Below are 136,643 nucleotides of genomic sequence, written 5' to 3'. Positions count from 1 at the left end.
CCCCCTACAAAGTTGTCCATGCCCCCAGCGTAAGTGCTTATTGCTTACCATATATTACTCACATGCCTATTCTAACATTTGATTGGCTAGCTTAACTACAGGTCTTTTTTCCCTTGCCACTATAATGAATCAGCTCCATCTGAAATTCCTGGATGGGAAGACCTTCCCTATAGTTCACTGGCTCTTGAGTGGGCTAAGGTCAGAGGACCATGTGAACAGTGGGAAAGTCGGCTAAAAGAAGCTGAACCACTGGATGTGTTAAAATGTATCCAAAAATTGTCTATCGAAAAAGGAAAAGAAATTGTGTGTTTGGGAAGACAGGGATGGGTTTTGTTAACAGCATATCGGAAACAGCACTGACAGAAAGAAAAACTGTTGTTAGAGCACTCCCACATGGAGCGACAGATGTGTGATTGGCAGAATCAAATTGTAATGTTACCGTGTCAAAACAAGTTGCTTGTCGAGAAGTTGGATCCTTATCAGACTGTAGCTGAAAGAGCTGCAGTAAGGGTTGCACAGTATAAGAAAAGAAGGGGACGAGTAAATCATAGGAACGTGCATGCTGTGATTGCAGAAGCAGGGGTACAGTGGGATCCTGACAGATGGGGTGGAGATATTTGGGATTCTACGGGTTCTGATGAGGCTGGTTCCTCAGATGAACCTGTGGATGTAAAACCAGTGTGGAGACGGAAAATAGAATTGGATACTAATGGGCAACAAGTAAGGAAGGATGTGATTGAGGATTATACTCAGCATGAAATAAATGATATAATTGAAAGATTTAAGCAGAGACTGGGGGAACCCCTGCTCTCTTGGATGGTGCATTTGCACAGCAGGGGTAACCCCAGATCCAGAGGACTCTAGGAAGGTTTTAGTTTTGAGTTCTGACTCCTTTGTGCAAGATGCATTCCGAAATAACACTCAGGATACAAATTTGTTAACCTTGGCCACCCGGGGATGTACTAATAAATACCCCACGGAGAATGACTGGCCAGGTGGGGAACGTCCCTGGTATACTTTGCGAGATTGTATACAGTGCATGAAGGAGGAAGGGATGAAATTGGCAATCTTTATAGGAGACCCTGACAGAATGATGCAAGCTGCCTTGTCTGTCACTCATAGAAACTGATTGATTAAGACTGCCCCACCAGCATATAAAAATGTAACAATGACTCTCTTAATTAATGAGACAGGAAATCCCATTGATGAGATAATTGAAAAAATACAGCAGCTAGGTGATCTTGGAGAATGGGGCCCCCGAGGAAGTGCAAGAAACCGAGATACTCAGGACAGCCCTAAAGGAAGTGAGAACAGAGTTTCTTGCAAGGAAATGTTTACAGCTTTATTGAAGGATGGCCTATCTCATGAAAAGATCGATGGTGTTCCAACTAACGAGCTGTGGCGAATATACAGACAAAGACTGCTGAATAAGCCTAGCAGGAGAGTGCAGAGTTCTGAAACTAAGAATCCAGGGGTAACTCAGCCTACAGCACCTCCTCCTGAGCCTCAACGGGACTTCCCATCTGCACACGGTGGGCCCTCCGCGGGCAGATCAGTTGTTCCAGGGGAAAGGGAGGACTGGGAGCTGTATTCTGATTTATACCCATGGAAGGAGACTAGGGAAATTGTCCAGCGTAGTAAACAGGAATGAAATTATGGCCAAGCTCCAGTGCGATGGGCACGGAAGGACCGACGGCCCCATGCGGAGCTCCAAATATTTTGGAAAAAACAGTCCTCACAAACAGTGAAAGCCTTAGTTGACACAGGAGCGGAGGCCTCCTTGATAGATGGGAATCCAAATAAATTTAAAGGACAACCTGTAATTATTACAGGTCTGAGAGGGAAACAAATTGAAGCTGTACAAACTCAAATTGAAATGAAAATAGGAAACCTCCCAAAACAACTGTATTCAGTCATGATTGTCCCCATTCCTGAATACATAACAGGAATAGACATTTTGAAGTGACTAACTTTGAATCTTTCAGACGGTCAGTAACAGTTTGGGATGAAAAATCATATCAGTATTAGAACAATTTTAGTAGGAAAAGTGAAAATGCCTCCTGTACAGATTCCTGCTGCTACTAAATTAGTGACTATGAAACAATATAGAATTCCAGGAGGGCATGAGGAGATATCACAGACAATTAAAGATTTATTAGATGCAGGAGTACTGAAACAAGTTACCACAGCTTGGAACAATCTGGTATGGCCTGTCAAGAAAAGTGATGGGTCATGGAGAATGACAGTAGATTTTAGGGAATTAAATAAACACACCCCACTGCTTACAGCAGCTGTACCAGATACTGTTACTTTAATAGAAAAGGTTCAAAAGCATTCAGGGACTTGGTCTGCTGTAATAGATTTAGCTAATGCCTTTTTCACCATCCCAATTGCAGTGGAGCATTGGGACCAATTTGCCTTCTCCTGGCAGGGACGACAGTGTACCTTTACCAGATTGCCTCAGGGATGGAATTTGCCATCGGACAGTGGCTGAGCATCTGGATAAGATAAAATTGCCTCCTCATATGCAAATAGTGCATTATATTGATGATATCCTAATTCAGGGAAACAATGAGAAGGAAGTGCAACAAATACTTGAACAGGTGGTAGATCAAATGAGACAGAAAGGTTGGGAAATTAATCCTAACAAGATTCAAGAACCATCCCAAACGGTAAAATTTTTAGGAATTCAATGGCATTGTGGGCATCGGGAAATATTACCCAAAACTCGCACAGTTACTGATATTGCCAGTTTTGAAAGCAATTGTGAAAAAGGAGATCCACCTCAAGTCACCACTGTTCGTGGAGATAAAGGGTTTGGATCAACTAATTTCAATAACGGAGCTAAAGTCTGGGTCCAGAGTTCAAGCGGACCTCCTGAACCAGCTGAAGGAATAGCCACAGGAAAAGACAATACTGTTTTAATCATGAAACCTGGACAGGAAAAATGGGAATATGTTCCTGCGACTAAATGTTATCTGCCAGAGTAACTAGATGTCTTAAGATTCTATCTTTTAGATCCTGCTAAGATGGATTTGCCTGTGTATTGTCATGGTCCATTTGGGAAAGGCTTTCACACCAGGATGGCCACTGGAAGGTCCACGAGAGACACCGCTTATGTGGTAATGGAAAAATGCAACCAAGACGAGACAACAGGATGATTTCCCATGCAAAGCCAATTCTGCCTGTATCATAGCCAATCTTACTTTCAGTACTCAGTTTATTGGAACATTCAGTGAATCTGTGTAAATGGACAATCTTGCCCAAAAGCTTTGATATGTTTGTAGAAATTAGTGCTAAGCATGTTTATATAGTAACAAATGACAAAAATATTATAGAAATGTATAATCTAACTACTCCATTTTCGGGATGCCTCAGAAATGTATTCTATCTCATCTGGCACGGACAGATGTATACTTTTTATTCAACGCATGAAAAACAACTAACCATGTACTGGCATCCCCAAAGCTTAGGGCTTAATGGAATCAGCTTATCCCTGACTCCACTGAAAACCATCATGGAACAATCAGAACATTTGCGAAGACACCTGGAACAATGACATAAAACTCTGTCAGACTCTGTGATACAGACTGTAATCACAAAGAATCAACTAGTGTCGCTAGCTAGCCAGATGGAGAAGGAGACTGCACACCACTGGTGGGACATCTTTACTGGGTATTCATCCTCTGCAACCCAAGTGTTGAACTTCTTAATACATCCTCTTGTAATCTTGTTAGTGATCATTATTATTATTACTTTTTATAATTGTTATGTATGGTATCGTATCAAACGGATAGAGCGAACATATTGGGCTCTTCCAAAAGGGTCGTGATCTTCACTCATAAGTCAAAGGACCGATTGAAACAAAAAAGGCCCAAACAATAGGCCTCAAAACAAGGTTGAATTCTGAGTGAATTCCCCAACCAGCAACCAGCATCTTATCAGCAGAATGAAGCAACCAACATTTTATCAGTGTGAAAATGCACCCCTGGGAACAATCCCTGGGAACTATAAGTAAACAACAGGAAGGAACTCTAAATCCCAAATGTAAAGAAAAACAGAGACTCCTCAGAGGTGCCCGGATCCTGGCCAGATCCGGACACGCCTGAGTGAGGCATGTCAATCTACCAGCTATCTCCCCTGCATTTTGTTTAGACTTGTTTGTTAAACTGTACAAAAGCCGGGCCCTCTCCCAGCACAGACGCAGACCTCCCCTACGAGCGGGCGCCCTGCGTGGGACTTCCCAGCTGCCGGGAAAGGCTCTGCGACCCTTCGCTGGGACGGGGCTCCCCAGCTGGTGCACGGGTCGGGGGGATGGTAAAGTAGGAGGGCAACTGGTGATGGATCTTTCTTAATCACTATAGCCAGCTTTATGTAGTAATAACTAGGTGCATTACCTTGCTTATTCTTTCTGCTGCTTTAAACTAAAGTAAAATAAGCCTATTTCTTTAGCTTGGTGTCTGTGTCCTTTGTGTTAACCCCATCAATTGGAAAAACACAATGTCATTACAAGACCAAAACACACCTCCATCCCAAAGGCTACCCGCCTCCAAGGTGCAACCTCTCCTCTTTGAGTCTGCGCTGTGAGTTTTTGTCATCTGTACCCTTAAATGTGAGGCGAGAGACTTTTACTCCATTCATAATAAAGTTATTTATGACTAGAGTCACTCAAACTCCACCTCAAAGGTAAAAAATAGTATAAAAATAGCCCAGGAAAGAGGGGAAGGTGGGGGAAGACACCATCGTATGAACTTCTGGGACCAGTCGATCGGTTGAGCCTCTCTTTCCCTCCCCATAGGGTTGCCTTTGGGTAAGACTTAAGAACTTAGAAGAAAGTCTCTTTTCTATTTTTATAGCCTGGATGTATTGTTATAACTTTGTTGCACGCTTTATCTATACTCTTATTTGCACGTGCTTTGCAGACAGTGTATTTATCACCGGCAATCATAAGAGCCTCTACACCTGTCACTTAAATAAACTGCACCTTTTAAGTAGCTAGTCGTTTTGGTTTCTCATGAATGCAAAACCAAAGAGTGGACGTGCTAGTTTGTGAGCACGACTAGACTGAAGGTGCAGTCCACTATTAGTGTATCTGAATCGTAACAGTTTAATATATTGAACCCGATCAGACTGATAGTGGTGAATTGGTTCTCACTCAGATTTTCTGCCTTAACCGTTTCACGGGAAAGGGGGACGTGTCTCTGCATTTACAGGGCAGACTGGCACTTTGTGAACTTTCCGACTTGAACATAGCCACTTCACATGATTATTGTTTTAAAATGTACTGCAGCCAGCCTCCCATAATAGGAATCAAACTGAGTTCTGTTTTGGCCTCTTAATCTGCCTGAGCATGGTCAAATAAAACTGTCTTGACCCTAGGAAATGATGTGGTCCATTTGCCTTCCAGCAAAACCAGCCTGGATGAATTCACACCATTCTATCCTGAGGCAGGTGCACCCGCCCAATGAAATTGTGACTCCCTGGCTGTTGAACCTTTCCTGTGCCCTTGTTCTCAGGGCTTTACGGGAGTTGAGGTCTTTGGCCAATCGTGGCTGATATTGCCCACAGGTCACATTCAGCCCGAGTATAAATGGAGTGCCCTGGGGGAGCCATTTGGGGCTTGGCCCTCCTGGAGCAGCGTGCTGCAGGTAAGGACTCTCCGCTTGACTTGGGACGCCACACAAGGAAATTCCTCAGGGTTCTATGGGTTGGGACACTGCCCTGAGATGTCCCTCGGGGTTGAGAGTCCTCACCTTTTATTAGGTGAGTGGTTGAGCGTTTTGGTTTGTCATTAAAACCCTGGTTGGTGTTTTGGATTGTTGTTAAACCCCAGAAGTTTGTGTGGTGATAGTTTGTTCTCCTCTCACGGACATTTGGACCTGTTGTTTGTATGTTTGCAGAATATTGATTAATTTGTGTATAAAAATAGATTTTGTGGGTTCTTATTGTTAATTGGTTTGGGAGTTTCCGCAACTCATGCAAACAAAATAATTTTTAGTCAAACTTGGATAAGAAAAGCGCTGTGGAATCCATAACTGCACAGAGTGTTTGTCCTGTCATGCCAAGGAGAGATGACCTGTGCTGTGTGACTAGACTTCAAAGCCTGTGGCAATTAGCCACAATGGTGTTAGTTAGCATCACATTAACAAATAATTTTAAGCATCTAGTGCCAAGCCAAATACGCTGCTTTCAATCCTGAAGAGTCTTGTACAGGTTTGCCAAATATCTCAAATATCCCGCAACTGGGGCTTCATCTTATGGTTCCTTGTCTTTTTAACTGAATGAATGTTCAGTGAAGGCAATGTGATGGTGGTTTGGTTTTTTTTTTTTTTCTTTAAGCTTATATTTGCACTATTTCTGATTCAGGCTCCAAAGTAACAGCCAGCAAGCATCTGAACCAAACCAAGTAGGCCAAAGAGGTCCCGAACAGGCAAGCTGTGGGAGTCTCTGCTAGCACCTGGTAGGAAGGAGAGCAGCAGGAGCACGCTAGGGCATCTCCCCAGGACTCACAGAGAGTCACTGCTGAACCAAACTATGCAAAATGATAGGGGGATCTGCTCATCCTCCGCTGCAGGGTTTGAGCCCGACTCCTGCCGAGGTCTTTGCAGGGGACAGGCTGAGTACCTGCCGTGCTGAGGTGGGTCCTGAGCGGCTGGCTGCCTGCATGTGCAGACCCAGCCGCCACCCCGCAGGGTGGGGAGGGGTCCGTGATGGGGGCCATCTGTCTAACAGCACGGAGAGCTTGCCCCTGCACGGCCCATTCAGAAGTGCTGTGGGTGCTCCCGATAAGTGAGGGCTGCCCAGGAGTGAGCGCAGAGCTGGCTGATTAAGCTGCCACTGCTGGAGTCCTGAGCGCAGTCCTGCTGGAGCGGAGGTTTGCAATATGAAACGTGAACAGCAGGGAGCATGGCTTCAAACAGCGAACACGGTGCCATTTGCTAGCGCTTTGATACAGAGACTGTGCTTAGGATAAGATAGATTTTTATGCCAACTTATTTTAAAACTACACAAGCAGCTCCTTATTTTTATGTTAAGAGATTGTTAACAGGGTACAGGAGAGTTTATTTTGTCAACATTTGTTTGCAGATAAAGGGAAGTGTGCCTTAAACTGAGAATCCTGAGCAGTATCAGTGTTTCCCACTGGGAATCTAGCTTCAGTCGAAGTTTGAGCTTTCAAGGAGATCCCACCATTTAAATAATGCTCTGCCAATTCCACCTGTTGCATACCTGGCCTGGTGTCTCAGAAGTAATGCTGAGATCTCCAATAAACTAGTTTTATATCACTTGCTCCGGATTTGACCTGGTGGTGTTAAATACCTATTCTAGCCCCAAACTCTAAAATTGTCTTAGTGGACATAAATTTATGAAGAGGCAGTATTGCCCTGAAGGAAGATGAATCTCTTGCCACAAAGAAATACTTTTGGCTGTTGCTAATGAATGTTTTTTATTTAAGAAGAATGTAACCAATATATTTCTATATAAATACACATTGCTTATGCTGTGTCCATTTTGTCATTTGATTAAAAATCCTTCAGTATGCTTTCCTGTTGCTATTTTGGTTCACAAAGTGGATTCATTCCCTTTACCTGTTAAAACTGTAATAAATCTGCCACTGGACCACTTGATTTTTTTTTCCACTTGCAGTTAATTTTTAACAAATACTTGGAACAAAAGCTTGTGGTTTTTGGTCTCACAGAAAGCAGATTGAATCGATGAATAGTCTTGAGTTCAGGCATACCGCATCTGCCCAGCTGTGACCTGGAAGAGAATGACCCAGTGCATCTGGAACATTGACTTGAATTCATGTTTTTCTTCCACACGTCTGTGAGCCAGATGCCTGGTTGCACTATGGCATTCCTCATCAGGGAAGAAACTTTCTCCACACTGCTGATGGTCTCAATGTCTCCATCCTTTGCCTTTCTCATGTCTATGTCTACCAGTTGGATGCAACGGAAGCAAGGACTGTGCCACATACATTTCCTTGTACTACAAACTGCGTTGTAGCTGGGAAGGAAGGCACAGCTTTCACCGTGGACCTCCATGGGCTGCAGGGGGCCAGCCCGCCCTCTCGCCGCAGGCTGCAGGGGAGTCTCTGCTCCGGCAGCCCCCTCCCCTGCTCCCAAAATCCCTGCCACACACACAAGCCCAACAGACCAACCAATGCCAGGACAGCCCGAGGACAGAGATGGGCTGAAAACACAGGCACCGCGGAGCGAGGCCAGCGGAGGCCTCAGCGGGGCGGCAGCAGGAGCGCCGGAGGCCCGGGCAGAGGCCGAGGGCGCAGGCCCTGCCCGGCCTGGGGGGAGCACTGGGGCTCTCCAGCTCTGCCTGCCGGCATGGGCCTTGCCTGCACCCACCCTTCTCCCGAGAGGGACCAGGCGCAGACGAGTACTGGGGGAAAATGATCATCTTTTATTGGCCTCAGAAAGCACCCACGGCCGAGCGGTGGCCGGCAGCACGATGTTCTCGGGGCAGCTGAATGCCTGGGGCGCCGTCCATGCACCCATCCCTCGCGTGCTGCTCCCTCTGGGGCCTGCGCAGGCTCAGGGCCCGCGGCCATCTCCGGGGACCCGCCGGGCGCTGGCAGCGGGGCGCTACTGCTCCTGCTGTCCCGCGATGCAGGAGCAGCAGAACGCCCCGCGCAGAGCCCTGAGCGCCCTCCTGAGGAGGGAGGGCCGTCGGCGCTGAGCCGGGGCGTGCGAGAGAGCAGCGATGCCTGCGGGGGAAGGAGAGTTGTAGGTGAGGGGCTGGGCGGGTGACGGGCAAGCTCCTGCCTGCCCCCCGCCACCAAGGGCTGTCCCCAGGGAGTGGGGGCCGCGGCACGGCCAGCCCCCGTGCGCGCAGTGCTGCCCACCTGGCTCCAGAGGCAGGGGAGATGCTGCTGCGTCTCCTCTGTCATCTGCCGGGTGGGATGTGGCAGTGTCTGTCGGAGGGTTCTGAGGTAATGAAGAAGCCACTTCATCCCCGTGCACCGTCAGGGAGTCAAGGGCTGCGCTGGCCTCTCCTTGCTGGGCTCCAGACATGGGAGACAGGTTTGGATTGTCCTCTTCCTCGGGCACTCCAGCCAGGGCAGAAGCTGCCGGCTGAGGGTCCATGGGACCCACTGGGGCAGGAGATGCGTCCTGCAGGTTGCCAGCTGCCTCTCCTGCTGCCTCTGGGCCCATGATGCTGGTCCTGCCAGGCCCCTCCTGGGGACAAGTTGGGGGGGGACCTGGAAGAGCTCCAGGATAAATGGGTTGATACAGATGCTGTGGATGGTAATGTAGGACTCTTGGTACATCTCTTTGTTGCTGAGACCTTCCTTCTTAGCCAAGGCCCCTCGCTTGTCCTCTGGCACTTGCAGGGTGAGTTTCCTGAGCTGAGCTAGGCTGTTCTCATTGCAGCCTGGGCCACTCCTCTCCAGCTCCTCCAGAGGGTCTGTCTTGATGGAAGGGATGGCCAGATAGACCGCAACAGCCCTGTCCTGCATGGGCAGCAACCTACTACTGATGTAGCACTTGATACGCATCACCGGCATTGCCAGATCATGCTCTGATGCTTGACCCAGGCACCTTGGCACGACGTCCCTGCATGGAGAAGCTGGCACAGGGGATCTGTCAGATGCACCGGTGCCCCCACCTCCATGGGGATCAGGTGTGGGCTGAGCTGCGGGGTTCTTGACGCCATTGGCTCCCTTGTCCTCAGCTGTTCTTGCTGCTGCTGCCTCCCCCATGACTTGTGCATGGTCCCGCTGTGCCACCGGCTGCTGGCTGTGTCCCTCGATCGCATAGAGAACCTTGTCCAGGACCTCAGTTACAACACACCGTGCTGTTTCCATCAGATCTGCGACACGGGCAGCAGGGCTGCGTGGGGCAAGCCCCCAGCTCTCCACGCTCCAGGCTGTTCCTGGGTCATGACAGATGCCTGAAGAAGATGGGAACAGCTGTTGGTGGCCACTGGCTGTGGTGCCGCTGGTGGTTTCCCTGATGCTGGCAGAAGATGCAGAGGGTGCTGCTGGCAAAGGAGGCAGCCTGGGGCAGGTGCTGGCAGCTCCATCTGGATGAGCTGCAGTGGGCGCATGCCCAGGTGCTGCTGCCTTCCTGGAAACAGGCAGCAAGATTTCCAGATGGGCTGTCTCCTTCCTTGTTACCCTTCTGTGAGGCAGGGTCCCCCTGCATGCCAGGCTGTCCACCTGCAAAAGAAGCCAAGGAGAGAGGCTGCATGAGTGCGGTCCTTGCCCCTGTGCCCCCCATGTCCCCACTGGAAGAGCTCCTGCAGCTGGGCTCCCCTGCCAGCCCCCGGGCAGTGCTCAGAGAGTTCTTTCTGCTGGGAGACCCTGGAAGAAGGGCTGGCTCCCTGCTTTGCTGACACAAGTTTGTTAGCTTGGCAGCAGAGGGATGGAAGGAGAGGGAAAGACTGGGGCCAGCCCCATAAAGCAACACACTGGCAATCTTCCGCGGGAGCTCTGGCCAGGGCAGAAAAGCTTTGTGCAGAGCCTCAGTCACTCTCCTGAGGAGGGATGGTCGTTGCTGGCCAGCTGGGGCATGTGAGAAGGCAGCGGATGCCTATGGGACAAGTAGAGCTGGAGCCAAGGGACTGGGTGGGTGAAGCTGCCCAGCTCAGTGTCCATGGGACCCTCTGGGGCAGGGGACGTGCTCTGCAGGTCACCAGCTGCCTCTGTGCCTATGCTGCTGCTGGGCCAGCATGGGGGTCCTGGAAGAGCTCTCTGGGACCAAGGGGTTGATGCAGGTTACCATGTCTTCCCCTTGGGACAAGCTCTTTGTTGCTGACATCTATTTCCCAGCTTGTCCTCCTCAGTGGCCCCTCAACCTTGAGCCTTGCTGCCCTTGGCTGCCCAGATTTCCATTGTTCTTGCTGCCCAGTTTGCCTCAACCATGCAAAATGGCCATGCCCTGCTGTTCAGCCGGCTGCTTGCTGGGTCCCTGCTTGGCAGTTGCAACCTTGCCCACAACCTCCCTCACGAGGTGCTGGACTGTGTCCTGCAGAACCATGGCACAGACCTTGGCACTCACCTGCCTGGATCTGATACTGAGGAGCCATTCTGGTGCCAACTGGGGGAAACACTGCTCCTCACCTTCCTGCTGCTGCTGGAGCTGCTCTGGCCTTGCGTTCCTGGCCAGGGAAGCTGGCACAGGGGCCCTGCCTGCAGCACCAGTGTCCCCATGTGCAAGGGGACCAGGCACGGGCAGAGCTGAGGGGGCCTTGCCACCGTTGGCCACCCAGACCTCGGCTGCTCTTGGTGGTGCCACCTCAGTCGCGCTGTGTGCCCAGTTCCACTGGGCTGCTGGCTGCTGGCTGGCTCCCCAGCTCACCAGGAAGACCTTGTCCAGGACCTCAGTCACAAGGCCCTGGGCTGTCCCCTTCACAGCTGCAGCATGGCCAGCATGACCCTTGCAGCAGTGTCCCGGTCATGGCAGATGCCCCAAGAAGATGGGATGAGCTGTCGCCGGCCACTGGCTGTGGTGCCGCTGGTGGTTTCCCTGCCGCTGGCAGAAGATGCGGAGGGTGCTGCTGGCAGAGGAGGCAGCCTGGGGCAGGTGCTGGCAGCTCCTGCTGGCCGAGCTGTGGTGGGTGCGTGCCCAGGTGCTGCTGCCTTCCTGGGGACAGGTGGCAAGCTTGGCCAACGAGCTGTCTCCTCCTGCACCACCTTGTTGCGGGGCAGAGTCACCCTGTGTGCCAGAACGTCCATCTGCAAGAGAAGGCGAGGAGAGAGGCTGTGTGAGCGCAGCCCTTGCCCCTGCGCCCCCACATACTCCCACCACTGAAAAGCTCCTGCGGCTCTGCTCCCCTCGCAGCGTAGGTTCTCTGTGATTGTACCTTTCTGTTGGAGCCCTTGTGGTGCAGCGAGCCCCAGTGCTGCCCAGCGCTGCTACTAAGAATACCTGCTTAACAGTTTTATTGGATTCCAACTGTTGAGTGAATTTCTGTGTTTCAGTCTGGCGACCCAGGTGGGACCCTCTCTACCTGGCTGCAGGACCCGTTGAGATTGGGACTCTCTTGGGTAACCCCAGGGATTTTTTTCCCAAGAGACTCCTGTCCTTGATCGGATTGCTGCGGGGATGGACAAGGACCATCTAAAATAAAGGTATTCTTTTTGGAACTGTGTTTGGGGACCTGTCCATTTGGGAGCTACCCGTAAGTCGTTTTGTGTAGTGCAGGGTGAGCATATACTGGGTTGCTAGCACCTCCAAGTTATATCTGGAATTTTGTGTGCCTGCAATTGCCTGCAATGATCTGGTTGTTTAGGAGTTTTGGGGACAGGTTTTTGCAAGAAACCCATGAAGAATTTGCAAGTAAAAACCCCCTGAATTTATGTGGCTCTGCCTGTAACTTTGGGCATATTACTGCAGTAGTTGTTGCAGTTCTTTCAGGCACTGCCTAGTAATTCTGGATGCCACAATGTTGTGCTTATAAACACAGCCTTGTTTGGGGGGTTAATTTAAATATGCATGCTTAGTGCTATCCTGTCAATGCATCCTCCTCCATTTCTGGTTGGATGGCAGCCTCTTCTGGTGGTGTAATGCTGCCCTAAAATGAGAGGATAGATGCTGCTAGCATCAAAGATCAAATCAATACCAGTATGTGGGTATAAAAAAAGAATGGCCCTGCTGTTCTACCACTGAAAATTAACCAGGCCAATTAGCATTCTGTTCCTTCAGGCTGGAAACATCGCAGAAACAACTGGTAGAGTGGTGAATGTTTGGGAATGATGAATGTGTGCTGGGATGGTGGAGAGTCCTTCAAAAATGTGTTACTTGCCTTGTAGTATGTTCTTCAAGGTAAATGGATGAAGAAACCATTGTGTGGTAATCTGGAGTATCTCCCTGTACTTCCTCATCTTCAGGAAGGTACGTGACTGTGCTTGCAAGGCTGGTGGTGCTCTAGTGTCGGGGGAGACAAAATGGAAATGCAGGCTAGGCCTTGGAGCAGGCACCTCAGCCTGAACACAAGTACTGAGAAGCTCCTGCTGAGATGACCCTGGGAAAAGTAGAGTTAATATTTCTCTTTGGTAATTAGAAGAATGCTGTGTTATGAGAAAAATGCTGATAAGCACACTGATGTTTTTGGCTGCTGCTGGGAAAGAAGAAAGCAGGAATACTGCCAGGACTGCGTAATTAGCACCTAACCACCTGGCGTTGTTAAGCTGGTAGGAAAACACTGTAACTTGATGGAAAATCGCTGTAACTTACGAAAGGTACATAAGCAGCCTGTGTACTGAAATAAAGCATCTCAGCATCACCCATGATCTGAGTCTGTGCCTCAATACGCCACAAATGGTGTCCGAACAGGGACCGACCAGCTCCTGGGCTTGAACTTGACTCCAGTGGCGTAGCCTGACTGAACGCAAGGATCCGGTGGGGAGCACCGCAGAAGTCCATACGGCATAATCGCCTGAACTGACAGGTGAGCAGTCAGGAACTATGGGGAACCAACCGTCTCAGGCTGAAGAGGCGGTGTTAGAGACTTTTAACCAGCTTTTGAAAAAGCATGACTGTAAATACAAAGAATTTGATTTAAAGCTAATGCTTAAATGGATGAAAACCACTAACCCCGATATAACTAGCACATAGGTTTTTGACTGTGATATCTGGGATCAAGCTGGGGTTAAACTGTGGGACTCAGCCACTCAGAATAATGCTCTTGCTAAAGATCTGTTATCCATCTGGTGAACAAACTTTGAAATGCTTAAAAAGCACATAGGTTCTAAAGCTGTATCAGCGCCCACAGCACCTGCGCTATCAACTGAGAAGAACACTAATGATGATGATCCTTCAGATCCTGGTCCAGTAGACCCTGAGCAGGAGCCTGATCTTTATCCTCCAGACCAGGCTCTGGCTGCAGCAGCCACTGGCGGTTTTGATCTTAGACGTCATTGGGAAAAAATCCATAGGGAGGCTGCAGAGGCTGGAGACTGATATTGCAGAAGCACTCCAAACATATCCTGTAATACATTGTCCAGGTGCCCCACCTCAGTGGGAAGGGTTGCCTTTCTCACTAATTAAGGAACTTCAACATACGGTCATGGACTATGGAATAGGGTTACCTTATGCCCAAAGCCTTTTAAAGAATGTGTTTGATGGATATATTCTTACTCCACATGATTCTAGGACCATTGCACAATTAGTCCTCACTCCCGCTCAGTTTGTTCTGTGGGAAGCTCACTGGCATGGAGGGGTCCAAGCAGACACTGTGGCAAATTTGGACAGGGGGGAGGATGATCCTTTACAGGCAGGAGGGGTGGATCAGCTGACGGGTATGGGTGTTGTCACTACCCCTGCTTTGCAAGCGCGATTAAATGTCGCTATTCTAAATCAATCAAAAGAATTGGCTTACCAAGTGCTTCTTAAAGTCACCGATACTGGCAAACCGCAGCAATCTTTCGCTATCTTATGACAAGATGAATCTTACAGCTATCATACGCTGATGAATCATTCATGCAGTTTATCGACCATTTGAAGGAAGCCTTAAATAAACAAGTGGACAATCCAGAAGCAAAGGAAATTCTGCTAAAGCAAATTGCTACAGAAAATGCTAATGAGGATTGTAAAAGGGTGTTGTGTCCTCTACGAAACCCCGTCTGTAATTGAAATGTTAGAGGCTTGCCAGAATATTGAGTCCTTTTCTAATCAGGCTCGTGTTATGGCTACAGCTTTTGCCTCAATGTGGCTGTCATCTCAAACGTGATTCCATTGTGGGAAGCAGGGGCATTTCAAACGAGAGTGCCCATAACTTAAAACAAGAGCTGTAAGCCCAGCTAATAATAAACCTGGAATATTTTCCCAGCGTAAGAAGGGACCGCATTATGCCAATAGGTGCAGATCTAAATGGGACATTCAGGGTAATCCACTTTCAGGAAACTGGACACAGAGCACAAATTGGAGGCGTGCGCCGACACAAATACCTCCACAGACTGTCCTGAAAAGCACTTATCGGGTGGATCAACAGAGCTCTTCACTTGCACCACAGGAAGTGCCGGGATGGAGCTGGCCACCTCCTCAGCAGTGGCACTTTTAGATAGTGCTGTTGCCCTTGCCTCTACAGGAGTGTTTGGACTGCTGGGCAACAAATTAAGTGCCTTGCTGTAAGGAAGATCCTCCACCACTCAGCAAGGAATATTTGTATTACCAGGGGTTATTGACGCTGACTGTCAGGGAGAAATAAAGATAATGCTCTGGACTGCCTTCACTGCCGCTCACTATTCCTGCAGGCTGGTCCCTTTTAAAGCGTCAGTCACAGCTCGAACATAACTTTCTCAAGGAAGCCGCGGATTTGGCTCCACCAGAGCTCCCCTTGTAATGTTGTCACAATCAGTCACAGAAAAATGACCCCTGTTTAGATGCAGCTTACGCTTAGGCAAAGGATCACCAGAGAAGGTTATGTTATCAGGTCTAATTGACTCTGGGGCCAAGGTGACCGTAATAGCTCTATCATATTGGCCCCCACAGTGGCCACCAGGTGCCGTTGTGACCCCATTAACTGGGATTGGTGGGTCATCCTTGCCCCGAGAAAGCCAATACCTAATACAGATAACTGGACCTGAGGATCGTGTTGTGGCTTCTACCAAACCTTTTGTGCTAGATACTCCCATTACCTTGTGGGGCTGAGATGCTTTGAGTCAAGTGCAGATTGAGCTTACAGACACGGGGCCAGGCAAATTTATTTTAAGGGCCACTGAGGTGCAGAGAACTTTACCACTAACTTGGCATACAGATAAGCCAGTTTGGGTAGACCAGTGGCCCCTGCCTAAGGAAAAGCTGTACCACCTATGACTGTTAGTCGAGATTTTGGGACTTGGACTGTGTAAAAAATGGTATCATGAGAAGCGAGGGTGGGGAATGCCCACCACCAAGACACCGAGAATCAAGAGGACCCACGGGACGCTGCTGCATCCACGGGTGGTGATACCTTTCAGGAGGTTTACGTTCTGGGATTTTGAAAGCCCCGCGCTTGCATGTGCCCCTCCTGCTTGCCAAGCCGCGGCACGGGCTGCCCAGGGAGCCTGTGGGGTCTCCCCCCTTGGAGATGCTCCCCAGCCCTCTCTGCGCATGGTCACGCACAGCCGGCTGCAGGTGGCCCTGCCTGCGCAGGGGGCTTGGAGCAGGCGACTGCACCCCCAGGAGACCTCCCAGCCAGCCAGCCTCGAGTAGCCTGGGATTCTGTGAAATGGCTGCCTAGAAGAGGCGCCAGCCCCCAAGGCTGTCCCGCTCAGGCGGCCACGGCCAGCGCCGGCAGGAAGCTGCAGCCCGCGGAGAGCCCAGGCCCGAGCGGGACCCTGGCAGGAGCTGCGGCCCCTGGCGAGGAGCCCAGGCAGCAGCAGGTTCTCCGGCCGGAGCCGGGGCCTGCGGGGCCCAGCCGGGAGCAGGACAACAGGCTGCGGAGGAGCGGGTGGCAGAGGCGAGGCGCTGCGGGCCGCCCACAGCCCCATCCCCGTCCCCCTGCGCCGCTCGGGGGGGCACAGCGGGGCTGGGGGAAGCGGTTGCCGCTTGGTTTTGCTGCTGCTCCCCCGCCCCCTTTTTCCTCGGCAGCAAATGACACTGACACCCCCCCCCGCCCCCGCTCAGGCCCCGCTCGCCGGGGCGGGGGCGCAGGGCGGCTCTGGGAGGAGGGGCCCGCCGGGCTCTGCCCGCCCACCATTGGCCACGGCTGAGCCAATCAGCGGAGCTGGAGGCGGCCTGACAGGCCCAGCCGGCCGGGGGCGGGGCCGGAGGGGGCGGAGCCCGAGGAGAAGCGGCGGGAGAGCCGGGGCGGGGAGGGGGGGCAGCCGGGGCGGGGGGTGGCTGTGATCGAAAATGGATTTCCAAAGAGAAACTTGTTTCTAAGCCTCACTCCTGCCTGCAAGTTTTACAGTAAATCCCTCCACAATGAATTAATTGGACTGTCTTGTGTGATCACAAACTGATGGTATAATAAATGTGGACCTACTTCTGCTAATAAAGGGATTTTTACCCCCAATGGATTTTTATCCAATGGAGCGATCCCCCTCACACCCAGCGCTGCAATAAACATTCCTGCTTTAGAACTCTTTGTGAGTTGTAGAGTTTGTTTCCGTGCTTCAATTTGGCGACCCCAGTGGGACCCTCTCTGCCCGGCTGCAGGACCGGCTGAGAGGGGGACATCCTAGGTTGGGGTTTGAGTCCCCGAAAAGTGGTGGCAGGGTAAGTAGGACACCCTGACCAATGGTAACTTGGGTTCTCCTGGCCACGGTGGCAGGAGCAGGGGGTTGCAACCATTGTTATTGTCATCTGTTGTAAAAATCTGGTACCGTACATCATGTGTTGAGGTTTATGTTGTGATCACTGGGGCCTCTTTGTGTGAGTGTGTGACAGTTGCATGAATGAGACGCAGTCTGACTGCGAAGCAAGTGTGGAGTTCCAATCTGCAATTCCATGTTCTCTGCGAGGAGAGCGGCCGGAGATGAACGAAGCGCATGTTTTGAATGTTTTTGGTGGGGAAGAGAAGTCTGGGTAAAGTTTGGAAATGATTTTTGGTGTAATAAATGTCAAGGGAATTGGTCTGACTGGGACAGAATCGAGTGCTCAGGTCAGCTTAAAAGAGCATATTGTGGGAATTGGGAAAATACAGAGAATCAGTAAAATTTGGGTAGGTCCTCAAAGCCAGTAGTATGGGGGGAAGACAGAGTGGGGGAATTTTGAGAAAGAGCCCTTTGGGCTGCATCTTGGCTCACTGGAAAAATATAGGAGGATCACCAAGCAGGAGTGTGAACAAGAGGACTTTAATAAAATACTGTAACCAGTGGTGGCCCTTATACAAATTAGAAAACGGAGAAAAGCAGCCCTTTAATGGAACAGTAAATTATAACACCTTGTTACAGCTAATGTTGTTTTTAAGATGGGAAAGGAAGTGGGATGAGATGTATGAGACAAACCTACAGAAAGCTGAAATCTGGAAGTACTGTTGGATGAAGCAGGGAAAGTATTTAGTAATGGCAGGAGGAGGATCAGAGTGGAGATAAGTGAGCACTGGTAGCGACGTTGAAAGAAAGTAAAAAGATTTGAAGGTGCTTGGCCTAGGAAACCCCTGGGAAAAGACCAACGTGCATGGTATAGACACCTGTGGCACCTGTGGATGAGGATTTTGTAACAGTGAGGGGAGCTACTGGCCAAAGTGAAAAGGCATACTTTTTAAAACCTCTATTAGGACGAGATCTCCTAGAACATTTGGAGGCGGAAATAAAATTCGAAAGAGGGTAAGTGGAACTTTGAGTAGGAAACGACCAGCTAATTGAAATTTTGAGCCTCATAAATACTCCTGTCTGCTCGGAAATACCTGAGGAGTTATCGAATAGTACAGGATTTCAGAACTATTAATAAGATTGTTGAGGATCTGCACCCTGTTGTGGCAAACCTATAGACATTATTGACCAAATTAGTAGCTGAATTGGCTACCCCCCGTGGGGCACAGAGCCCACGACTCCCCCCTCCTCAGGCTTGGGGCTCTTCATCGGTGCCGGTAAAAGGACAGACACTGATTGTTATTAAAGCTTTTTCACAGACTTTCTCCTTATCTCCCATCCGCCGTCAGCGGTGTGTACTAGGGGGAGATTTACTTGCCATACCGCTGTTTAGTCTGAACAGACTGTGACCACCCACTCTTCTCTGACCAGAAATTTTGTCCAGAAAATATGCACAAAATGCATGTTGTTGCCTTCCAGAGTGTATTCTAAAATTTGACATTACTCAATAACTTCTTTCATATCTGAAAATTGCTGTTGAATCAGTTCACTTGCACAAGTCTCCTTCCCTTTATCCTTCTCTTCCTCTTACTGTTCTTCCTCCTCTTGCTCCTTGTCCTCCACCTCTTCCTCCCCTGTTCTTACATTTCCTCCTGCTGTTATTCTTTTTCCTGTTCCTGTTCCTACTCCTCAACTTGCTGTTGTCTCCTTCCTCATCCTCCTCCTTTTTCCTCTTCCTCCTCCACTTCATACTTTTGTCTCCTACTGATTCCTCCTTCTCCACCTCCTCCTCATCATGCTGTTCTTTCCTAAATCTTATTCCTCCTCCTTGTCCATATCCTTGTGTTTGTCAGCATTGTCCTCCTCCCCATTCTCCTCCTCTGCCTCCTCCTCTGCCTTCTCTTTTTCCTCCCCCTCATGTTGGTGCCTCCTGCTGGTGCCTCCTGCCCCTCCTCCTCTTCCTGGTCTGATGTCTCTTGCTCCTCCTCCTTCTCATGCTGTTGTCTCCTGCTCTCTCCTCTTCCTCATCCTCCTCATTCTTTTTCTTCTTCTCCTCCTCCTCTAGCTCGTCATGCTGCTACTTCCTTCTGAATCCTCCTCCTTGTCTTTCTCATCCATCTCTTCCACCTCCTCCTTTTCCTACTCCTGCTGCTCCTTTTCTTGGTCAGGCTGTTGTCTCCAGTTGCCTTCTCCTCCTCTTCCTCCACCTCCTGCTCATCTTCCTCTTCCTTCTCCTCCTCATCCTCCTTCTTCTCATGGTCCTCCTCCTCATAATGCTTTTCTTTCTTGCTACCTCCTCCTCTGCCTTATAATGCTGATGTTTCATACGGCCTCCATCTCCTACTCTTCTGCCGCATGCTGTTCTCTAGTGCTAACTTCTACTCATCATCCTCCACCTCCTCGTTCTCCTACTCATCCACCTCATCGTCCTTCTTGTCCTCCTCATCCTCCTCCTTGTCCTCCTTGTCCTCGTCCTCCTCCTAGTCATCCTCCTTGTCCTTGTCATCCTCCTCGTCCTTGTCATCCTCCTCGTCCTTGTTGTCCTCCTCGTCCTTGTCTTCCTCCTCATCCTTGTTTTCCTCCTCATCTTCATCTTCCTCCTTGTCCTCCTCCTAGATGTCCTCCTCCTCATCCTCATCTTCCTCCTCGTCCTCCTCATCCTCTTCCTCGTCCTCTTCCTCATCCTCCTCCTCGTCCTCCTCCTCGTCCTCGTCCTCTTCCTCGTCCTCTTCCTCCTCCACATCCTCTTCCTCCTCCTCGTCCTCCTCATCCTCATCATTTTCCATGTCCTCCTTGTCCTCATCCTCCTTGTCATCATCATCGTCCTCCTCATCCTCGTTGTTCTCCTCCTGGTCCTCCTCCTCATCATCCTCCTCAACTTTGTCCATGTCCTCCTTGTCCTCGTCCTCCTCCTCATCCACATCCTCCTCCTTGTCCTCCTCATCATTTTCCATGTCCTCCTTGTCCTCGTCCTCCTCGTCATCATCATCGTCCTCCTCATCCTCGTCGTTCTCCTCCTGGTCCTCCTCCTCATCCTCCTCCTCCTCCTCGTCCTCGTCGTCCTTCTCATCGTCATCATCCTCCTCATCGTTCTCCTCCTGGTCCTCCTCCTCGTCATCCTTCTCATCATACTCCTCATCATCTTTGTCGTCTTCCTTGTTCTCGTCATCCTCCTCCTCATCTTCCTCTTTGTCCTCGTCCTCATCCTCTTCCTTGTCCTCCTCCTCATCTGCCTCATCGTCCTCATCCTCCTCCTCATCTTCCTTTGTCCTCGTCCTCATCCTCTTCCTTGTCCTCCTCCTCATCTGCCTCATCGTCCTCATCCTCCTCCTCATCTTCCTTTGTCCTCGTCCTCATCCTCTTCCTTGTCCTCCTCCTCATCTGCCTCATCGTCCTCATCCTCGTTCTCCTCATCTTCCTTTGTCCTCATCCTCATCCTCTTCCTTGTCCTCCTCCTCATCTGCCTCATCGTCCTCATCCTCGTTCTCCTCGTCTTCCTTTGTCCTCGTCCTCATCCTCTTCCTTGTCCTCCTCCTCATCTGCCTCATCGTCCTCATCCTCGTTCTCCTCGTCTTCCTCATCCTCTTTCTCCTCTTCCTCATCCTCTTTGTCCTCCTCATCATCTCCTCCTCATCCTTCTCATCTTCATCCTCCTCCTCGTCCTCCTCCTGTTACTCCTCCTGCTCCTCATCCTGTATTTCCTACTCCTCTTCCTCCTCTTCGTCCTCCTCATCCTCGTCCACCTAGTCATCATTGTCCTTGTCCTCCTCATCCACCTCCTCTTCCTCCTCCTCATCTTCCTCATTCTCCTTGTCCACCTCCTCCTCGTCGTCCTCCTCCTCCTCGTCCTCCAGCTACTCCTTGACCTCCTTGTCCTCATCCTCTTCCTCCTTGTCCTCATCCTCTTCCTCCTTGTCCTCGTCCTCCTCCCCCTGCGCGTCCTCCCCCTGCTCGTCCTCCTTCTCCTTGTCCTCATCCTCCTCGTCCTCCAGCTCCTCCTTGACCTCCTTGTCCTCATCCTCTTCCTCTTTGTCCTCATCCTCCTCCCCCTGCTCATCCTCGTCCTCCTGGTCCTCGTCCTCCTCCTCGTCCTCATATTCATCCTCCTCGTCCTCTTCCTTCTCGTCCTTGTCTTCCTCGTCCTTGTCCTTGTCCTCCTCTTCCTCATCCTTGTCCTTGTTGTCCACTTTGTAGTCATCCTCCTCCTCTTCGTCCTCCTTGTCCTTGTCCTTGTCCTCCTCTTCCTCATCCTTGTCCTTGTTGTCCACTTCGTAGTCATCCTCCTCGTCCTCCTCGTCCTTGTCGTTTTCCTTGTCCTCCTCGTCCTCATCATTTTCCTCATTCTCCTCATCCTCATTGTTCTCCTCCTGGTGCTCCTCCTTGTCCTCCCCCCTCATCCTTGTCATCCTCCTCATCATCCTCCTCATTGTCTTCCTTGTCTTCCTTGTTCTCGTCATCCTCCTCCTCGTCCTCCTCTTTGTCCTCATCCTCCTCCTCCTCGTCCTCCTCCTTGTCTTCATCGTGCTTCTCGTCCTCCTCCTCCTCCTTGTCCTGTTCCTTCTCGGACACAGCTCTCCAGATAGCCATGACCTCTGGAAAGCAAGGGAAGGAGGTGGCAGGCTCTGGGCTGGCCAGCTCACACACTCGGCAAGCTCCTTGCCTGGGGCTTTACAGATGCTGGGGTACACAAACAGCCCAGAAAAACACTGCCATGGCTGTGGAGCTGGGCTGTGCCCCCAGTGCAGACTGCCAGCTCCTAGAGGAAGCTGACCCTGAATCATTCCCCCTTTTGGGGGGACCACCCTATGCCCACGGGAGACTCGGTCTTCAGGGCAGTGCAGGCACCGTGACCTGGCAGTGCTGGCAGCCACGTTGTCCCCCTGCTTTTGGCAGCTGACAGCCCACGTGTGACTCCTCAGCTCGGAGCTCCCGAAACCCTCCCCCTTGGTGGGGAGCTGCAGGAGTGTGGGGAACAAGCAGCTGAGCTCTGAGCTGACGGCCATGGCGCAGCAGTCCTCCATCGCACTTGCTGCTTACACTCGGCTCAGGAAATGGGACGCCCTTCCCAGCTCCTTGCCCCAAACTCCTCTCTGACGTGCTCCCCTTCTCCCGCCTGTCAGCGAGGGTCCCCCAGCACCTCCCTGCTGCCTCCCGATCCTGCTCCTGGCTGTGGAGCAGCAAAAAAGGGCAGCGGTGGGGAGCCCCTGCGCAGTGCCCAGCAGCGCCCAGGCCTCCCCGGGAAGTGCCTGCCCCTGCCGTGGTACCGGGGAGCCCTCCCTGTGACGCAGTGCCTCCCCCTGTGACATCAGCCCAGGTCATCTGGAGGTCCATTAGGACACCTGCCTGCTCCTACCCTATCAGCACCTCTGGCAGAAGTGACCTCACCAGCCCCCGCCCCAGCCATCACCTCGCTGCCGGCCCCTCGCTGGCCCCCCAACCCGCCTCTCCTCTGCCCCCCCCCCCCCTCGTTTCTCTGTACCGGCGGGCACCCAGCACCTCAGTGCCACCTGCTGCTCCTGACCAATCAGCTTCCTCCCCCACAAGTGACGTCACCACCCCCCGGCACACGCAGCACTGCAGGTGCAGAGAGCTTTGCAGATGCCACGGCAGGTTCAAAGGATGTTGCAGATGCAGAGGCCGTGGCAGACACTGATCCCACCGCAGCTCTGGACAGCATTGCACACACCGACGGAGGTACCGACACCGGTACAGCCGCACACACAGCACGGCGGGGCATCATCCCCCAGCTAATGCCGTGAGCCAGGCAATATCTAAACCAGTAAAGTCAGCACGCCCCCGCTGTCCCTGGCTCTGGGAAATGGAGCGGCCAGAGCATAGGAGTGTAGCTGATGGGAAAAAGAAAAAGTCAAAAGAAAAAAGTCTTGGGGAATCTTAAGTTCTAGTTAGAGTGACACCTCCTCTCCCAATGCACTGAGACCCTGACAATGATTTCTTCTGATGGAGCAGAATAAAAAGGAAAAACAAAAAGAAGCCAAGAATTGTATGCAGAACAGCTTATGTTCCAAGATTTGGAACTTGTAGACAGATGCAGATGCCACTGCATATGCTGATACCAGTGTAACTACCATTACAGATGTAGATACCATTTCAGATGCAGACAGCATTACAGATTAAGATGACATGGCAGTGGGCAATGCCACTGCAGATGCAGATACCATTGCAGTTATGGTTGCACATACCATTATGCCAAACATTTTATATTCCAAGATTTTGTAACTTGCATCCAAGCTCTGTCCTCCCCAGAATATTTTTCTGCGTTTTTTCCACCATCTCTTTCTGAGATCAAGACTCATACAAATGCCTGCCACTGCAGAACGCCCAGCTCCGTCGCCTGCCCTGCGCCAGGCACACTCAGCTCCCAGGGCTGCCGCATCCCTCGGCGCTGCAGGGGCCCGGGACCCTTCATCTTCCCCTTTGGCTCCTTACCTGCACGGCTTCTGCTCAGGCACCTGGCCCTTGAGGCACAGTTGTCTCCAGCTGCCCATGGGGGAAAGCAGCCTCTCCTCGCCCAGCGTTTCACTGGCCCACCTCAGGAGGCTGGGAAGGAGGTGGGGAAGCACTTGCCGGAGCTCCTCTGTGCTGCACATTGGAGATAGCACGGCTGATCTGCAGAGAACCATGACCAAGAACCACCTGCTCAGGCAAGGCCTTTTCCCACCAGCCCGGTTCCCCCACCTGCCTGGGGTGGGGAGGGGGGGTTACTGTCTGCAGTTGTCACTTCTGCGACAGACTGTGGCTCAGGAGCACAAAACTGTCCTGGCTCCCCACATTCCTCGAGGCCGGCCCAGCACCGTGCCCTGGGAGTCTCCTTGGGCACAGGGCACCCGACTCCCCTGCGCTGAGGTACGAGTTAGAAAGCAGATGCAAAGCTGCAGAAATGTGTCTGCCATTGAACTCTCTGTCAGTCTCCAGAGCAGTCCGATGGTTGTGCCACTCACAGGCGGAGGAGTCAGTCCCCAGGTGGTCCTCTCCTGCTCTGTTCAGTTTCTCCACTAAGCACCTCAGGATCTGAATCCCAAAGATGCTTCTCCCCAGGCTCCTCCACACCTCCGCCGTGTCACTGGAAGGGAAGAGACCTTCACCCCCTAAGCCCACCTCCTCGCAGACCTGCAGTGCCCTCAAACCTCTTCCGCTGCAATGGGGTTTACAAAGCTCCACTCACGGCAGAGACACAGGCACACAGTCTTGCAACACTCCAGACTGTTCAGGCAGAAAAAAAAAAGACCTATTTCTCAACCAGACCCCCCCAGAGCAAGCAAGCCGCAGGGTCCCTACTGGACTGCAGCGGGGAAGTGGGTAGTGCACGTACCTGCCCATGGGCAGACCTGTCTGGAGGAGACACCTGATCACGGGCACCCGGTGAAAGCGGGTGAGGAGAAACACTGCACGGAGCAGGAAGGGCCTGAGGGTGCTCTGCTGCATGGAGCTGTAAAGGGTGTTGAGGATTTGGGGCACCTGAATGGAAGAAGAGGAGAAAGAGGCTCAGTGCGTCCTTTACCCTGCCCTGCGGGGCCCAGACACAGTCACTTGGCACATGAGCAATGCCCAAGCCCTTGACACAGCGTCCAGATCCCGCCCAAAACCTCACCCCTTCCACCTTGCCTGACCCTGACGCACGTCTGGAGCCCAGTGTGCTCTTGGCAATCGTGCACACGCACACACGCACACACACACGGGCACTCACACAGCAGCCTCAGTCGCTGGGTGTGCCTGGGCCCGACCGTATGCGCAGCTGCGTGCCCTGTGTGCACACAGAGGACACTGAGACAGTTCACACCCGGCGCTTGAGGAGCTCTCCCCATGTCTGGAGCGATGCAAGACCAAAACCAGACATGCTCTTCGAGAGCCTGAAGATGCTGTGCAGGACCTTTGCAAGGGCATGTGACTCCTTCCAGCGGAACCCCGCTCTCCAGGAACACTTTCCCTTGCCTCTGCCCTCCTCATTTCCCAAAGCACAGATCCCTTCCCCACACAGAGGTTTTTCCCCCAAAGGAAGGGATATTTGTCTGAGCCTTTCACAGCTAGAAGCAGTGGCTGTGAGAAGGACAAAGAGCCAGCCAGGTCCCTCCTCCCGGGGAAGATCCCAGCTCCTCCCACGGCTGCCTACCTCTGGCCCGTGGTGCAGACACAACCTGCTCTGTGCCTGGGGAAGCAGCAAGGGGTGACCCCGCAGCCCACGGATGCGGCGCTTCCGCTGCCCAGAGCGGCCGTGGGCCCTGCAGGGACAGCGCAGAGACACCCTGCCCTGGCTCCAACAGCAGCAGCCTTACAGCTGGGTGAGCTTTAGCTCAGCTGGGCGTGACCCTGGGGCTGCCACCCATGGCTGTCCTCACGGGGACCCACCTCTGTCAGCGGCGGACGGCCACGGAGGCAGCCTGGGCTGCGCGAGCCACTGGTGCCCCTCGAGCCCGAGGGGAGCGCAGCCCAGCGCCAGCGGAGGAGGAGAACAGGAGCCTCGACAGGGCAGGCACAGCACGAGGCCAGAGGCTCCCAGGCTACAAACGGGCAGCAACTGGGGGCGAAAGGAAGGGCAGCTCGCAGGCTGGGTAACACCACAGCCGGGGAAAACATTGAGAACAACGAACAAGTGTCCCACCTGAGGAAAACCTAGCGTGCCCAGCAAAGCTCAGAGTAGAGGCAACTGGGCACCAGGGAAGAGCGAGCAGGGTGAAGTGGGTCCCAGGGCAGGGAGGACTGTGAGTGACCTTGGAGGAAGAGGAGGAACGGCAAGGTTGGTACCTCCTAGTGCCTCACTCATGGGAAGGACGTGGACCAGTGGGAGACTTTGGACAAGAAGTGCCCATATCCTGGTCACCAGCTGGAGCAGGTGCCAGCAGCAGGTGCTGATGCACGGCCCAAACCATCAGTAGCCTCTTGGCTCAGAACACAGGCAGCATTTCTTGAGCCCATGCCAACTGAGCGGGGTGTACTGCAACTGCCAACAGGAGAAAAGACCAAGTCAAATGGAGAAAAAGGTCTCATTTACCTCCTGGAGTATTTCCTTTCTGCATTCCACCTGGAAGACAAACACCCACTTCCAGGCTGCTCTTGCACTTGTGGGTAGGCCACGCAGCAAGCTGTCCAGGACGGCAGTCAGAGAGTCTGTAGCCCATGCTGGAGGGATGCGTTTGCAAACAGCCTGGAGAGAAGCCAGGAAGAGGACAGACCGCGTCCCAGCTCTGCTCCAGCAATTCAGGAAGGAAAGGAAGCTTGACAGGACTCTTAGCTCAGCAGTCCTGGAGGGGGCAATCACTTGACCCTCCTGCTGTGCGTATAGTGCTGTTTACATCTGATGCAGCTAACCCATGTGGAAGTGTCTCCCCCATGCTGTTTGCTGAGATACCAAATCTGTATTCTGACAAGAGCACTCACACACAGACGTGCACACACACACACACACACATCATGGTACCTGCTCCATCATGCCTAAAGGGTAACTCTTGCCTCAAAGGCTCCTGCTACTTGCTAACACCAGCTGTCCCGGCAGCTTGCTCTGGTGACAGAGAGACAGTCTGGAGGGGAGCAGGGAGACGTGCAGGACCCCAGGAGCTGGGCCCCCACCCTGCTCGTTTGGGGCCAGTTACCTTTCCCGTTTTGGTACAGGTCTCCACCACAGTCTCAGTGTCCGGGACGTTCAGCTCCTCACAAAGGCACCTGATCTCATCTGCCTGAGGCACCACCTTCATGGTCTGGGCCGGAACAAACACCAGGAGAAAAGAGAAGTCACATCTACGGAAACTCAATCTCTGGCCCCAGATACCGATGAAGGAAAACCCAAGCGGTGGCAGTGAAGGCCACAGGGAAACCCAGGGCCCTCCTGAACTCGGGGCAGCAGGATTTCCCCAGCCTGATAAATGGCTGACAAATCCTGGGCTGGAGAGAGGCCTCTTCCTCCTTGAACCCTTTGCTGGGGCTTCAGGCTTCCAGCAGCCTCTTCTCCCAGCAGCTGCGTCCCCTATTCCCGCACAGACCACCAGCATCTCTGGGAGGCAGGAAACCTCCCAGTGACTTCCTCAGCACAGGCAGACCCTGCTGCCCGAAGAGGAGAGGGTTCAAACACAACCCTTTGCAGCAGGCTCGGGGCCTGCAGCTCAGAGCCCTCCTCCCTGCCCACTTTGCTCTGCGCAGCAAATTGGTTTCCTCTCTTGTGCTCAGCAGGAGGTTTCTCCCCTGGCAGGGATGAGTTTGGAGACTGCCTGGGTAGCTGCCTGTCTCTCCAGGCTGAAGGCAGGCAGCGAGAGGGAAGACGCGCTCTGTAACGCTGGGGACCTCATCACAGCGCGTTGTCTGGCCACCTTCTGTCTCTCCTGGAACGCGGAGGGGGACAGATGTGGAGGGGAACAGTCGCCAGCATTGGTGACAATGTCCTGCTCTCAGGCAGCAGTGAGGGATGGCCCTGACCACCCAGCCTCACACATGCCCCAGGGAGGTGGGACTCAGTGACCCTCTCCCAGGGATTCTTCCTGAGATGGCCGGGGAGGCAGAAGGATAATGGGGTGGGGACACAAAACCAGCTGAGCACCTTGCCTCCCCCTGCCCTGCTGGGGATGGGGCCCTGCCCCGTGGGACCCCCGTGGTGCCAGGCCAGGAACAGAGAGAGGATCAGGCTGAGCGAAGCTGGGAAGCACCTGCTCTCCTCACCCTGCATTTGCAGAAGGTAGCCAAGGCAGACCAATGCCTTCTGGCGGGATGTGGCCAGACAGTCAGTGATCAGAAACCCCAGCAGCCTCACCACGGAGATGAACTGCTTGCAAGGACATCCTCTCTGCAGGGGAGAGCAGCAGGAAAAGGGTCGCAGGCAGCCCCAGCACCCGCTCGCCTCTGCTGCCCACCCTGCTCCCTGAGCAGCGACCGGGCAGAGGGGCAGACAGAAGGGCTGCCCCGTAATCCCAGGAGCCCTGAAACCCAGCACTCAGCCAGGCAGGGCTCCCTTCTGGGGCCAGGAATGGTGGGAATGGGGCACCAGGGCACACAAGGGTCTCTACTCACCATGAGCTCAAATTGCTCCTTGCAAGCACCCAGCACATGGGCACAGACCTGCAGGGCTCTCTCCTGTTCCCATTCCTTGGCTGAGGTGAGCCAGCCCTTCAGGACCTGGGGCAAGCTGCACCTCTCTCACAACAGGAATCTTTCTCTCCCCGAGATCCCTCCCCCTTCTTCTCTGGCCCCTTCCCAGCACAGCCCCCAGCCCCACCAAGCCTGGCACTGCAGCCTTCACTGCCCCACTCTCTCCTGCTGACTCTGCCTGGAGCCAGGTGCTGCTTCCCTGCCAGCATCTCCCCGCTCCAGCCTTCCCCCAGGCTGCTCTCGCCCAGCTCAGGGCTGGCTCTTGGCTTTCCCTCCATCAGGACCCACTTCTCTGCCTGTCCTGAGGCTGCAGTGGCTGGGGGCTCTTGTGCCACAGCTCAGCCCCTGGCCCCGGCCAGATGCACAGCCCTGGAGCAAGGAGCCAAAGCCCCACCTTCCTCTAGGAAAGGTGTCCACCTCCTATCACCTCCTAAGGCCTTGATTCTCTGCCCCCGCAACACTTTTCCTGTTGCCTCATGGCTACTCACAGGGACCACGTAGTCAAAGCCAGTGGAGGTTACCTCTGCCTCCAGAGGGTTTCTCTGAGCAGGCCCAGATCTTCCAGGTTTCTCCCACGCAGAAGCTAAAATCAGGAAAGGAGAGCTGAGGTTCTGCACCCCGGGTGCTGCCAGGGTGCGCTGAGGTGGGATCCTGACCCAGAGGTGGGCAGGCACCGGCCGGGGGGTACCCGCATGCTCACAGCTGCCCCCACTGTCTTCCTGTCCTCCTTCACCTGCTCCTCGGAAGCACAGACCAGGACACGCTGGCAGCACACTGACAGCAGGTTGTGATTTTCCTCCCTGCTCAGAGGTGGCCTCAGCTTGCTGGCCAGAGGAGAAAGGAAGAGAAAAGAGAAAGGGGATTTACTAGCCCTCTCCAGCGTGGCTTAAACCACAGCTGGGTTCACCCTAATCAAGGAACCCAAACCCAACACCTCCAGCCCTTCCTCAGCCACAGCCACCCAGCAGCAGCACCCAAGGGCCCCACCAGCTCAGCACACAGCTCCAGGAGCTCACATGAAGCCAAGAGACCATCATACCTCTGGGGAAACCAGTCCGATGGTGCAGCCCAGAACCCCCCATGCGACTGCCCCGGCTACAGGCACTTACCAGCAGCCACCAAGGAGAGGGAAGAGAGCTGCCACAGCACAGCGGGGCATCGCCCAGCCTCCTCTCCTCACCCTGCGGCACAATGCAGCGGGACAGCACTGCCTGACGGGCCGGGCCAGGCTCCCGGCTCACATCAGAGAGCTGTGGGAACAAGGTCCGTGTTAGAGAAAGTCACGTCTGTGCTGAGAGGGACTGAAACCAAACGGTGCTCTCCACTCTCCTCTCCCTGGGGGGTCTGGGCACGGGACCCACAGCCAAAACCCAGCCGACACCACGGTGGCCCTGGGTGCACACAGAGGCTTGCAGGACCCCGGGAGCTGAGGCTGAGCAGTGTTGAAAGGCAGTCCTTAGGGTGCTGACGCTCCGGAGTCCTCCTGTGGCTTGGCCAAGAGGGAAGTTGCTGTGGGAATGGGGCTGCCCCTCGGGCCCATTCCAAACAGCCAGGGTCAGGCCTCCTGCAGCCCTAAGGATCACAAATCCTGGCATGCTCCTGGACTGCAGGAAGGTCCCGGCGGTGGGACACCCTGCCCTGCCCTGCCCTGCCCCGCCCTGCCCTGCCCTGCCCTGCCCTGCCAGCTGGCAGCTCTTTCCCCTCCACGGCAATGACACGTGTGGGCCCTAGGCAGGCGGCAGGACGCAGGCTCCCCTTACCTGGCGGTGCACAGCAGTGCTGAAGGCAAGAGCCGTGCCCCGTGGGACTGGGGTCTGAACTCCCTCCAGCACCTCCAGGACAGAGCTGGGGATTCTACAACAGAATGGGGGAGGAAGAGGAGGCTAAAGCCACCTAAAGGCACTTGGCAAAGGAGAAACCCAGCACCACTGGGATAAGGGGAGTCCCTAACACCAGCTCCCAGGGAAAACCCCACACCCCCCAGCACGGGGCTTCTTGTTTGCCCTCCCCTCAGAGCAGCACCAGGAGGGGCTCTTGCCTCTGAACAGAGCCCGGTGTTGACAACTCTGTTTCCTGGCACTTCCCACTCAGCAGACCTTGACCATCACTGGACAGCACTGGACATGGCCCTGGGCATGAGGGCAAAGCTCTTCCTGCACAGAGCCCCAGGGAGGTGGCAGTGCCTCCCTTCCTGAGAAGATGAGCCCTAGGGGCTCTTGCCTCCCTCCTGCCCCGAACCCCGGGTTTTTCTTTTTGTGCCCAAAGAGCCTCAGGGCTCCTCTGCTCTCCCCGATCCTTCCCTAAGGTCTTCTCATCTCCTCCTGGCACCCCACAGCTCCCCAGCGCCTCGTGGCACTGGCACAGACCGGCTCCAGCAGCCACGCCGGGCCCTGCGCAACACCTCACCTTGCTGACCCGGGGAGTGTCTCGCACCTCCTGATCTTGGTGCAAGAGCCAGAGGAGCTGCTCCCAGGCACGCTCGCGGTGCTGCTCCTCACGCAGAAGGACCCCCTTCATGGCAGCCACCGCCCCAAGGACAGCCTGCTTGTCCTGAAGAGGGAAGGAGAGGCTCTGCTTGGAGGGCTGAAGGTCTGCCTGGTGCTCAGCATCCCCTGCACACTGCCCTGCCCTTCCCGCTGGCAGAGGTTTCCCTTTCCCTTCTGCCCCACAGGAGAAGGGCTCACTTCGGAGGAGAGAGAGCATCTCCCCATGCTGGTGGCCCAGCCCTCCCTGCAGAAAGGCCCCAGGACTCGGCTACTTCCCGTCAGGGAGCCCCCCTCCCCTCACCCCTCTGCTCACACCCCACTGAGCAGAGACAGACCCCCCCACTGCGGCCCCAGGCGTGGAAAGCAGCACTTCCCACCTCTTCCTCCTTGCAGTCCAGCCAATTTACCACCACGCAGCAGGAGATCAGGCAAATGATTTCGCAGAACTGTGCCACCCTTTGGCGAGTGAAGGGGCATTGCTCCCAGCTGCAGAAGTATATAGTGACCCCTGATCCAGAACTCTACCAGGAGAAAGGAAAAGGGAGCACGTGAAAGTCTGCAGCACTGATCCAGAACTGTACCAGGAGAAAGGAAAAGGGAGCACGTGAAAGTCTGCAGCAGGGACCATACCTTGCACCCTTGCCCAAGCCTGTTTTAAGGACAGACCCAGGTACGGCAGGGCTCTTGCCAGGACCAGATCTGGATCCGAGGGCAATCTCTGCTCTGGAGGTGTCTGGATTCAAACACCCCACCGTTTCTCTCCTCCTCCCCATCACACCTTCTCCTCCTCAATGGTAGCTCCTCCCCTCCCTTGCCCTTCCATTGCTCTTCCCTTCCTGAGCAGGGATTTTAATCCCAGAGGAAAGCAGGGAAACTGGAGCCATGGGAAGGGACCCAGGAGTTTCTCCATGCAACACCACCATTTCCTGCCCCCAGAAACCCCCCGATACACACTTGCAGCAGGTTGGGATCACCAAGGCCTGACCATGCTGAGGGCTGACGCCCACCATGTTCCCTCTGAGATCACATGGAGGCATCCAAGGCCACCCCAGCCCCTCTTCTGAATAACCGAGGAACATCTCTGCGCCACTCTCTATTTCCCCCAAAACTGGGGGCAGAGGCAGGCTGCTTTGGTGGCCTCGGAAGAGAACCAGCTCCCCTGGGCTGCTCCCTGGGACGCTGCTGCTCCCTTTTTACTTGGCAGCAAATGACAGCACCCCCGCCCCGCTCAGACCCCGCTCCCCGAGAGAAGAGTCTGAGGCTGCTACCTGGGAGCTCAGGTTGCTCCAAAGGCAGCAAACAGACTGCGGTAGCTGCCTGCCAGGACTCCTAAGCAGCTCTCGGGCATGGACACGCCTCTGCCATCAGCAGAACATTTTGGGTAGGTGCCTTCGAGGACGCTGGGCCTGTGGCGTGATGCTCGTGCCCTGGGACAGGAGGTCTGTGAGCCAGCCCAAGCAGAGAAATGCACTGTGGCACCGAAGGGGCTGGGCTCTGGGGCAGTCTGACAGCTTTGGTGGGACTGCTGGGCTGACACTGGCGTGCTCACCGGGACCTCAGCTCACCGCTCTTGTGTCTTCCCTAAGCACAGCTGTCAGCGCTTTGCTGCCGAGGATTGCCTGTGCGCAGCCTGGTGGGAGCAGGAAATCCAGGCTGTTACCCATTTTTCTGCAGCGCAGAGTCTCTCCAAGGCTGGCCTGAGCCCTGGGCCCAGTCTGGAGGACCAGGTGGAAGGACTGAACATCACCATGCGCGGAGAGGTGGCGGCAGCAGGAGCCGAGGTGCTGAAGGGCCTTTTGGAAGGCCTTGGCTCAGCTGGCAGGGGCCGGGCACAGAGCGTCTCTCCTGGCTCCGAGGGGACTCCTGCCCGCAGCTTTCTGCCTTGTTCAGGACCCTCAGCTTGGAGGGAGCTCCTGTTGTTTGCTGGGAGTGTGGGAAGAGCCATTCGAGTAGGAGCGGCTCCTGGTAGCCCCGGAGCCCCCCCGCCCGCTGTGTGCCCCCGCCCTGGGCGTGGCCCCCCCGCGCATCACAAGGGGCACCAGTGGTGTCACGGACACCAGTGTCTCCCGGTGCGGCACTGTGCTGGCGCGGGCAGTGCTGGGGAGAGACGGGCTCTGGCAGGAGCACCCTGGCACGGGGACATCGCTGCCCAGCCTCGGAAGGCCTTGCGGGGCCTGGCTCTTCCCCGTGCTGAGCGCTTCCACAGCACAAGTGTCTGCCTGGCCGCAGCACGATGGGCCAGCTGCCCTCCTGCTTCTCCCGGTGCGTGCCTGCTCTGTCCCTCTGGCACCGGGCACGGCCTGTTCCCGGCAGAGCCGCGTGCCTCACGCCCGCAACCGTGTCCTTTGCAGGGGCGGCTCTGGTGGCAGCCAGCTGGGTGCCCTCGTGTCCCGACGGCATCCCGAGCTCCTCCGCTGCGACTGTGTGGAGGTGACCTGGCATGGGAGGACGAGGAGGAGAGACCTCCTGCTTTTCCAAGGCGCCCTTGCTTTTGCCAAGCGCAGGTAAGAAGAGAGGATGGCAGTACTCTCTCTTCCCACCTCCTGCCTCCAATACCAGCCCTCAGGAGGCATCTCGCAAAGCCCTCTCGGGCTGGCCGTTGCTCCAATGGCCCAGAAAGTCCCAGGGAGGCTTTCTGGGGAGGGTCGGCCGCTCAGAAACCAGGGCTACAAGAGCCAGGGGGTGTCCCCGGCAAGGATGTTGCCGATTTGGGTGAGCTGTGAAGCTAGGCAGCCCTTCCCAGGGCTCTGTCAGCTGTCAGTGGCTCTCCCAAGGAGGATTGCCATGGGTGCCCCCCCAGAAGGCAAGCTCACCATCAGCCCCTGCTCTTCCTGGCTGCAGATGTGGCAGCAGGTTCTGGCTGCAGCACAGTGTGCGTCTCAGCGAGCTGTGGGTGCTGTGCCAGGAGGAGGAGGCGTGCGGGTGTGCACAAGAAGACGCAGCGTTGGGCCTGGACTGCAGCTGTACCCTCATCCTCGTCTGGCCCACCAGCCTCTGCGGGGTCACTTTCGGGTGAGTCGCGGTGACGTGTCACCCAGGTGTTGGGCTGTCTGGCCCAGTGCTCGCCTTCAGAGCCCAGCTGGCTCCTCAGGTTCACGGCACGGGGCGGGGAGGGAAAGCAGAGGCACCGCTTTGCTTGGGCAGCGTTTTGCAGCTCGGCTTCTCTTCTGAGCTGAGCCTCTCCCCTCTGGAAACAGCCCGTGCACAAGGTGTGCGCTGTCAAAGGGGTGAGGCAAGGCGTGGGCTGAGGCGGGGGCTGTGTGCAGACAGGCGGTCCCTGTTTGCTCCCAGGAAAACCCAGGTGCAGTTCTGGCAGAGCTGGGCTGTCGCTCCCCGCTCTGGAGAAGCCCCGTGTCTGCGACAGCGCTCCTCAGCCCAGGGGCATCCCAAAGGCTGCAGAGTTGCAGCATCAAAAGGGACTCCTGGAGAGACGAGGCTGTGTCATGAGCAGACCCTCCTTGGCGTTGACTTTGTTCTCCAGAGGGAAAACTGCACAACACCTAGCTGGTGGCAGTGGGGTGTGACACTGGTTCTCCTGTCTCCTGCAGCTCGCAAGAGGTGAAAGAACTCTGGCTGGACGCCATCCTCAGGTAAGCCCTGCTGGAGTAGCAAACCTCTGGTGCCACCGTGGCCGTTGGTGGGATGCTCCAGCTGCAGCTGCAAGGCAGCTCGAGGGTTGGGGCAGAGGTACCGACACTGCTGGGGCAGCTGCGGGGCAGCACTGCCCGAGCTGCTCAGCCTTGCCTTGGGAAAGTAACGGCAAGTCAAGATCCGGCTGTCGCCACTTGCCCCTTTTGTGCCTGGACTTCTTCTTTGGCTGTTTGGATGCAAATGGTGCTGGACAGGCTGGCAGGGGAGAGGGCTAAGCCAGGCTCAGTGACACAGAGCTCTCCCTTTGTCCGTTCCCTGTGCACAGGCAAAGCAGCACAGTCCAGGGAACGAGAGTGACCACACTGCCCTCGCTTAATCTCCTTGTGATCGGTCTTGGGCCTCTGCAGAACTGTAAGTGTCTAAGTTGTTCCAGCTGGCTCACGGGAGTGACGCTGCTTTCTAGCACAGACCATCAGAGGAGCGTCTCCCACTTGGCCTTTGTTCTCTTGTCTAGCCGGTGACGATGACTGCCCAGATCATCGAGACTCTGGTTCAGTGCCAGGCAAAAGTAAGCAGTGGCTACCTTTCTCCACCTTGGCATTGTGTATGGGTGGGAGAGGCCTCAGGAGAGGAAGGGCAGCTTTTCTGGGATGGGAAGCCATCAAGACAGAGGCCTCTTTCTCCCTGGCGGGGTTTGGGCAGAAATCTCCAGTGCCGGGGCGGAGAGCACAGACAGGGCAGCCCGTGTCCCCTGTGCTCCACGCCAGTGACTGGTGCCTGGCTGTGGCTTTTCTGGACCACACAGCAGCCGAGAAGGGTGCTGGGGCAGTGCCCTGTGGGCAGGTCCCGAGGAGCTGGGTGCAGCCCCAGCCTTGGGAGCAAACACCCCTGTGGGGCACAGAGACCATGACTCCCCCCTCCTCAGGCTCGTGGCCCTGAACTGCAAGTCTGTGGGGCCAAAGGCCATCGTCTTCATTTCCCTGTGGGGAGAAGGATTACCACTTCCAGATGGAAAGTAATCTGGGATGAATTCTCTTTCCTGCTGCCTGCCCAGAGTATCCCACATAGCTGTCCTCAGGCTCAAAGGCACCGAGAAGAAGACTGCAGTAGAGCCGTGGCCAAGCAGCAAGAGAGCCCAAACAGCAAGAGAACCCAGAAGCAGCTGGAGCCCAAAGCGCCTGAGCCTGAGGACAGCAGAGAGCACACTGATGTGCAGACAGGTAGAATGCTGTAAAGCTTTGAATTTCAGGTCCAACTCAAAGCACGTGGATCCAGATGAACCTGGAAAAGGCAATTCATGGGGCATTTGGGAGCGTCCCCTTGGGTTGCGGTTCTCTCACCGTTGCCCTGGTAACATCCTGGAATTCACCGCTTTGAACATTAATACACGGGGCGAATTAGGGTGACCTTTCCCAGAGGTTAGATGACCTTTCTTCAGGTTTCAGTGCACCTCCTGGCACACAGGCCAGGGCTTCTTGCTTTGGTCTTTCCAGATGCTCCTCAGACGTGGCCTGAGGTTTGTGAACAGTGCCACTGCCGGCGCCCTGCCAAGCCTGCTGCACTGCTGCCCGGCGGCCCCCAGGCTTTTCTCCCTTGGCATTGGGTTTCTCCCAGAACGAGGTGGTCTGCGCTGAAAGTTTTGGTCTCTTACGGCCTGACTGATGCAGGTTGTCTCGTGGCCTCTGTAGCCCTTCTTTTCTGAGCAAGGTCTCTCAGCTCTCCCGTAGGAGACAGGTCCAGTTCAGACCAAGTGCCCACATTTCAGGTGTGCTCTCACCTCCAGGGCTCTTCTGGCCAAGGTAGGAAGAGAATGTGCATGTTCTTCACGGTGAGAGCCAGCGCTCTGGACTGTGATGACCGACATCTGCTGAGTGACAATGCTGCCGGGACCCTTCCCGAGGGGGGCAGCAGATGGCATCAGAGGGTCGCTCCTCACTTGGGGTGCAGGGTTTTGCCAGTTTCCTTCAGAGGAATCATTTTGCAGCACATCCTTGGCATGTAATTTGGCCTGCGGAATCAACAGGCAGAGTCGTGGCTGTTAAAGCTCATCTGACCCCAACACGTGTCATTCCTTATGCCTTTGCTTTCCAGAGCTGTGTTCAGATGAGCCTGGGGACCACGGAATAGAGGCGGACGTGGTAGGTCAGGCAGAAGTGCCCCTTGAGCGACCACCCTCGTTGCTCTGCAGCCTGGCAGAGGGCGGAGGAGCCATGGCCAGGGCAGCCGACAAAGGAGAGGTATGAGGCAAAGCTGGGCTCACAAACCCTGTAGCAAAACAGCCCCTATCTGCAGTCAGTTTCTGTGGCAGAACCGAGGCAGCAGACTGCTTTCTTGGAAGCAGTCATGCTCTGGTGACTTTGCCTCGTTAGATGGCTCATCAAGAAGGCAAGCCTGAGAGCAATTTTTTTGTGTACCTCGTACAGTTTTAAGTCAAGCACTTAGCTGTGTTCCTGATGATAACGCCCTAAAAGAATACTCGCAAGGCTCTGAAATTCCAAAAAGTATCCTTCTACCTCAAAACCTAAGTAGTAGCGCACCTGCACCCGTGATTTCCAAGCTCTCAATATGAGTAATTCCCAATCAGGAGTAAGCAGAAAAGGAAAGCCTTTATTATTCATTCTTACTCAACCTCACACATTTGTTTTCTCAGTCTTGCCTTCTAAGGATATAGTCAGATTTCCTGTTTGTTATAACAAACAGGGTAGAAAAACACCCATGAATGCTGGAAAGTGCAGAAAATCCTGGACCACCTTCCACTTGCCCCACGGCTAACTGCCATCTCTGTTTGCCACGCCAGTAAAGCCACGTGTCTGGAGATCAGGGCACACTAAAGCAGCAGGAAAGGCTTAGTCTGGCCACTCACCAGACGCTTGCCAGGCTTACCAAAAATAAAACCAGTACATCAAGGAAGAAGTTCCCCTCTAGCCCACAGGGGTTTTCCTACTGCACAGGTGCCATGCGAGCCTGCTTTCCAGCACTTTCTCCTGTGAATGCTTTTTGCAGAAATAGAGGCTGGAGGGACCAGGTGCTGCATATACTGATGTCCTCAGTCATTACTGTTGTTTGCCGAGTCATTCCTCCAGATCAGAGAAGTGACAGCTAAAGCCTGAATGTTTCACAGGCGGCGTTGTCTCGGCAGGAACCTCGCGAACGCCAGCAGACACAACCGCTGCAGGCACGGGAGGAGACCTCTCAGAAGTCGGCAGCCCGGGCATTTGCTCAGCAGGTCTTTGCTGAGCCTGACCTGGTCTTGAACAACCTTTGTGAGAGCAAGCGTTCTAATGACCCCATTGAGAGAGGTTTGTATTATTTTTTTTTTCTCTTTTTCACATGTGAGTGTAGCAATGTAACAGGCAGAATAGCCATAAAACAGACTTGCCAGTCCTGTTCTGTGGTGTTATGTGTGACAAGGAGAAAGTGTTGGTTGCAGGTCTTGGGTAGGGTCTTCTGATGGAAGTGGGAGCTCTGGGGAACTCAGGCCTGTTTGGATTCCAGCACGTAGCAGGAGGTAATGAAGACAGGCAGGCATCCTACCTCCTGCAGAGGGCCATGAGAAGCTGGGAGGATGGGAACCCCGTCTCCTCGTCCGGTCCTTACTGCTGGATGCTGTGCGTGTCCCAGGTGGTGTGATGGGGAGGGGATGTGCAGCCTCCTCCCAGTTCAAAGCTAAATGTGGCCCTGCAAATCCCAGCTGGATCCTTTCCCCAGTAAAGCAGGCAGGCAGAAGGGACCTTTCCTCGGGCTGCTCCTGTGTGGACCCTGATATCTTTGGTGTGGTGTGAAACACCCACCCTGGTCTTAGAGAGGAGCCAGACACCGAGCTGTTGGGTGCTTTTCAAGCCGACCTGCTTCTCGGCATGCCCAGGCACATCCTCAGCTTCTTCCACTGACTTTAGACCTCATGGTCGTGGAGAGAATGAGACAGGGGCAGAGGGAGAATACAAAAACAACCTCGCAGGAGCAACCTCATATTAAATAGAATAGGAGCAGCATTAGTGCTTCCTGGGAACACACTGCTTATGCTGTTAAAGATGGGAAGTAGAGACATAGCTGTGAGTTAAAGATTTCTAGGATAAATTTATCTCAGTCTCTTAAACATGCAGGTCCTTCCAACAGTGAGCATTACAACTGAATTCGCTCCACTTTTCCAGCTGCTTCTAATGGCTTTGCTGGACCTTTTTACACAGTCAGGCCCTCTCTCTCCCTCTGGGCTCTCTAAATAAAGCCATCTACAGAGACAGCGTTCCAGTTATTCCTCTAGTTGCTGCAGCAGAGTGGTGAACATACATATTCATATTTTGGTCTCTTTCCCACGTGACAGGATGTTTTTGAAGACAAGGAAGCTCAGCAAATTTAGGTGCTTTACTTTTTGAGCACAAGCTGTCTCTGTCAGCACTGTTTTACTCACAGCTGTGTTTCACTGTGTGACTATATGCAAAACCCAGCATCAGGACTGATAGATGTATGTATACATATAACAAGGTCATGTTTATGCAGTAAGAAGAGCGGTAAGTTAAGTTCCATGGTATCTAGACTTTGGCAGCTATGAAATAGTGCTGAAGTTGCAAATACAACCAAGTTACACAAAAAGACTAAACTTTCATAAGCTCGTATACATCCTGAGCTGTAGGAATCCTGTTCTTGTGGTCAGCTGGCAGCGTTCCTATCACAGATATTCCTTGACCTTTTTCCTTTTTCCCATACTGTAATCTTACCATTTAGATAGCCAATGGACAATAAAATGCACACGAGCAGGTTTGATCTTTATTCTTATAGCAGGAAAAATCTTCAACAGTCTAGTACAAGCAAAATGTTAATAGCAAGGCCAAGAGACCATCCAAAAAGGTATCCAACCACCTGTAATGGCCAGAAATAGCAGACTGGGATGCCATACACCAGGCGTGCATGTGGGGCTATTGTGTGACCCTGTGTAAGGAATGTATATGCTGTCTCAACACACATGTATACATGCATGACGTGGTGTTTCTGTGCTTGCATCCTGTCCCAGTAGAGCAAATATACCTAATCTGCTCTCCCCGTCAGCCCTCTGAATGCAGTGGGCTCTATGGTCACTGTGCTGTGTCATTATCCTTGCACACAGTGCCAAGAGCAGAGTTAAACGCAGGCCACTTCCACACCCAAACGTGGGTGCGATGGCTGCACCGCACGGGTGGGACAAAAGAATGTGTTTCTTGAGAAATGCTAACCTCTTTCATGGTTAACGCTGCTTCGGTGGGCTCTTCTGGGGCTTAAACGTGTGAGCTTTTGCAATCACATTGTCCCAGTGACAAAAACAGTCAACGGGCGTCCCTAGGGAGCTGTCAGCCGGGAGAGCGGCGTTAGGAGAGGTGAGAGGCCGTGTTCGGCTCCTGCCTGCACTGCTGCTAGGCACGGAGTTTCACCACTTTGGTAGGGTGTTTCTAAGACAGAAGTCCCAATTACCCAGGAGCATATGTTGCAATTAATATTTTATGGATAGATGCCATGATGTTTTTCTTAGGGATGTTTACCAAATGGGAGAAAATATTTTTTAAACTCTCCTAGTACCAGTGCTGTTGAGCTCTGCTCTACACAGAGCTGGCTTGAGCATAAGTAACACACTTGGAACCAATATTAGCAGTGACTCCTTTGATTTTTAAAATGTTCTTGAAGAGCCTGTAAATAGCCACACACCTAATTTTAAGCAGAAGTAGTCTCCTGTGCTCAGTGTTAAGCTGGTGTGTAGCTGTTATCAGAATTGGGGCCAGATGGGTTAATTTATGCTTTGCAGACACATCGCTGGGTCTCAGGTGCAGTTCACGCTCTCAGAAAGCTCAGCCTTTGGGGTGGTTCCGTTTTCAGGCTCTGCTCACCCTTACCAGCCGTGCCTAGCTCGGCAGCCCTTCCCAGCACTACGCTGCAAGCCAGGCGGCTCAGGGAGAGGCTATTATTAAGCCTCGTTTCCTCAAAAAGCTTTTGATAGCGACATCTGGTTATGATGTGTTCTACTTAACCAGAGACGACTCTTGGCTAGGGCTCCTCTTCTCTGTGCCACAGCCAGGACGTGGCTTTGGAAAGCTGCTGGCATCTTTAAAGGGGTGGAATGCTATGGGGGCATGAACACCAGAGGTATGAAATCTGTACGATGTGTTTACCCGTTCAGGTCTTGATTGGAAAATTAGATTTGGGAGGACCGTGATACCAAGAAAGCATTTGGTATCTTAATCTCTTAGATGGGAATGTTTTGTTTATCAGGAAAAGACTGTTGCAGCTTCAGACATTGTGTCCCATGGGCATTTTGGTTCCCCAAGGAGGAGGGTCACTGACATCTGCATCTGTAGGAACGATATAAATACTCTGTGACACAAAGAGGGTTTGCTGCTTTCCCTCCCTTCCCTTGCAGACTTGCAGGTGGCTCTGATTTGGTTCCAGCTGTGGCCACTTGAGTCTGATCATCAGGGGTGTTGTACTGGTATGGAGTGGATTAGCGGTGGTGAAACTGGGCCCCTGGGATTACCCTTTGCACGAGCTGGGCTGTGCATTTCAGCACTCAGCTCGGGCCGAGGAGTATCTGGGCTGGGCTGAACGAAAGGCACAGAGAAACAGGGGCTGATCCCAACACTGGCACATGGGGAGGCTGGGAAAGTGTTGAGTTAAATCCAAACACGGCTGATCCTCAGACCGCTGGCTAAGAGTTGCCAGAAGGTGAGGGTGGTTGGTGGATGTCTAACCCTCTTTAAGGCTGTGAAGACACGGGTCCCGGGTATGGAGGGGTGCAAGACATCCCCGCCGAGTCCTAACATGGCTTCTGTAGCATCAGGGGTTCGTGTCCAGATGTTTCTCCTGCTCCTCTGGAAGTGCCAGTTCTGAAGCCATGTTGAAAATCCAGTGCTTGCCCTTAGGGATGGTTGAAAATTCATGCAACTTCTAAAGTTCACCCAGCACACACAAAAGGATAATGCTTGTGATTCGCTGTTATTTTGAAAACAGTCTTTGCGTTCTACTTTCCATCATGTTTCCAGTCTTCCCTTTTCCCTTCCAGGGAGTGAAGCCAATTTCATCTCTTCAAGCAGCACAGGCACTATTTCAGCGCATCAAGTCCCCATGTCTGCTGCTGAAAGCAAAAGATCTTCTTTTCTCTCGAGTAAGCACAGCATTTTTTTCCGGCATAGTGCAAGTGTTGCTAGTGCAGAGGTAGATGACTAGGTCTGGTCTTGCAGCTAATACATACACTATCAGTATTGTGAGTGTTAAAACAGTTTGGGTAACACTATGCTCTCAGGCAACACTTACACAGATAAGAACTGTGATACGAGAAAGAAACAAAAAAAGAGCTGTATTTGGAGGAAAAAAAAAAAAAAAAAGAAGGTTTTTTAGTTCTAAAAAGTTTTTGTTGTAAAAGTATTTTAAAGTTAAATGTCACATTTGATGGCATGGCACTGAAACCAAGGACAGCAGATAGTAAACTCTGCACGACAGCCACAAACCAGCTGTTTCCTCAAGGATGTTGATTTGCCAGAGGAGCCACTTGTGAGGACACTGGGGAGCCCCAAATGAGTCAAGCTTTGTATCGGTCTATGGGAAGTCTCTTTTTGGCTAGGACTGAAGACCTCTAGGAGTGATGTTCTGTGACGGTTCGGGTTTCTTCCCTTTCCAGGTGATCAGGGAGATACATTTCTTGTGGTGACAACCACGGCATTGAGCCACAAAACCGAGAGCAGTACTTGAGTCATCTGCAGCAGAAAGAAGTTACAGTACAGCATTTGAAAACAAAGCTGAAGGAGTCTGAGAGCAAACTTCAAGAAAGGTATATTTCACTTCGGAAACCAGAGTTAGAACGATTTACTCAGGAGCGTTTTGGGGTGGGAATCCAGGACCTTTTTTCTCATTTTCTGACCATGTAAAGATTTCATGAAGAAATCTGAAATATGATCAGACTGATTAGTTGTTTCAGGTTTCATCGTGATGCTCAGTGCATACGTACCATGCGGCTTAGTTAAGAATACGGCTTGTCTCTTTTCCCTTTTTTTGAACTTGCCCAATCAGAATATTTTTAAAGGGTAGTTTTTTACCAATCTGATTTAGCACTGAGACCTTTTCTACATCAATCGGTTTTTACCTGCAAGCATGTATTTGCTCCATCTCCTGTTCCACCTCGCTCAGAGACAGATGGCTACCAACGTCCCCCTTCTCCCCTAGCGAAAGAAAAGCTCTTACACACACCAGCGTGCCCACTGGTGGTTTTGCCCCTTGGGGACTGAATGGTTCACAACAGCCCTTTGTATGGACGCGAAGCGAAGGCAGTGACACACAACCCAGGCGGGCACAGAGCGGGCTCTGCACGGAGCCCCAGGGCCAGAGGCCCAGGGAGCTCTTGGTCCCGCTCGCATCGCCCGACCTCCGCATCTGCGCGGGCTGGATCTCACGTGGGGGCCCCCTCTCCCCACTCCTCGCAGGCCAAGGCAGCAGCCCCTGGCCCCACGCGGGGCTGGGTGGGTGCAAAGCAAGGCGGGGGGCTGCAGCCCCGAGCCGTCCTGTGCCCGAGGCCCGTGTTGGCTCTGGCTGCAGGTGCCGAGCTGCTGGCAGGCACGGGGGACGCATCCGGGCAGCCGCTTCCCATCGCCTCCAGGGCGAGGCAGGAGGCCAGACGGCAAGCGCTGCACTCTTTCACTGACCGTCCACAGCACTGCCACTGCATTTTGCTTTTGCTGCAGGGAAACAGAAATAGAAGAGCTCAAGGCTCAGCTGGCACGGATGAAGGAAGACTGGGTTGAGGAAGAGTGTAAGCATGTGGAGCTGGAGCTGCACTTCTGGGAAGCGAGAAGGGAAAGTCACGAACTCCAGCAGGCTGTTGAAAGCATGAGAAACAGCTTGGCTGAGAAAGACAAAAAATTCAGAAATACTTCATAGGCATAAGCATTGCAAACAAGAAACTGGAAGCTTTGCTGCAGGGCCTGGGGATGGCTCAGAAGAGCTCTGTGAGAGATGAGCAGTGCCTGGAGTCCACGTGGGACTCAGAGGGGAAGCCATTAGCGTTGTGTGCCACGATGCCAGGCAGCCTCACCACGGAGGACCAAGCTCTGGAGGAGGTGGCAGACAGTGGGCTGCTTCTTAATGAGGACACCGCTAACGGGACTGATTCATTTGAAGAGCATTTGACCGCCACAACTTCTGGGTCGAGTGATCCAGCTCCCTCCAGTTCTGCTGTGTATCAAGAGATGCTTGAAAATGTTCTGGATGAAAAACCAACTTCTTCTCAGGAGGAGGAGAAAATCAGCAAGGTGATGGTGGAACAGGCCATCCCTGACTGACCTGGTGCCATGTAGAGCCTAGATGTGGAGTAGCTCATTCAGAACATCTTCAGAGCTCGAGATGCCTGCCCTCTAATCCCACCTGCTTCACTGAAGGAATTGGGTGAAATTTCTCTTGGAAGCGTCCGTGATTCTGCTACCCTAGTGGACTTAACTCCAAGTGATCCAAACTCTGCCGTCCTCTTGTCTCCTATGGAGTCTCCATGCAGGAAGGTGGAGCACAGAGTTAATAAAAACTGTTTTGTGAAAGAACTTGATTTTGCAGAACCTCATCATGCTGAAGCTTTTGGCTATGTCAATACCCTCTCTCGGACAGCTTGAGTATTTCACTAGTCTTGTGCGTATACAGGGACTGTAACCGAAAATGTACATTGTTGGGAGCCTTGAAACATCTTACAATGATAAGTACAGGCGTGGATACGCTCTGAATATTAAGACCTGCCTCATCCTTGTGACGCCCAGGTTCTTAATTACTTGGGCTGGCCACAAAGATCCAGGACGGTTCCTTAAGCATTGTATTAAGGAAGGGAAGGGAAATCTAACAGACAAGTTGTCTCTGTCTCTCTCTCTTTCTCTCTTCTCCTTTCTTTAACAAATTGTAACTAGCTCCAAGTAAGCATGGGACTTGTTTACCTAGTTAAGAAGTTGCCATTGAGTATTTGTATCTAACCACTTGCCATGTCTTTTGTATTAATAAATTGTTAAATGGGTTGGCTGGTGGTGTTTCACCTCAATTCAGTACGAGGGTATCTCAAACTTGGTCGTAGGTCCCAAGGGGAGGGAGGCTGTTTTGAACAGCTTCTTTTGGGCTGCAGCATTTCTAAATTGTCGTCACAGGACAGGATGCCCTTGTGATACTGAACCAACCAGAAGGGATCAGGGCCCTTAGCATGGCCCCTTCTTTAAGGAAGTACCTGACAGGAGAGAGGACAGTGGATCTTCTTGGAAAGATCCACACTGGGTCCGTAAATGCACACTAGGCCGAATACTTTAGAGTAACCCTTTCGTATTGTGTAACAGTTGTTGTCGGGATCGATTTGGGGATCCAACAATAGCAGAGAAGCCCCTCCTTGAGAAATTGAAGGGCTATAAATCCCTGTCCTCTCCTCTTGGCATGGCTTGGGCCCAAAAGAATTGGCAGGCATTGGTGGATAGGATCACGCTTTTGGCAAAGGAATGAAAACTGGGATTGGGGAAAGGAAAAGCAACCATCTGTGCTGTTCTAGGGGCTGCGTTAATTGCAGCTGGAAAGGAAAAACAAGCAGAGAAAGAGACAATTGAGTGCCTGCAAGAGCAGATAAGAAACTTGCAAAGTCATCTCACTGCTGAACATAACACTCCTCAGAGGCTTCATGCAATTTTTTCCAAATTCACTAGACTGAGAGAAAATCTTACGGTATGAATTGCAAGAAAACAGGCAGGTGTTTGATGAGAGGATAGATCTGGGCTCCGATCAGGATAGCGAACTGGGATTTTTGGGTTTGGCCAAAATACAGGAAAATACTCTCAGGGCCCCTGACAAACTGAAACAGAGTAGGTCTGGAGAGTCTCCCTCACCAGGAGAAATCATATTCTGTCAAGCTAAGATGAAGCTAGAGGATACTGGGGACCTGGAGTTTTATTAACTACCAGTGATAACCATGAACCTTGGTCCTTGACCCAGAGGGTGGTTTATTGGGCAGGAGAATTAGACCCAATGGAAAGAGGGGACCCTTTTTGTATTAAAACACCCACGTCAGGTCACATTTTGGAAAGCGTGCAGAAAACTGCTTGCCTCCAATTAGTGCATGACCACTTGCTGTGCCCATGACAGCCCTCCCCCATGCAGTGTGTGGCAGACCCTAAGAGGTTTCATCCTTTAATCAGCAGAGGACTTCCTAATGTTTTAATAGCAAAAGTAAACTCTGCACTACAGCCACAAACCAGCTGTTTCCTCAAGGACGTTGGTTTGCCAGAGGAGTCACTTGTGAGGACACTGGCAAGCCCCAGATGAGTCAAGCTTTGTATTTGTCTATGGGATTGCTAGCCAGGAACGGGTGGGGTGTCGGTCGACGGGTGGTGAGCAATTGCATTGCACATTACCCATTTATACTGTCACCTGTATTATTTTATTACTCTTATTAAACTGTTTTTATCTCAACCCGTGAGTCTCCCTTTGCCCCTCCGATTCCCTCCCCATTCCCAAGTGGTGGAGGGTGGGCAAGCAGCTGCATTGTGTTTGGCTGCCGACCAGGCTCAAACCATGACACCTACCAAGCCAGATTGTTCAGCCGTACTGGCTATCTCTCAAATGCCTAGATTCAGAGCAGGGAGAGAAGGGGCTGCTCCAGAAAAATCCCAACCCAGGCTGTAACACAGACACTGCCCAGATGCCCTCCAAACAGAGAACATACAGCTCCTGGCTCCCAATGCCCTAAGGCACAGCTTAAGAGCAGTACTTGACCTAAGGTCACAAGTAGTGATACAGGGAAATAACTGCTTTGCAATTTCGTAAAATTTTGTTTGCCTTGAATGTTATTTTGACGCCTTGAGTGTTCTTTTGAAACTTGTTTATTAGAGACTGGTGCCTAAGCTTATCAGGGACTGGTATTCGCTAAGGACTGTGTGTTAGAGGCAGGGGGGGATAACAAGAATAACGGTGTCAGCTTGACCATAAAACTGGTTAAAAGGCTGCTGAGATCACCAAGTACAAATAGAGCATGCGTGAATGGCTAAAGTTCATCTAAAGGACAAAAGAGGAAGAGGAAGATAAGACCCCTGAAGAAGTAAACGACCACCAGAGACAGATCTGAGTCTGTGCAAACTAAGCCCACCTTGCTCATATATACGTATGTTTGTGTTGCATAATCCCATGAATATGTATATCTGCATTGCATAAATTTTTGGCAAAGTGTGCTGTTGGTGTGCAAGCTAGGAGGAGCGATCCCCCTCACACCCAGCACTGCAATAAACATACCTGCTTTATGACTCTTTGTGAGTTGTAGAGTTTGTTTCCGCGCTTCAATTTGGCGACCCCAGTGGGACCCTCTCTGCCCGGCCGCAGGACTGGCTGAGAGGGGGACGTCCTAGGCGCCCCCCGAGGCTTCTCAGAGGACCTCCCTCGCTCATTCGATCACTGCTGGGGGCAGACAGGGACCCTCGGGGGACCAGGTATGTGGATTTAGGAGGGGATATCTGTAAGCCCTGAGGAGACGTCCTACACGAGGTAAAGAGCATTGGTGCTCGCCCCGGGGAGGCTGGGGTTTGAGTCCCCAAAAGGTGGTGGCAGGGTAAGTAGGACACCCTGACCAATGGTAACCTGGGTTCTCCTGGCCACGGTAGGCAGGAGCAGGGGGTTGCAACCATCGTTATTGTCATCTGTTGTAAAAATCTGGTACCGTACATCATGTGTTGAGGTTTATATTGTGATCACTGGGGCCTCTTTGTGTGAGTGTGACTGTTGTATGAACGAGACGCAGTCTGACTGCGAAGCGAGTGTGGAGTTCCGATCTGCAATTCCATGTTCTCTGCGAGGAGAGCGGCAGGAGATGAACGAAGCGCATGTTTTTAATGTTTTTGGTGGGGAAGAGAAGTCTCGGTAAAGTTTGGAAATGATTTTTAGTGTAATAAATGTCAAGGGAATTGGTCTGACTGGGACAGAATTGAGCACTCAGGTCAGCTTAAAAGAGCGTATTGTGGGAACCTGGGAAACATGCTAATGTTGTTTTTGAGGAGAGAGGGAAAGTGGGATGAAGTCTCATACGCGGACATGTTCTTTACCCTCCAAAATCACCCCGAGTACCAAACAGCCTGTGGACTGACGAGCCCACAGGATCCAATGGTTTTGGCTTTAGAGAAAGAAATATGAAGGAAGGAAAAGGAAAGTTCAAGAGATGTTGTTCAGCATGCAGTATAGGTCAGAGATGTACGAGATTGGGGAAAATAAGGGATCCTGAAGCAGGAGACCTGCTGGAACATTACAAACCTCCGGTAAAAATACAACAAGAGAAAAGTGAGGACTCTGATACGGGAACCCTTCGGTAGTCCAGTCTCCTCTCACACTCCGGAGTAAAAAAGAAAAAGTAGTGGTACAAGCACCTCTGAGGGAAGCAGTGGGACAAAGCAGAGAGCCTGTCTTAATAAAGGTTCCCTTCTCCTCATTTGATCTTGAAACATAGAAAAATGGGGCAAAAAACTATCGAAGTGATTCTGTGGGGGTCACTAAACATTTCCAGTTTCTGATAAAACAGCATAATCCTGACTGGGATGATATTCAATTGTTATTAGACCATATGACAGAAATGGAGAAACAGCTGATACTGAAAACAGTCCAAGATCTGGCTAGTGACTTTCTTAAGAATACAGGGGAGGATATAAAAGAATATTTCCCCTTACAAGACCCACAGTTAGGAACCCTAACAGAGGGGCACATGTAAGATTGCTGAATACATACAGAGATTGGGTTGGAAGAGGAATGGAGCGGGCTACCCTGAAAACAATTAATTGGTCAGCTTTATATGCCACTTGGCAAGGTCCAAGGGATACCCCCTCTGAATTTTTAGATAAATTACAGGATACTATGAGGCGGCATACTCCTCTAGACCCAGGGTCAGAAATAGGGATTCAGCAGGTCAGGGTCTCTGTTCATCGGACAATCAGCAAGCGACATCCGGAGGAAGTTGCAGAAATTGAAGCCTGCAGAAAGCAGGAACCTGGAGACTTTACTAGATGAGGCACAGGAGGGTGTTTAGCAACAGGGAAGAGGATAGCCAAAAAAGAGACTGGCGGGTGTTGGTAATGGTGTTACAAGAAAGAAAAGAATTCAAGAGCAGTGGGACCTAAAAGGCCCTTGGGAAGAGACCAGTGTGCATGGTGTAAAGAATGTGGACATTGGAAAAATGAATGACCAGAGACAGAAAGAGAAAGGAAGGATACAGGCCCACATTAAAGAAGATCGACTGGGGACCTGGGGGGGCCTACCCGGATCCACTGTTACATTAAAGCTGGGGACATGACAACAGGAGTAGAGAATTTCTAGTAGATACAGAGGGCAACATTTTCAGTTTTGGAATCAAGCTTAACAACTATGGATGATAATTTTGTAACAGGTAAGGGGAGCTACTGGCTAAAGTGAAAAGGCATACTTTTTAAAATCTCTTAATTTAAATTGGGAAAACAGTTGGGAATACACAAATTCCTTATATATGCCTAATTCGCTGAAACCTTTATTAGGCAGAGACCTATTGCAACAATTAAAAGCAAAAATAACATTTGAGAGAGGAAAAATGGAACTTCGAGTAGGAGATGACCAACTAGATTGAACTTTTGAGTCTGGCCCTTATAGATACTCCTGTTATCTCAGGAATACCCGAGGAAGTTCAGAACCAGGTATATCCAGGGGTATGGGCCTTGGAGATACTCGGGAGAGCGAAAAATGCCTCCCCAATAATAGTTAGGCTTAAACCAGGGGTGCAGCCCATAAGAATTAGGCAATACCTCCATATGCAGAAGACAGGGAAGGAATCTGACCAATCATCGACTGATTCATTAAATTTGGGCTGTTAACAGAGTGTGAATCAGAGTACAACACTCCCATTCTACCAATCAAAAAGTCAGATGGGAGTTATTGAAGAGTACAGGATCTCACAGCTATTAATAAGACTGTTGAAGATCTGTATCCTGTCGTGGCAAACCCATACAGCATTATTAACTAAACTGGCATTTGAATTGATCTGGTTTATCATACTGGACCTGAAAGACACCTTCTTTTGCCTACCCTTGAGCCCAGAAAGTCAGTTGCTATTTGCATTTGAATGGGAAAACCCTGACTCTAGGAGAAAGGCCCAACTAACATGGACTGTGTTGCCACAGGGGTTTAAAAATAGCCCCACTCTTTTCGGAAACCAATTATCCAAAGACTAGGAGCAGGTGGGAGTGACCACATGGAGTTGGAGTAATACTACAATATGTGGATGACTTATTGATAGCCAGATAAATGAGAGAACTATGTATAGTATGGACAGTCAGTGTGCTAAATTTCCTCGGAGTTAATGGCTATCGAGTCTCTCCACAGAAAGCCCAAGTGGCTCAGCAGCAGGTGACTTACCTCGGATACGAGATAACTGCTGGTCAGAGGTCTCTAGGCACAGCAAGAAAGGCGGCTATCTGTCAGACCCCTCGACCACAGAGAGCTAAAGAACTCCCCACGTTCCTAGGAATGACAGGATGGTGTCACCTATACAGCTACGGACTCCTGGTAAGGCCACTCTATGAACTGTTGAAATCTAGTCAGAAAGACCTCACCTGGAACAGGGGAGCAGAAAGAGCATTCCAACAACTGAAAAGGAAGCTCATGGAGGCCCCTGCCTTGGGGCTACCAGATACTACTGAGCTATTCTGGCTGTTCTCCCATGAGAAACAGGGAACAGCCCTGGGAATCCTAGCCCAGAACGTAGGACCATACAGAAGGGCAGTGGTGTACATCTCCAAACAGTAGCCTAACCACTGAAGAAAAAGCACAAACACATTTACTGTTTCCCACAACCGGCTGTATAGTACCACGAGGATTACAACAAGTTACAGTTATTATGACATTGCTTATATTTCTTATGTTTATTACACATTCACACGATCAATATAGGTATTTCACAGGAGGAAGGGCAATTACTTTCCCCATTTTGTTGTTGTGGGTTTTTTTTTTTTGGTTTGTTTGTTTTTGTTGTTGTTGTTGTTGTTTTTTTAATATAGATAGTTCAACAGCCACAACAGAATTTGACAACAGAAAACCATTTCCAGCCTTATTTCGCAAGGAGTTATCAGTCCTCTGTAAACCCAAGGAAATGAAGACCTAAGGAATTCTTGGACATGAGCTGGCCACATACCACAGATCAATCAAGGTATCTCTGGCACTTGCCAAATACACAGATAATCACACATTCAATTCAAAGTAGCTTGATACAGTAATTACAAACAGACCACAAAATGTAATACATGTTGCTGCTCTGCAGGCTTCACAGCAGATGCTAAGCCTCTAACGAAGCAGTTGATCCTTCCCACAGCCTTACCTGGCGCTTTGGAACAGGTCTTCATTTATGTGCCTCACAGATACCCCTTCCTTGTATTACGTAGCAAATACAAAGAGATTTCTCTGATAAAAGGTGGAGCGCTCATTTCCTCAGCATTTATAGTCACTACTGTTACAAGGCAAGAGTTAGGCAGGTAGGGTTTTATGACACAGAATGTATTTTTTTAAGTGAACAGCACAGGAAAAAAAAAAAAAAAAAAAAGACACCACCCTCTCAGGCTTAAGCTATGGTGAAAAGCATGCCTTTTCCCTGCTCTCACACACCAGCATATTGGTAAATGGTATATTGTTTCCAACGACAGCTGATGCATCATCCTGTGTTGCCAGTCGTTTGAAAATCTGGAAAAAAGGAGAAAGACAGAACAGAGAGAGATACAGACAGACAGAGCACAAGATTCTTCTGCTCAGCTGAGAGAAGACACACCAAGCTCTAAAACTAGCTCTCCACTCTGCTTTCAGCTGTGCACTCTTCAGCAATCAGAGCCTGAGGCAAGGAGCTGTGCAGGCAGGAGCTGGTGCTGTGCCCACTGCAGTGCTGGGAAGCAGCACAGCCTTGGCTACGTGCGGCCAGGACAGCGGAGGGGAGGATCAAGAGGATTTCTGGGGGTGCTGTGACAGCCTGATAGGGAAAAGCCGACAAGTGGGGACCGGGGCACAGCAGGAGTGCAAAGGGAACACTACACAAGGCACCTGGCCCCTCCCCAGCGAAAGCAAGCACAGCCCCATGCTTCGTGACACCACACAAACTCCTCCGAGGAAGGAGGGCCACGGCCTCTGGGAGGCCACAAGTCTTTGGCCTCTGCCAGAGCCACTTGGCCGCCCTGTGAGCACAGCCCTGAGGCTCGCCAGGCCCGTCCTGCCCCAGCTGGAGCTGGGTGGCCTCAGGGGATGTTCAGCCCTCCTCTCCCCTCAGCCCTCCTCTCCCCACCAGCCCCAGTTTTTCCCCTGGGCTTTCCCCCCTCTCTTCAGTGAGCACTGAAGCAGTCTAGAGGCCCAGGGCATGCCCTCCTCTTTCTGCCACTTTTAGCAGCTGACACTGCTCTCTGCGCTAGGCAAAAGGCACCAATGACCATTTCCTAACCAAGACAAAAATGCAGACTCTAACAAGCCCCACGAGTCTGCAGAGCCCCTACGAAGAAACACGTGAGGAAGGAGCCACTTCCTATCGGCACCCCGTGGGTGGCTAAAACACTTGTCATGCAGGTGGTGGGCAAATAAGAATATGAATACAGCTAGGGAAAGAAAGAAGAAAATTCATTAAAGAGAAACATGCTGAGCACACTGACAGTGTAAAGGAGAAAACCAAACCGATGCCGTTATTCAGAACTGCACACTACAATACCAGTGTGTATTTAAGATGCTTCTGAAAAGTTAATACTCCTTCTAAAATACTGACTAAATGGTAGATGATTTTTCACAAAGATTGTTTTGCAGCTAAGGGTCACATTCCTCACCTCAAAATCTATACTCAGTTCTGGATGGGACTCAATGAGAATTGATCCGGAATGCTGAAATTGTGAGCCAAGCCAGGGACATCACTTACACAGGAGAGCAAGTCTCCTACGCAGCTAACAGCTCCCACTAAATCCCTTCTGGGCTCTCCAGTTTTAAAGACATACAGGAAACATTATTAAACTATGCTGCAGGGGGGGCTGGCAGCCACTTCTGTAGCAAGGATGCTGAAGACATTTGATTTGCAGGAGGTTCATGTAAACTCAAGGACTTCGAATAGCAGGTAGTATCACGGACACCAAACTGCACCGGGACCCAGCTGGCTGTAGTTAAATACCATTCCTCCCAAGCAGCACCTCCTCGCCACTGACCAGGAGTTGGACTCACACTGGAAACACTGTTGGCCTGTGGGCTGCTGACTTCTGAGCTGAAGTGCACGCCCCCCAGCACCACAGGGAAGAGAAAGGTCCCTCCGTCTTCATCTCCTCGCTATTCCATAAAGCCTATCGGTGGGAAGAGTGGCAACAGCCCAACTGTCCAGGCGTTTAGAAGAGTTTTAAGAAGTTAAAGGTCTCTGCTGTCCCCTGCGATTAAGTTTCCATCTCATATACAGAAGATGAAAAACCCATTATTTGTTTTCTTGCTTGAAACATACCAGTCAACAACTACATCATTCAGAACTGGGGCTTCAAGGGTCAAGCCATAGACAAGAAAACTACATTTCTGGGAAGGGTCAGAAGTTCTAGGATGAACAAGGCTGTAGGAAAGGTAGATGCTCAAGTGAGAAAAGTGAGTAAACTGTGTTGGAATGCAGTTCTAGTTAAACTAATTCAGAATATAATTACAACTTCGATAGCAATCCACTGAAAGGGAAACACACTGTACACGTCTTCCTTTATTAATTCCATCAGGACTTCTTTCACTAAAAGTACTCTTTCAAAATTGAAAGCAGAAACACCTCATATGTTACTTCAAAGCAGTGGAAGAGGCAGCATGGAAGTGCTTGTTCTTCGATGGCAAATTGTCTTGTGAGCAATTCCAGAGTCTTCAAGGTCTCCACTGTGAAGCTGCTAAACAAATGTAAATAGTTGGAATAAGTACAGCTCCACAGAAATAACAGTCCAATTGATGGAAACATAAGACTATCCAAGAAGCAAGGTCAGCTGAAATGCTTCCAAAAGAACAGCTTTGTTCTGAACATTAGCTTAGAAGTTTTTTTCACATGCTACAATAGAGGAGTCCTTTGATCTATTTGACCTTTTGTACAGTCCAGGCCACAGGAGAGTTTAGATGTGATCATGTTCTTTAAACTGAACTATTTTTTAAAGAATCTAAACTACTCAGTGGAGAATTTTATGTAGCTTCAGTGTTGATTATCTTCCCTGTTAAAAACATAAACCCTTTTTAAGGCTCAGGTACATCTGTTTTCCACCACAAGCTGCTGGTTATCACTGTCTGCCAGATTCAAGAACTCCTGTTAGCCCCAATTTTCCAGGTTCTAACTCAATCTCATTCCACCTCACCTCTCTGCAGTCCAAACACCCTGAACTTTAACAGCATCTTTAGACTTCTTAATTCTTGTTGTCCGTCTCAAGTCCCTGTCCAACTTGCCAGTACTTTCCTTAAACTGTTGACAAAGTAACTTATACAACAGTGATGGGACGACAAATATGGAGGTAGCATAGCCATCATACCCTTCAACCACTTCCATTCCATGCATATTTGTGATGCTGTACTGGAGCATTTTACCAGATATTTGTCATTTGAAAAACAAACAAAAATTAGGAAAAAAAAAAAAAGCCACTTGTGAGCACAGATCAGTAGAGAAGTCAGCAAACAAGCATTCATTGTACATTGTCAAAGTCTCATGAATTTCAGTGTAACTACTGCCAATGTGTGACTTTCAAAGAGTTTTCTGTGTGTTGGTCAAACTCAGCTGGCATGGCAGTCAGACAGCAAGACTCATCATCCAACAAGTGTCCTACACAGAAACAACTTTTGCTACATTCTGCTTTGTCAGTTAAAATAATGCCAACACTTAACATGCAAAAAAATTAAAACAAATACTTCAACTAAATGGACTCCAAGCCTTAAGACTAATACTAACAACATCAATAATAACAATATTAATAATGATGATGATAACAATTAGTCCTTTAAAAGCAAATCAGGTATGCCTTCAGGATCAATCAGGCCTTTGTATCATTGAATACTATTTTTTGAACATGTTTAAAAAACAAACAAAACAGAAAAACCCCCACAAAACCCAAAAACTCAACCAATGAGTTTCTCTTCTACCAGTTAAGACACTTGATTAAATGTTGCGGGGAAGGAAAAATAAAGAAAAGACTCATAGAAACTGATTCAGATCTCACAGGACTGCATTCTTGCTGTCTGTAAATCAGGAACTTCTACATATTTTATTTCAAATTTATCTTGTTAAAGCTAAGTCTCCATATCTAGAATATATGTTTCATTCCATGTGGGAGCAACATGCTGAACGCCTTCTAGCAAACAAAACAGTTCAGACTGGGCTCATATACAGCTACTGCTGGCACAATACCCACATTCAGCAATAGTGAAATTCAAAAAATGCCCAATTATGAAAATGTTTTAGCTCCAAGAACTTCTGATACTGCACTGAGGAAGTTATGCATACCTTAAAGGGAAAAAAAAAAAAAAAAACAAACAAAACAAACAACCCAGCTCCAGTAATCAAGTTGTATTTCTGCTTTTATTCAAATAAGTTTTAAAAAATACTTAGAGCAAATATTTACATGTTCAATCCAATTACTCTTCAAATCTTCCTGATTAATAAAGAACAGATTCTTACAGTAATTATCAGAAGTTCTTAGAACAAAGCCTTGTACTTTTGGAGAAGTAATTAAGTGTTTGCTGAACATTTAACCAGTGTTGAAAAATCCACAGGAGAACACTGTTCCTATAATATGGTATTCCTCCATCTCCCCCTGAAGGCAGAGGCATTTTCAGACCATGAGCTGCTTTACAGCTATTGAAACCACCTAGTAATGGATAAAGGACATTTCAGAAATATGGCAAATTGTATCACTGATCTGAAAAAACTGAAGACAGGTTTTTGTAATAAAAGTTTCATTCCAGTCACAACATCATTTTTCAGTTTTCTGAAAACATAATGGCACTGGAAAAATCTGATTTCTATCCAAGATAGTATCCAAACAGATGGCTTTTGCAGGTAAATTCACTTTGTATCTTTAAAGTCACATAACTAAACCATAAATGTTTTAAATTCAAACCTTTTGTCTCTTATTCCAAATACTGCTAGTTCTTCTGTGCTTCATTTCTCAATCAGCCATGTTTTTTGCATTAAGACAGCCTTTTATTCTGTTGCTCAACTGTTAGAGCCAATATGATCTGCATTTTCAGGTAAACGTACTCCCATGCTCTGTAAAATGTTAGAGGTGGGTCCTGCCAGTCCAGATTGAGCACTGTAGGATTCGAGCAGGTTAGCTACCAGGTTCTGATCCACATCAACTGGTGTCAGCTCAGTATCTTCAGCTCCAGAATCAGGGCCAGCACTTTGAGACGTAGTTGCATTAACAGAACTTGCCTATAGTAAGTATAAAGACAAAGTTTTATCAAACTTTATAAAAGAGGTTTAAATAAAAAAGACAAACCACAAGACAGAAGAAAACAAGGAAACAGTTCTGCAGCCAACAAAGTTCAGTATGTTCCACACTGTCTTGACAGACAGGAATTTAGTCACCAAATGTACACACCAGTTAAAAATCATCACTTTCTATTATACAGATAAACTTCCAAGAGAAGGACATAGAGGGTTACTGAGTCCTGGCTCACTTTCCTATGGGAGTGATCTTCTACAGGAACTCAAATAGTCAAGCTGCAGCTGCTTGCCTTACTACTGACACAGGGTAAAACTGGGAAATGAAACTAAGTCTTGGAAACAATGTGCAAGTTAAAGCCTCCCTAAGTTGGTTTTCTTCCCACCCACCCCCCCCCCCGAAAAATACACCATGGTGCAGCTGCAGCACTTTTTGCTTGCGCGTGTGATTTTCATTTTATTTTTTAATAATTAGCTAGCACATGATTAGAAGACAGAAGTTTTTGATTACATTACTCAGAATGATCACTTTTAGCATACTTCCTATTTCCTACTAAAGCTCTCAAAACTTTATGCTACAAACTAGAACTCGAGGCATACTTACCCCTCTCTTTTGGACAGTGAAACTTTTACCAACGTTGGTATGTGCCAGTTCACGGTCCATCTCACTCATGTATGACTTGAGACTGCCTATAAGCTCATTAGGCGGCACCTTCTGGTCTTGCCTTTGATCTTCCACATCTAAGTCTTCATCATCCTCATTCAAGAAATCAAACTCCTCCTCTTCATCCAGATCATCAGAATCCAGTTCTTCTGAGTCTGCCCCTACATACATATTATTTTGTGTCAGTACAGATAGCAAACAAATCAGCACAGTGACCATGGGTGACGGATGGATGACCCAGGAAAGCCAAATAACCATGAGATATTCTGACAGACGAAACAAAGAAGCAATCTCACCTAAAATTCTGTCTAACGCTTTTGTAAAAGAATCTACATCAAAGGTAACATGGGATTCATCAGGTGACCTGAAATACAAAAAAAAATTAAAATAAATAAAGCTTTTAGGCTTGCATAAGCTGACACAGGCATAAGCCATGAGGCATACAGATTTCTCTCGAGCCCAGACTGAAGTTGGAACATTTGAACTGATGGTCTTGGAAGTGCTTAGAAGTCTGAGGACTGTATGAACTCAGAGCGAAACAGCAACTGGAGGAGTTCCTGGCATGAAAGAGAAAATAAACCCAAAAACTTTAACCATTTGTTGTGGTCAAATAAAAATTGCACCGAAGGGAACCAAAATAAGCATGCCTGAATCTTTCTGGAACAAAGTGGTGGTGGTACACCTCAGACAAAGATTTAAAAAGCTGAGAATCTTGGAGGTCTCCTGCCTAGAAAGAACACCGCAGGCTTCATTCTAGTCTCTTTTAAGGCTCAGTGGTTTGCCTTTTTTTATTGGGTTTTTTTGTTAGTTTATTTTTTAAATAACTGAAAAAAGTCCACATTATAACTCAGACATTGACACTAACAGTAATTAAAAAGGATCAAACAATTAAGAGTATAAATTGAGTAGACCCTTATACGCTTGATACAGTCTACACAGCATTATTTTCTCAATATTAAAGCTATTAAAAAGAACTTGGACAATATGCTCCTACCTCACCCTTTGGTTTTTAAAATTAAAGGCCTGTCCACACCACAGTCACACACACTTTCTTAACTCCAGCACTTAATCGAGCGGCATTCTGCTCCTGCCTAACTAGCTAGGTATCTTCAGTTAGCACTCCCACTGTTGGGAACAATGACAGGGATCCACCGTGATTTGATTCTTTGCTCCTGCTTCTAGGTGTACAGTATGTGCTTTAGGTGTGGAAAAGCAGGCCTAGTATATTCAAAATACTAATCTACAGGAAATCTAAATTCAACTGTACCACAAAAATCAATAGTCTTAGTTCACAGGTTCCCCCAACTTAAGTTTCATTTTTATTTCTTCACAGCTTCATCAGTAGAATCTTAGTCTGAACAATCCTTCATGGCAGAAAAATTTCAGCACAAATGAACTTGAGATATGCATTTTAATAACAGTGCTAAGAACTATCGTAATGAACAACACCAAGCCTTCAATTTAAAAGGGTTAAAAAAATTTTAAAAACCACAAAACCAAACTAAGTAAGAGTGCTGGAAAATTACACAGCTTCCAGCATTTTTACCTGCACCACTGTCAGAGTGGTGACCAAACTGGTTTAAAAGCAACTACATATTCACTGGTAACATGGGTTTGTTTCAGGCCCCTGCTACGCAGAACGCTTTCAAACATTGATTCTGCGCATTACAGAATCAACCAAAGGGCTACAGCAGAATGAAAACACATTCTACACCACACACCAAACTTAAAAATACTACTACCATGGCATCTCTGCTCCTTCATGTGTTGAGACTTTGGATACAAAAGCCTTCATACTTTCAGCAACTGCTTCCAAGTTGTATTTCTGCTCTTCCTCATTTGAGGAAGGAAGGGACTCATTTCTTGCCTCCTTCAGTATCTGATCTAGATCATCTGCTGTAATCTCCAGCCAACTGTCATCTGAAAGAATATAGGGCATATTTGTTATTCGGCACAAATCTGTCAGCCCACAATGGCCACAAAACCCAATCCAGATGGCTGAGAGTACTGCTAGCATTTTGTAGCTTATTTTTGCACTGTTAAGTTTTCGTGCTGATACAAAATAACACGGGGTATAAGGCAGAGAGAGGCTGAGAAGAGTGTTCGGATTTCATATGACTACTTTAAAACTCTGCTTTACATGCAGCTTCAAACTAGCAGAAATTGTTGCAGCCACAGGTAATCCTTCTGCCACTAAATGAAAGAAGAAAAGGCTTACACTATAAAGGGAGACCTTCCACTACAATCATTAATGCTGAATGCTGGATTTGCATGCTAAGGCATCATTCAGAAATCCAGATGTGACCTGTGCTGCACGCTGGCAACAACTGCATTCCCGTGACATGAGTGAAAAGAACCTATTATATAAAGTTTATGCTGGTCTTGTATTGGCCATCAGAGTAGACCAGATAGTAATTAACTTTGTATTGTCAGTATTGGAATTCATTTATTATTATTCTTAAATGTTTAAATACCTCCTGTCTGGTATCCAGTTGACACAAAGGACTTGATCTGGTGTAAGTGTGCATGGTGTTATCAATCTAGTGGTATCAAACCACAAACTGGACTGCGTATTTCGCCAATTCACAGCCCCGAGCTTATACAAACGAACTGGTTGCCTTCATCTTAAATGTTGGCCCATGAATAACACCTCCAGCAGTCACATGGTAGGAGACTAAATCGATAAAGAGACCGGTACAGTGCTGTGAACATTCACCCTCTTCCCCAACAAATACTCATTTGTGGTAGGAACAGTCCACCCCCCATCCGGCTCACCATCCTCTGGAGGAAGACAAGCTGCTTCTCTCTCAAATTCCTTCAAATCAACAGTTGTTGTCTGTAGCAGTGTCAAGATTTCATCACCTGGGTTCACTTCAAAAGAGCTGGAAGAAAAAAATTCCATTTACTGAAATGGATTTTTACTAGCATTACAATACCAGTGGCATCACACACACTACACGCAAGTTTTCACTCCAATTCCTCACGATTCCTTCTGTGCAAAGACATCAAAAAGGTAAGTGAATCTGGGGGAAGTACCAGAATACTACACCAATAGTATTAGCCAAAACAGGACACAATCAGTTACTGTTATTCCTTGTTGATGGCTCCAAAGCAAATTTCTCATGCTTCTTTTGTTATTTGTATTGCCTTGGTAAACATTAGGACTGCCAGATCCCAAACAGCACAAGACTGGAAATTCAAGCAACTAACAGTCAAGATATTATGAGTTGGCAAACACTCGGATATTTTTGTAATGATTTATTTTTTGGATTTGATCTTTTGGAGAAATCTACAGCCAGCTGCCTCTCATAAGTAAAGGAGACAGATTACTCCATATTTCTTATTCACTAAGATTGATTTTCAATTAAGCTTCTAAACACTTTCTACAACCAACCAGCCAAATGATGCTTTTCAGTCACCTCTTAACCCACTTGGAATAGCTTAGCATTTTACAAACCCAAGATAAATAGTTACTCAAGCAGTAACTTCTACTAGTAGAGTATTCTAGAGGAATTAATAACCCTATGTCTTAGCCACAGCACCTATGTTAAGTGTACAGTGGAGAAAAGGGTTCAGGTTTTTTGTAACAAGTATTAAAATTTAAGTACTTGTAGGTACTGTGTATGGTTACTCATGAATTTCAATTAGCTCTTACCTTTCTGGCTTGGCAACAGACTGTTGGAAGTAATCTTCTGCCCTGTGCAGCAGTTCCAAGTATTTAGCAGATCCTTCCATTTCTCCCTGTTTAATGCAAGCCAAAAGTATGAATCTAAAGAATTCTCCCTCCCCTTCCTTTCCACAGACATGCTTCGTAACAATGATTATTTGTCAGACAGAAATTTAGTTCTGAGAAAAATCCAAACAAGTAATACTGCTGTGCCACGTATGCTTGGAACAGAATATAGGAAAGGAGCGTAAGGTGTTTTCACTGTCAAACATGAAATGAAGTCTTGTGCTACAATATCATATGGTGTACACTAAAAACAATTGAAGAAAATACTGATTTTTACAACATGGTGTATTTACCATGCCCTAGTTACAGTTGTGCAAGGATTGTGAATGAATCCTTGGTTTTGGGGAACTATCCACAGAAGTGCCATTGCAGTACTGTAAGCATATTCCCCTTCTCTTATATTTACAAGTTATTAACTTAAGCATTCCAATACGAGTTGTCTGATTCTGTAACCTTCAAATAAGTAGTCAATTTATGCCCAATTTGTAAACTTCAAGTAAGCAAAGGCATCTTTAAAAAAAAAAACAAAAAACCCCACACAAACAAAAAATACACTTACATGGCCCCAATGGGTCGATGGGTGTTAAGTATAGATCTTAATGAATATTTAATTCTAAATGCATGCAAATGAAATGTAAAACAGTTAAAACAGTTATACTGACACACAGCCACACTGTGGTTTCCTTTATTCGAGTGTATTTCCACTTTCTTTAGATGAATAAATTCATCCCCAAATCTTGCCTTTTCCTTTTTAATTTCCAAAGGAAATTAATTCATTTAAAAGGGGAACAAACTGCACAGATCTCCTGGAGAGACATCCATTAATTTCCCACAGACAGAAGCACCAGATTTCTTGCCCTCCTGTAACTACTTACACAAGTTCAAGAGCTACAACATGTTTTTCCTGGCATGTTTAAAAGACAAACACACACACACAACTTCACCTTGAAATAATTCTTTTCCTTCAGGCTGCTGAGGAATCTTTCCCACAGGGGACCGCTTACCACATTTCTCTTGGAATCAGGAGATACTGTACTGCACTTGGAGCACAAAATTTCAAAGCCATGGGCCTGTATAAGAGATGCAACAACATGAGACTCTCCAGATGTTCCAAATTTAAGTGCACCTTTAAATGACCACGTAAAGAACTGACTGCCATCGAGCTCCTGATACTGCCACTTGAGAGAAGGAGGTGCCAAACCCAATTATACGTCAGGGAGCAGTATCTTGCTTTGGAAGTTGAAATCTGTCTTTCTGCAGCAATAATGGTTCATTCTGACTTCGCAAAGTTTCTCTACATGGGAAAAGCAACCTAGAAGACAGGTCTGTAGTGCACAAGCTACTCCTCATACAAGCATGAAGGCTTGACCTGTACTTGTAATCTATATAAGTACAAGAGTGCTCTAGCCTGTAAAAGAAAGCTCCCACAATAATGTACTTCCAGAAAAATGGTAACTGAATTTGCTTGCATTATTCTGTACAAGCAGGCAACTTACAGGCAGAGTAATTTCTTGGACATATGTAAACAAGCAAACTAAAGACTAAGTACAAAATGCATAAAAAGTAATTACCAGCTTCATGCCCAGTTCATAGGCTTTGTATTGAGGGTGAGATGGGAGGGGCAGCGTGTATCCACTGCGTCTATCCGGAACAAATTTCTGCTGCACCAGTTGTGCATATAAACACTTTGTGAAAGTAACCTGAAAAAGCCCCAGCAAAAGAAAATAACTTACTGCAGTGTGACTGTGCTGTGTACAGGCATCAACTTTCCACCAGATTTATCTGAATTTTGTTTTAAATCATCCATATACCTGAGATTGTAATCAAAATACATCTTCGATACGTTTGCTTAAGATATGTTGCTTTTCAGATCGAATGAAGTATATTCCAGGTTGACATCTCTAAATAAACATGAACTTCATTCACTTTAAAGACATTTTAAAAGATTCAGGCCAACATGGTGTATTTTGAAAAACGTAAGGGCTCTTTTCAATTAACAAAACCAAAGCTGAGATTTCAAAAACATTCAAGAAATCTGCAATTTGACTCCCAAACTTATTTTCAGGAGCCTAGCAGCATAACTCTGTTATGCAAACATATCCAATACAACACTGCTTGGACAAGGAACATAAACCACTTCCTAAAGTAGCTTTCACAGAGCTGCGTAAGCACGGTTGAGAAGGTGAAAAGCCTTGGAATGAACACCTAGGGGTAGTTAGAAGCAACTCCTGGTGTTGGCTGGCAGTGCTGTCAGACTGCTCTGATCACGGAACTGGATGAATTTCCTTAGCAAGCATTCCAGCAGAGGAGCTACTAACAGTAACCTCCGATTTCAGAAACACTTCTGATTAGCCATTTGAAAGCCTAGCTATGTCAATCTGAAGGCAGAAAAGCTATTTAACATAAAGAACTGGAAATGCATGTCTAGTGTCAAAATTAAAAAAATAAATCAGAAAACATTCTATTTTAACAATTAAATCGACATAGTTGTATCACTTGAGACCACAGAACCTTCGTCACTTACAGAACCTAATTCAGTGACAAGTTTCATCAGAAGGATCACTTACTATGGTCATCACACGCTCGTCTGGAGGGAAAGTCTGAAAAGAGCGACACGCTCGTAAATCCACAGGATCTCGCAGGTAAAAGGCCTGGACTGCTGCAGCCACCAACGAAGGGCGCTGCCTCAGCACTGCCACAATGCCTGCTGGAAGGTAGCAGTGGGCTCGGTGAAATGAGGCCTGAATTTTCTCAGGATACCTGTATTGTACAATAACAACATAGCGTAGTAAGTGCATCGCAAGCTGAAACCACTCTTTAAACTAATATTCCCATTTTCATTTTAATACTAATCTGTATTATGGGCCAAATGCCAGATGATTATTCTAAACTAAAGTTAAAACTCCACTAATCTAACACCTGGAATGTCTGTTTATACAGAACTATACATGGCTAATAAAAATTTAATCCCCACGTTGGTAAAATGAATCACTGTGACCTGGACTAACACGTCCTACTACACAGCATCCTTCGCTGCACCGGGTGTAGAAGTCATCTGGCTTGTGCTGTCAAATCCTTGCAAAAAATAACTTATGGTGCTGAATAGACCTGTGAGAAGCTATCGCTCTGAAAAGCGTGATGGTTCTACACTTCAGTTTGCAATCCTTTTTCTCCCTCCTCAAAGGGCTCCTAAAGGCCCACAGAACTTCCAGATTTTTCCATACAAGAAGGATGTGAAGGCAGAATAACTTGTCCTTGTCAGGTGTGGCATCACAGCAGTGAACCAGTTCCAGAGCCCCCAGATCACAGCACAGCCTACAGGGCACTGGTCCCCCTCTTCAGAAGAAGACCACAGAAAAAACACTAGTTTCTGAAAAGGAAGCCACTTTATCACACCTAACAGGAAAACGACTGAATACAAGAAAGCACCCCAGACAGCCCAGAATCAAAACTCACTGTTGCAGAAGACCAAAGTGAAACACCCACATACCCACTGATGCGTTTATACACTGCTGTTCTGATGGGCTCTGCAGCCAAGAACTCTTCTGAACAGGTGGACAACAGCGTTAGCGCCTGCGAGACTGTCAGAGTGGTGGCAGATAGGTCACATTCCTGCTCCTGGGTCTCTGACAGCGGGATGAGGTGCAGCTCTCCTTTGTAAAAGAACACCTGGCAGGTAGCAACAGTCTCATCAGACAGAATCAGAACAGTCACACACTAGGCAGCCGAAAATTTAATTTAATATACAAATGCACATGTTTAAACATAGAGAATACCAAACTACAAATAGAGAATACAGAAAACAGCACTTTTTTTTTAAATGGGAGATGAGGTAAATACAGACCATGATCCAACCAGTAAATAAAAAAACCCCTATTTTAACTGCAACACGTTTGGTCCAATGTATTTAGTTTCCTTAATAACAGTAATAGCAAACATTTCTCTTCAACTAGAGATTTGCTTCAGGAGAATCAGCATAATTTAACTGCTGAAGAACAGGACAGGAACTGAAAAGCATTGTTCCAGGTGCTACACATGACCTCTGGCAGTTCCCCATCCTAAGAACTGAATGTAACATTATCGACTTCCTCACTCCATCTGTTCCCTCAATTGGAAGGAAATTACAGCCCTGATAGTCAAGATACAGGTTTGCAATTCATTTCTGTGTTCCACACCTTTTCTTTTAAGAGTCCTGTGGCGAAAAAAAATTTAAACAAATCTGTGGTAATGAAAAAGTAAGTTCCTTTCATTTAAATCCATTGCCAAGAAACTGTGACTAGCAATCACCCACAGCAAGCTGATGTGGCTGCAGACTCTGGGTGAAGGAGTCTGCTCATTAATTCACCTATATCAGACCCAGTCTGTCTCCTTGCAGGGTCTGCAACGCTCCTATATTGAGCATTCCCCAGTCTGAGGGCAGTAAACCCTCATGCCTGAGCACTCAAGTATACGGTAGAAAAAAATCCAAGTGGCTACAGCAGTGCTAGAAAGCTCAGGCTGATCCCAAGAGTGCTCCTGAGGAGAGCAATATGGTACATTTGCATTGCACCGCAAATACATTCCACAATTCCCATGTTACCCAAGATTTCCCTGCACTCCAATAACCTAGAAAATGGGAAGCTGGCTGAACTGACTGATTTTACAGATCAATAGCATGACAGCTTCACTGCCTTCACATCTGGCACCGTGAGTAGCAAGTTTTAAAAAGTTTGGTTAGCTCTGCATTGTGGAACAGCTCCTGCAGAATGATTTATATGTGAGAGTCAGATCTGGCTGAACAGCACAGCCTCACACCTTAGCTGGCAGGCCTGTAGTCTCCATATGAATGTTATGCCATTAGCATAAGAACATATTAATATAAGAACTTTCTCTTTCCTCCTTCCACTGACAAACCAATTCTAGAAGAACCACCTGGTATCTGTAGCAATTTCCAGGTATCTCTAGAGCAGTTTCTCAGGGTGCATTCACTCCACATAGCATTCTGCAAGAGCAGGCAGAGCAGAATCGAGTATCAGAGGTTTCCAGTGGTTAAGTCATTCAACGTCCACAGCAAACATAAAGCAGCTCATTGAAACCAGAATGAAAACAGACTGTGCTGAGAAAAAACTACGTTGTTAGTTAAAACAAGCCTTGAGCCCTGACCAAAGGTTTCTTCACTAGTAAGGGAAAGCTGGCACTCTGGATTTCCAGTCAGACCACTTGGCTGGATAGAGGTGTAAGAGGAAGCTCCAACTGGCAAGTAAAAGGCCATTGTGAGCCACTCGCGAACTGGTACAAAAGTTTTACTCACCCTGTTGTCACTATTCTCAGGATTCAGCCACTTTGGGAGAAAATCAGCCGCTTCTATCAAGAGAAATTCCCCATCGTTGTCATCAATCCTGGCCAAGGAGAAACCAGTTTCTTAACAGGGAAGATCTCACACAGCACGACGACGCGTGTCGCTCAACCCGATTACTAAGGGCAGGTTCCAGGCCTGCATATTTTTTTTTTTTCTGGAACACGAAGACAGGACCTGGGGCCGGCCCCACCCGGGAGAGCCGCTGTCCCGCCGCCCCAACCGCCGGGCCCCTCAGCGGGAGGCCCGCGCCGTCGGGCCGTTACCTGGCCGCCAGCCCCGGGAACTCCCTGGTGATCTCCCGCACGAGGTAGACGATGAACCACTCGTCCTCCACGTTATCCCCGAACAGCGTGGTGCCGCCGACGTGCGCCGGTGTCTCGCCTGCCCGGGGGCAGAGACAGGAGAGGCGGCTCAGCGCCCCGCCGGGCTCTGCCTCCCTCCCTCCCTCCCCCTCGCACGCCGCCGCCGCCTCCCGCCCTCCGCGCTGCTTCTCGCAGCCGCGTCCCCCCGGGGCTCACCCCGCGGCGGCACGTAGCGCAGGCGGAAGGGCTGCCGCTGCCAGATGTAGGCGGCCAGGAGCGGCGCGAACCGCACCGCCACCCCCTCGACGCAACGGCGCAGCACCGCCTCGTCCCCCGGCCCCGCCGCCGCGAACAGGCGGTAACGCACGGCGTCCTCCGCCCGCCCCACGCCCTCCATGGCCGCGGCTCCCAGCGGCGCCGGGCGGGGCCGAGGCGGGCGGCGAGGCCACGCCTGCCCGGGGGTGGGGCGGCGCGGCGGCGGCGATGGCGGCGGTGGCGGCGGTGGCGGCGCGGCGGGGCGGAGGAGGATGATCTCGCGATACGCGCGGCGGCCCGTGCCCCCCGGCGCAGCGCGGGAGCGGTGAGTCCTCGCTGCGCGCCAGCCCGGGGCGGTGACGGGGCGGGCGGCGGGGCCGGGGCCGGGGCCGGGGCCGCGACTGGCCGCCTGAAACACGCAGGTCTGAGATCGGCGTTAAACCCCTGCGCTTGTCGTCTCCTCTGGCCCGAGAGCGGGCGGATGTGTGGGCTTTTTTTTTTTTTTTTTTTTTTTTTGGAGGAAGGCCAGAGGTTTAAACAAATTTAAAATAATACAAAATCAGTTTTGGTCGTTAGTTACTTTGAATCGGACTTTACGGTCAATTCTGTCGCCTTTTCTGGCCAGCGGAGAAATGACAGGAGAGCTTCTGTACTGAAGGCTTGCTCAGCTGGTACGTGGAACAGGGCTTTCGCCTCCAAATACTATGACTTTTCACCATCCTCTTTCCTAGACGTCTGAACTGTGACAAAACAAAAAACGAGCAAATGCTATTTCTCCTAACTTGCCTGTGCACAGTTTGGTGGCTACTCTTGTTCTCTTTGATCATGTCTCCTACAGGGATAATGACGTTGTATCTGCTTTTAGAGCGCTGTAGTCCAATTCCCAACAACATTTGAAGTTTAGAGGAAGATACCGATTTCTAAGCGGAGACCTTTAACTCCATGTTTAGCTTGGAGTTAGTTTTGATACCACAATTCTAAAGCTTTTGTGAGAAATTCTCAATGGCCAGTGATCAGCAGCTCAGACAGGATGTATTGTGCAGCACTTTCCATTTTTTTGCCAGACCGGGCGCCGCACCACGTGGACGTGCCCGACGGCCATGGTGCGATGGTTTATTTTCCTTGGAATTGGGAACTTGGGAACTCTGTAGATTTTTATTCTTGTAAGTGATGTCAAGTTCCATGTCTTGTTTAGACAAGGATTTCCAAAACGTGCCTTGCGGCATCACCCACCACCGGAACCAGGGGCTGAGGTGTGCCCAGCCGAACCCACGGCCGAAAAGGAAGGCAAGATCTCAAGGTACTTGTCATAACATAACGTGAGTCTTTGTCTGGAGACAATGGCAAAACCAGGCACCTTTGCCTTGAGTTATCTTTACAGCAGTAATAAAGTTGGTAGGCTTAGGCTTTACCTTAGCTCTCTGTCATTTCAGAACATGTCCTTCCTATTTTGGAAATAATAAAAAGTGTGTAGCTATGTTCTGTTCCCAGCTCACAAATAGCCCAGGTCGTCTAATTTTATGGCAGAAACAAGAGGAGAAAGGACAAAAATAGTTCCTGAGTGGTATAGGCCGGGGACTAGAAATAGACTGCAGCTTAACTGAGATAATTTTTTAAAAAATCTATGTTTTGCTTGACCTCTGGACTTCCTATGTCATTGAGATTGTTATGAGTTACAGTTGTTATAATTGCTTGTGTACTATGGCTTCTGCTTAAATGCCTCGGAAGTAGATATTTGCCCTGTGAAAACCTTTATCATTGCTAAGACCTATTCTGATATATCTGTGATTTTTTTTTTTTTTTTTGTACAGAAAGAAAAGTGTACTTCCCTACTTCATTTGTCATTGTCTGTTACTGGGGGGTTTTTGTCTTCCTTTTTTTCCTCAACACGTGCATTTCAGGGAGTCCAAAATCTGGAAGGGACCAGATTACCTTTCTGTTGTGCCAGCTGATCATGGAAATTCACGGTCTGCTAGTGAGAGTTACGCCGACACCTCCACTGAAGACAGCTCAGTCTTCTCCTGGGGCTATGATGTGAGTAGAACGTAGTCATCCAAGCCAAGTGTAGTAGTGGGTAGAAAGACCTTTGAAATACCATTGCAAATACATTGCAAGATAAAAATGAGGATTGGATCTGTCAGTAAATCATGGTAGTGATTACAGAAAGAACTTACTTTTTCATCTCTTCCCTATCTTTCCTTTCGGATCAAAACATATTAGGCTCATATTATTCAATTAATATTCTGCATCTCCATCTAAAACTCTGGAAATGCAAAACATTTAATGCATAAGTGTATCTATACAACATAAGAAATGCTGTTATTATGGGATCCCAAATGTGAGTGGATGACTTTCAGAAACTTGGTGTGAGTTTATCAAACTTATGCCTACTTGTATGTACTTGTACTTTCTCGAAATACAGTAAGCCCCTAAAATATTATTATAATTTAGAAATGTTTGGTTTATTCCACATCTACCACAAGAAAGTGTGCTATTGCTTTCTGCGAGGTGAGATGGAAACGACCCCATTTTCTAGCTACACGAGAACATGTAACAAAGGTCTTGAACATCCTTCGCTTTCAGTGTTTCACACCGGTCTGCATTGGTTTTTGTTTTGCTGTTGTCTGTGGACACTGCAAGCCACTAATTTTCCATTTCATTAAAATGTCACTGAATTTTATCCTTCCTGTTCTGATTTCTTTTATGTAAATTACTATGTCTTTAACTTAATATAATAATACAGATACTTCAGAAGGTTTTAATAGTTTCCCTATTGTGTCGATGTGAGCTTTTTATGTAGCTACCATCAGTCTTAACAGCAGTCTGCAACATCTCTGGGGGGAAATTATTTAAAGTTAATGTCTTTCTATGCAAAAGAAATAGAACTGTTTAAATCAGTCCTGCTTAAGCTTTAATCAAATAGTTGTCTTTTTCAATTATAAAAAAATACAATCAAAAAACTCCTCCAAATCCTATTCACTAGGTATTTATAGGATAACTTCCCTTTCTAGGAATTTGATAAAGCTGCCACACAACAAGTTCAGCAAATGTTCAGACAAATTGATGAGCTTCTCTATGAGCGGAAAGAGAATGTACACATTGAGGGACTGCGGGAAGAATGTCACCAGTGGACATCCAACTTTCCTCATCTCAGGTATTTTATTTGTAGACTAATGCTAGTACCATCACGGAGTTATAAAATGGTAGGGATGGAAACAGTTGCTTTTAAAACAACATTAATAGCAGGGTGGTTTTATGCAATTATGTAGTAGAGAGAGGTAAAAAGATCACTCTGGTAGTTCGCCTGCCATTGCCATTAATAAACCTGCCGCTGCCTCACATTTGGTTCCCTGCCAGAGGATTACTGCTATTTGCAACTGACTTGGCCTTAACATAGCACAATTCTTAGAAAAGATGTATGGTAGACCTGAAAGCCAGGTGCTTAAAATAATTTAAAAATCCTCCTACCCTAGTTCAGCAGTCCTTACGGCTATCTGGAGACTTAAATCTTCATTATGTGTACTTGAACAGTTTCGTCCATATTTAAAAGTCTTACAATTAGCAGAGTATAAAAAACCAAGCAAAATTTTCTTAATGTATATACCTGACTCAAAGCAATAACCACATTTAACTATCACCAAGAAAACCGCATAGCTTTCCAATAGAAATTTTAGGATTTGCTGCTGTGTGTTCTTACACACTTCAGTAATCTTGCTTTCAGCGTTTCTGATTTATTTATCCTTTGCTTTTGCCATGGCAGGGTTGTGGGGAAGCAGATAGTGATCCCCACAGATGAAGGATACGGATGGTATGCAAGTTCACCTTCTGGCAGTTTAGGTTCCTCAGATGTAAGTTCAACACGAGAAAAAGATTCTGATGAGTAAGTACCAGTGGTTATCCCAGACCGTAACAAGGTGGGAAGGGAATTTTGTCCTCGGTGAAACGCAGTGACAGCCTTCCTAAAATGTGAAGCCTAACTCCTTTCTGTTAGGCTGAGTTTTGAATAGAGCACATTTTTTTTTTTCTTTTTAATTAAAAGTAGTACATTCAGCATAGCAAGACTATGTAATTGAGCTTGTTGCTAACTACAGTAAACTGGTCAGTAAATAGAAACACCTTAAGTCGGCTGCTGCTGACTTCTTAAGAATATGTATGTATTGTAGCTGGTTTTATTGTTAATCATCTATTCAATTTGTATAGAACTTCAAAACTACAAAACACATTAGTACTACTTTTATTAGTTAATGTTTTAGAATGTTTTTTAATTAGCTTTGAATTTTTTTCTGAAGTTTCAAGTTCCTTAGCAAGAATTTAAAATATCCAAACCAAAAGAGTATGTAATGTATAATTTGTTGGCCTCCCTACTGCTTGGCCTTAACTACTGTGTTGTCTGTCAGTTCACCAAATGCTGCTGTTTGAAGTGGAATAACAACTTTCATTTCTGCTTTTTTTTGAAAACTGTTGCCTGTTCAGATTTAGTGTTTTTGGCAAGAAGGTACCTCTTTCTGTTACTCCCATTCACAAAAAGGCTGACCATTCCAAGTCTCCGACTGCATGTTCTCCAGAGAGTGAAGAAGGTGAAGATGGAGTAATTGTCTCTGAAGGCATAATGGAGGAATATTTAGCATTTGACCGCAGAGATGTGTAGGTATTGAATATTAAGATAGCGAGTAGGACCACTGTCCTGGAATTTCTGCTGTGAAGATACATATATTTGGTTTTGATGTTAGTCAATGAAGTATTTTATTTATTTATTTTTAAAATATCTTTCCTCTAGGGAACTTTTAAAAGCCTGAGGTTGCTAGAGCACTGGAAATTCTTCCAGTCCATTTCCTAGAACAATTTTGCTACATTTTTTTCTGTTAATTTTTCACACTAGCCGTTTTTGTGCCTGGCTTAAATAGTTACTTCCATCATAACCAAGAGCCTGCTATGTATTGGCATATTTAAGAAAACTTGTTTAAATGCTGTTTATTTTTTATAGGAAGTCAAATTCAGTGTTGTTTGTTATGCACTAGCAGAGGGCTGCTTTGGTTTTGTTACTGGCATTGTGAGTGGAATTGTACCTTTCCAGATTTTCAGTGGTAATTTAAGAGTTAGATTGGATTTGATTCTTGCCAAGAAATAATTACTGTTGTTTTTATTTTAAGAAGAAAGTATTAAGGGTGGCATAAAGAGGATTCTTTTTGCTTTATTTTATTCAACCCAACTATATGAACATATGGCCTGGATAAGGACTCTGGATGGTACTGTCAGTTGCTAACTACTTAACTGGTTTTAATAAATGTGCATCCACTTAGCTGCATGGACCACGAGATTCAAATTGGTAGGTGGCTTGCTTTGACCAGACCAGAGAGACATTGCTGCAGCAAACAATATTGCTGTCTCTATAAAATGGTAGAAGTATTACAGCTTTTTCCAGTGGTGTCTCCTTTTTTTCTTTTTCAAGGTTTGTAGCTTTTTGACGTTAAGTACTAATTCAGGGAGCAGATACAAACGCCCTACTAAATGTGCTTGCATCAGTATGATTTTCTCTCTTCTATAAAGTTCCTTTTGGTAGATGAATGCAAACTTTTTTGAGCAGTTGTCTTCCAGGTTTCACACTTCAGAATACCTCTTGCTTTGTGGGAGAGTCTGCAGCAAAGGCCACTTGCTGCTGTGAATTATGGTTCTTCGCCCCTCTCATTGGTTATATCTAATTGCCTAAAACTGAATTAAGCCTGTGCGCTGAACACCTCCTGGCTGTTAGAGCAGCAGGCTGAGAGAAGCATTAAACAGGCACGAGTAGTTACATTCCTCTTTCTCATCTTCAGAATTCTGTAGTGACATTAGATACGGAGCCTAACAATGTGATGAACAAATATCACTGTAACTTTTAATATTTATTTTTAAATGGAACTTTGATCTCCTTGGTAAACTATTTGTTATTCATGAAGTGTCATTTATAGTCATTCTGTATGGGGAAACTAAGATATGCAGTAATAAGGTGATTGTTTCGGTCAGTTCTCATTTAGGTCAGTGGTAGATTCTGGAAGAAATACAAGTTCAAGTGCCCAACGTACAGAAGCTTACTTCTTTCAGTATTAGACTGTTATTTGATATTGCTGTTTATTAAACTATCAGCTCTCAGAAAATAATATTGTGTGATAAGTACAAAAACGTCTTCAAGCTATTTGGCCAGCTGCCTTGACCTATTTCAGTTTAAGAGTAAACAGAACAGAAATGCAGCCTTAGCTGATGGTTTAATCCTATTAAATAAGTGCAACAAAATGTAAGAGACAAAGAAATCATCTTTATGGTACAGGTAATGCTTACATTTTTACAGGGAGGAGGAGTTGCATGAAAGAAAAATGGGACTGTCCTGTGGTAGATGGAAATTGGGGTTTCCTCCTATCTCTCCGTATTCCTGCATGAAGGATTCTGTGCTCACATTTGTGTTTGATGATGTGTGGAGTGAAGTCATAGGCTGCATGGAAGAATTAATCTGCAGACAGTGGGAAGGGTCAGCCTCGGGTAAGGATGACACTTAAACTGAAGATTCAAAAGGGGATTTCAGTTACTCAGTTTTGCAAGGATGCAATGAGAGAGAGATGTATTTGGGAATAATCTCTTCAGGGGGAAAAAAAAAAAGTTTCTTTTGCTAACAGCGTGAGACATGCCTTCAAAAGATTTAATAGAGCTTAGCATCTAAGACTGTCTTTAAAAAAATATGGATTCATAGCACTGTCCACAACTAGCAATGCCAGTAGTCTGTATTTACAGGAATTCTCTGTTGCTTTGCATAGATGATGAGAAAAATATCATAACGGTAGAAACAATCAGAGCAGATGCTGGAAGCCCTTTGCAGTTTGATCCTCTGCCAGTGTTGTTACCTCGTGTGCCCCAAACTAAAATGCCCTCAGTGACATCAAATCTGGTAAGTATTTTTAGCCAGCTGGTTTGTGCAGGGACAAATCGATGCAGCGCTACCTAAGCAAACAGATTCAAGTACGTCAGGGGACTGCTTAGATACATAACTAGCTTTGATTTTGTGTGAAAGCTGACTGTCCTTTCTGACACTTAAGTTCTGTTCTTCCCCAGCTGCAAGTTTTAATTCCTACTTCTCTCTTTAAAACTTATTTTATATAAGTATTGGAGAACCATGTGGTGGCTGTTCATTAATGATGTAGTTCTTTCTACATTTCAGTAATGCTTGAACTAAATTGTGAAGTCGAGGATTGCATGTGTGAGATCCTACTCTTACTAGCTTACCTATAGCTAATTCATCAAGCAATAGGGGACAAATCTCAGTGCAGTTGTAAAACAGGGTTTTTTCTCAGACACTGACTTCGACTTTATAATCTGCTTTAGGTGATCTGCTCCTAGAGTGGTGAGCACCAAAGTGTTACTTGTTTATTCCAATTTAATTCAACTCTTTCCTCCTCCTTTTTATTTTTCTCCTTTATTTCTACCCATGCCTCTTCCTCATATTCCCCTTACTGTATGTGTAGTGCCCAAACACCAGATGTGGTCGCAAAAGCAAAAAAAAAAAAGAAAAACACCTCAAGTATGTATGCTGGAGAGATTAAAGCTCTAGTATTTTCTATTTGCTGTCGGTATGGGGGGTGGAATTTACTGTTTTTCCAGATCAGTCTGTGTTCCAGGAAAGGAGTTTGCAGTTCTGTTCTCAACATAAAATATCAACATACACTGAAAATCAGTTTTGTAAAGCTTCTGATTACAGCCATTGTTGGAAGATCCTGTCATGCAAATGGGAAGCTCAGTTGGAAAATATTAAGTATGACACAGCATGGTAGGATACATTTTCTAAGCACTACCATTTCCAATAAAAATGGAATGCTAAGATGCCTGTCTTAGAGGGAGAAATAATATAACTGAGTATATATCTGGATGTCCTGGAAGAAATTAATTTCTTTCCTCCAAAATTGTTTACAAGGAAAAAAATCTGTAAATATGTGTGTGTGTGTCTGCCAAACAGTAATTTACGTAGTTATTTTTTAAAATTTCAGGTAAATCTCTCTCAAGGGTCGAGTGGTAGCTCTCAACGTAATCTAAATGGCTTGATGGTGATACATGGGATCCAGCTACAGCAAAGGAATCTGCCTGTAATGGAGAAAACACTGTAAGGACTATAGATCATCTATTGTAAAGTAGAACACTCGCACACTGAGAGGGATTCAACCCAAAACATTGTGAGATAACTTTCTACACTAGAGAAAAGCAATTCTCAATTATTTTCCTGCCTGATTACTTGTCCTCTATGAAACAGTATACTTCTAGTACAGGTTTTCTGTTTGTTTGCTGCTGGTTTGGTTAGTGTTAGTTAGCGGTTAGTGAGCAGCTGTGGCATTACTGTTGGCACTAACTGACCTCCTGAAAAGAGATGAAGCTCAGAATGGGATGGAGAAACTGATTTGCTCAGTTCCTAGAAGTGGACTTGTGTTAGATCTAGGCTATGGGTGAGAAAACTGGTGGTTACAGTATGGGGTTTTTTTAAACTGTGCCATGATTAACTTTTATACTAGAAAGTTCATAGTTCAGTTAAAAAAATAAAGATAGGCTTCTTGTTTCTTTTCCCTCCCCTATTATTTTCTAAATTGGTTGAAAATTACTTTATATAGTTACATAAAAAAACTGAAAACACAGCATCTCTATCCACACATAATATTATTAAAGTCACATGTAGATGAGTACTTTGGTAGCAGGGTAGTTATCAGTCACGTTGACCATATCTCTTCTGGTTTTGTAATTCTGTTGTTAGGGACCTGGATGACAAACGGCCAGGCTCCAGTTCCATCCTGTCTACAAGAGGGTGGCCAGATCAGCTGCTAGAGCTCAGCACGTCATCCCTGTCATGTTCCACGAGGAGACGAAACCCACCACCACGTACCTGGCATCCCATCAACACAAGCTACTCTTGTACTGCAACCCCAGGGTCTGTGGATGATGTCTTCAGGGGAACTCGACTGTATGTTTCAAAACTAGTTTCTCACTGCAAGTTACCACATTTAGAGAACCCAGTTTATACAAAAAGCATTCGGTTGAACAGAAAAAACATGAATAATTTGATGAAAGAAATTAAGTGCCCATTAAAGCACAATCTCCCCTGAGAAAGCCAACTTGCTAAAGCTGATGTTTACAGTGCTACAAGCTGCAATTCAAGGAATTGCATACATATTGAGGTAGTTTTGCACACAAACTATAGACCTCAGTCTGTCCAGTACAAGCAAAGCAATTACCACTATCTCTTGCTTGACATCAGCTTTCTTTTTCTATAGTCTATTTTCAAGATGAACTTAAAAGTCTACAGTTTTTAGAGTTCCAACTGCCTGTTGCTGTGCTTGCCCAGACTGGGCTGTAAAAAAGGTGCTCATCTTGGGTTCTCTGACTGACCAAAGGACCCTTACTGAACTCGGTGAACTCTCAGTTACATCTAGAGTGTCCTACTTTTGAATAATGATCTGACAATGTAGTCATTTACAGGGACCACAGGGTATTAGGAAACAATGCAGGGTTTAATATACTTCTGTATTCCACAGGTGGTGTAAACTGATACCGTTTCCTTTTAGTTTTACAGTTTACCTATAAACTCAGCCAGCCTCTTACTTTTTTTATCAGGTACTGGTTACAGACTTGTTCCTTGTACCTTCACAACTCATGTATCTACTTCCAGTATTTTATGCTTCTGTTCCCTTTCCTCAGGCTTCAATCAATGTAGCAATTGTTAACATCCCCCCCTTATTACCATATGTTTTAATGTATGTAGAGAGCACTAAGAGTCTTTTTCAAAATGCTGATTACAACTTGAAGCTTTTCTTACGTGTTCTTACAGAACATCCTTCAGTCAACTCCAGAACATGTATAGAGCTAAGGCCTCTTTATCATTGCTAGTACTTCTCAAACGTACAATAATATGCAGACACCTTTCATGTGAGAAGGCTTTCATATGAAAAGGCTATATTTAGAAAATTGGATACTTATCCTGTTACATTCCTCCTGTGATTAATGCTTAATTCATTTTGTACTTTGTGCAGTTTGGTTTAGCTCCCTTTAGAAGACTTCTAAAAGCATCTTGCATCTGTTCCTTCAAATACTCAAACAAAATATGGAGAATGTAGAAGCCTCGTTTTACCCCCAGACATTTTATTTGACACTTGTAATAAGAGCTATACTATGCATTTGTATTACGTAGCTTTTTTTTAATTGCTCTGCTTAAAATATGGCCCACTGCTGTTTTCTAGGCCCACTGCTTATCTTCATTTGCTAGGCTGAAGTTAGCAATAAGCAGTACTTCATCCTAAAGTATATGAACAGAGAATAGAAAATAATGCTGGGTCTTGGAACGGGCAGACAGGATTCTACCGTTGTATGGTAACTGCCCATGAAGACACCTTTATGTACACGCACCTTTGTTCTGCAGTACCAGCTGCACAGCACACTCCTTCAAAATGCACCGGATGAGGTGCATTTTAACCACAGCTAGCTTTTATATACACCTATTACCAGGATTTCTGCTGGGATACTCAAACTCACTTTGCCTATATGCTTAATATTGAACATTATGAAAACTAGATGTTCACATTAATAGATGAAAAAGATTTCTGCCAAGCTTGACCCGCTGCAGAACTACTCTCTTAAATCTGATCTCCGATAGTCAGCCCTAACACTAGCATCTTGTTGCAAAATTCTACAACTGTTGCTCTTAAGTTTTAACAGTTTGTCTACATAATGCTAAACTGACACTATTGTATGCTTACACAACATCAGACATATAAACTGCATGTTTTTTCTGTTCTTATTGATGCATTTCAGTCTGACTGCACATGAGCAGCTGACCTCACCCTCCCCACTGCTGCTCAGCCGGAATAATCTCCTACCACCTATTACTACCACCACCATGGCAGAGCACGCGAGCACTGCGGGATCCCAGAGGCAAATGGTAATGGGCACAACAGTTTTACTATTGGGTAGTCAAAAATCATAATCACTGCTGATCGAATTACCAAACCCAGTCTGTTTGTTGCCTTGCAGGTGACAGCAACTGAAATAGATGCACAAACATCAGTTTGACCATTAGCATCACCCAGAGTCAAGTGCTTTATTTCCAATTAATGCCAGAATTTTTTTCCTCCCCACGAGTAGATGTAGAATGATCAACTTGAAAATTAGCTTTCATCGTAAGCTAATTATTTTAAATGTACTACTGCAATATGAAAAAGTCATAACTTACTCTTCAATGCAGAAATCTCGAGGGAACTCAAGTCGAGCTCACAGCGTAACAACACAAGAAGATACCCACCAGCTACGGGAGCGGCTTCTCTTACCTGATTGTTTCTCCAGGCCTAACACAACGAGCACGTTCTTGGTAAAGCATGGCAAATGAGACCAAACCACCCTTAGTTATTCAATAAGGTGCTATGACAACGTAGGTAAACATTACTTGAGAACCAAATGTCGGAGGTGATCAGTGCCAGGGAGTTAAGTTTGCCACTTGATGGGATACTCACAGGTTAACAGAAACATCATTGTTTGGCACTGCCAAAGCAAACAGGACGAGTCACTTGTTCGCAGGTAATGACCTCACTGTACTCCCCCAGCCAGCTCCTAACCGCCTGTAAGCAGCTGGTGGTACTACACTTGTCTTGAAGAATCCAAGTTTGAGATGATTGTGGAAAAAGCCAAATGTTACTTAAGGCATAGCATTCAGTCTGGCATCTTCTGTAAAGGCTTCAGAACTGTGGGGCAGCAGAGGATGCTTTAAAGTTTTGAATAGACACTGGGAAGTCATTCCTGAAGCAGTATTCAGGAGCGTGAGGGTGGGATAGTCTTCACTGCTTTCTTCCACAAGTTTGCTGTGCTATTAATGCCCAGGCTGCTTCAGTATCAAATGCTCTTGGTTTTATTTACTGAAACATCTACCCTACTGCTATCTTGTCCTATCTACCAAAGTATTTTTATCTAAGCTTTAAAAGCTGTAATTTTATCAATAGTTTTTAAATAGCTGTTGGTTTGGTTTCTCTGTGTAATTTCAACATCCTTGACTGAGCAGTTGAGTATACAAGCTTTTTAAAATCTGAAACAGAACAATTTCCAGAAGCGCTGAGAATGCCTTTAACTGGCTCAGTGATCATTCTGAGTAAAAGTGTTATAGAACTGTATTTTCTGCTCTCTAGGAGTTGAACGTTAGGTTGATTTAACCCTCCTTGAACTTGTAAGAGCTCTACTTCAAGCTTTACAACATCTTACAAATTAGGAAATAAGTATGTTTAAGTAGTTTGTATTATATAAGCTTGATGCTTAGAATTTTTTGTGCAAAGATAACTTGAACTGTCTTTTCAGCCAGATCCACAGCACCGCCGTTCTTGCACTGTTATTGATTATAGTAATCAATCTTGGACAAGCAGAGGATCAACAGGTTCAGGTATGCTCATCAGTCATAGAATGTAGTAAGAGTAAGCAAAAGGTAGGCTTCTGAGCCAAGGATACATTTCCTACATAGGTAATTACACTGAGGTTTCTCAACCTTTTATCTCATATTTTAAATTTTCCATTATACAAGTTTTATACTTGCATATAGAGTATGTTTGGGTAGGGTAGTTGGTTTCTCTTTATTACTACCTAATATTTTAAATTATCCAAGTAAGCTTAATGTAATAGCTTCCCTGCCTCTCATGTCAAAGTTAAGAGCAGAAGTTGCCAATTTAAACAGGGACTAGCGACAACTACTTTTGATCCAAGGATTTTTCTTCTGTGTGGCTATACAACTAAAAGAACTTGCATTATGTCCAAAAGAAATTTACTTGTATTGTATCTGGAAGAGCTTGTACTAAATCTGAGAATTGGACGAAGTCAACTCAAAGTATGTTTTAAAAGCCAGTAACTGTACCGGTACAATTCACATGCACACTCTGAAATCAAAATATGCTTGTAGTGTTTAATTTGTAACAATTGGATAAACTTTATGGAGTTACCTAGCATAACCTAAAATGAATCTCATCTAAAACTTATTTTTAATTGATCAAAGGACCAATGCAGCAGGAAGGCATTTTTTTTCTGAATGTAGTGCATATTGTTCCTTCCAGCTTCCCTTCCTTCACTGCAAAGTCATCTCTTTAAATTGTTTATGGTTAATACACTTTGAAAATACTCATCATATGTGCTTCAGAATAGCTACACTGTCACAACCAGGGTTGAGGTTCTTTTTTAATAGTAGGATGCTACAAGACTAGTTGCATGCATGTACACCAGTGTTACAGTCAACCAATGAACCTTACTTCTTTCAACTTTACCAGCAGAGATTTAGGTTTTTTACCTCATGGCACACACAAGCTCTAGTCTAGTCAGGTGAAAGGGAGTTTGTTCAGAGACTACAGGAGAGAAAAAGTTAACTTTTGTGCCCTGGAACAGCTTTTTTTTAAGCATTCCCTGCTAACTTTGTTTTGATGCCAAGTATCACCTCCACCTGGAAAGGGTGGCACGGAGAGCAGGGGATTAGGTGCACGTTCTGAAAACTAGCTCCGTCAAGACAAATGACGCTGGATTCATTTCATCACAGTGGTTTGGGACTCCTTATGGAGTTGTCAGCATTTCCCACATAAAAATACACTAACAAGATAGGAGTGAAGCTGCAAAAGTTAATGGAAGCTGCAAGGGTTAAGGTAGCAAGTACATGGTTGACTGTCAGAGGACAGGAGGGGTCTTTTAGCTTGTTGAGTAGCTGAGCGGCCTCCTACCACTTACAAGTGGTACAAGAGGCAACTGAAAGGCACTAAACTGAAGTAACTGGTTTTTAAGCAAGACAGGAATGGTTCCTACTGAAATCTGCTCCCTCCCCCGCCCCCAAAAATCCAACCCCAGTATCTTTAAATGCAAGCTGAGTTTTGACGGATGTATTAACAAAAAAAAAATTGAAATCACCAGAAGAACTTTGTAGACTTGAACACTTCATGAAATATCAAGGAATACAGTAGTTGCCTGCAATGCAGCAACTGTGAAAGCATAAAATTTGCCCCTTTTGGATGGCCAGGCACTTGTCTCAAACTTGCATAAGTCATACGTAACACAGTTGTTATTAGAATAAAAAAAAAAAACAAAAAAAAAAAAACACCAGCAAAGAAAAGCAATTTAGTTTTAAGCTAAAGGAGATGTATTTGGTACTTAGTTTTAATACCTTTCAAAAGTCCTGAAGTTGTACATGATCTCTGTTTATTAGGTCTTCAGCTGCATGGTTCTTTGAAAGCCCACAGTCGAGGTGGATCAGTCACAAAAAGCAAACAGGGGTTCTAAACGTGCCATGAAGAAGTGTCCATCCATGGCCAGAGTCATGCACCAGCTCTCATTCTCAGCAACGTCAACATTGTTTACAGCAGAGTCTTCAAACACCCATCCTTATGAATAGTTATTTATCAATCTAAGAAGCAGTTGCCAAAGATTAGAAGGGGTATACTTAAAACATTCCATTTGCTACCAGTAGAAGTAGTTATACTCCAGTGGAAGGGTAAATGCACTCCAGTGGGCAGTAAAGCCTAACTCCTAGAAAATCCAGACAACACACTCAGCCACTGTTGTTTTCCCATTACTGGCTTATGACCTGTTCATCTTGTTACAGGCAAGTACTGCAGGATCTGCCAGTTTTTCTGTTAGCTCTACAGAAGATGAAAGATTTTCCATAACAGCAGTAATTTCAATGTTAAAAGCTGTATTTATATGTCTAAAGCAACATTATACTATCAAAAGCAAGCACTACACGTTGCTGCTTCTACAACTCAGACAAGTTATGAATCCTGTAATAACTGCAGCAGATATCAACGCAGTTGTATAAAAATAAGGTAGCAAGCCAGCTGAGCAGAACTGATGACTTTAAGGGTAGCACACTAGTGACTCTTCCTGTGTTACATACTTGGACCTCTTCCTCACTGACTGAAGGTGGAAGAGGCAGAAGGGACTCTTACTGCAAGTAGTTCCAGACAGTATTCAAAGAAAGTACATTGTCTTCCTGGCGGGATATTTCATGGTAATTTTGCAAAATAGGTCAGTCTCCCTTTCTAAAAATGCCTGCAATTACCAAAGATTTCTGCGCTCTGCCCTGAGGCTCCAAACCCACAGATGCAACGACGTTGTTAGTAGATGGGTTCTGCACTGGGACAGATGTATCAGTGGTATTTGCTGCAGTTGGCCTTGTGGCTCCAAATTAGACAAAAACATGAAATACATGCTTCTAAGTGATTAGCTGAAGGTCTTACTCCCAAACAGTAAACTCCAGATGACAAATAAGCGTACAGACGAGGTGAGGATAACCACTTCATGTGTTTTAACAAAATAAGGACACTGCATGAAAACAGTTTTTCCTTCATAGTCCAATTAAAAAGCACTTTCTTTCTAAATTTCCCTTATTAATGTTTTCTAAATTACAATTCATAATGAAAAAAACTAGTCAGTATTCTTTAGGAAGTAGCTCCTACTATCCCAGTCTGTCATGTAATCTATCGAATGTTAGTGGTACCTGCAGAACAGCTAATAATTTTTAATCAATATTGAAGTTATTGAGTCCAGTTGATCCAAGCATGCTTTACTCAAAAAGAAGGGAAAAGAAAGCAAAGCAGAACTGTGCAAATGTAACTAAATTAGCTTTCCTTTGCATTTCTAGTGGGGTGAAAAAAAAAAAAAGCTCTGGTCTCAGTTGAAATCTCTTGGGTTTGCATAGAGGCAAATTGATGCTAAAGAGAGGCCTCTGTTCACTAAACCCTTTCAAAATACAATTTCTTTTAACAGCTGACACTACTGGAACATTGTACAGTGTGGCATTTAGTTACATCAAGCTCACTGGAGATAAGCATCCCCTCTATACCGGTGCCATTCCTCAGGGAGCAAGTTAGTGTTCTGTAGCCCTAGTGCATAAGAGTTACAAAAATATACAAATAAACTTGAATAGACTTCTAGTAATGTAATGTAATATTTTATAGCTAAGAGGAGTCAGTGTGTTAAAAAAGTGAAAGCAGTCTCATCATAAGGTAATTTTTGGTTTCTGTACAAATGGTTGACACGAGACTTCTGGGCTGGTAGGTATCTCTTTTGTACAGTAAAAGTAACATTCAGGTCCACGTGTTGTGCAACATAGAGATATGCTGTACTCTCAGAATCAGGATAAGTTTTGAAAGAAGCCGCGTAAAGGAATAGTTACCATCTACCTCTAGCTTCCCCCTGGGAAGCTCTATTAAATAGCCAGCTCCTGAATGCTATCACTGAAGCAGTGAGGACTTTCAGCTCAAATGGAAGTGTTCCCCTTGTCGCTCATAAGCCTCTGAAAAATGATCCACAAAATAAAGCCAGCCTCATCCCTTTGAGACAGAGTTGAAAACTAGTTAATTACCCTTCAAATTCATACCCCCACACACTGTCAGGTGGTTTAAAAACAGCTGAAGCAGAAACCCTTGAAGTATTTGCAGATCCTACTTAGGGAATTCACTTCTGAAATAACAGAAGGGTTGACAAATATAGTGAAGTAGCTAATCGCTACCACCCTACAGCAGACTTGACTCTGATGCTGTTGAAATAACAAGCAATGCATTTCTGAGCTTTGGAACTCCTTGTCACGGGACACCACAAACCCTAGAAATGCACAGAACTGACTCTCTCCTGTGGATTTTTCAACTATTGCCTCACCTCAGTGTGTCAGAGGATTCCTACAGTGACATACATGCTGCAGTCTTCTTCCTGAGGCATCTGCCACAGGCAATCCAAGGCCAAACACGAGCTGGCCCTTTCATGGAACATGGCATCACCAGCACTGACATCACAGCTAACAATGTAGCCATAGTTACAGCTGCTATACAAGTGTGTAGTATTTACTTGACTTAAATCAGTCAGAAGAGTCGACACAATCAGTTTGTTTTGAACAGCTACATAGAAAAGGTAGAGAGGGGTGGGGAAGCAACTTAGCACAAAATTCTATGAAAACTTTATTAAATCTGCAATATTCCAAAGTATCTTTATAAAACCACTGAAAATACCTGTTGTGCTGAAGTTCAAAGACCTTTAAAAAACAGCAGAAGGTTTGTTACATAAGAAACGTGAATAGCAAAAAGATAAGGTTTCCAACTCAGAAACTGCAGGAATTGGCACTGAAGACTCTCAAAGGTGAGGGGTTACACCGTTTTGCCATCAACTGTACCAATATCCATTAGGTGTTTGGAAGGAAGCTGCTTCCAAAGAAGTTTAATAAACACACCATGGTCCCAAACCTCACACCGCTTCCTTACTGTAACAACTTTTACTCAGGAATCTGTTTGATCTTAACCAAAGAGCACCCAAAGGATTTTTAAAGAGCAGCACCAGAATGCTTTGTCTTGTTCATGATGCATTCTGTATCATACCTCCCAGTCACAGCAAACTGATGCACACACTCTGAAACAGCAGCCCAGAAAAACTCTGAAATTCTCCCAAATCCATGTGATCCCATACAAAATGATACCTGGTATCTCAGCCTACACAGTTCTTTATTTCTTTCTTTTCTTGGCTGCAGTCTTCTTTCCTCCTTTTTTAGCATTTTTCCCATATTTTGCTTCCAGTTGGGCCAAGAAGTCATTCATTTCCTTTTTTCGATCTTTATTTCTGCTCTGAGGGAGAGGAAATTAAAAAAGAAAACTGACCCAAAACTTTTACTACTTCCTAGTACAGATTATTCTGTTGAAGTTGACAGTATGACAGCTACATAAAATATTGGAATATATTAAACAGGGAATGCAAGCAATATAATAAAATACAAATATAATACAATACAAAGTATAGTACCATCAAGCAAAATTCTACTTGTGTACTCTAGGCTCTATACCTAACTTCTCCTGAAGTATCGAGACAGACATTAAGTGGCTATAAAAATTCCCAACATCATAAGCCTAGGAAAAGCAAATCAATTTCTAAGTTTAGACCCAAAACTCCACTACAGTTTGAGGAATGATTAAGCATGAACATTCTAGGAAGCCCACTGAATGATGAGGAACAGAAAACATTCCAAAAAGCAGAATGTAAACAGTATGTTTCTTTCCTCAGCCCTCAAGATACAAAACAGTAAGACATATCAGCTTCTACATCCTGATGGAATCCCTCAGAGAAAGAATCATTAATACTCCCTGTCTACCTACTTAAAACTAGAAGTTAAATATTTTGATTGTGTATGCCATAAGGATATTTGAATAACTTTGTTAATTTTCAAAAGATGCAGGCAATAAATCCATACCACACTGACTATTAAGTACATAGGTAGCTAACATTAAGGTCAGGTTTTAACCTCAGAACTCTCAAGTTGCAAGGATCCAAACTACAAAGAGGCTCAGGGAGAACAGAATTATAGGCCAGTAACATACTTCTCTTCAGCAGATAGAAAAAGCCTTACTTGAATCAGCGCTTTCAAATCCTCTTCTCCACCAAGTCCCAGTTCAGCTTTAGTCTCTTCTGCCTCTCTAGCTTCTTTTTCTGCCTAAAATAGCAAACTAGTTTTTTAACAAGTATTTTGCAAGTTATTTGACAAAGTCTTATAACAGTTATGAAACTTTTTTTTTTTTAATCTGTATACAACTAGCTGCAAGGAAACACAAATTGTTTCCAAATTTGGCCAGAGATGACAAACTGGTGAAAAAAAGACCACTATGGCTTTAGTAGAGCGGGACAGTTTTTTGTTGTTTCACAATGCTGAATGTGATGTCTATGCCTATCCCTGTTCCCCCCACCCACACTTTTTTTGTCTTGGCAACTATTACATTTTCTTTAACTTAGAGAACGGTTACTGCGATGTGCATGTAACATCTACAAAGTGTTCAAAAAACCCCATGTTGAAGAAGAGGTCCATTTAGTCCAGAATGTTATTTCACACTCGCCAGAAGGCGAGCATAACGTATTTCTACCACATACACTGAACTCCAGCAACTCATAGCTGTGTAGATAAGTGCAGGGACATGCTAAACTGTAATAAGCCATTGTGTATAATAATAAAATAAAGAATTAATAATAAAACAAAAGAATAAAGATTGGCAGCAGCCTATCACAGCTCAAAAGCCTTTCACAACAATTTGGGGGGGCGGGGGAAGGGTGGAGAACACAGGTGTCCAAATGTGAAATTCAAAGACATGGAGCATGATCTGTAACCCAGAAATCCTGTGGCAAACATTTTCCTCAAGAACAGTTCCATTTATTTCTAACAAGATTAAAATCTTATCATAAAAAAAATGCTTCCCTTTGGTCCTGGATTGATATAACCTACCCGCCTTTTTCTCGCAATCCTTTTCTGCTTAGACTCTCTCACAAAACCTTTGTAGACTGGGACTTCTCCAGAGTCAATGGCTTTTTCTATGATTTTCCGTATTCTTGGTTCATCTGTGTAGTCCACGCACAACACAGACTCCATTATTCTATCCATGTCACCCTCAAATTCCACATATGCTGCTTTAATATCAGCTAGCTCTTCATCCGAATCTTTATAGCTCTTTTCAAAGTCTTCAATATCTTTCACTGTGATCTGAAGCAAAGCAGTGACATGGAGTTACATGATTTATTCACCAGATGGATTTCAGAGACAGCGTTAAACAAAACAAACCAAACCAAAACAAAAAGAGAAGCCACATGCTCTACCCGGAGCTCGCCAGGGAGACACGGCCACAGGCCCGAAGCAGGGAGCTCCCCACTTCCCGCAGGGCCTGCCCCCGCCCAGGCGAGCCCTGCGGTGCCCGGCCCAGCTCTTACCTTCTTGAAGAGCAGCCGCCAGTACTCCCGCCAGTCCCGCTCGCCCCTCAGCACCTCGCCCTCCTCGTCCACCGTGCCCTGCTCATCGTACAGGGCGCGCTGCTCCGCGTCGCTGAGGACGGCGTAGGCCTTGCCCAGGATCTGCGGGCACAGAGGGGCCGGCCGGTCAGGCCGGCAGCAGCGGGGCGGCCGGCAGCAGCGGGGCGGCCGGCAGCCTCACTCACCTGGAACCGCCGCGTCGCCTCCTCCTTGGCGTGGGGCTCGGCGCGGTCAGGGTGGACGCGGAGCGAGGCGCGGTGGTAGCCGCGGCGGATCTCCCGCGGCGAGGCCCCCCGGCGGACTCCCAGGACGCAGTAAAGGTCGGCAGAGCCGAAGGCTTCCTCGCACTCCTCCAGCAGCCCCATCCCGCCCGGCCGCCTCTCGCGAGACTGGGCCGAGCCCGCGCATGCGCGGCGCGGCGGCAGCGCCCTCAGGGAGGCGGGCGGGATTCCCCGCCCTCAGCCGCGCAGCTCCGCTCCCCTCCGCGGCTGCAGCCGCTCCGCGGGCGGGCGCGGGGGGCGGCGGGGGAGGGGGAAGGCTTCCCGCACAATTAATTGGAGCGGGCAGGAGCTGCGCAGGCGCCGGCGGCCAGGCTGCAGCCGGCCCGGCTTCCCCCGCCGCCCCGAGGACGGTTTGGGTGCGGGCGGCTGCCCCTCAGGGACGGGCCGGGAACCTGCTGAGGAGCGAGAGCCTCCGCCCTCGGGACGCGCTCTGTGTTCTCCTGCGAAGGAGGAAAGCCAGGTGCGCTCAGACACAGTTAGCAGCAGTACGTTTTAAAACCAGCGGGAAACAAACAGATAAAACAAACGGGCGAGCAACTCCTCTTCGGCTTTCCACTTCCCACTGGTAAAAACGAAGCTTTGCTGGCTTTTCTGAGTCATTCGGGATGGATGAAATCCACTGCCTACTGAAAAAGCTTGCCCTCCTTCTAAAAACAGACTCTCCAAAATACCTATGAGGCTTTCACTAAGACAGACAGACCCCGGTAGAAAAAAACAAGCACCTCGTCAAAATACCTACATTTATGACATCAAAACTCAAAGTTCTAACAGTTCACACATAGTCTCTTCCTTCCAGGCTGTCCCAAATGTGACAACAGGAAGGCAAAAGTGCTTGCATGTATCCAAACAAAGCCATGAAATAAAAGTCCAGTAAAGATATGTTTATACAAAACTCATATGGTCTTTAATTAAATGCAACATAAGTGGTATATACTGATTGATTTGTACAAAAAGACAGATGCATGAAATAACAGTAAGTATTTTACATTTCCTGTGCCTTTTGTTGAAATGTAGAACATTTCGCTACCAATACCATGGAGGGAATAAAACACAACAGCATCAACTCAGATTTCAGCTCTTATTTACAGCATTTAGATGGTAACATTGCAGAATATTCTTGCTTTCATTAAAAGTATCTTATAAAAGCTAGCCATTATCTACCATTACTGGAGAGCTCTGCTGATGTCAGTGAGTATCACTATTCACAGCTTGATTAACCAGTTACTGTTGTACAGTTGAGGCTACACCTGCAATGATTATTTCAGTCAGTTCTGAGAGGCACCGCATCCTCTCTTACCTGATCATCTTTTCTGCTTCTCCAGTGGGCCCTTTATGGGTTCTCCAAATTTTGGTGCTAATGCAGACTGCAGCATTAACACAGCAGGACAAAGACATGACAACCAAAGGGCATCAAATATAAAATACTTAACCATTTCATTCTTCCGATTTTTTCAACTTTAACTTTGCCTCGTTTTCATATGAAGAAGCTTTGGCTGTTTCAGCTTTGTTTGCAGTTTCAGCAGTTTTCTTTTCTGGCTTTTTCTTTCTGGAACGTATCAGGTCTTTGCGTCCAAGTTCGACCATTTTTGCTTCCCACAACTGCATTTCATTCTCGTACCGAACCTTATCATCTTCAGCAAGCTGCATGTATGGCTGGGAGAAAATAAGGTATCAACAGTTACAGAAGGGGCTTTGTCAGGATAACTGCCATGTCACATCCTCCTCTGTGATACAGAAGTGACTTACTACAAGACCTGTGTAGTGCACATCCCAGGCGTCCACTTTCACCTTCAGAAAATTCAAAAAACATCCAACATAAAAATACAAAACCTTAGTATTGAACTGTGGTTATGTCAACAGATTGACATCCCTGAAGAGGAAGTGTATTCAGTACGACTACTAACAGCTAAGGCTTTTTATGGGAGTGCGACTCTGAGAGAGATGGCTTATGTAAGAAACAGGAACAGATATTTCTGCAGAACTATTTCAAATTCTTTTTCTACAGAAAAAAACATGAACATAGTGCATGTTCTAAGAACGCATTCAAAACAATCTGGAAGAAGGGCATTCAGGAGGAAGGACAGTAAGGTACAGAATACTTGAAAATTGGGAGGTTTAGATTAGATTTCAGTAGAGCACCCCTCCAATTTTCAATACCCCCATCTGCAGGTTCATATTTCAATACACTGAGAAAGCTGGCAAAAAAGTATCCTCACAACAACCAAAATTAATAAATTACTGTGTGCACATTACCTGTAGATTTCTGTTGCTTTTACCTGTCCAAAGTCTTTCCATGAGCAGCAAATTACTATGCTGGCACTTAAAAATAAGTATTATTAGAAAAAACCCAAATTGTTGCAGATTATTCCACCTTCCTCCCTAGATGCCGCTCAGCATCCATTTCCAGGCATACAGAACTTCCATCCCATCCCGCTGACTCACATTTCATCAACACTGTGAAAGAAATGGTCACTACTGGAATAAAAGTAATGACAATCCTTTTCAAGGCGTACAAATAAGATCTCAGAGTATTGTCCTCAGTATTATATTTTGAGCAACTGAGCTCAAGATTTCCTATGAATTTATTAACTTTGACTCCAGTTTGTAATTTTCCAATTAGATCAGAGCCTCACCAAAACCCACTGACATACCTGCTTTTGAGAATCGGACAGTTTTCGCCATGCTTCAAACAATTGCTTCATCTTTGCCTACAGGATACAGAATATACAATACGTTAGGATTATTTTCACAGCAGACTGACCACAGGGTTACAGATGAATGTCACACTAGTGAAAGCCAAATATACACCAATGTAAAAAAGCAGAAAGTCATATGGGATTAATACCCCACCCTCCTAAAGTAGGTAAATGATAAACAATATAATTCACCAAGTTGCTGGGCATCACTTGAGCCACATTTACAGACAATATAAGCACAAAGCAGTTTAAGTTACTCAGCCTGCTTTGAAAGCAGGCAGACAGAACAGCTGAGCTGATTTCTAGCAATGCGACATCTTACCCCACATACTGGTTTCATTTAAACCAGCCCCTAACTTAAACCAAGGCCACACAAGTATTAACCATGTTCCCAGGAAGCTTTGTACTGCTTTAGGTGTATTTTGCCACGTGTGTGTCAAATTGGGCCTCAGCTGACTGCAGATGCTTGCCCTGTACATAGAAAATCCAGGAACAAACTACTTCCACCATCCTGATTTACTGACTAAATGCACAAGTAGGAATACAAGGAGGTCTTCAAGTGCTGTAATCCACAAAAACTTAAAACACCCCAAAGTGCACCTCAGTGCAGAACTTGTGACTTTGCTGAGTAACTTCTGCACCTTCTGTAAGACTGCCTGTGCTACAGAAGCTACAATAACCACTACTACAGAAACTGTAGCAGACTGCCACAGCCATTTGAAAAACTGATGTTATTTCTGCACCAAAACAAAGAGAAAAATTTTCTCCTTACAGAAGGAACAGATGAAGTCTGTAACACTGAAGTGCAAAAAATAGCACAAATATTTTAACTCTGTATACCCACACAGCAGCTTTATGTAGGACATGCCACCAGAATATAGCCAGATCACCACACTGTAGCCTAAAAAAAAAGCAACCTAAGCAAAGCAAAATCCAGATACTGACCTACTAAATAGTTTCTCTGAAAATGACAGAATCTAAAACAGATTTTCTGAATACAATAGATCTATTTTAAAGAACAATCTTTCCTGGCTTACCACAGCTGAAATTCCCTCAGTTTCTTGAAAGTGTTCTGACACAAAAATGTTAAAGCTGCTACGAGGTTTTTTAGGTTTTCCAAGCACAGACAATTCCTTTAAAAACAACAAGAGAAGTTACTCAATCTACCAAGCATGCATGTTTCCAAAATTAAACTTACCATTCTTCTTTATATTTTACACAAAAATCAGAGTCAAATTCATTTTTTGGTGTTTTATTCCGTAAACTGGACTGTATGTCAGGATGCTCTCACCATTTGTCAAGACTAATGCTATACTAAATTAAGAAAAGCTAACAACTTGAATTTTCACAGACATTAAAAAAAAAAAAAGAAAAAAGCATTTTAAACTGATTCTTACTTCACCTAAGTCTTCCAGAAACCAAAGACTGTTGTTGAATTCCACTCAGTAAGAAAGTTATGACGAGAGGTTTTCTATTATCTTCATAAAGCTTTGGTTTCTGGTGTGAAATACTGTATGCTCCCAGAGAGGAGGGCAGATACACAGCTTTGTGGGAGGTGAGAAGGTGGAACAGAACCAGCAGATTTTCAGGGAAACAGAACTAGGTTTCTGATATCAGAACGTTTTGCCTACACAGATGATGTTGAGAGAGGGAAAGTACAGCAAATTACGGATGTAATTACAGGGCTGGAGAAAACAAGTGAGACATTCCCACTGCAGTCTGGGTGCTGCAAATTAACATCTGCTTAGGTATTAGGTATGCCAGTTAAATTCCATGTGGTGCCATACTCTAAAAAGGATAAGCAGAATCATTTGGATTAAAAACTTCCTCTAAGTAGGTGTCTTTTAAACCAAATTAATTTCACTTATGCCAATTGGGGTGATGTCACACCAGCAGTTTAATTCACAGAAATGAACAGGCAATGAGTAGCCCCTTCAACTGGTTTAGACACTGGAAAAAACATAATATTGTACCTTTACAGATGGTTCTGTCTCTCAGGATTTGTGTATAAACAAGCTAAAAGGGAATAGGGAAGACCATCTGTATGAGTAAGTCAATAAAGGATACCGGTGGACGTGCCTCTATGCAAGCCTAATTCAACATGCCAGCAGCTACACAGTAGCAAAGTGGCAGTATCTAAATAAGGAAAGGAAAAAAGACTATTTCAAGCAGCTGCTACCTTGTAGGGGCCACTGAAGTAACAGATACAAGGCCTTTGTGAAAACCGTTTCTGGATGTGTTCCCAACCAAAGAAAGTATTGCCGGTTCAAATGGCTTTTACTACCTATCACTCCTCAGGCAGCTTTAGGAATAGGAAGAAAAAAGCAGAGACACCTGTGAGCACAAAGATATATGCTATTTCTGGTCTTCAAGCACAGGAAAGCCACTAAGAAACTGCTAACACCAGCAATTATTTTAATCCATGGAGTTTTGTTTTACTGTTTGTGGGTTTGTTTTTTGGTTGGGTTTTTTTTTGAGATTTGCTTTTATATTTCTAAACACATCTCAACTCTGCTCTGTATACTAGACAAATAGAATTCAGGTTCCTTGAGAGAAAAGAAACTTGGAACTTCAAAATACTTACTCTTTTCACCCTGAACAATCTTCTTCTTGCCAGTCGTTTTCTCTTCTCTTCTTTCAAAGCCACAATCTGGGCTGGAGTTAGCTGTGCTTTATATGCAGCCAACTGCCCTTCATATCTTTCCCAGTCTGTCTTTGTAGCTTCCTCATAAACCTACAACACAGACAATCACCAACCTTAAACACATGCTTTCAGTCAGCAGCACTTGACTGTTAAACAAATTAACGCTTCTAATCTATTACTAAAAAAAAAACCCAAAACAAAACAAAACCAAAAAAACAGACTACCCTGGAACATAAGGTTTTTAAAATAAAATAGCAATTTCAGATCTGTTTGATTAGCAGAATGGATTCAGAAGAACTCAGATTCAAAACCTGGGCTCTTCCCATGAATTATCTTAGTTAATCTGATAACATCGGATGAATACTCAGATGCAGCTCAAATCAACAACAATCTTCCATACAAGGAAGAAAAGCTGAAGCTTGTTTAAAATTATTACTCTTGAAGTATGTAAGCAAGTGCGCCGGTCACTTACAAACACACTCCTACACTGGCTAAAACCAGATACAGAAGCATCATAAAATCATGGCCTTGTTACCAGGGCACCAAGAACTGAGCCAGGCTACCAAGCATCCAGGCAGACCTGAAAAATCACCATCCTGTTCTCCATTTCAGACATACAAATGAAAAGGCATATTTTATACTAAAGCATATAGAGCCAGATGTCCAGAAGGGATATAAGAGCACTTCAACTCTATTGAACAAAGATACTACTTTAGCTAGAAAACTACAGTTAGTTTGTAACTGAACATAACTGCTAACTGCAATCAAGGAAGAATAATCATTACTTTGCTATAAATGGCACTTATATTCCTCAGTGATAAGCAATTCATAGAGTTGTTCTACATTATCTCTTGAAACTGTCACTCCTAGAGACATTTCACTGCCTATGACAAAAAATAAGTTAGATAAAACTTAAAGGACACGGATCTGCTCGAGCGGGGCCAGAGGAGGCCACGAAGATGCTGGGGGGGCTGGGGCAGCTCCCCTGGGGGGCCGGGCTGAGAGAGTTGGGGGGGTTCAGCCTGGAGAAGAGAAGGCTCCGGGGAGACCTTCGAGCGGCCTCCCAGGGCTTAAAGGGGGCACAGGAGAGGTGGGGAGGGGCTCTGGGTCAGGGGGTGGGGATGGGATGAGGGTTGATGGTTTTATACTGACAGAGGGGAGATTTAGATGAGATCTAAGGAAGAAATTCTTCCCTGTGCGGGGGGTGAGGCGCTGGCCCAGGGTGCCCAGAGCAGCTGTGGGTGCCCCCTCCCTGGAAGGGTTCAAGGCCAGGTTGGACGGGGCTGGGAGCCCCCTGGGCTGGGGGAAGGGGGCCCTGCCCGAGGCAGGGGGTAGCACTGGGGGGGCTTTAAGATCCCTTCCAACCCAGACCACTCCGTGATTCTATGATTAAATGAAGTTACCTGTAAGTTAGGTCTCTGGTTACTACCTAATCTGCAGAAAAAAGTTGGTCCTTTCATCAAAATTAATTGATGTTTCACCTAACTTACGCATATGAAAGCAGAACAACTTTACAATACCTATGTCATTATACATGTAATGCACACACATATACAATTACCATTCAAAAAAGAAATTAGATATTGGTTCCCAGCCCTACAGCTGCATAGAGCAAGATCCAACACATTTGTTTGTCTGACAACAGATTAAAAATACAAAACCAAGGTCATGTGTAGAAGTGTCAAATTATCATTGCCTGAGTACTTCAAAGCTCCCAGTTCTCCTCAGAATTGTTTTTATGTCTCAGCCTTTGTACACAAATGCTTTCTTATTGTTGTTTAAATAAAACCATAAACAACAACAAAAAAAAACCCACAACACAAACCAAAAAAAACAGAGGACACCAAACCAAGCAGAACAACCACTAAGACTCTACAGAGTTCAAAGTACATGTGACTATGATACAAATTTACCTGCTTCTGTGATGCTGGTAACTCCTTCCAAGCTCCTGCTATTGTTTTAACCAGCTCCACACTGCTCATTTCTGTACATTAAAATATGAGAACAAGAAAATAAAGATCAATATTGTGTATCTAGTAAGCTGCTTCAATTTTTCCCAAGGAAAGCTGTCACTAGTATCTTCTTCCTGTACAAACATATTTTCCTTCTTTAATAAACTAACTTACAGGGGCAGTTAAAAGCACTTGTAATACAGGGGGGTGGAGGTGGTGAGAGTCCCTGCTCTTGGTTCAAACTCAAATGAAACATGCAATTGTAAAATGAAGCATCATTTCAAGAGACAGCCATTATCACTCCACAACAGTTTCATGTTTGTTCTTTTAAGTTGGATCCTTTTCTATAAAACGCAAGATGGTCTGAACTTAGAGGGGGGCCAGGGAAGAAACCAAAAGTAAACTTTCCAGTTAACAGGTTTCTGGCAAAAAGAGCCTGCTGAATTCTTCAAAGCAAGTACAATGTGACTGTATCCACCTGATACAGCAGGTATGCTTGATCTTTATTAAAATAATGTCCTTTATTTACAATATTAATCAACAGAATTAAGGTTAAAGTAATTTCCTTCTCCCACAAACAAAATTACAGCAATTTGAATCCGCTTTGGTTTTCAGCTGACTGCCTTTGACTCTGGCCCTTGCACTATGGTCATTTGGTGAGGTTTCCAGCCAGATCTGAATTTGTGAAGGGGGATAAAGATCAAAATCAAAACCCCAGCAAATATAAACCCTGAGGGTGATGGAAAGAGAATATAAGTTTTTCTTTTCTTGAAAAATCCTTCACAGGCTTTCCCTCTGCTTCACACTAAGAGAAAAAAAATAGATCTTCCTCTCTCCCACCTCAATTGTACAGTTCAGCCATCTCAACAATGGAAAAGCAAAACTAAGCTCTTATCAATAAGCTGACTTCCAGAATTCTGGAAAAACAAGACAGATGGGGAGTTTTTAGTCCAAGTATACCAATCTTGAACCCTTTGAAAATATGATGCTTTGCCAACAATAAAAGGAAACAAATTTTCAGATTATTTTTGAACATTACCTCTATTGGAACTAGAAAGCCCAACATTCTCAATGTGCATATGAAATACAGCACGTTTATTTGCAAATTATCAGAATTTTGGAAACGTGGGGAAAACATGGCTGTGGCACGTTAACTACAATTAGCTCTGCAAGTCCAGTTCCCAACCTTTCAGACTGTTGAACTCTTGAACTACTGAGCAAAACAGGGTATTCTAATGGTTTTCCCTACTTAAATTTACCTCATGACTTGCCCAAAATGACCATAGTTCTTTAAACATTTTTACATTAATTTCAACGGTATTTTCGAAATGGGCTCAGCTTTCCATTTTGCTGCTCTCTGACAAGAAGTGACTGTATTGCGTACAAATGAAGTTTTTGATAAGAAATTTAACATATTCACAGAAAACCATTACTTTTTATCCCATATACATTGAGGTGATCCAGTATACATAGTTTTTAAATTATTAAGTATCAAAATAAAATCATATACAGCTTGTCATATCAGCAATAGTGTACTTCAAGTACATACAGATTTTTAAATAAGTGAAAACCAGAAATAGTTGTTAACATCTATTGCCCAGGAGAGGTCTTTCTTCAAACATTTTGAAAGTTTACACAGATGTTCGTTGTTTTGGGTTATTAAGTATAGAAGACTAAGCTAATACACACGCGGGCAGTAAGTGTGGCAATCTACCTGTGGTGTGCTATGGCTAACAAGATGGTTTTGGTGTTCTGAAATCAAGGTAATGTACTTTATGACATTCAGTTTCACGAAGCAATGCTTTGTTCCAGTTTTCTGCAACTCACACATTCATCTGCAGAAACACCATATGTATCTAAAGCAACGGCAGCTTTGCAACAAAACCTCTGGCACCCTTGGTGCGTTAAGACTTCGTATTTCTAAAAGCAAACCAAAACCATTCGCGATTCCTCTCGTCCCTAATCCCCTCCTGACCTCATACCTGGATTTTTTTGCTTGTAAACAGAGTGGTTTTCTTTCAGGAAACGAAAATAGGCCGTCATAGGCCGCTTCGGGCGTTCGTCCGAGCTGATCCCCCTGGAGAGGTTCTTCGCCGAGCCGCCGGCGCCACAGCCCCTGCGGACAATAACGGCACGCCCGGTTAACGGCACCCCGCAGCGCCTCACGGGCCGTCCGCCACACGGCCGAGGGGTGCCCAACGCCCCAGCCCGCCGAGGAATTGGCCGCCCCCCCCTCCCCTCTCCTCCCCTCCTGAGCTCCCAGAGCCCCCGCCGTCCCGCCCGCCGTCCCGCCCGCACCGCAGGAACCGCTGCGCGCCGCTGAGGAGACCCGCGGCCCGGCCCAGCAGCCCCAACGCCGCCGCCATCTTGCCGCCCGTCACGCCTGCGCGCGAGCCGTCGCACGGCCCCCTGGGAGAGCGGTCGCCGCGCGCGGGCCTCCCCGCCGCCAGGCGAAGGGGATTGGCTGCCCGCCCCGAGGGCGCGCGGAGCCGGGAGCGGAGGCCCCGCCCCCCGCCGCTGAGGGGCCCGGCCCAAGGTCACCGCGCGGCAGCTCCTTCCCGGCCCCTCCCCGAGAGCTCAGCACTGCGCTCCCGGCGTCACGGGAGGAAAGGCGGGCGGGAAACGAGACGGGGGGCGGAAGGGAGCGAAGCTGAGGGGAAAAACCGACAGTAGCGGGGCAGCGGGTCCCGCTGCAGGGTACGCTCGGGGCTGGGGCACGGGCAGAGTCTGGGACAAAAGAAGCACGCGGAGACAGTCATGAACAACACAGGATGGAGTAACGTTGCAGCTGTATTTCCCCCCCCCTCCTTAAAATAGCAATGGCGTAAAAAATACTAACAGAGGAACTGTGAATGAGTAGCAGGGTAGATGTTTATCGCTGGAGCTGATATTCAACCAACTTTAATATTTTTAAATACACCAGTATCATCTTAAAACCAGAAAGGATGCGTGGTGAAGAGGTTCAGAACAATCAAAGGCTGAGCGCTTCAGGCCTTGAACTCAGCAAATTCTTAAGACAAATTTTTTTTTAGCATTTAAAGAGGTGCTGTAGGCAGAAAACCTTACTCCACGGTGGTCTTTTTTCATCATCCTGCTCATCGTGCACTGTGATGGAAAGTCAGCGGTGCAGGTATGGCACACAGCAGAAAAATTACCAGCTGAAGTACAAAAGTTTTCAAACCATCCTGACTACAAATCAATAAACCAAAAAGAAAGGGAGGATTCCAAGATGCAGGCCAAAGTTAGTTTCACACACTTCAATACACATACAGCAAACATTGAAATAACATCTAGTACAAACATATTACTACCAATCTAGAAAATATAAAAGCTCTGGGTACACATTCTGATGGTCATAGTTTCCTACCACCATTTTCACAGTAAGTATAAACAATGGCTTTGCCTTCCTAGCTACATTGTCCTAGTTCAAGTATAATGAAGCACTCATTTTAATAACAAAACACTTCATATTTATTCAGTTTACAATCTGAAGTGAACAAGGATTAGTATTAATAGAGCCACTCTCCATCAAGCTTTTGTTTTGAAAGTCATCATTACATCGTAGATAAAATCGTAGCACAGAAGTGACATTTTCCCATACATGACCACCCTCTGCCACATTTGGGACAGTAAGTCAGCAAGCAGGAAGATAAGATTCCACTGGTAGGAACAGAAGCTCCTACCATGCACACTTCCTGCCCACACCTCAAATTCCAGTTTGGCATTCACTGCAGTAAAAAAAATATCAAATATTTCTGTTGTCTTCAAAATGTATTTTATGATGACAAGTTTCCCACCTGCAAGTCACTTCTCTTTCATGTGCAAGGTACAGAGAAAAAACATTAGTCACACATTTTTATTTTCAGATATCCAAGAAGAATGTACAGTAGGAAATCACAGTTTTCCTGCTTTTAATTTCCTTTATAAGAAAAGATTACCTCTCTCCAGCACTACTGGTTTTCCACATGCATAGTCTGAAGCAACTGAACTGACAGTTAAAGGAAAAGTTAGCTTCAAGTGTGAGAAGTTTACTGTAACATTCTGATATTGCAAATACACCACCTTAACAGAAGTATTTGATGTTCAAACACTTGTGGTATTTCCTCCATACACGAATATAGACATAACATGTCATTAAACTACTTCAAATCCTATATAAAACAATGGGAATGGCATGCTAAATACATTAGGATAAAGCTAGCATAAAAATTAATTGCAACAGTTCTAAGTAGTATGTGATGCATGGCTCTATTTTCCTTTTTGTCTACAAGACACATGCACGTTTAATATTTTGATTCTCTAATGTTAGAAAAAGCACTTTAACAATAGGCATGATTAAAAAAAAATAGCCAAGACAAGTAGTAGAAAATGCATTTTATTTATATGGAAAAGGCTACATTTAGATTTGTAAAAGGTCTGTGATAGCGTTATGTTGCCCACATGTCAAAAATCAGTTGTGAATAGCAACAAAACGGTTACATTTCTTTCTATATAGCAGTGCAATTAGTTCACATTGCAATAAAATCAAGTCAAGTATGCAACAGAATCAAAACCAAGTGTTTCTCCATAATCAGCATACAAAGAATTACTGTGCAAAGATCATTTTAGGTTTTAAGAAATCTGCAGTCAGTCTTTAGAATATCCTAATAGGTGGGATACTCCAATTATTTTCATTACTAGCAGTTGTATCTTGTCAATACTGTGCACAATCAAGTAAGTCTACAATGAAATGACTTGCATGGTAAATAAAATATTTAGTCCATACAGTAAAAAAAAATACAAATTATGTAAGTGAACTAATAAAATGAAATTAGAACACAATTAGGAAATGGAGAACATACTTTAAGGACACACACACTGTATTCATCACAAAAACAGCTACTTCTTCCAGCAAAAATAATTTGTTTGCTTTACAACTGCATTATGGATCTTGTAGTCTGAAGATGCAGATGTCCAACTCTTAAAAACCATAATAAATGTCTTCTGCAAAGCGTACAAAGAAGATAAATACTCTTATCACAGTCATAAGGTTATTTTTGGAAGTTTGTTCTCCCTTGCTCCAGAAACACTTTAGATGGGTGAATAAAATTCAAGGGCCATCATGACACATTGAAACAGTAATCTGTGCTCCATTTCCTTCTAATTTTGAAAAAACCCCTAGAATTTACAGTACTCTGTGGTATATGAAAAAGTCTTCACAAGTTTACATTGCATATTTCTGAGTCCATTCTCTTGCATGTCTGTTGTATCTGTACGTGCAGAAAGAAGGCATTACAGGGAAGAGCTGTTAGTGAAACATGGACAATGGCCACATATTTACTTAATATAGATGTTATTGAGCTTTTCACCCCTTAGCACTGATTCAAATAATGTTAAAATAGTCTAAAAGCCAGGAAACATATGCCCTCTGTATGTTCATTTTCTAAGGTTACCTATCAAAGCTATTTAGACTCAAAACCAGTCTCACAGGTTTGTATTACTGTGCATATTTAACTTATATTTCACAACTGGTTCCCTTATTTGTTCCTTAACAGGAATTTGTTGTCAATTATTCCTAAACGTGTATGCTATTAAAAGTATGACTACATTCACACATTTTAGTTGCATAAAATTCAGTATAATTCACTGGTTTTGGAAAGGGCAGGGATAGAAGGCACAGTGAGGGTTTGTTTGTTTTTTTTTTTTTATTCTCCATTCTGCACTGCCATCTGCATTTCAGAACTTGAAAGGAAAATTTTCTGAAAAGCATCTTTGACTAAAAGATTTTAAGTCTTGGGTCTTTTCCTTCTGGTATGAAGCTGATTAGCAATCCCAAAGATAAATGTCCTTAGGGAATCAATAACTTCCCCTCTGGTCCTTACATCTGTTCCATTCCACTCTTCAGACTAGATTCACTTTCTTCTGGGTCCTCCAGAGAAAACGCTAACAAGTTTTTAAACCTGTTTCTTAAGATCAGTATAACAACTCATGTTCTGATTGGTTTTCTTCTTAAGAATATGCTACCACACAAGTCTGAATTTTTACTTCTACTTAAATACCCATAGATAAATGCTTAGGGGTAACAAGCCATATATTTCATGTCCTAAATCCAATACAAGATATAAAAAAAATTAATAGGTGATCAGTACAGAGAATACAAAGCTTTAGTCAAGACCATATGTTCTCTCACTTTATCTAGCAATGATTAAATTTCAAGTTTTTGAGATACAGAAATATCCCTTGTTCGCTTCCGTCAAACAGGAGGCACAATAGCTGAAATCACCATTAAGTGAGCAGGTGGACAAAAGCTGAAACACAAATGGGGAGTTGCTGAGGCACATCATCCACAACTTGAACACTACCTGCTTTGAAGTACAAGCTACTGAGTTCAGGCATTTCGGAAGTGGGTAATGTGACTTGACTGTATCAGACAAACTGTCAGAGAAAGGCCATTTTAATAATTCTTACTCTAGGGAAATACTAGACCACAGACTTCCATGTAACTTCTCTATCCAGTCCTCAAGGTAAAAGCAATACTCTAACCTTCATGGACCTGAGATGTGTGATGAACCACAGGCCATTAGCATACATTGCAAGAAGTCTTCGGTGGCTCAATACTAAATAGGCACCAAACAATTTCTCAGTCAGTTAAGCAAAAAGTAAAAAAATTCTTCTGGATATCACACACATTCCATGGAATCTGAAGCCAAGAGTCTAACAATTAAAATCATTAACAGCAAGGTTACCAAAAAGCAGCTTAAGCATGAAGGATAAAAAGCCTGCCCCAAGCTAAATCTATAACCTTTTCCATGACCTGAAGAAGTCAGACAAACAGTGGTGGCTAGGCTGTCTATGAATGGGCTGCATGGCTATGACTACTTTATTGCCAAGGCCACCAGAAGATTTGTGGCAGATTCATTTTGGGGAAGGTTATTCCATTCTTGGCAAATTAGGACAGGATGTATTTGGAAAACCTTGGAGACACTCCTACCCCTTGTTACTATCCTAAATTGATCTTGTGCTTCAGTCTTTCTGAATCCCACACCCACCTAGAAAATACACAGGTGCTAACACTGTTACAGAACACAGCTCAGGCTGTGCTGATGCAGACTACATCCTGGATTATGCTCAAAATACCGATAGCAGAGTTCAAAAAAATCTCCCAGTGGTAAGCAAAACCGTATTTCCTTCCTGGATCACTGATTCTGTAACCTTTTCCATGTGCAAAGTTTTTAATATTTGTAAGCCCAGGAGAAGCAGGTAGTTGATATAGCAGCAGAAAGCAGCAAAGATGGAAAAGGCTCATGCAGGTAGTTTCCTCCATGGAATCTTTTAGAAATCATGCAGTCTAATCTGTGGAATAAAGGGCCCAAGCCTCCTGCCACCCACAGCTGCAAAGTCTGATTGCTCAAAGGAATCACCCCAGAGAGGTAGTGCTCTGGAACAAAACACCACTATGCCAAAGCACCAGGGCTTGCTAGTGACCTCTAAATCCTGCTACCTGACACTGGGAAGGTTCAGCCATGTACGTAGTTACGAGACGGTTTTTCAAAAGACCTCTTTAGGGTACAACAAGAAGTCAGCAAGCCTTAAAACTCAACTTTGGGAAATGAAGGTGGTTCTGCACTATAAGACCTGCCAGCCAGTACAGTACTTTCAGAGTTAAAAATTCTCAAATCAAAATCAGGTTTGGTCCAAAAGCATGTAATACTTCCATCACATGCTGACCATGCTACCTTCCCAAAATCAGAAACTTCCTGCAAGTTCTACAGCTGTTCCAGAAAGTAAAAAAGGTTCTTTTTCTCAGTAAGATGCTGCAAATTGCGATGTGACAATGGTTCTTAGCACTAAAGAGCTGATTAGTCTATCCTACATTTATAAAATGGTATCAAAAACACATTTGTTGTTCATACCTAACACCTTACTAAAGGCATAGGTTTTACAACCAGAGGATCACAGTAGCAACAAGTAACTCATATGTGGGAAATTATTTTTCATGCAATGAATACAAAGATGAAACACAAGAGTGTGATGGTTTTATACAACTAAGTACAAAAAATTATGTATGCCTACAGTTTTCTGCTTGCCATTCCACTCATTAATATTGTCAAGATTTAAAAATCTAATCCTGTAGAAACCTACAAAAAGAGTATCTTTAACAGTTAAGATAGAAGGTGCATAGTATATAACCATCTGCAAGTAACACACACAATTACATATATGTTATACTCACTTTTCCTTGTCTGACTTGTAGATCTGTGCAATATCTGGTACTAAAGGATCATCTGGATTAGGATCACAGAGTAAGGAGCATATGGACAATAAAACTAAATAAAAGAGACACTAGATTAAAGAAGTTAGTTTGCTTTATTTCTATAATCCTGTAATATATTCCAGTACACTGAAGGAGGACAGTGGAAGGGAGATTGTAAGGAGAATGCATATTAATATTAAACTTTCATGTAGCAGTGCTGCTCACAAATGTTTATACAGCCTCATTTCTCTAGGTCCTAAGTAAACAGCTGATCCTAGAAAACTTGCAGCCCATGGACCTGTACCTTTTGTAACAATCTCTCTCCTGAGTTTTAACCTATGAACATTAGACAAACTACAGACTACATAGTTACATATAAATATTTGATCAAACTAAGCCTTTCCATCTACAATTATTTAAGATAATATTGTTAATATGGCACTGCCATGCAATGCTCTATTTGAGCATACCCTTCTCCAGTCCTGACAGTTAGTCTCTCCTTCATATAAAGAGTTCACTTAATTTGATATAAGTGTGACTTCCTTTTTGGGAAAATACTTCAACAGGATTATATGCAGGTATTCACTTATTCCATATTCATTTTCTGGTATTGAACTAAGGACATTTGATTTTTCTAATGTTTTCAGTCCACACTTTTCAGGGAATATCTATTTTTATACTCAGAACTAATACGAATATACAGGAGTACACAGTTAAACAATTCTAAATATGTCATGCACAGGAATTTGATGCTACAAGAAGAATCTGCTGTAGAATAGTATTTTTTTTTCCTTACTTTGTTTTGTTATCAAAGAGCCTGGACCAACACCTATTTTCAGTTGTATCAAGTTTGACCACTTCATACTGACATACTTGATTTTATTAAGTGCCAAGTACACCAGTAATACTAGGAAATCAGTTTAGAATACTTGGTCACAGAGGTGCTACCAGTATGTTGTAATCCTTTGATTCAGTAAAACAAGAATTATAAAGGAGAGACTTTCATAAGCCACTGAGCTAACTTCCAGTTTATGAGGTATATAATGTGCAGGCATGTTAAAAGCATACCAAATCAGAACACATAAGACCAGCACACTGTTCCACTTTATAACTGAAGGAATGCTCAACAAGACACAGAAAAGTACTGAAGAGTTTTCTGTTGTAAATGCCACCTGTTAAACATGATATATAAGTGTCAACTTCCATTTGCTGAACACCTTCCAAATAACTTGAAGCAAGACAATTTTTGCTCAGCAATAAAACAACCAATTTCTGTAGGATACCAACTACACATAAAAGTAATTTGTGTCTTCGGCAACTACTGCAGGAAACAGTATTCAACTTTGATTTTATGTAGCTTGTGAGATTACTGCACAGGGTTGTTGTGCATGGGCAGAAGTTGCTTTTCCAAGAAGGCACAGCAATTGCACTTGCATAGAGCCATTTCCACTGGACAAAGACTAACAATTTTTTCCTTGCCTGTACAGCGAATACAGTGACACTGTTCTAAAGAGACACATGCTTTAGAAAGTTCTCAAGCCCATAAGCAAGATGTGATACTATTTAACCTTTTGAGTCACGTGAGAACTTTCTGTAATATGACTAAGAGTATGCCTACGCATTTTGAAGATGGGTGAGAAAAAAACATGATAGCACCCACATTTTAAGCAGCTTTTGAAGTGCCACAAAATGCCTACAACAAAAGAACTGCTTAATTGTAACCTCATTGCTCTAAAGATCTACAGTGTTTAACTTGAGAAAGTTTAACTACAGGACTAGAATATTTTAATAAATATTTTACTGATGACTTTGAAAGCCGCTACATTTTAACATTCATCTCACAGAGGAACGCAAACCAGAACAATTCATCTCATTTTAACATAAAGTGTAATTAAGACATTAGCCCACACAATGATACTCAGGCAACCCAAAGAGCTATCAATAAGCAGTCACGTGAGCCCACACACATCTGTATCAGGCTTTTCCATTTACATCCAAATTATTTTGATTTTGAAGCTCTGCTAACTGGTTTCTCCTTGGTTCTGCCTGCACAGTCTGCTATAATACAGAAGTTGCATTTCAGGCTAATCGGATGTTTTTTTCATCTTACCCAACTTGTTTCAGAACATTTCTTTGCCATGCACATAATATTTTATGTAATGTGACACTCCAAATGAGCAGTGCAAGATCTTCGTTGCTAACAAGAATTCCAATGGAATTTGCCACTTTTGTAATGTGCAGGATAAATGAGCTCCCACTGCCACCCTTGGTACAGTAATACACAAAAAAGTGCCATAGCAGTGTATGAAATTTTACAAATGTATTATCAAAGCTTTGCATTTACCTTTAGATACAGTCAGAGCTGGTGACCATTGTGATCTCAGGATATCAAGACAAATACTCCCATTACTGTTTATGTTTGGGTGGTATATTTTTGTTGTAAAAGCAATCTGGAATAAGAAAAAAACATAACATCAAATTATGCATATTACATTTGGAATCTTTAACATTGTCCCTTCAGTTCCAGTCATACTAGATCTGTCAAGACAATTTATTGTACAGTCTTATCTGTTCATCCACTATAAACACGTAACCTATTGCTGGCCCTTCCAGTTTTAACTTCCAAAATTAAACCACAGAGAACTAAGACACAAAAACAAAGCTTTGACCAAAAAAATTGCCCAAGTTTTGAGAGAAAGGACTTACCTTTGGTGGTTTAAAAGGATAGTCTGTTGGGAAGTGTACTGTGAGAAAAAATACTCCCCCTTGATATGCACTATCAGGCTGGGGAAAAAAGCAGAACAGACAAAACACATTAACATACATCAGTTATTTTGGAGCTTCCTTTCTGAACGTCGATAACATCCCAAAGCTATATCTTAGAACATCCACTTTATCCCCAGTACACAGCCCACACTACAGGCCACAGCCCACTATGGACTGTGTACTGGGAAGGCGCGGAGAGAACTGAACCCTGCCACTGGCCTGCAGAGCTACAGTAGAGCCAACCATGGCTACTACTGCAGTAGCACAACACGGTTACTGAGTGCTGCCCTTCTTGGGGACAGAAAAGGAGGGAGCAGTGTTGGACTGGTGGAGCTACAAAACTGCTGATCCATCCAGCTCCACTGCACCAAGGGGAATACAAAACCCAGACCAGATCTTCCAAATCCTGTCTCTGTGTAACACCACAGCTCCTCTGATCTTCCTCCATCCTTAAGCTACAAATATACTTACCTTAAGAAGTGGTTTCTCTTTGCAGATGCAAAGAGTAGGATTTTCCAACATAATTCAGTTGATCATGGTGACATCAGGGAGTTTTAAAACACACAACATCTTTGTGACCTGTACAAATCTGTGAACATGCATTTTGTTAGAGAACATGTGCACAGGTTTACGTCCAGGTTGCACACAGTTAATAAATAGAAATAACTTTGTTGCAGTCATTCGTTGAGGAAATCTTTCATTTTATTATTTAGAAAAGTGATGGGAAAAGCCTCAATGCTGAATGATAGAGCAGTGCTGTTGTTTCTGATTAAGGGAAGGAGAAAAAAGCTCTCTCATTACTTAGTAAATTTAAATCAGCAACATAGGAACTCAATCTCAGCAAAGCTGCAGAACATGCAAGCTTTTGGGTTTTCTCATGGAAGCAAAGGCAGACTGTTTTTTAAATAAAACGACTACCTTGGAAATGAGCAACAATTACAGTTTTAGAGATTAATATAAGAGGTCAAGTCATAAATGGTTCACTAAGACATGTCATCTTACACATTCAAAATGCAGACAGAGTTGCAATGTAAGGTAGGTTATATATAGTATTGCTAAGAAGTAAGCATTAGGTAACATCAGAAGAGATTGTCACTGTACTTTAATTACGTTTGAAAGGACTGATTGCATGCACACTAAATGGATTTATCAAAGTTGAAATAAGCTGAAAATCAGCCAAGTTCAGCGTCAGAGAGAAGGCACAGTGAAGTCACCCTATGTTTTGTGAGTAAGGTTCATAAAACAAATCAATGATGCCCATAGACAGGAGAAGAGGTTACCCTACTTCCACACATAGGAAGTGAATTCTGAAGGAAAGCTTTAGTCTTATGCTTCCCTCAGGAAGCATATAGGATCTGCATGCCTATTTCCTTATGTTACCAAGATAAAGGATTAATATCCTGATGGTGTTGTTTTTCTTGTATCTCAGCAGGTACAGCTGAGAAAGGTTGACAAGAGATACTCATTCTTATCCTAACTAGAGATATCTGAGGAACCTGAAGCAAAGGAAAGAGTATTTTCCACTACAGAATATTAAAGATGAATCGCAAGCTGGAAGAAAAAAATGAAAGTCAGGATTTATGTGCTAGTATTGGCCTTGCTCAGGTCATCAGAATCATTCAGAACAGAGAGTTATTGATGGCAATCAACACATAAGCTTTTGTTAACTCTTCTTTGCTGTTTTGCGATTCACCTTTAGGCAGCGCAGAAAGGCAAGGATCAGAATGACATGCTTGTGAAAGAACACAGTCAAAGAAAGAAAAATGGCAAAAGCATTAGTATCCTGCAGAAAAACTTGCCACAATCACTTCAGTTGCTGCTGGGCTATTGACAAGTTGGACAGACTCCAGCATACCACTGGCAAATTAGTAACTGATCTTTCACTGCTTGAGAGCAGCTGTCCTGAAAATGCAGAAATAGTCTCAAAGCTAACACAGTTCCACTCTCCTCCGCCGTGTCATGCTGCATCTTAATGGATTAAGTTTTGTCCCAAAATTTCAACTCATACAGTGATTCAGCTCACCATATGAACCAGAGACTTTTCTTTCCAGATTAATAAATCCAAAAGAAACACACTAGGAATAGCAACTCCTTACCATGATATTAATAAACACCCCTTCCCTCAGGTCATGCTGCTCTTTATTCTTTTTGCTAAAACCTTTTTCAGTTTTCCTTTAAAACTTTCTGTTCTTAAGATTTATTGTACTTTCTTATGTAATTTCCTTGACAGTAGTCAGAAATGGCTCTCTTAGAGGCCTCCCTTAACCCAAGGAAAGCAGGCCTTTCTCACGCAGAAACCAGAATTACCCACAGCTGCTGGTCTACAGTTTGCAAAAGCCATCTGGTTTTGCCAGAGCCACATCACAGCCATCAAATAAACTCTATCTAAAAGCCCCAAAATCATCCCGTGCAACTCCACTCTTGTTTACAGTTACAAACTTTAATACTGGGTTACCCCCACTCTTCCTCCTTTCAGATGGATGAATCTTCCTTAATTGAAATGATCGTTTTTGAAAAGCAAGCTTGTCACCCAGTCAAACACTGCAGTTTACTAATTAAGAACCCCTAACTACATGAAGAGGATGGATTTTCGAACAGTAGCTGAAAAAAAAACTAATACCAGACCACTAAGAACAACAATACCATCCTAAAACTTTAATCTATACACAGCACAGCTGAATTTGACTGCCATGTTTACAGACAGTCAAATGAATCCTTCTATAACAAAAAAGGAAACAAGGTCTACTTTCTAAGGGGCGTGAATTATATACTTACAGGTCCCATAATTGTTGCTTGCCAATGAAACACTGAAAGTCAAAAAGATATAATAATTAGAGATTTTCTGAGATTTTTGTAACCAAAGAAAGGTCATCTGTGACAACATACTATGAAAAACTCACAGTCATCTCCAACAGGTCCAGCAGAACAGTGGGCCGGTGGATCTCTCTGCAGATCACTTAGTTCCTGTAAAAAACACACATATATTTGGAAGACTTTTATGTGAAAACACACACCACTACAAAAGTGATAGTACAAACAGATTTTAAATAGAGCTGTGGTATTTTTTAAGAAATCAACACTCAAAATGCCCATTGATACTGAAAGGGGTTTTTTACCAGATAGGTCTGTAGCTAAAGACAACACTGTGCTATAAATTAATATCTGAAAGTTTTAACAGTTATAGCTAAATCCATAATAAGCTGGATATACCAAAGTAGACACAGAAAAACAGATAAAGAAAATGAAGGGTTTCTTGATTGGTCTGTAAACTCACTGCTTAATTTAGAAATTTATGTGCTAATTTGTTCCTTCAACTTTACAGAAGTTTCTTGTATTGGCCTAATGTATGTACATTAGCTGGGTTAAACTAGCTCATAAAATGCTTGCAGCAGTCTGCCCAAAGATGATATAAGAATATAACAAAAAGGTTCCTAAAACTAGAAAATAAAGGAAAAATGTTAGCTCTACACCTTATTTAACTTACCTTGATTTAATTCCCTGCATGCTTTTTTCAAAATGACCACTAAAACACTCCTAAGGAAGCTGAAATTTAAGAGAAGCATTCAGAGAAGCTTTTGTAGGTCAACTGACTTGTTTTTCTTACAGAAGTCCAAACAGTCCCAAATAATTTAAAATTATTATTTAATGACACAAAACCAGCTCAGCTTTTCATCTGATATATCATCACTATATCAAATGCAAAACAAGACTGGCATTAATAGTGGTTCATTTCCCTTGTTTAATTCAATATACTACTTCTGATGTCTGAAATTTTACTATACTCATAACAAACAACTTTCTCCAATTCTAAGCTGCTAGGAACTGTGCTGTACTAGGTTTAATGGTTATGTGTAAATCACTCCATTGAAATAAGCTAAAAAGTATGTGCTAAACCACTGTTCCTAAGTCACTCAAGTAATTAGTCACAACACACACATTCCTGTCAGCAACAGACATAAGCAGGTCTGCAACTATACTCCTTAAGCTAAGCTAAGTGGAAACGTTTTTACTCAAAAATCATTAGTCAAAACATCTACTTCCAAAAGCAAGGTTTAAATTGGAAATAAGTTTAACTCGAGTGTAGAGTTTTTGTATGTAGTGTGATCAGACTTTACGTACAATTTGAAGGGTTAAAACTTGGCACTTCTCAACTGCTGTGATGTATTTATCCATTTATGATACTCAGTAAACATTTCTACTCACACACTGCTCTCTTCAAGGGATCCAATTTACCATGGACCTGGCATCTAAATTCAGGCACACTTCTTACAAGTCCACTCTTGGCCCTGAATTCAAAGAAAGGCACTGCAACAAATCCTCAGCCACTTAATAGAGTAGTAGTTACTACTTGCCCTGAATTCATGCCTCACAATCCTTGTGATTTAAAACAAGAGAGAGCTCTTTCATAGACTGAAATAGCTCAGGTTGCAGACTAGTGTTAGTTGTCTGCCCTTAATTTTATTCTGTTGGTGAAATTGTATGCTGGTCCATAAACAACATTCCAGGCTAAACTTTGACTAATAAAGGCAATAGCAAAACCCTGTAAAACTGCAGCTCCCTTTTTAATCAGAGGTTTCCGATTTCACTCAGAGGGTGATACAGAGAACCAATAATCTATGCAAAGCTAAGCCATTGCCAGTAAACGAAGGGAGTCAACAAGTCTCAAGTTTCCAGGAGTCACAAGAGTTGTAACGAGTATTATCAGCAGCAGAGCTGCTACAGCTACTGTCTACTCTTAATTTGCAACTCAAGATATAACCCAACAGAAGATTGTCTTGTACATACATTAAAAAACAAACAAACAAAAAAAAAAAAAAAAAAAAAAGAAAAAAGCCAGCTACATTAGGCTTAGCCAAAACAGGGAAGTCAAAGCCTAAAAATCAGGCATTGTATAGCAGTCATTGCTGACTACTAAGTTAAAGGAAACAAGGGGAAAAATATGGAGCTTAAACTCTTCAGAAAGTCTAAAACATATGCAAAAAATTGCCTTATGCATATTGTGAACTGCTAGGCAAGAACACAATTTTGGAGTCACAAGTCTATAGGAGCATACTCATTTGCTAGATGCTTTCCTCATGATCTCTACATATCCCAAAACCACACAAATTGGTTTTCTTTCATACTTACACATGTACATCAGAATTGGCAAATTGGTTTTCTTTCATATGTACACATGTACTTCAGAACTGGCAGGCTCCAGGGAAGGCTCCTCAGGTATACACTTTTAATTTGCTCAGCCTAAAGAAGCTTAAATTTGTCCATAATAAAAACCCAAGTTTTTACTCATAGCTTGATGAGACCCAGAACTATCAACTCCCATTATTAATATTTCCCTAATAATGGAGAATAAGAGGCTCTCTCCAACCAACTTCACTAAATGAGAGCAATGTTCACAGATACATTGAGAGAGCTTCTGCAGCGAGGAAACAAAGCCAGATCAAACTTCAAAATCGTAATATAGCACATTCAAGCTGTATTTTCCAGTCATAAGAAGCAGGGTACTGAAGCTAATGTGGTTTAACAATACAAATGGTAAAATGATCAAACTTTGTAAATTGAAATTGACAGTTAACAGTTTGAAGACACAGAAGCTCAGATCAAGCTGTGACAAAAACAAAGAACTATGTGGCTTTATATTGTTAATGATGCTGTTTCAGCTTCACATTCAAAGCAAAATTACGTGGAGAGCTGTAGGATTTAGGCTTTGAGCTTTCCTACATATTTTGCAATGGTGCAAGGAGATAGACAGAATGCCCCTGAGTCAGACTGACTTGCCAGTGTCCAGACCCAAACACAGCACAGCAGTTGCAATTTACTTTCTAAAGTAGCAGTAAAAAAAAAAAAAAAAAAAATAAAAACAAAAACCCCCAACCAACCAAAACCCAATCCAAAACAAAACCCTGCTTCATGACTTTACTTATTCACAGAAGAATGAGAAGTTGAATAGGAATTCTCTATGTAAAGCAGCAAAGATGCTCTTCACAAGAAGCCCAAACCCTTGCTCTGACAAGGCTGAAGAGTTACAAAGCACAATGTGCTGAAACCTCGTCAAAAAGTGCAAGAAAAACACATGTAAGACATTACACAGTCAACATGAAAGACTTCCCTGTAATTTTAAATTAATTGGTTCCAGCAGCTTTGCCCATGTTTTATGGATTATCACCATGTAGCTGCATGATGCAGGTGTGGTTACTTCAGGCCTTGTCTATACCAATATTTTTAGCCGCTGGTATATAAAATGCTGGTGCAGGACTTTGGTGTACATAGGTTAAGAAACAGGATAACTCAAAGCAGTGCAGATGCAGTTACAAAAGAAAGTCAACACTGCAAATGACAGTGTACACTGGTGCAACATCTTTTATAAGAATATATGAAACCAAAATTTTGTCTGCAGGAGACATGTACAGAAGTATCAGTTATTTCAAACACTGGTGAATGTGACAGCATGAAAGCACCTATCAAGAGCTCTAGCACATGCCACACTATCCCAGTACAGCCAGGATAAATTTGTACAGAGAAAACAGCTAAGCTGAGGACAGTGGTAGGAATAAATCTTCTAATCCTCTCAAACAGAAAATATTACAGAGTAGAGCAGAACACTGTTAACTCTATGCCTCTAGCGAGTTGCAATGAATTGGTGCTACAGCAAACTATTTCTCCTGTTCGTAACTACAGAACAGCAGCAGAGCACAAAAGCAAAGGAGTATTAGCATAATGCTCCAAATGCTAAATGACAATCCCTGGAGGTGGACACAGCAAAGCCTCCAAATTATGACCTTTTGTTGCACCACACATTGCAGAATAGCTCTGGGGGCAACATGAGGCAAAAGTTTAAAAATCAAGTTTAATACATGTAAAACGCATGCTATGGCAAGCTATAAATGCTGGAAATATTTCTGAATGTGCAGAATAGTACTCCTTGTCAAAGTATAACACAGGATGTACTTCATGAAAGTCTAAAGTTGGTGAAGACTGGAAGGTCAGTTTAACACATATGCTTTAACGTGTAAACGATACTTTCATAACAAGGAGATAAATATTCTCAGCATAGTACTCAACAATCAATGGCTATGTGCATGAGTAGTAACAAAAAATGCCTTAAAATATCTCATTTTTTTCAATTAAAAGAAACAAATAAAATCAGAAAAAAAGATGACAGACTATCAGGAGAACAAAATAAACCGCAGACAGCATCACTAAAAGCTATTCTAATTCTTTGAGTGACACAAAACCACAGCCAGAGCCCTTTTCCACACAGTTATTTAAAATGTCGGGCTTTATATTTGCCATCTATGCTCTTCATTTCTCGCAAAAAAAAATGCACTGTAGACCATAGACTCAATTCCTCCCAACTCCATACATACACTACTGCTATTACATTAATGCTGTTTGGAACCATCTGTCAAAAAACCCCAGTGATTATACTGAGATTAGTTAAAGGATTCTCCGCTCTTCATAAATTTGGTAAATGTAAAGCAAATATTTATCATAATGTTTTCCAGTATAAAGGTAAGTCTTAGTAATAAAGCATATATTCTATTTTTATAAGTTGTTTTAATGCAAAAAAAAATATTACTGTGATATCAGAGCTGATGTTTTCAAAGCTAATTAAAACATTTTATATTACCGATCCAAAAAATAAGTTTCCTCGGTATGTTTATTACCATCTAAAGATAGCACGTGACTCAACAGATTAAAATCAAAATCTAAATCACAAATATTGATAGAATTTTTGTTACTGTAAAGTGACTCAAGTAAATAAAGTTATTTTCAACATAAATATTCAAGTCCATATGTCCTTTTAGTCTACAACATACATGAAACATACTGAAACAAACAGACACATATTTCATTGACACATCTAGATGTTTGAAAGCTTCTATTCTTACTGAGTTGTAGGAGAAAAACAATCAAGCACTATGCACCAACAAGATAAAAAACAACTGCTATTTTTAAACCAGGCTTCAAACATGTCTCTTCTAATTGGTTTCAAAATCTCTCCAAAGCCCGATTTTTTTTATGCCTCTAACAAAAGTAATCACCGGTTTTGTTTGTATTTCAAAACAGCCTGAGCCATCAACAAGCACATCAACACCCCATTAACACTAACAGAGCAAGGAGAAGTACAAGATCTATGATGAAAACAATCTCAACTGTAAAATACTGGACTGACAGGACAGCAAACTCACAATTAGATATGTAAACCAAAAATTCATAACAGGAATGTCAGAGCATTGGTTCTGCATAGGACAGAAGGGCAGAAGCAACCTACACACACACTCGCACAATCTGACAGCCTGAATTATTTTCTACCTTGCATAAAAGCCACGGTGTCTCAGTTTCCAGACACAGTAACAATAAAGGCTTCTTTGCACAACATCCCTTCCCAACTAAAACCTACCCTATTTTGGGGGGGGTTGTAATTTGCAACATCTGAAGTTTACAATGCCCACAAAAACATGCGTTATTCTTTCACTGGTGTCACAGACTACAGAGAAGTGACTCCCACCCCCAGGAACATCTACATCACACACAGTGCTCAGCCTAACGTTTTCGACCCTAGAAACATAGTGCCTCTCTCATGCAATGACAAAGCAAAGCACTGACAAGGTAAACTAACACAGGCTCCTCAGTTTAAGATGAATAAGAAACCCGCATCCTCCTGAGATTCTCTGAGCAACTCCAGGATGCATTTGCCATGGAGGTGGCACTGACAGCTGTGCTTGCACAGCAGGTCCTCACATCCTCACCGGGCAGCACTGTTATAGGTAGATTAAGGCCAATCACATCCAAATATGGATTAATGAATCTTTATTAAGGTAAGAGAGCAAATGCAGCGCTGGGGTGGCCGAGGAGTCGCAGCTCCGTCCAGGCTCACCAAATTGTTTAAGTTTCAAACCCCCTTTTATCCACCCAGCTGCCGGTTTCAACACCTTCCGCACGCCTCCTGGCTTCTTCTGCAATCTTATCTTCTTCTTTCTTCAGTCCTGTGGTCCGTACACCTTGTCCTTCAAGTCTGGGCCAATTTGCAGCTCCTTTGTCTTTTCTGGCTCAGTGGTTTCAGTTCCTCTCTTATCTCAAGGACAAGGGATACCAGAGCTGGCCCGTCCTGGTCTTTCTCATCCCATTGCAAAGGAGTTACCACCCTTTGATATGGACCATTTGGTGAGCATCCCAAGGAGGGGGGGCTGTTGGGTTGGTGTTTCCTCAGATCAATTCCCCCCTTTTCTTTTCCCAGTAGTAAAGTCTTTTACTTTTCTTAAAATTTGGATCATTGTACTAATAATAGCTTTAGCCTAAGAAGTAATTGTTTAATTACTTTTGGCGAAAGCAAAATTCTTCTATTATTTATCACAGCACCAAGCTGAGCAGACTTTCATGTGCAGCCACCAGCTTGGTCATTGGTTATTCAGTTGCTCATTTTTTTAAGAAAGCTCCCAAGTATAATATATCTTTCCATTACTAGTGTCTAGTCCTGAAGTCTGCATGTTGCCCTCCTTTGAGGAGTCCCTCCTGGGTGAGCAACGAAAGATGAGATGCAACGACACAGATCACAATGGCAATACTATTTAGAAACTGGAGTCTCAACTGGTATGAGACAAAACATACTGACTAACATTTCTACGTATTACAGCTTTGCTTCCTCTGTAGGTCCTATCATCCTGAACACACAAATTATCAAAATTATTGTGAACAAACACTCAAGCTTGCCGCCAAAATCCCTTAGCCATGTTCAAGTACAATTCTGAACCACCCTAAAACCACCCAAGCTTAACTTCAAACAGTATGTTTAGACTGACAAGCTCCCAAGTAATACCACTGTGTTTTCTGACAGCACTTTGTTCTCCAAAGAATTCTCCTAGGCACTGTTAAACTATAAAGTTCTTACAGCATTTCCTCTACTCCAGATCATATCCCTTCCTACTCTTGAGATACAACACTGCTATCAACCTGTATAGCCAGCCTGAAATGTCAGGAAGTTAGATGGGATAAACACACCATCATACTAATACATTTCATCTAGCATTAAAATTCCAGTTCTGTAATTTTCAGGAAAGCTCTACATATTGCAGTGACACCCAGACAGTTTGTCTTTTCCAGCTTCTCCCCTTCATTTTAACTTTCCATGTGAAACAATCCTATCTCCTTGCCACTTTCCTCTTCTACTGCTCCCAAGTCAGGCTGCTGGCCAAATCACTCTAGTAGTATTTTTTTCTTATCCTGGAAAAGAAGCAGATAGTGATGAGGGTAGTTAATGTAAATAAGAAAAACAGTATTACTCACTTCTGCAACCAACTAGAAGCAAAGCAAAAGGTAACTAGTTCTGAATCTAACCTCAACTCTTCTGGCAGGTTCTTCACGAATAGTACTTCATGTTTCAGATCAGTTATTGAATAATCAGGAAATCATATAGAACCTTGAAAAGTTAGCATCCTGGTCAGCATTTCTTCATTTTCAAAGAGTAGAAACAGAATCTAGCAAGGCTTACAGGATGAAAGATACTCTTTCATAGTCCACCCATATTTTCACATCAGTTGAATACAAAGTTTTTAAACAACATGCTAAAGAAAACTGTGCATTGCCAATATGTATGGAAGTCTGTACAGCAGACAGAAAAGTTACAAAGAGAACATGATAAGAAGAAAAATAAGGAGAACAATCCTATTCTAGCAAGACCTCATTTGGAAGGCCACAAATTGCCCCTCCATCTCAAAAATAATAGAGTACTAGATTTTCCACTTTGTTGGTCCACCTTAGCAGAACAAAACTGAACAAGAAAGAGAAGGTACTCAGAACAATCCTTTTCTTATAAACACAAGGGTAAAGAGATGTTAAAAAAAAAAAAATAAAGATGGGAAACTAGAAAGGCAAGAAAAGGTAAAGCATTCCCATTATAGATAAAAGCATAAGAGAGTTATTGCTAAAGAGAATGACTGTAGCTTTTTTTAAATACTTGATATAATGTTCAAATGAAACATTCACAAAAATCTCCCTTAATTGCACTACCTACAAAGACGTGACAAGATTTGTGTCATGAAACATGACTACTAACTTCTGATAGAAATCCATCCAAATAACTTTGTATCTAGGGCAGGGTAGCCCAGATGCGCTCATTGCAGGGTCGTTTCCGGGTCACTACAGAATTCTATTTCTGTAATACCAATGTTTTTCAACAGCAAATGGGAATGAGAACTTACAGCAGAATCACAGATCCAGGATAGCACAAATACCAACAAAACATGGCCTGTCAGCAGCAACAAAAGACCACATATTCTAAAACATGGCCAATGTATTAACATTTACTCAACTTCCTTGTTTACCATTCATAATGTTTGGGGGTTTTTTTGTTTGGTTTTTTTTTTTTTTTTTTTTTTTGTGCCTGTCCTGTAAAACAACCAGTTTATTCCTGCCAAACAGCAGGAATCTAGAAATTTACTCCTCATCTGAAACCTGACCATTTACAAGTATTATCCAAACCCTCTACAATTGGGATGTATTCAAAGGTACCAAGTACGGGGCTGACAGCAAGCACTTCGTAACGTGGAAAACAATTCAGGCGCTGAGCTAACCAGGACAGAGACCTTACTTACATCTTCGCTAAAGATAACCCACCCCTTCGCACAATTTCGCCTTTCACCCAGCGCTCCAGAGCCCCTCCGCTCCGGGAAACCTCAGGCGTGTTACGACGGACAGCAATAGCTGCTGTAGCACCGGCCCAGGGCGAGAGGGGAGCTTCAGGAAGGTGAAGCGGAACGGCTCCCGCCGAGCCGCGGCCCAGCCCGGACCCCCCCCCGCCCCCCGGCAGCGGCGGGGCGGAGGAGCCGTTCCCCCCCGCCCCCTTTCCCCTCACCTTCTGTATCCGCTTGAGCGCCATGGGAGCGCGGGGCGGGCGGCGGCGGGCGGCGCGGCCGGGGGGGGGGAGGGGCGCTGCAGGCGGGCAACGGCATCCGCGCGCGCTGCGGCGGCGGCGGCGGGCGGGGCGGGGCGGGGCGCGGCGCGGCGCGGCGCGCGCCGGGCCCTTTGTGCCGTTTGCGCCTGCGCAGCCCCCCGAGCCAGCACGCGCGGGTCGCGGAGAGAGCGGCGGCGGCGCTGCTGCCCCCTGGCGGCCGGCGGTGCAACCGCAATAGTTTATTTCTTTATTTCTCTCGGGGGCTTGTGCGCCGCCCCGCCCCGTCCCGCCCCCCCCCCCCGCCGGAGATTGCGCGGCGTGACCGGGAAACGCCACTCCCCGCGGGGCTGCCCCTTCCCTCTGAGGGCGCGGGCCTTTAAGAGGCGGGGCCTCGGCGCCGCTTTCCCTGGGGGGGGCGGTTGGTGACGCACAGCGCCGCGGGGCGGGGCAGGGCAGGGTAGGGCAGCGGCGCGCGGGCCCTGTACGGCGGCGGAGCGCGGAGAGATGGGGCCGGGGCCGAACGCCGGCGCGCGGGGTAGGGGCAGGTGCTCGCGGGTGGGCGGGCGGCTGCGAGATGGCGGGGGCAATAAAGCGAGCGTGGGGGGGAGGGGGGCGCGCCCTCACCGCCTCTCTTTCCCCCGGCGTTTCACGCCCCGCCGGACCCCCGGGGACAAAATGGCGGCGTAGCCCTGGCTGGGGGAAGTCACCTGAAATCAGCCCCCGGTAGCCGGTCGGGAGAGGGCGAGGGGCCGCGGCCCCTGTGTGCGCTTCGGCCTTCGCAGCCGGCCCCGCCCGCTCGCCGGGCTTTATTTGGGGTCGGGGCGGCCCCTTGCAGGCACCGCGGGCTTATTTCTGCCTTTCCCCTTGCCGCTTCTCTGTCGCGCTATGCCTTTCTTTGGGCCTGTAATTTATGGGAGGTCGCTGGGCGTAAATTTAATCAAAACCTTTAAATTTCAGGGGTTTTAATTTATCCTCAAAACCCGGTACCGTACAGTAGCGATAACAATGATAACTGTTGTGTGATGTTTGATCTAAACCGTACCGCTGACCTGAACACGTGTTGTGTGTTTTAAATGCTATTGGCAGCATGATGCGGTTGGAATGGATGAAGGTTACAGTGGAGAACTGAATTATCTGATTTCCTTTGAAAAAATAGCTTCACCTACCTGCATTACTGTGTTTTCCAGTTGTAAAGCTTGGTGGTTTATGGCCCTTAAGCCAGGGACCTGTGTCCAAATAGGGGTTTTTTTGGAGGGGGGTGGTTTTTTTTTTTTGGGGGGGGGGGGAGGGGGTACACTGCTCGTACAGAGGATGTTGGCAAAGGCATGCCTATGGTCTAAAATGGGTTATAGTGAAAGAAGGCTGTGCTTATTAAAATAATCAAACCAAAGCCCAGAGGATGAATTGATAATAGCTTGCAGCTGGGTTGCATTCCCAAAAGAGGTTTATTATAATTTATAAACTTGCAAGAATTAAAGCATTTCCTACACATTAGGAATTTAGAAGAAGACTGAGTTTGTGGGGGAGAGAGAAGAAGGTGCGCCTAATCAAACTGAAAATATCCTCCTTGTCCCAGGAAGGCAGGGGAAGCACACATGAAAACAGTCTGGAGGGTGCTTTGTTGAGGAGGAGGTGGCAGCATAAAGTCAATGTGTTTTCTGTCAAGATTAAATCTCATCAGTGCTTGAGGACTGACAGGTCACAGGTCTTTCTTCAGTTGGTGTGCGTCTCAGGCTGATGAATCTTGGAAGTCATACTGATGCCTGTTTCCCTAGAGAAAACTAGACATCAAAAACTTCCTGTGTTTTTGTGGGATTTAATTTCTGGCAGTAATTGGAGTGTTAATTGCTTCTGTGTATATTGGGGTGTGTATGTGCTGAAAAGTTACCCTTTAGAAGGCACTGAATAGTGCAACTAGTTCTTTTTGTTGTAAGGGGGTTGTTTGCAGGTGTGACTCCACACTGACCACAGATCTGATCACAGTGACTTGTCTTTAGCTGCTTAAAGGCCAGATACAACAATCTTTCTCCCTCAGGTGGCCTCTTTACCTTATGGTTTCAGTTAAGTTAAGCCTGTGGGTCATAATCCCATTTCTTGTGTATGCTGTGAAGTAGTAGAAGTGACTTTTACCTGCTTGACTGGTTGGCTTCTACTGTTAGGCTTTCTATGCAGCCAGTTATCCTGGATGACTCTGCAGTACGAAAGTGTCATGTGTTTCTCCAAGCATGGCCTGCAGAAAGGTGGCCTTTCATTGTGGACGGTTGAACTACTGGATTGTCATAAACAAATCCTGGACAATAACAGCCTCTTCATTGGCAACAAAAGGAGGAGAACAGTGCTTGAAAGTCAAAAGGATTTTTGAAGAGAAAAAAAAAAAAAAAACCAAACAGATTTTCATGTCTGGAGTTATTACTCTGTCACTGACTTTCAGATAACATGGACATCTTTTAAGCAGTACAGGTAACTTGAAAATTGCCTCTTAGGACTGTCTTGGACTAACTTTATAGGGATGCAGCTATCCCCCATGTTATTGCTGGTTCCTGGAAAGTAAATTGATATGGATAGTAATGAGGATTGTGTATTCCTGGCAGAGCCAAGGCCATCTCAGTTTCTTCATGTGCTTGTCAGTGCAGATGGTAAATGCATGTTCTTCCTGTAGATAAAATCTATCTGAACTTTCTGTTAGATATTAAAAGTATTTCTTTAGCCTAGATCTGGAAACATCCAGACTAATATCCTGTTTAGAGAGAGAAGAGAGGAGAAACACTGTGACCCAAATCTCTTGTTCATTAGGATATGTCCAAAGAGTATAGAAGAACATAAATTCCCACTCTTGTCTTGTTACTGTTCTCATCTTTTTTTTTGTTATTTTTGTTCTGCGCACTGCCTGTTCTCCTGGGATTGCGTTCTCTGGACTTCTATTTCCTTCTTTACATCTCTCCTTCCTTCTCTCCTTCATGTGTTATTTTTTCTGGAGTTTTAACCAAACCTTTTCCACTGTTCAGTGCTTACAATACTGAAACAATTTTTCTACCCACAAGCCTGTAGTGTGTTGTCCTGTAGTCATTTTTAACACTTGTGTTTTGGTGTTATACCAGAATTGAGATTTGTTCACTCAAAAATTGCTCTCAGTGTTTTTATTTTAGAAGGAAATAAAACCCCTTGACATTTCACATCAATGTCACTCTTAACAGACTGCTATTCAAGTAATATATGCGTGACCTTGTTTGGCAGCAAACTGTTGAATTGGCACCAGATGTCTCTTGAAACAGAGTTTAAAGCATTTAAAAACTTCTGAAAAGTGTTTTCTATCCAGATGAAGTTTTATGGTTGACTTTTTTGAAAGATGTAATGGGTATTCTGGCTCTTCCAAATCTGTTTGTGAAGCAAAACAACAGTGGACGACAAAACTTACTGCCTCTGAAACCTTGCAGGATGATAGCCGCATGAGAGAGTCCATTTGTTAAATTCAAATAGGTTTTATAAATGTACATGAATTTTATTAAGGCAGTGCTGAAAAGTAAAGAATAGGCTGCTTTAAATACTTGGATTTCATGTATTACTAGTTGATAAAACTTTCTACCCTCATACAGCTCCAGGGAAGTGATTGGAAAAAAGCTAATACAGCAGAAAAGACACTATTGTGAGAAATGCTCAATGGCCAGTGATCAGTGGCTCAGACAGGATGCGTTGTGAAGCACTTCTTATTACGTTCTTGCAAGACCGGGCACCCCACCAGGTGGATACACCTAGCAGCCATCGTGCCATGGTTTATATCCCTTTCTCCTAACCACATGTTCCCTCCCCTGATTCCTCACTGGCTGAGTACTACAGGGTGTACAGACTCCCCAAACCACCTTACAGACATGCTCCTTCATGTATGTGTTCATACATCGCATGTTCACGGAAATGAACCTTGGCTCTCTCCAGGGCGGAGAAGTTAATACACATGAGCTCATCACACAAGTGTACTAAGATGAGAAGCTCAAAAGTTCAGGTTCCCCAAGCCTTTTGGTATCTCCGTCCAGCTAAAACTAGTTCCAAGTACTGGGTCATCACAGTTAACGAAAGTACCACTTATCTTCTGGCCACAGGCTGGGTGTGAATTGATCTTCCCTTATCAGGCTTCTGCAAAAACATTTTCTTTCCCTTATACTATGATCTATTATAAGAAAAAAATATCTTAAGGTGTTTGTATGTATACAGTCTGTCCCTGTGTGTAATAGATGAATCTGGCCCTCAGAAGAAGTAGTAGAGAGTTACTGAAATACAGGATTACAGTTACTTTAAATGAATGATCTCTGCTTATTGAGCTGGATGTGCTGTGCATGGTTGTGCTGGATCGTCCGAGGGATCTGGTTAGCTGCAGATGTGCAGAACAGCTCTTCTGAATGTGCTGCAAAGCTATGGGATTTACAGACTTCCCTGCTTGCACTTCAAGTTGTAGAAGTAATTTTATCAGAATTTTTTCCTCTGCTGGTTTGTTAAGCTGACCTGGACTTTTGGATAGGTGTAATAGGTCAGCTTCATTAAGGTGCAGCACCTTAAAGGGTGGTTCAGTTATCAGAGTCATCCTTGGTCTTCGTTAAAGTCACTCTTTCTCCCTAGTTTCCTTAAGGGAATGGTTACGGTCTGTCACTGTCCCCTCATCACTTATTTAGGAACATTGGTTAAGACTTGATCCATTGGCAATGCGTCGGCTCACAGCTTGGGCAATCCTTGCAACTGCTGCTTTGCTGAAATCCCCAGTATGGGCAATATCTCTGGTTTTGCCTGCCGCTGTTGTAGCTGCACTCGACGCTTCATGAGAAATCACTTTAAATTTGTGGGACCCAGCTCGTCCCTGAGCTGGCTGGGTACCTCCTCCCTGCCGCGGCCCTGCTCTGCTTGGGGAAACATGCTCAAGTGAGAAGGGGAAAGGGTGTTGCAGACTCTCTGTGGTGGCTTTACTTGGGAGAACCTGCTGCCTCTGATTTAAGTTGTGGCTGTTCTTTGGATTACTTTGGGCTGTGTTGCTAAATTAAAGCAGGTTTTCTTAGAATCCTCTTTAATTTCACTTCCTCACTTCTTTACCTTACCCTATTGAAATGAATGCAATACTCTGGCTAGTTTCTAATGGGGAGATAAAGAGGTGAGAAACGACTGGATGGATACAAAACACTGAATTCACAATATACTTTCTGGGGCTTTCATTGTTTTAAGGAGTTCCGGAGCAGGGAAACGTACCCTAAATTCTTAGATGTTAAAGACAGTTTTCTGTATTTTACTATCAACCTTTTGTTACAGGGAGAGGTTGTCACTCATTTGCAGGGGAGGTTTTAGTGTATGTTGGTCTCTTCTACTTCATTTACTAAGAAAATGAGCTCTAAAGGATTTCTGCATCTTTTATTCCTCTTAGTAAGACTCTAAAGGAGTGCCTGCCTTCCCTGATCTCGCAGGGCTGCAGACATACAAGTATTTCTCTAATTCTACCTACCGCTACATCCAGAGCCTTGTTAGATCAGTATGGTGTTTATGAGTTAACACAGTGTTTTAGCTGAGGAAAGGGCTTGGTATGTATTTTAGAAAAAGGCTGTAGGACAGGGCAGAAAACCTTCTTGATAATTTTAGTGCAAGCTCACAGTGTCAATACAGCAAGTCAGCCGTGGAAAGTAGTAAGAATTAACAAAAGGATTTTGTTTCTTCTTAGCCTTTAATGTAGTAATGTCTCTTGCTCCAAAGATGAATTCCTGTTTGATTTGTCTGTAGAGTCAGCTGAACTCTGTATGTACATGCTAGGAGTACATGTGTGAGTAGAAATGGTGGATAAAAAGCAAAGAAACAGCATCTGCCTGCAGCTCTGAGAGAAATGGCCAGGGCTGTTGCTGCAATGAGAACTTGCAAGCCAAAGTCCAGCATATTCTTGTGAGACAGAGACAAAACAACAGAGCCACAAAAAGGTAGGAAACCTTGTAGAAAAGGAAATCACACTGAGTGAGACAGCAAACATTTTCGAGATAACTAGAGGGAGGAAAAGTGAGGATGAGAGATGGTGGAAAGAGGATTTTTTTTTTTTTTTTTTTTTAATGGAAGTTGTCCTTCAGAGAGTCAGGACCTAATCCAGTTAAAATAAACTCATGCTCTTATTCTTAAATATAATGGGTTTGGATCCATGTTTTTTCATGTACACCACAGTAGGGATTTTATGTAAGCCGTCTTTTATTACTCTTCTGAAGTGGTAGTATATGAAATAATTTCCTCATTGCCAAACACCTGTTAACTTTTTTAGTTACAAATTGCAATCTATTAACAGCTACTTAGTATCCATACCCTGGGGGGGTCCTGCTTGGGTTGTTGATGCTGAGTGTTCTTTAGTGACTTCCCTGCAGCTGAATCAACAGGGGGTTTTGCTGCTACAGAGTATACTTATAGCGTAGCATACTTATAGCTGGTTTAATGTGCTGAACTTGGAACTACTGTACTACTGATGTTGATACAGAAGGTTCCCAAATAAAAGGCTAAGATGACCCCCAAACGCTGACAGGTTAATCCTCACCCTTGTGTAGAAGGGACTGGGGTAGAGCAGAGCTCCAGTCAGTAGAAAGGAGCAGCTTAACTGGGTGAGTGCCAAAAGCAAATATTCTTCTGAAGTACTGCTTTACTACTACAGAACATAAAGGTGTGTTGGAAAGTAGAGGTATTGCCATGAGCATGGTGAAATTTACTACTATGAGCAGTTTCTATAGAATGATGTGGTCAAAACCTGATGGTCTCTTTTTCTTCTCTTCTTTTATTCCAGTTGAATGGATTGCTGCAGTCTCCTTAGCTGCTGGAGCTGCTGTTGTTGGGTACCTAGCTTACAGAAAATTTCTCTCTAAAGACAAATGCTGCAAAGCAATGGTGAATCCCCATATCCAGAAGGATAACCCCAAGGTAGTCCATGCGTTTGATATGGAAGATCTGGGAGACAAGGCTGTGTACTGTCGTTGCTGGCGATCTAAGAAGGTAAAAGAAGAATAAATACTCCAGTGTTGTTCACGTGTATGCATCTTTCAACAAAACTATTTTCAGACCACTTTATTTAGAGGAAACTAACTTCTTTTCACCTAAACTATTGTGCAGTGAGGTGTAGCAGTATTTTAATCCATAAAACTATGCAGATCTATGCTGTCGCTCAGAGTAAAGCCTGCAGATCAGTGCTAATAGTGAACAAAATATTTCTGTAGCTCTGAAGAAGCAGATGCCTTGAAAGGAGAGCTGCTGTATGGAACAGTCATGAATGACAGATACCATTTTGTGTGCTGCCTGTGCTAATACTGAGGCTTATCCAAAATTACTGGCCTGTTGGCATGTGAAGGAGAACTCAGGAACCACAGTCTGAGAGGACCTTAAACACCTTTTACGGGAGGAAGTTGGAAGCTTACTATGTCAGTTAGAAAGTACCTTGCTACTAGTTCATGGTGTTAATAACACAAATCTATTAAGAAGTCTCTTGGAATACTAGAGCTGGTGTCAAATTGTCGCTTGCAATGTCTGAGCCCATCATTAAATCTTGTAGACAGGGTGAGTGTAGAATTGTTTTGGGAAGAGCCTGACTTGGGCAGATGCTGTTACAGTGGTACTGCTGTTCTGTCTTGAATTATTGTTGTAGTACTGCTGTGTACTGTAGACAGCTACCTTTTGCCACGCGAGTACAGCGGTGAATTGCTTCCAGTAGTGATGGAGGTAGTCTAAAAAGAAGCCATTGTGGTTAAAAGCTTTTGAAGAATCTAGACAGATGGACTTAATGCATTTGTGCCTTAGCAACTCAGAATAGTTTTATGGGTAATCCTAAAGCAAAGCCAGTGAAATCATGATGGCATACTTCAAGGCTCTGTTTTTGAGCAATTAAAAGTCTGGCCTAGACACTGGTCCAGCTTACTTGTATATGAAATAGGGTTGCCTCAATTGCCTAAAATTAGTGATAAGTATGATACCTAGACTTTCAATAACACTAAAATCAGATTTAAATCTGAGGTAGAGATGCGTGACATCTGATGTAGCTGAGATCTATATAATTTATCTGCAGTGGTAGTTCTGGGATCTGTAATGAGAGAAAGCAGATTAGATGAGTAGTCCTGCCTGTTTACTACTGGCACACATTTAAAAGCTTTCTTAGAATTCACGGTGCTAATGTGTGTAGACTGAAATAATACACGCTGTCAGAGCCAGGTAACTGAGGCTAACAGCCTTGAAATCTAGTTTGCTCTCCATGAGTGAATGAATAGTGGACTTCTCAAGCCTTAGATACTGGTCAAATCGGGCCATGCTCTGCAATTTTCCAGATGCTGTAACTTCCAGTTCTTGCTGTTGTCAGATCTGACTTCATTACCTTACCAGTGAAAACAACTCAGGAAGTTATATGTTTGTAGCTGTATTTGGCTTAACATTAAAACACTGCTGAGGATTAAACAGCATCATGGCTTGATTCTGAAATAGTCCTGTGGAGATGGTCTTGTTTTCTCTGCTCTGTCTGGAATCTGAACTGAAAAACAAAATTTCAGCTCCCCCATGGCCACAATGTGCTCCATAGACTAAATTACATACCTTATGATTATTAAACAGGGAAGTGTGTACATGCTGTGTTGATGGCATGTGCAGGTATCGTGTGTGTGTACACCAACGTGGCTGCCAAATCTTTGTTGATAGTCTCGACTGACAGTCAGAATCCAGCGTTGGAAGCTGCCGCGAGGGCTACTGCTTCAGAAAAGAAGGGGGAGAAGAAAGGCTGCTCTAAATATCTGCACTTTGTTTTAATATCTGAATTTGGGTTTACCTCAGGTTGAAATAGTGTAGGCACCTCCTTTAGTGCTTCTGCCAATAGAAATGGAAAATAGTGTATGGCTTTAGGGGTTACGTTGCAGCTCCTGCCAATATTCTAACTATTGTTTGATACTATCTTTTTTTGTATGAAATAAAAATCTTTAGTATGTTTTGACATATTTTGAAGGGGTGTTCTCAGTTTAGGAACACACTGTCCTACGGAGTTAGGGCTCTGTAATCACACAGTGAAAGGAGGTAGATGGGGCTACCTTGTAATGAATCCACTCTTAGAATTCTCATCTGAAAGCTCTTGTAAAGGCATTGAGGAAGTCAGTGGAAAATTTTGAAGGCATTTGTTTTCTTTTACTGATGATTGGTAGCAATTATTTTAATCGGCACGTTCTGCTTTCAAAGACTGCAGTTTCCAGTTTTGCTGCCTTCCTCTTGCCCCGATTGGGTCACTTTGTGTGGTGGGTAGCGTGATCTTTAAGATGGTGTGTGTGCTTTCCATGTTCATATATTGCCTAGCAGGAATAAAATAGAGACGTTGTTCATCATTCTCACATGCTTGTCATCTCTGGATCATCAATCTCAGATCCTGTTAAAATTTGTAAGATGATGTTTATATGGTGTCAAAGTGGTAAAATGAGTGCGCTTCCAATGCAGGGAATTACAGTAAATAAGCAGTAAGTACCTGCTGTGTTTCTGTTAAATAAGTGGTGTATGGGGATCTCTATTCCATGTACAGCTTAGAAGAAATGTCCTCTTGTATGACTGTGTGAGCACTTCTCATCAGATTTAGCCTCATCTGAGGCTTGAGGCTGTTAATAGAACCAGTAGCGTTAGGAACCATAGGATACTTTGGTGTGTGCTGGCGGTGTGCATGCGCTACAGCCAGCTTCACATGGTGTTCCTCCTGAATGGGGAATAACAAAACAGTAGGACTATATCAGGGAATTTTGGAGTAACTCTTCAAAAATGAGCAGGATTATTTTCAGTTGGGCATTTTTTGGAAATAGTACACTTCAGAGTCTTTTCTGTGTGTTTGTGCTGGCCAATGTGGAGTGCATGTGTTTAAAAACAAACAAATAAATGTGGTATCTTCAAATGAGTCTGTCTTGGAATGCAGTTAAGTGATAGAGTAGGTGGTAGGTAGTTCTTTAAATGGTCCTTTCCTATTCACTGTTGTTCTCTGGAGAGGTACCTCATAGCGCTGCTTGTCAAGTTGGGTGGAAAAACCCAGTGTTCAGATTTACCAGTGTAGAAGCAAGAGTTTTGTCTTAAAACCAAACTGCAGTTAGTCTAAAGTTAGAACATTCGTATTCTTACTCTTCAGTTTAAAGTGTGTGAGCTGGGGGAGGGTAATTTGCTTTCTTTTGCCATGACCTGCAACCTCTGTGTCTTCCAGAGAAGTATTAGTCCCCAGACTGTGGGTCGAGGAATACTGCTGCAGAAAGAGTGGTAGAGAATCTAAACCTGTTCAGCATCAAGGGAAATAAGCTGAGCTGTCCAGATCACAGTGCACTTCCCTTGGGGTTTGAGCTTTGACTGCTGTTGCTAGCCTGCTTTGCCTTAATCGAGGATGAACATGTTGTCAGGCCCAGGATCTGTCTATTCGGTATCTTGTCTTCAAGGTGACCACGTGGGTGCTCTGAAAAAGTGGTGGGGTTTTTTGAGAAGCTCAGGTCTAGTGTCCCAGGCTTTGGGAGCTAGTGGTTCTGAGACCAGCTGACCCAGAGGATGAATTCAGAGTGGAGTTGGTAGCTGTTAGATTTCTCGAGGCTATCTGAAGCCTATGAATCCCACCATTATTGTCACTTGCAAACTTGAAGTGATGATGTTGCTGTAGTTGCACCTTGGGCTTGCCTACTTGGGGCACGTGAGATGTTAATGTCTGATAGAAGCTGGGTCGATGCTTCTGTGAAGACCAGTGGACTGTTGTGTTGGATGGGAAATCTGGCCCAGGAACATCTGGGTTGGAAGCTGGTCAGTGTCTTATGAACATACATTCTTGTTTGCTAATATTTTTTCCAAGTATCTGTCAGTACCTACTCATTGAGTCACAAATGACTGATCTGATGATAAAGTTCCTGCATTAATCAGCTCACATGAGTATTCTCCGAATTCAGGGTTTCTTTATTCCAAAACACCACCTGCCATTTATAGAACGGGCTTTGTCACTTTTTGTAACTGTGAAAAACAAAATCCCCCTCCACCTTTGTTCCCTCCCCCCCCAAAAAAAAATTTAAATTTTTTCAAGGGCTATGACTGAGGCATGAACACTGGGATCAGTGGAGTGTTTGAAGACTGTTTGATTGTGACTGTACTGTGAGGGAATGTTGCTGTTGCAAAGGCAAAAGCTGAGTAATACCCAACTTGGATTCCCATTACTTCTAAGCAAACAAAAAGTAACCAAATGCAAAATACTGATGTGTGATTTCTGTAATCGTCTCCAGTTTCCTCTGCAGAGGAGGCATAGCCCTGAAAACATCCTTGAGAAGTGACGGGATCTAACCTCACTCTTGTTGCTTCATAGAATGTCCTTTTCCTCCTGCATGTGAAAAGAGCTGCCCAGGAGCAGTGTGGTTGTCACTGGTCTTGGGACCTGGGCAGTCACAGCTGCCCAAAGGAGTCCCTGTGGGTCTTGCTCTGACCAGGTCATTCTAGTTAGTTTTGGTTTTGTTTTTTTATGGAAGAAACATTTCTTCAAACTACTCCCTCAGTGCTACCCTTAAAACCCCCGATGAGTAGCCATGCAGTTGGAAGTGCAGTTTATTTACCTTAGCAGGGCAAAATCCTAATGTGGAAGCCAGCTCGTTCCAAGGGATGTTTGTGCCAATGTGATAAGCTGGCTGTGTCAGGTTAAAGCAACGGCAGCTTGTGCCCCTAGCTGTCTGCAGGCAGGTCTCTTAAATAAGAGATGAGCTAGGGAAACTGTCCTTTTTCTCATCATGTGCTATGGAAAACCAGAAAAAAAATTCAGCTAAGGATCTCTCCTCCTGTTTCTCTTCCTCACCCCACTTGCTTTCTATAACTGCACTCAACTCTGGCTGTTGCCCAGGAAAACAGTGTGGGACAAGGTTGAGAGCAAGGTAATCCATGTAGGTTACAGCTGAAGGTCAGCTCGGGCTGCATTTGCCTCCTACTGGCCTGAGGCAGGAACACCAAATAGAGTTGAGTTGAGTTGCTGCTTTTTTATAACAAGCCTCTCATCCAGTCTGCACTTGCGTGGACAAAACCAGTGTTCAGCCAAAATTCAGGGAGACCCAAGACGCCAGCACAAAAGTTACGGTCTGTGGTCACAGTGGATTTAATGAGAAGACTCTCTAATGAACTTTCAGGCTAGGTTCTTAATTCTGGCTCTGGATGTACTTTAGATGTGTTTATTCTTTCTTTTTTTCAGTTCCCGCTGTGTGATGGCTCTCACACAAAGCACAACGAGGAAACTGGTGACAACGTTGGGCCTCTGATCATCAAGAGGAAGGAGGTGTAGAGTGGACAGTAGAAGCTACAAAATGAATGTCTGACAAATCCTCTGCTCACTTGTAATTGGGGGAAAACCCACAAATTCTTTGTGATGTCACTGAAGACTTTCCTGTGTAGTATATACATGAGGCTTCAGCATGTGTATTTTCTCTGGTGCTTGTCTTGTTTTAATCACTACAATGCATAATTTACTATATAGTCATGGTTTAAATTTTTTGTCCTGTAAAGTGTGAGTACCCTCTCATTGAGTATGAAACTCAAATGACGCACAGAATGTACTTCATCAGAAAGTAGGTATTAAATTATTTTCAAATACATGTGTACTACTCTGAGGCTATTCAGTAGAATGTGTGTTCAAAAGGTAGATCCTAAAATCTGGGAGAGGTTCTGAAATCACAGGTCTGGATAGATTTCTGTGTAAAAGACGGTGGCAGGAAAGAAATCACGGTGCCAAAATGCTGCTTAACCTCTGATTATGCTGCATTTTCTGCAGGTGTCACGTTTGGCTTATTACATTACTGTTCTGTGTGGCATCTGTAAAAGAACAAAATCAAAATTGCTAGCTACAAAGAGACAACATAAAAGGCTTATAACGAGGTGGGCTAAAGGGCAGCTTTACCTTTAATTTTACAGCAGTGTTGAAACTTGACCCTACTACCGTATGGTATCAAGAACATACTACCAGAACTACAGACCTGTATTTAGAGTAGGATTAGGAAGATGGTCTCTGCGAGAGCTTTCTTAATAGACAAATGGAATGATACGAAGTGCTCAGTGATGGGCAGAGGGTGGCAGGGTTGTCTTTGCTGCTGGAAAGCCTTAGTTTCACTTGCAGACTTCAGCAGTGAAGCTAACTTCCCCTGACCACAGGAGACTTCTGTGGGGGAGCCTATGCTGACTTACTCCAGAAGCTAAAATAAAAACTAAAACCCCGCCTGTCATTACTGTCTGCTTCATCATTGCTCTGGCTGGTTCTAGAGGACTCTTCCCACTGCAGAGGGAGGAGGCACACCTTTCTAACTAAGTGGCCTTAGGCGCTATGTGTCTTAAATAACTCCTGCCTTCCTGGGCTAACTGTTCATGTGGTTCAGCTAATTTTACCAAAAGAACTGACATGGACAAGGCAAGACTGGTGACAGCTAAAAACGAGGGGGAAATCAAGGATGAGACAAGGAGAGTTCTTACCTGCCTTTCGTATGGCACTTGTCTGCCTCGTCTGACATGGATGTATTAATGGCTGTCATGTTGGTTTCCTTAAATTAAATAACTTGATTTAATAACATGCAAATGGCTACAAAGCAAAACCCAAAGAGTGGCGTGGCAGAGGACAGTTTTGTGTTAGACCTGGTCCATTAGCATAATTACAGCCTGTGTAAGATAGATCACTCAGTGTCCTGGGACAGAGAGACTACCTCAGAGCTAGACGAAAGGCCTTTACAAGAAGCTGACATTTGAACCTGGACCCCTAAGGATTGTTCCAGATGATTGGGGCAGTAGAGGTGTTTTTGTTTTGTTTTGAAGGGTGTGGTTGGTATGACTGGTTAAGATTGAAGAAAATGTTTTTCATATTCTCAGTGTGGGACTGTCAGAGGCTGAGATCTTAGCCGACTGCTCTGCACTTTGGCAGAAGGCACAAAAAGTAGAGAAAGGGCACGGAGGTAGAGGAATAGGGTTTGCAGGTGGAGTGCTATAGTAGGGGCAACTACGGAGACATCTCTACTTGTAAGAAGTTGCAGTCAAATATGTTCAATCTTTTTATCAAGACCTTTACCAAGGCAGGAAGAAGGTCTTTGATATTTTTTACTTGGCCGAGTACTGATGCATATGGGAAGTTGTTTTAACTTTAAATTATCAAATACATTGCTTTTATCCAAAACAAAGTTAGTTCTGTATTACTAGAACATGACACTGGATATTTCTATTTTTGTCAAATACACGTTTGAGCTCATCTTAATCTTGAGGTTGCAACGTTTGTGTTCTCTCATGGGTGTGCTGTTTCTTTCAAGGGAGAGTTACACTGTAAGTAGTGCTGCGCGCCAATGCTGTTGTAATCATAAACCTCTGTCTGGGTTGGGTTTTCCTTTGGAGACTTCCTTTCCTGTTGGGAGCAAAGCCTTGCTGCTCTTTAAGGAATAAAAGTTCACTGAAAACTGCATTAATGTTCTGAGAGATGAAGTCCTGAAGTTTCAGATGAGTCTCCTGAGTCATAAAAGCATTTCCTGGAGGTTGGGCATTAGGGAAGCAGGCTCCACAATAAGATTTTTGTTCCTGGGAAGCAAAGATGTAGGACCTGAGTCTTTGCTGATTTACATCCTGGTGAATTTGTTTTGGAGAAGTGTCACATGTATAAATGTTGACACAAAGTGGTTAAATTTTACTTTGATGCACATACAATTTTATGTACCCAAAAGTTCCTGTTACTGATGTATGTGAGCTGCTTGAACGTGATAGTGAAAAGAAATACCTGAATTTGAGTATACAAATTTGCCAGCTTGATGAGCATCACAGAGAACACTTGGTTCTTTTTTTTTTCCTTAGTACCATAGTAGGTTATCGTGTTCTGATGGTCTGAGTGCGCCAGTGTTTTCTGAAATCTCTGTTCTTTAGTGCTTTCCTCAAATAATCTCTAGAATATGAAGCGAATTGGCTAGATCTTTGACAAGTTTTAACCATAAAGCAATTCTTCTGCAAATGTGTGGTTTTCGCATCACATTGAAATTCCTACACGGAAATGTGGTACAAATCCTTCATATTAAAGCAGTGAAGGATTCCTGTCCCAGACTAAAACTGTATTTCTGTTCTACATTGGTATTTTTCAACGTGTTTGTTAGGAAGGTGAACAAATTAAAGTATTGATTCTGCAGTAATTGAGTGTCATTCATTAAAACTGGCTGTCACATAGTCGAGTGCTTCTATAATCTGCATGCTTGAAGAGGAGACGGCTGCAAGTTGCAGGTATTTTCTGCATGTTTGATTCCAGCACCGTTAGTCTAATGGCCAATTCCAAATGTTGGAGGGCAGTGTTGCAATAACGCCTTGGTCCAGTAGGAGGAAACAAACACTGCGCAGCAGATACTCCTTGATGCAGGCAGTGCTGGTCTTATGGGGTTTTGTTTATGCATGCATATCTTCATGTGTATTTTTTTTTTTTCAGCACCATTGCTGTCTGTTTGTGCCCAGGCAGCTAGAAGCACTGCAGAAACATGTTTGGGACAAAGCAGCTTTCTCATGCACGGAGACTTGTACACTTTGAAGCTAGGAGTTGTATTGCCAGCTCCCTGACAGCCAGCTCCAGAGCTGACTGACTGCAGGCCCTACTAAAACTTTCACCAAATAGTTGCAGTTTAGACCTTGTTCTGGAGCTGTTGAGGTCTGTAAAATTTATTGTGCACAGCAGTGGGACAGGGATTTTCCTTTAAGTGTAATACAGCCAGATAAAGGCATGGAAACGTCGGTCACTGCTGTATCGCAGTCACTCCAATAGCGGAAGAACACTTTATAATAGTAGGAAGGATAAGAACGTAGGTGTGAAACCAAACATTGGCATTGCAAAGAAACCTTGTCAGCTGGCTTCTCTTCAGCCACCCTGAGCACGGAAGTCTCTTGCTAAATTTGGGGTTGTGTTTCAACTCCTGAAGCTTCAAGGCTGACAAAGCCCACCCTGAGCCCTGGCTGGGTGAGGGGAACGAGCATGATCCCCCTGTAGTGCCTGGGCAGGGAGGGGAGGCTGCGACATGCCTGCCAGCAGCCCAAATTTGTCAGTGCTCAGCATCTCTATTTCAGAACATTTCATGTGGCCCTGCTGAGATGACCAAATACCTTTTCCATGGTCACTGGTACACATTTCCCCAATTGCTCTCTGCACCTGGGCTTGTTCTGCCCTGGTTTTCCTGCACTGATGAGGCACTTGTTTGCACTTACAGGAGAACAATCATTTTCTTAGACCCATCATTAGTTGAGGACAGATGCCAGGGGCTGGTGCTTGAAGCTCTCTGCTGCTTATTTTCTACTGTAGTGGTCTACTGCCTGCGGTGCATAGTGAGTTTCTCGGGCAGGATCATTTCCAGGCTGCCTAATGCTGAGGCTAATGCACAGAGGAGCTGAATAAAAACTAAATAACATAAATGTATGGAGAGAAACGAGAAGGGGAAAAAGAAAAAATAAAGTGGCAGATGGGAGGAGAGCATAAGCTATAAAAGAAGGTTTAACACCATGTAACATTGCTAGGTGGTAGCAAAAAGGGATGAATCAAATTACAGAAAGTGATGTGTTGCATTTCATTATACCTCTCAACAGAATGAGAAGAGTAAGATGTACAAAGTGGCTGTTCGTTTGCTTCTGGGACTCTGGTTCTATTAGCCAAATACTTACTCCTTAGAGCCCAGGAGGTCATGTGTCTCAAGCAGACATCTGCTACTGTGCTGCTTCTTCCTGAACTGTTTGTGAAATCCTGCAGTACTGAACAGAAAGCAATGTACACTCATGCCATGGGTCCCCTGTTAGCAGTCTAATGTTACTCCACACCCACCTTTGTAAAGTGTTTATTTAGACGTGCACTTAGAATAAATAGAAGGAGTATTTACCCATATGCTCCCCAAAGTCAGTAAAATGACAGTTTACGTGACTGTAGCAAAGCAGAATTCAGTCCAACTTTCTCATGTGCAGTTTGGGCTGTTAAGAAATTTATCTGGGTTCTCAAGCAACTTAAGTTTTCTTCAAAACATAAAAGTTACATATGTTTCACATAAGCACAGAAGGATGGTTTCTCATTATTTTTTTTTTCCTGACTGAACACTGAGCCATCCCTCTTCTGATCTGACACTGCATTGCCCTTAATCTGCTCTGCTCTACATCCTTTTTGACATGTGGACTGCAGTCTTCTTTGGGCGTTTTTGAATGCATGGCACATTTATTAAAAAAAAAAAAAAGTGCCTTCTGCTCTCCAGGAGAAGCCTGTGCAGAGAAGAGGAGCTTCTTGAGTGTGCCAGAAAATATATCTTTAATGTGTGAAGCAGTCAAAATTCAGCGCACTGCAAGGATCTGCTCAGTAGCTGGAAAATTTGTGCTGTTCTGTCAAGTCAGCTGGCAACAGAAACAACAAAATGAATGATAAGGTCACCGACCGTGTAACTTTTCTCAATTCCTGTTCTGCAGCTGGCAAATATAACCATACATGGATAAGACGCAGTCAAGATGCACTGTGTGTTCACTGCTGGGACTCTTGCTCGAGACTCGGGTACTAAAGCAATGGCCAGAACAAGCTTTCGTTTCAGTAATTACTGCATTTGTTGCTCATTTCAAACAGTGTGATCTTGTTCTTTCAGTCTTATTCTTTGCTCCAACATCTGCATGGGTTAAATTACTTTTTAAGGGTTGAAATTCTGTTGCTTTGAAGACAAAGTCCAGGAGTAGAATGCTGCTTAATAGAAGAGACTTTTCTTAATGCCAGTTGGCAGTGGGTTTAGTCAATAACTAGGTGTTTGATTCTACTGCAGGTGGAGGCAATGTAAGTAGCCTCTAGGGAAAGACAAAGAGGCATTTTAAATAAACCTCTTGGGCATGTTAATCATCTTAAATCGAGTACCAGGGTTATCCTAAAGCATTAGGATATGACTGGTAAAATGCCATCATGCATTTGTAAACCCTGAGCAACCCCCTGATAGAGATACTTGGAAGATCTTTGTTTAGAAAGACAAAGGGAATAATCTTTAGCTACCTGTAAGCCATGAGATCAGCAGATGGTACTGAAGACTTTGCTCTAATGCTTCTGTTTCAGAAAGAAGCACAACTTATTGCCCAAGAATGTCAAAGCACACCCACCTCTGCTGTTTTCTAGGGCTGGAGGCAGCTCAAACATGTTCCACCAATTTAGACCCGCCACAAATCACGGTTTAATTCCATCTTCTGCACCAGTTAATTAATGGTATGTTCCTATTGTCTGTGAGAGAGCAGGCATGGAAGATGGACTCGATACATGGCACGCTGAGGCTACACATAGCAGCAAAATGATGCCTTTTGTCTTCTCAGTGCTCTTCCTGATGTTGCCCAACATTTTGTTGGCTCTTTTTGACTGCGGATGCACACTGGGCTGATGATCTCACACAACTGTCAACAGTGACTTCAGGATCTCTTTCCTGGGCTGTGACAGCCCATTCCAGGATCAGCATTGAGGAACTTTGGTTTGGATTATTTTTATCTACACACATCACCTTACATTTATCCACACTGAAGCTCCTGTTCCAACACTGTGCCTTTTGTTCAGTTCTGTGAGGTCCTGCAGGACTTGTTTGCCATCAGTGTAGCATCTGCCTGCCCTAAGGAGGTTAGGAGCATCCACAAACACGGAGACTTCATGCACACTCCCTTCTTCAGGTCGTGAATGAAGCTGTTGAATAAAACCAGTCCCACCAAACATCCACTGCTGCCTCCTCTCCACCTTGAAAGCTCTTCCATTTAATTCCTACTCTTTGACCTCCTCTCAGTTCAGGAATGAACCTTTCCTCCAAATTCTTTCCTTAGTTTAATGATGAAAAGTCCAAGGACTGTGAGGAACAAACTACTGAAATGTGCTTCTCACCTTCATAGTCCTTGTAGCTTTCTAATACAAAAGGCTTCCCAACATTTATAGCTGTGGTTCTGTTTGTAGAAAAAGTGCTCCAGAAAAGACACAATTGCCATGAATTAACCTCACAGTCATTTTAGAAATGTGCTGTATTATCTCTGGAGGGTGTAGGTTAGCTTTTGACATCATCCTTTTGTTTTCATCCTGGAAAACCCCAGATGTACCTGGTTACCAGGGAGGAGAATAGTGTCAAAGAGTTTGCATCAGTCAGAGCCAAGTAAAATATTAATCATTGTGGGACCAGATGCCTAAGTGACAAGTCAGCAGCTAGGAAAGAAAGGAGGATAGCAGCAGCGTTGAGTTTTACAGCTACAACAGACAAGGGTAGTTTAGGTTTTCCTTTACTTAACAAGAACTAAAAAGACAGCACAGAACTTCTGTGGATTTATCGAAAGATTAAAAGCCCTGAGCTATTTGAAGAGGGCACGGTACAGCAACCCTTCTGCTGTAAAATGGCAAGAAAGAACAAACTGCAACACAGCTACAACTTCCACACTGCTGCGACAATGTCTGCTGGATGAGCAGGACAGGCCCTCCTGCCCACAGAAGCACAGCTGCAGATGCTCTCAGACATCCAGCAAATTACTGGTTTCACTGATCGACATTTCTTGTCAAGACCATGTGTACAGTCCAGGTCAGCTCTGTTGCAATCTGTTCATCTGGCAGAAGCTACGTAAGCGCAGCCGCCTGCTGCAGGAAGTGGCTCTGCGGGCAGCAGGACCCACGTCTCTCTCACAGACCTCATGCAGAAGACACGGCGCCGGCAGAGAAGTGGCGTTGGGGGTGAGATGGAGAAGTGGCTGTGAACCATCCAAACAGAGAGTCAAAAATCAAGTGGTGCTTCTTGTCAGCATATCCCTGGAGTACCAATATTTTGGCCAACTCCCAGCTCCACTAATCTGTTAATCTAATGTCCCCCTCCATTTCCACTGAAGTATGATCTTATTTCCTGTACTAAACTACCATGCGTCTTGAGGTTAGATATTAACTAGCTGTTGTGATTGAAAAAGGGCTTGATTTCAGCAGAAGGTGATTCCTTTTCAATCCCCACTCAGTTTGGGGGAGGTTTGCAATCTGCCGATGAAACATCCTCTTGCAGCACAAAGCAATTTGTGCAAAATAAATGCGTGCGTAATGTTTTCTAGGCATTTTTAATCTCTACATTTTCATCAGACCAAGTGAGGTAAGATTGATTTCCTGCAACAGAGAGAAAGAGTAACCCAGAAATAAGCATAATTTTGCCAAATAGCATTTTGTCAGGCGGGGGTTCCCAACCACTTGCCCCCTCTTTAGGAGCTGTTTGCAGCCTCTTTCGCTTTCTCTTTGAGTGCAATTGAACAGCCTGGAGATGAGAAGTTTCCTTGGGATCTTGCTCGTAGGTTTGGCTTTCAGCACAAACTCTTACATTATCACACTTTGTGGAGAAATCAATTATTTGTCATTTCTGTTATTCTCTCGGTTT

The 136,643-nt window shown here is 45.3% G+C and overlaps 6 protein-coding genes and 1 pseudogene across 13 annotated transcripts; 3 read left to right on the top strand and 4 right to left on the bottom strand.

Moving 5' to 3' along the window:
• Positions 1-41,771: 41,771 nt before the first annotated feature.
• LOC122154927 lies at positions 41,772-44,359 on the top strand (annotated as a pseudogene).
• A 10,185-nt stretch (positions 44,360-54,544) lies between these two features.
• ECD (ecdysoneless cell cycle regulator) lies at positions 54,545-66,288 on the bottom strand. Its single transcript, XM_042789085.1, has 13 exons — positions 66,019-66,288; positions 65,764-65,881; positions 65,453-65,540; positions 63,653-63,831; positions 62,730-62,922; positions 61,734-61,862; positions 61,107-61,232; positions 60,085-60,170; positions 59,205-59,311; positions 58,172-58,349; positions 56,726-56,793; positions 56,370-56,590; positions 54,545-55,753 (listed from the first exon to the last, which is right to left on the bottom strand). The coding sequence occupies exons 1-13, from the start codon at positions 66,197-66,199 to the stop codon at positions 55,535-55,537; spliced, it is 1,893 nt and encodes a 630-aa protein (XP_042645019.1). The 5' UTR covers positions 66,200-66,288; the 3' UTR covers positions 54,545-55,534.
• DNAJC9 (DnaJ heat shock protein family (Hsp40) member C9) lies at positions 63,733-86,220 on the bottom strand. Of its 2 annotated transcripts, XM_042789418.1 has the most exons (6): positions 86,016-86,220; positions 85,792-85,932; positions 85,313-85,567; positions 84,449-84,532; positions 83,528-83,672; positions 63,733-63,831 (listed from the first exon to the last, which is right to left on the bottom strand). In XM_042789418.1, exons 1-5 carry the CDS (start codon positions 86,193-86,195, stop codon positions 83,553-83,555), a joined length of 780 nt encoding a protein of 259 aa, XP_042645352.1. In that variant the 5' UTR covers positions 86,196-86,220; the 3' UTR covers positions 63,733-63,831; positions 83,528-83,552. The 2 variants fall into 2 exon arrangements, with proteins under 2 accessions (XP_042645352.1, XP_042645281.1); XM_042789347.1 differs by lacking the exon at positions 63,733-63,831 and having other exon boundaries at positions 83,003-83,672.
• On the top strand, positions 66,300-84,384 carry FAM149B1 (family with sequence similarity 149 member B1). 4 transcript variants are annotated; one of them, XM_042789188.1, is made up of 15 exons: positions 66,300-66,382; positions 67,253-67,357; positions 67,959-68,091; positions 69,069-69,211; positions 69,818-69,937; positions 70,531-70,701; positions 72,383-72,570; positions 72,843-72,973; positions 74,067-74,179; positions 74,819-75,025; positions 76,870-76,996; positions 77,300-77,422; positions 78,397-78,478; positions 80,270-80,371; positions 80,537-83,301. In XM_042789188.1, the coding sequence occupies exons 1-14, from the start codon at positions 66,330-66,332 to the stop codon at positions 80,341-80,343; spliced, it is 1,770 nt and encodes a 589-aa protein (XP_042645122.1). In that variant the 5' UTR covers positions 66,300-66,329; the 3' UTR covers positions 80,344-80,371; positions 80,537-83,301. The 4 variants fall into 4 exon arrangements, with proteins under 4 accessions (XP_042645122.1, XP_042645169.1, XP_032867974.2 ...); XM_042789235.1 differs by lacking the exons at positions 80,270-80,371; positions 80,537-83,301 and adding an exon at positions 84,106-84,384; XM_033012083.2 differs by having other exon boundaries at positions 80,270-83,301.
• A 768-nt stretch (positions 86,221-86,988) lies between the features above and the next one.
• Positions 86,989-95,837, bottom strand: TFAM (transcription factor A, mitochondrial). Its single transcript, XM_032981571.2, has 7 exons — positions 95,702-95,837; positions 95,386-95,519; positions 93,365-93,435; positions 91,392-91,541; positions 89,845-89,940; positions 88,763-88,819; positions 86,989-87,764 (listed from the first exon to the last, which is right to left on the bottom strand). The coding sequence occupies exons 1-7, from the start codon at positions 95,767-95,769 to the stop codon at positions 87,546-87,548; spliced, it is 795 nt and encodes a 264-aa protein (XP_032837462.2). The 5' UTR covers positions 95,770-95,837; the 3' UTR covers positions 86,989-87,545.
• A 1,925-nt stretch (positions 95,838-97,762) lies between these two features.
• Positions 97,763-116,362, bottom strand: UBE2D1 (ubiquitin conjugating enzyme E2 D1). Of its 4 annotated transcripts, none has more exons than XM_032981528.2 (8): positions 116,016-116,201; positions 107,303-107,366; positions 107,178-107,209; positions 104,874-104,991; positions 104,343-104,420; positions 103,981-104,086; positions 101,616-101,709; positions 98,659-99,690 (listed from the first exon to the last, which is right to left on the bottom strand). In XM_032981528.2, exons 4-8 carry the CDS (start codon positions 104,922-104,924, stop codon positions 99,636-99,638), a joined length of 384 nt encoding a protein of 127 aa, XP_032837419.1. In that variant the 5' UTR covers positions 104,925-104,991; positions 107,178-107,209; positions 107,303-107,366; positions 116,016-116,201; the 3' UTR covers positions 98,659-99,635. The 4 variants fall into 4 exon arrangements, with proteins under 4 accessions (XP_032837437.2, XP_032837419.1, XP_032837411.1 ...); XM_032981520.2 differs by lacking the exon at positions 116,016-116,201 and adding an exon at positions 107,887-107,964; XM_032981546.2 differs by lacking the exons at positions 98,659-99,690; positions 104,874-104,991; positions 116,016-116,201 and adding exons at positions 97,763-98,652; positions 116,254-116,362.
• A 347-nt stretch (positions 116,363-116,709) lies between these two features.
• Positions 116,710-131,426, top strand: CISD1 (CDGSH iron sulfur domain 1). Its single transcript, XM_032981554.2, has 3 exons — positions 116,710-116,827; positions 123,071-123,276; positions 128,477-131,426. Exons 1-3 carry the CDS (start codon positions 116,797-116,799, stop codon positions 128,564-128,566), a joined length of 327 nt encoding a protein of 108 aa, XP_032837445.1. The 5' UTR covers positions 116,710-116,796; the 3' UTR covers positions 128,567-131,426.
• The last annotated feature ends 5,217 nt before the right edge of the window (positions 131,427-136,643 follow it).

Source organism: Tyto alba, unplaced genomic scaffold, assembly GCF_018691265.1.
Source record: "Tyto alba isolate M040663 unplaced genomic scaffold, T.alba_DEE_v4.0 Super-Scaffold_1, whole genome shotgun sequence".
NCBI lineage: Eukaryota > Metazoa > Chordata > Aves > Strigiformes > Tytonidae > Tyto > Tyto alba.
Note: the sequence above shows the minus strand (reverse complement) of the source record. Positions and strands in the feature narration are given on the sequence as shown.

Excerpts from the sequence above, each read along its gene's own strand:
- FAM149B1 (XM_042789235.1), top strand. The coding sequence starts at position 66,330 with ATGATCTCGCGATACGCGCGGCGGCCCGTGCCCCCCGGCGCAGCGCGG. Across the intron at positions 66,383-67,252 it reads CCCGGCGCAGCGCGGGAGCG|ACAAGGATTTCCAAAACGTG; the intron begins GTGAGTCCTCGC and ends TGTCTTGTTTAG. Across the intron at positions 68,092-69,068 it reads TCTTCTCCTGGGGCTATGAT|GAATTTGATAAAGCTGCCAC; the intron begins GTGAGTAGAACG and ends TTCCCTTTCTAG.
- UBE2D1 (XM_042787952.1), bottom strand. The coding sequence starts at position 116,277 with ATGGCGCTCAAGCGGATACAGAAG. Across the intron at positions 107,367-116,253 it reads CGCTCAAGCGGATACAGAAG|GAACTAAGTGATCTGCAGAG; the intron begins GTGAGGGGAAAG and ends TGTTTTTTACAG. Across the intron at positions 107,210-107,302 it reads TGGACCTGTTGGAGATGACT|TGTTTCATTGGCAAGCAACA; the intron begins GTGAGTTTTTCA and ends TTTGACTTTCAG.
- DNAJC9 (XM_042789418.1), bottom strand. The coding sequence starts at position 86,195 with ATGGGGCTGCTGGAGGAGTGCGAGGAAGCCTTCGGCTCTGCCGACCTT. Across the intron at positions 85,933-86,015 it reads AGGCGACGCGGCGGTTCCAG|ATCCTGGGCAAGGCCTACGC; the intron begins GTGAGTGAGGCT and ends CTGTGCCCGCAG. Across the intron at positions 83,673-84,448 it reads ATTTGAAAGCGCTGATTCAA|AGCAGAAATAAAGATCGAAA; the intron begins GTAAGGCTTTTT and ends CCTCTCCCTCAG.
- ECD (XM_042789085.1), bottom strand. The coding sequence starts at position 66,199 with ATGGAGGGCGTGGGGCGGGCGGAGGACGCCGTGCGTTACCGCCTGTTC. Across the intron at positions 61,233-61,733 it reads ATGAACTGGGCATGAAGCTG|GCCCATGGCTTTGAAATTTT; the intron begins GTAATTACTTTT and ends TCTCTTATACAG. Across the intron at positions 56,591-56,725 it reads AGCGTTAGACAGAATTTTAG|GGGCAGACTCAGAAGAACTG; the intron begins GTGAGATTGCTT and ends ATATGTATGTAG.
- TFAM (XM_032981571.2), bottom strand. The coding sequence starts at position 95,769 with ATGGCGGCGGCGTTGGGGCTGCTGGGCCGGGCCGCGGGTCTCCTCAGC. Across the intron at positions 95,520-95,701 it reads GGCGCGCAGCGGTTCCTGCG|GGGCTGTGGCGCCGGCGGCT; the intron begins GTGCGGGCGGGA and ends TATTGTCCGCAG. Across the intron at positions 93,436-95,385 it reads TTACAAGCAAAAAAATCCAG|AAATGAGCAGTGTGGAGCTG; the intron begins GTATGAGGTCAG and ends TTTAATGTACAG.
- CISD1 (XM_032981554.2), top strand. The coding sequence starts at position 116,797 with ATGGGGCCGGGGCCGAACGCCGGCGCGCGGG. Across the intron at positions 116,828-123,070 it reads GCCGAACGCCGGCGCGCGGG|TTGAATGGATTGCTGCAGTC; the intron begins GTAGGGGCAGGT and ends CTTTTATTCCAG. Across the intron at positions 123,277-128,476 it reads GTTGCTGGCGATCTAAGAAG|TTCCCGCTGTGTGATGGCTC; the intron begins GTAAAAGAAGAA and ends TCTTTTTTTCAG.